This window comes from Haliotis cracherodii, unplaced genomic scaffold, assembly GCF_022045235.1.
Source record: "Haliotis cracherodii isolate W230 unplaced genomic scaffold, xgHalCrac1.p SCAF_14, whole genome shotgun sequence".
NCBI classification, from domain to species: Eukaryota; Metazoa; Mollusca; class Gastropoda; order Lepetellida; family Haliotidae; genus Haliotis; species Haliotis cracherodii.
Window position 1 is genome coordinate 6627625 of NW_027266269.1, and position 144179 is coordinate 6771803.

Here is a 144179-nt window from a genome sequence, read left to right on the forward strand (position 1 = left end):
AACATGTTGCAACAATGTATTTTTATGGCTTTTTGCTTCAACAGTCTGAATCATAATGATTATACATGATTGTTTAAAGATCACCAACACACACACACACACACACACACACACACACTACACCACAAACACACACAATACACACACATACACACACACACACACACTACACACACAACACACCACACACACACCACACACACACACCACACACACCACACCACACCACACACCACACACACACTACACCACACACACACACACACACACACACACACACACACACACTACACCACACACACTACACCACACACACACGCGCACACACACACAACACATGCACGCGCGCACGCACGCACACACACACACACACACACACACACACACACACACACACACACACACACACACACACACACACACACACACTACACCACACACACACACACACACACACACACACACACAGATAATATTAATGAGTCCATATAATTTGTTTGACTTTGTTATTATGAAGTTTATTAATTACCGAAATGAGATGATTTGTGTCAATTCCTGACGGGAATGGCTGTAAAACTAAAAATACATGGAAGTTACGTAACAGAACTTACCGTATCCGACATAATAAGCGCCAAGGGCTCTCAAAATTAGAAATAGGGGGGCTCTTATTAGAATATTATTTTGGTGGGAAAAAAAGAGTTGAAAGATCATAAATATTGTGGTTTATGCTGACAGCCTGAAATGTTTATATACGACAGATATATTTTTCCAGAATTTAATTGCCCACAATTAATATAAGGGTGCATATAACACGAGTGCGTATTATACACGAATAAATAAGTCTTTTGTACATTGATCAATTGGAAGGGGTGCTAATTTGGATTGTTCACTAGCCAATATATTAGCAAATATCGCCGTGGACGCTTATTAGAGCGGAGCGCTTATTACGTCGAATACGGTATTTCACTAACATGACTTAGCTGCAGACTGCAATGATCAGCTGATGATGGAGTATCGACATAACCATGCAGGAAGTGACCATGTGAACGAGACAACATCGCGGATATTCATGATTATCAAGTGAAACTATGAACAAATATCACCTTACTCCTGCTAAACCACATTTCTTTAATAGTGGTTAGATTTTATCTGTTAACTAAACAGTAAACTTACCTGAGTTACTTCAACTTTACGACATTTGTTTACAGGAACAGCCCAGTCAGGGTCTTGATGAGAGTGATGTCCCTTTAGCCCGTTTCCATATAAGGATCGTACACCATCCGCTTCCGACCAGTTTCAGAACCAGCAGGTTAAATCTTTCGCGGAACACGACAGCAACTCAGCAAGAGTCGATATGGGCAACACAAATGAACGAATAAGTGCGATTTATACAACGGACCCTTCCAACCATCATCGCGAATCTTACAGTATGTTATTGGGCTGGGACGAGTCCAAATTTACTACCCGGGTACCCACCCCACTATTACCCGACCCTACCTGGGTACGTGCTGTTGGTCTCAAGCGATAGGTACAAATGTCCGATTGGGGATAGTTTGACCGTAGCCCTGGCAAAATGTATTTAGATACTCAAATAAAACGATCTGGTCATGCATACACTGAAGTTGACTGACGTTTTATCTCTATTCAAACTTATAAAGTCAGAAAGAAATGCGGACTGTAGTCACTTATAGTGCAACCGTGGAAGTTCTAGATATATTTTTGCTATTAAACAGTATATCACGTGACTAAGCACGGGTCCGGTGAGTGAGTGAGTTTGGTTTTACACTGCTTTTAGCAATATTCCAGCAATATCACGGCGGGGGACACCAGAAATGGGCTTCACACACTGTACCCATGCATACACTGAAGTTGACTCAAGTTATATCTTTATTCAAAGATATGAGAAGTCAGAAGGAATGGGTGCACAGTCAGAAAGAAATGCGAACATAAGTGACTTGTAGTGTTCATAATTTTTGTCATGAAACAATATATCACGTGACTAACCACGGGTCCGGGTAGTCCTGTGGGTACCCAGGTCCTACTCAGTACCCACCCGACCCGGGTACCCGAGTAACCCTTCCCAGCCCTAAAATTTTATTTTTTTTTTAATTAAAAATATTCATGCATTTTTGTCTTTGAACCCGCACTGCCAGAGTGAGGCACCTCATCGCCAGCACACAAAGTCAGCGATCTAACCCACTCAGCCACCGACGCTTCCACAAAATGAAAGTCTGACAACTGGTAGTCTAGATCAGGTACTTTGTGTACCCCTCTGAAAGTGTAAATTGGCACGGCTCCCATGGCCGAAAGCTATGAATTCCCAATGCCGTTTAGAAAGTGGTCAAATGTAACAAATCGTATAACTGCGATAACACTTTCTTAGTAAAGTACAGATTCTCGTCCGGGATTCGAACTCACACTGGCAGAGTGAGGCACCTAATCGCCAGCACACAAAGTCAGCGAACTAACCCACTCAGCCACCGAGGCTTCACCAACATGAAAGTCCGACAACTGGTACAAGTGTTAATTGGCTGTCCTTGGATGGGTGACCGCGTTCCTGAGAGTTTCTAAGTTGTCAAATGAATAACGTTCCACGCATGTGCAGTTCGTTGTTTATGGTCGAAATGAGAGAATTTGTAGGCCACCATTTTTTGACCGCTACAACACAGAGTGGTTCAATGGTGTACCCCCCCAGGAAATTTTAAATTTAAAATAGGGGGGGGCAAATCGCAATCATGTACGCAATTATTCATAACTGTAAACCTTTTAATTCCTAAATATCGTATTCCTTGTTTCCTTGTAATTTTCAAAGTAAGTTTAATTGCTGTACTCGTATATATTCATATACCCTCCCACATGACATTGTGCATATCATCCCCATCTTACAATGTCATGATTGTATACTCCTATGTATTTTACTCCTGAATATCAGAATTTTTCTCTGTATTGTATAAACATGCATACGACATATACCTTACTTAACCTAACCTTACCTAACTCTCGCAAAAAGTGAGTGAGTGAGTGAGTTGGGTTTAACGCCGCTTTTAACAGTATTCCAGTTATATCACGGCGTGTCAGCTGAATGTGGGAGGAAAGCCCGGAGTGATGCAGGTCTCAGACGTTTACCATTACGGTGAAACCCACGAGCACGGGTATGGTGCTGACAAACCTAAAAACATAATCGGGGCGAACCGGGATTCGAACCCACACTCATAGGTTTCTGGCGTGCCCAAGGGACGCAACTCTGCACAGCGGGGCCTCAGACGACTGGGCCACCCGTGCCCCCTCGCAAAAAGCATAACATCCTAAGATGTTATATACACTATACTAATCTTTACGAATTAATACAATATATCCCCATCCAAAAGTGGCATAACATTTTTAAGAAATAATGATTAGAGAATAATTTGATTTCCTTTATTTTTGCTTTTTTAAAGAAGATTTACAATATTATTACATATACCACTGTGTCCAGTAGTGGCAAAGATTGCTATTTTTAAGAGAAAAGTTTCAATATTATTTACACATATCACATCCTCTATATCTCCAGGGATCGCATGTCTGATAGTCCTGCACCATGATCGTGGAATATATTTATTTTATGAAAAAATAATAATCTAGAAATGCATACAAAAGCAAGTCTAGCCAGCTCAAGCTAGCTCTATTCTGAAATCAGCATAGGAATTTTTTTTATTTTTAGAGTCAAGAAGGATATTGTGTAATATAAGATTTCAGAGACTAAATGTTAGTCTACATTTCAGTGAGAGTAGGTACATGTGTACCGAAATGTGAGCGCTGGAGATATCGAGGAGACATATATCAACACCTCGCGCACTTTTGACAAGTTTTCCAGAATATCTTGTAACGCCTTTATAGTTAAACTAAAAACTGTCTCCATATGCTGCTATATGTTGTATATCATTATCATCATACATATATATCATATGTATATATTTTATTCTATTTCATGAGAGGGCACGGGTAGCCCAGTCGTCTAAGAAGCCTCAATTCCCTGAGCAAAGTAGCGTCCCTTTTGGCACGCCAGCGTTGCAGGACTCAGACGTTAACCACTTTGGAGAAACCCACGAGTATGGCAAAACTCTGACAAACCAAGAAACATAATCAAGGCGAACCGAGATTTGAACCAACGATCATAGGTTTTTGGCGTGCCCAATGGACGCAACTCAATTGCGGCGCCTCAGATTTGTTTGTTTGTGTTTTGTTGACTCCGCTATATGACAGCGGTCATATAAATAATCGAGTCTGGACCAGACAATCCAGTGATTAATATCGTGAGCATCTATCCACGCAATTGGGATTGATGACATGCATCAACCAAGTCAGCGAGCCTGACCACCCGATCCCGTTAGTCGCCTCTTACGACAAGCATAGTCGTCTTTTATGGCAAGCATGGGTTGCTGATCCCCCCCCCCCCCCCCCCCCCCTCCCCCTCACACACACACACACACACACCACACCCCTCATTATCCTCTGAACATTTGGATACTTGAAACTGAACTGGAATGTAGTGATGAACCCAGCAATTTGGTCATATATATTCTAACGGACCGACTATATGAATTTCGTTGAGGGTATCTTTGATATCTTATCTTGAAATTCAATAAATTTGCTCTTTTCGGCATAAATTAATAACATTTCAAACATGTTAGGGGTCATGTGGTTGCAAGTTCGTTTCCTGCCCTAGTCTTCATCGAACCAATATATTATTACAAAAAAATATTCAGCCACAGATTACTTTTCACAAACTTGCAGGGATGAGTGATGGTTAAATAAACATAATCAAATTTAATAACTGTTTTTTTTAAATAATTTTCCATTACATAAAAAAACAGACTCGGTATACTATCCTTTGACCCTCAGTTAATACGTTTTTGCTCGTGTGGTACTTTATACATATTGTTCATAATTCTTTGATATTTGTTTTCGTAATCATCATTATGATTAAAATGTTAAGGCGCTTGGCAACCCATGGTCGACCATTCACTGTATTACATCTCTATTCTATTAAGATGAATACCGCTAAAAATTACATTTTATTATTACAAAATCATTTACGAAATTTGGAACAATATCCAAGCCATTTTACGGACAGGGGCGTCAAAATCGGCTCTACACGGCGTACCCATGTGGAGAATTGGTGCGACGAGTCAAGGCTTTAAACTCCCAACCCTTTGTCGGTTAAGATTATTTATATAAACAAATGTCTAATCAGGTTCGAAGTGTTGTATATTTCATGCAGGTGTTCACCAGAATAGTCACATGATGTCATGGTTACGAGTTTAGCCAATCGGGAAACACTTCCGGTGCACGAGTTTGAAGCAGACGACGCTTACTTTATTAAATGCACCGGTGCATGTTAAATTAATTTCAACGAGCTGTTTAGAATTCATTTAAAACCGAGATTACAATGGGCTTAGACCCCCATTTCTCATGTTTATATTATTCACGCGCTACTTTGAACGCTGCGACTCAAACTTTGGTATGTCAAGTGCATTATGAAGACTTTTTAAGAAGAAACATTTTTCTGCTTCATTTTCTGCCTTGCCGTATGTTTTCAATTTGGAGGGGACGTTGAACAAAACGACATGGTAAGTGCAGCAAGATGTAATTAAACAATATGGTGAACATATAATCATGTAAACGAATAATCGCTGTGGTTGTAACGATTCGCCTATGATGTGATAATATATTCGATACAAAATAGCACTAGAGCTGCAGGCCAGTGAGAGCGTTTCTGTCTGTCTGTGTGTCTGTCTGTGTGTCTGATTGTCCCATGTCGTCAATGAATGAAGCATATTATTCAATGTAAGAATACAACATGTACATAAAACATTTTGATTCTAAATTCTGTGTATGTTCTTACACGTATATCGTTGATGTTTTGAACTTGACCAATTACACAATTATAATTATATTTCAACCGCATTACGACGGGAAGACCAAGGGTGGGTTTCGCACATTTTATCCAATTTGGGTACAAGACCCGGTTTTTCGTCACAGGAACGAACGTTTTGAACATGGTTTCTCCAGTGATGTAAACAAGAGAAAACAGTTTCGTTGCCGTCATAACGGCTTCCTCAACACAATTATGCAGTGTTAATATATTAGGTTTTTTGGGGATAATGAATGAATGAATGAATGAATGAATGAATATGTTTTTTTCGCCGTTTTTAGCAACATTCAAGCAATATTACGACGGGGGACACCACAAATGGGCTTCACACATCGTACCTATGTCGGGATTCGAACCCGCGCGTGCACACTATACACACACCGAATTATTTATTTCAATAAATTTTCACAAGGAGAACTTTGTCCGACGCCTCCACACATTGGCCAACAACATATGCATACATACAGAGTATGTGACCGCGAAATGACCGTTTTAACTATTCATTGCACCTGTATCTTGTCCCGCTCCGGTGTTTTCTTTGTGAAACCTGCAAACTGCTGGTTTAATATCAATAAAACATAGAATTAATTGCCAAAAAAAACGAGTTTAGCTACGTCGATTCATCAGTCTTACTCCGACGAGTGTAGTTGTTTGGTCCACTGTGTTAGGTCTCACTTTTCTCTTCGGAATTTTTATCAACAAATCTTCACAAGGTGAGACTTTGCTAAACCCCAGCACCCATTGGCCGACATACATACACAGATTTAAAAACAAATAGATTCAATATACATGCCAATTGGTTTGTTTGGAATTTTGTTTTGTCAAAGATTAAACTAAAATATTTGCTGTATATTATAATGAAATTTTCCAATTGCCGAGAATACTGTCGATGCATTAAATGGCCTGAAGAGTAAAGCTAGATTGTTTTTATATTTTGTTGTATAGAGCTCGAGCAGAAGTTTGTTACTGATCGTGATATAAAGATCAGTTGTCAAGGTCGTCGGTTGTTTTGCAGTTTGTACATTGCTCACTGTGGTGTTTAGTTGAAGTCTTTAGATCTGCAATGGCTCTGTGAATTCTTAAACTTTTTTATCGAAATGGGTCGAGTAAGAAACAAATGTGCAATTTAGTAATACTTTTAGTGTGAAGGGATTTATGTCCATATAGATTGACTAATTTGAAATATAAATTTTGAAATTTTGAAATTAAATGCTATTTTATAATAATGTTTTGATCCCCCCCCCCCCCCCCCCCCCCCCCCCCCCCCAGAATATTTCCTCCCCCGGTCGTTTTATTAATACTTGTGTTTGGCTTGTGTTGGGTCCGACTTGGCCCGGACTGTCAAAATCCGCTTGTGTTTCAAAATGTGTTCACATCTATAGACAAGCCAAACACTTCTGATAGAGACGATGTTGAGAATGTGGAGTGAAAAGGGCTTCACTTTGAGCACTGTGTTTTCTTTAACTACCGCAATATGAGACAATAAAGTGGTATATAGGTAGATATAATACTAGTCGTTAGATATAAATAATGTTTAGTAACTTTAGAAGTTCTAGGACAGTTATTAACACGTGTCATGTCAGCCCTATGGCATTCGCGATTGTACATTTCCAGAAAACATCATGTGTTGGTTTAACATGAATTAGTAAAGGTTAATTAGGGATGCCCAACACGTTAATTAATGAAAGACGAGTAGTCCAAACACTGTCATTTCCTGCCTAGGACATCACACCCATACACGCTAAGGTCGATGAGAAACATTCTCAGCAAAGAAAACACAGTCAAGACACTGACTTTTCTACGAGGACTCACGGAATATTTTCTCCCCAGAACTATTTATATAGACTTGTCATGCAGTTCAAAAATTGTAATTGTCTAAAACTGCTTTTTCTATGTGGTGTCTTTGTGGTATAATTTGATGGAGAATATCAGCTTCTGAACAAGTTTTACTTGCGTGCATGGCTGTTGGCATGTATAAATTTAAGTGAGTCAGTTTGGGGTTCAGTGGATTTCTTGTTTTTGTAAGCAAAGGCAGTATTTAAGCATTTCACTGGATCCTAAACTTAAAACGGTACTAACTAGAGGTATTAAAATTAAAAAACCAATTAAGGAATGTAAGTGGTACAAAAGTGTTCTCCTATTTGTAGATTCTCAAGGGTTAGCTACCAATCAAACCCTAGAATATTTTCTCCCCCCGATTATTTATACAGACGTGTCATGCAGTTCAATAATTTTAGGTGTAGTAAATGCTTATGCTATGCAGTGTCTTTGTGGTATTTTGTGATAGACCTAAATACTAGATAAGGAAATGTATGTGGTAAGAATGTGTTCAGCTGTTTGTAGATTCCCGTCGTCTAGCTACAAATCACGTGATGTATTAATGGTTGAAGAATTTTGAACTGAACTGTCCGAAAGTTTATATCTAAAATTTTGGAATTGAATAGTGATAAAGTCTTATATCAATATGTGGACTCATATTGGTTTTATGTTTTAACGGAGATATGATATTTTCTTATGAAATATCGCGTAATAGTGTAATTTGCATGCTGTACCATTCATTGTACCATTCTAAACCATGTGAATGTTGTATGTCAGTCAATCGGGTGAGAAAACAGCCCAATCCTCGCTCTATAAAGGACTATGTCAATCATTTTGCAAGTTGAAATGACCCCTGATACTTTATGAATACTTTATGACAGTTTATGGAGTAAAAATCAATGCTGATTACTCAAACCGTTGTGCATCTTTTTTCAAAGGAAATTAGGCCTTATTCTGTAAAATTACCATTGGTTCGGGTAGAACCGCTGGGCTAACCATGCGGTTCAAGATAATCGAGCACTGTCAATACTACACCATAAATGAACTGTTTCGATTTGCGCGGTTTTACCAACCGCTAGCCCCTAGCGGTTTGCAGTTGGTCAAACCGCGCCACACACCGCACAATGGAAACTAAGTCGCCGAACTCTTAAGCATAGTTTTTGTATATAGCATTTCAACCGCCTCCCTAAACGTGCCCCAAACCGCGTGGCAAACCGCGCACATGGAAACTCAGGTTAAGGGCGGCGGCTTTAACATAAGCAAGAAATGGTTGAAAATGGTATCAGTGGCTAGAATATCATGGTGCAACCAGGTCTCTGTTAAACACACCCCCCCCCCCCCCCCCCCCCCCCCCCACATACAATTAACTAAATGTATATTTAGATAAATTTATAACCCAGAAAAAATAAAGGAGAGAAAAATATAAATAAAAAAGTACATAAACAAATAAACATTAAAACCTTGAGGAATATGAAAAGCCAATGTGTAATGCTAACGCACGAAGACACGATTATTATTATCTCCGGGGGAGAATCTGTACCGGTATAAAATCTCCGGGGGAAGAATTTGTACGGGGGAGAGTTTATCCCGGGACACCGGCCCGACTTTTAGGCAATGCCCCCAACTATTGAACTGCATGACAAGTATTTACCTTTTTTTTCTTTATTTCTTTTTTCTTCATGTCTTAGGATTTGCATTTTAATGTTCAAGTCTGAAAGTTGGCATTATGTTTATGTCTTGTAGGTTTTTATATGTATATGCCCTCTTAAGGCAAATCAACAATTATCACAGTATTTATAAAACGACCGTGGGGGGAAATATTCTGAGGGGGGACGCTGTGCTGATGTTGATGACAGGATGTTGCTGTTGCTGTCGCTGATAGTTCTTGCTACGACCGATTATACCATGAAATAATGTGACTGAATGAATCATAACGAGTGCGTCTTTTAATGTTTTGCCTCCAGCTCAGATGCGTGAAACCCCATCATGATCAGTTTGTCTCGTATGTTTTAGCTTCAGTTGTGCCATCCCGCTTCCTACAATAATGAGTTAGTCTTTTAATGTATTAGTTCCATTTAAGACGAGACACTTCCTATTAAAAATGACTTATACTTTTAATGTTTTAGCTCAAATTGAGATCCATCTAGATCTCTTAGACGATGCAGATACAGACATTATCGTTTTCAATTTTATGGTCATTGAAATGAATTGGTCTTTCACTATCAGTTGAGGAGATGAGTATCTTTTTTAGCTCCAGCTAAGACGCATTACTTCTATAATAATGAGCTAGATTTTTTGCGAAACGATCGTATCCCTAAAATTATCGCAAGGAAATCGTAGGCTATCGTAGCCTATTTTCGAAACTATCGTAGCCCTAAGATATCGTAAGATTGTCATAAATCTAAGATAGCCCATACCTGTCGTAAGTTTATGTTATCTTCATACAAGATACCGGCATACTTTGCCATATATATATTTTTAAACAAATGATCTGCTTTATGTTCAAAGATTGACATTATATTTTGTTAAACTGTGTGATTCAAATTTACACTTAGTAAAAACACGAAGAACGCATTGACAGCGATCCACATAACTCTGGAGTCGATAGCTTACACTATATTTCTATCCGACTCCATGCTGAAGAAGTGTGAAACAACATACCTTTTCGATAATTTGGGAAGGTGTACTGACCGTGACCTTATTGATAACTCGGGCAGATAATCTTATTGATTTAACAAGGAAACACATGTGATCAAATATGCGTACGTATAGTATACCTGTACAAAGAATATATTTAATGTTTTTCCAGCAAAAGTAATTGTGTTTGGTTTCGTTTTCAAAACACCTAGGTTATCTATAATACTGAAAGACAAATATTTGACTAGTGATAAAATATTGCCTATTCATTTTCATTCATTTATTGTATTCAGGCCATAGGCCCATATACATACAATAATATTATACATATACAATTTTGTACAAGTATAAACATGCAGACTTATATGCACAGAGATGTGCACGTGTACAATTTTGTGAAAATAAATCGCATCACAATACAACAAGAGGAGATTAAAGCATTTGATTAATGAAGGCAAATAACCTCAAGAATAATTATATATATACATCATTTGTACAAAGACGGTTGCGAAGTCGTAAACCATAATTAATGTATAGGATAGTATTCTTTTGTTGCTCGTTTGATATTTAATCAAAACGGAGGAGCTTGATTAGTGTATTGATGTTTTGGGGTAAACCTTGGAAATATTTTGTTCTGAGCGATTCATAACATGGACAGATAAGCATAAAATGGTATTCGTTTTCAATAAATGTGGGATAAAAAGGACAAAAACGCATATTTTTTTAAACTGAGGAAAAACGACCCGTATTACATACTAAATTGTTCAAACCTAATCTAAAACGTGTAAAACACACTCTTAGTTTTCTGTCTGTTATTTCTGTTAAGTACTGTTCTGGAAATAAGCAGGATTTAAATGTTTTATAAAAGTCGTATCTTGAACTATTTTCCAATGTAGCTCTCCATTCTTGGATAAACATATCAGATGCAACTTGTTTAAATACACTATTGAATAATTGCATTCTTTAAAAAACAGGTGATTAACGACATAGATGTATTCCATTAAATATAGCAATTTATTGACATTTTAAGAGCAAAAGTTAAGCACGTATTTTCGTATCTTATTTTCGAGAATGGCGATTTGGGTTTAAACTGTCGTAAAGAAGTAACATATTTTGAACATTGTCCAAAATTCACTCTCCAATATATTTCCTCAGAAAAAGTTTGTTGAATGAAATTTACTGATCAAAATATTTTCACCTCAATAATCTTTGAATTTTGCATTCAATGGACCGATTTTAAAATAAAAACTAATGTTGGTCTTTTTATAATTGAAGTGTACATTTACCCATTTTATATTCACAAAATATAGATACTTGAGACCATTCAAACAATAATATCATTATGAAGGATAGGGTCACCGGACAAATACTATTAATTGACCCTCAGCAATGCTGTCAGACAAGCCAAGCGTCATCGAGATACGTTCTGGAATAGATTTTACACACTGACAATGTAGATATTTCGCTCCTTAGCCTGATTTAAATCAAATCAAACAAGTCAGTTTATTAGCTCTACTTCATTTGAAAGGATAGAAAAAGACTACATTATATGTCTGCTTACATTAACTTGTGGCGTGTTCCTTGAGACAGCATAACTTGACAATTCCTAAATTATGTCCCTTTGTGAACGAAATTGTCACGTTCAAAGAATTATGGATCTAGATAGATATGGTCATCTAAAAACAAATAGCTTGATGTTGTATCTGATGTTGATGAAATATATTGGATATGTAAATAACAAAAGTAACTTACATTGTTATTGTAACTCGCTCGTGGGTGCGCTGCTTCCTGAACAATTTTTGAGTGTTTCCAGGTATAATGTTAGCGATTTCTCTATAAATTTGACTTTTGACCTAAACACAAAAACAAGCAGTATTGTGAAACTGACCCAGCACACATCACGTAACATCAGGCCTGTATCCCGGTTCGCCCCTGTTATGTTTCTAGGTTTGTCAGCACCATACCCGTGCTCGTGGGTTTCACCGAAGTGGTAAATGTCTGAGACCAGCATCACTTGGGACTTTCATCCCACATTAAGCTGACATGCAGTGATATGACTGGAATTATGTTAAAAGCGGCGTTAAACCCAAACCACTCACTCATTCACCCACTCACTGACCAGGCATCTAAAATGCTGAAAGCCTGCTATTCGATCATAGGTCTCGCCATTGTCATTTAGAATAACGTCCTTTAATTACTTTCGCCCTTGTCTTAGTACGCGATGTGTTTACATAAAGCTCTGCTCTCTAGCGAGAGGATCATTAGAAGGGAAAACAGTGAAGTATCTTTTTTTGCACATTATTTCAATTCTAATAACTATTATGTGGTAACACAACACTTACTGATTATAACAATTATTGTGTTTGAAAAATTCCTTTGCATAGCACAGCGTTCGCTCGTCACGCCGAAGACCCGGGTTCGATTCCCGACATGTGCACAATGTGTGAAGCCCATTTCTGGTGTCCCCCGCCATGATATTGCTGGAATACTGCTAAAAGCGGCATGAAACCATACTCACTCAATTTGCATGGCACACGAATGCTATTTGTATGGATAGTCATGGTATCATTTACCATTAGAACAAAACGTCTTCATATTGGACATACGTAGCATTGAACGGAGTGTCACTCAAAACGTTGGTGTTAAACAGTGTGACCTGACAATGTGATTATGAATTCGGTGTCACTTTCCCTGATAGGGATCGTAACTTTATAAGATCTGCGCCACGTTTAAGATACATGTAGTTTCGAAAATGTATTTGATCTTAAACTTGAGATATCTTATCTTTGAACGTAAGTTGTTAAGATTAATCGTATCTGAGGTCGCTTCGAAAATTTAGACCGTGGTCTCTAATGTTTCAGACCCAGTTGTGACGCGCCAATTCATATAATGAGTTAGTCTCTAATGTTTCAGCTACAGGCGTTTGTGTGTGTGTCATAATGTACGTATGGTGTGTTTGTGTGTGTTTGTGTGTTTGTGTGTGTGTGTGTGTGTGTGTGTGTGTGTGTGTGTGTGTGTGTGTGTGTGTGTGTGTGTGCGCGCGTGTGTGTGTGTGGTATAATGTGCGTATGGTATGTGTGTGTGTGTGTGTGCGTGCGTGTGTGCGTGTACTTGTGCGTGTGTGTGTGTGCGTGGTATGGAGTGGGGTGGGTGGGTATCTACGTGTTTGTGTATGATTGCGTGCGTGAATTTGGCGTGTGTGTGTGTGCGTGCGAGCGTGCGTATTCATAACCCAACCTTAATTTTAAACATTGTGTTAGTATTTTTCTTATTTAACCTTATGCAGATCATGACGTTATAATTTGCTTTTATGTCTAAGTGTCTCATAGGCCATACCTGTTTGGGTGTTATATCATATTGTTCGTGTACGTGTTTTAGTATGAAGTGTATATAACATGTGACACTATAATAAACATTATTCTCTCTCTCTCCAGGTGTTAGCTCCAGGTGTGTGGCACTAGTTCATATAATGGGCTGGTCTCTAATACTTTAGCTCCAGGTGTGTGGCACTAGTTCATATAATGGGCTGGTCTCTAATACTTTATCTCCAGGTGTGTGGCACTAGTTCATATAATGGGCTGGTCTCTAATACTTTAGCTCCAGGTGTGTGTTTCAGATCCAGTCGTCACGCCGAAGACCCGGGTTCGATTCACGACATGGGTACAATGTGTGAAGCCCATTTCTGGTGTCCCCCGCCGTCATATTGCTGGAATAATGCTAAAAGCGGCGTAAAATCAAACTCCCTCACTCACTCAGATCCAGTTGAGACGGGCCAAATCATATTATTTTTTTTATTATTAATATTATGTGTTTGTCATTTAATGTCTGAGCTTCAGTTAAGACGCGCCACCTCCAACTATTATGAGCTGCTTTTTTAATGATTCATATCCTGTTGAGGCACATCACTAAGACGATTATTTTCTAGACAGAATCATTTTCTTCAATACAATGAGTTGGTTGTAGCTCCTGTTGTGACACGCCACTCCATATAATGACTTGGTCGCCAATGTTTCAGCTCCAGTTGTGAGCACCACTTTTGAATGCAGCCAAGAAAACCACAACGGCAGCGACAGCGACAACGGCAGTGGGGGAAAATCCAGCAGTAGCTTCAACAAGTAACAACTCGGAGCTACTCAGTACGGGTATGTTGACGCTAGGAGAGGTGTAGATGCAACAGTAAATATTCATCCAGACTTACTTGTATCAAGCTTTCCACCGGTTCAATCAACCTGTACGCAATCAGGTAGAGCGCGTTAGCTGTTTTATCACAGTTCGCAGCTCGAATTCAGGTAGCAATCAACACCAAATTCCCTTAGCGCCTCGTTCCTTGCTCAATCACAGCACTTTTGACAATAGCCCACTGCATTCAGCGCATAATGCAATTTTGGCGCAGATACCGCGCGACCAGCTTGGTCTCACAACGCTGCAGAGTCTCGTGGTGCCTGGCAAGATATCGGTAATTCCGTAATAAATGTAAAAACGGCTGCCATACGGACAGGCACCATCCTCGTCTCAGCATGTACAGACCCGTGAAGATCCGGGGTAGAATAGGTCTTCAGCAACCCATGCTTGCCGTAAAAGGTGACTATGCTTGTTGTAAAAGGCGACTAACGGGATCGGGTGGTCAAGCTCGCTAACTTGGTTGATGCATGTCATCGATCCCAATGGCGCGGATCGATGCTCATGATATTAATCACTGGATTGTCTGGTCCAGATTTGATTATTTACAGACCGCCGTCAAATAGCTGGAATATTGCTGAGTGCGGCGTTAAACAACAAACCAAAAAGAAGCAGGTATTTCGAACTTGGCTGCCTCACTTAGACCATTGCTCAAAATATACTTGTATGGTCAGTCCTTGAAATACAACTTTTTCTTTCATATTGTTTCATAAATACGACTTTAGAAGAGTATTTCACACCCAGGTATGAACATGCACATTCAAAGACATTCGTTATAGTTTATTTCCAGTACAGTTTTCCATTTCATCCCATTCTACAAAAGGAAAAGTTTGAAATAGATAATGATCATTGGTGAATGAAAGTAATGGAATTAATTGTCATATATTCTTGGTATTGAACTTCGAAAATATATCTAACCCAATCTTTAGTATTAATGGCTTTCAGTTATTATGTCTTTCCTTTTTCTTTTGGCCTAGCTAAACTGCAGCTTGGAGGGAACATACACAATTTAAAATTGTGAAAAAAGAACCACAAGAACGCCTTCATTTTGCTCTAGACAAGATTTTTCTTTTACAAATTATGTTTCTTACTAAGGATGCAAAACAAAGTAATTATTACTAAATACGAATGTCACTGATCTAAGTATTTGATAATTTATATAATGCACAGTGAAATAAACAAAATGAGAACTATTTAAAACATCAAAATGAAATCAGTCTACACTGAAATCATTTTGTCATTCAGAAATTGATTATGAATTAACCTACGTATTGCGTGTAGAACTAATTATATTGACTGTTATAAATTGAACCATGCGAGATTCTAGTATATGAGCCTAAAAAAGTTAAAATGTTGTTTAATATTTGGTCCATTTTGACAGCCTTCTCACTGTAAAACATTCCATTCCCTTACTCAACTAAATGCACATTATTTACTTGGAATATCAAACCTTTAAACAGACATGAAAAGCACATACGTCAACATACCAATCATAGACAACAGCTCCAAATATTCTAACAGTATTAATCTAGTGATAAACGGTTTAATTCACTCGTCGGTCGCCGTGGTAATCTTCCCATTCGTGATTTCTAGTTCTGTCAAAGAGAATATATTATTATTTGGAAACTGAAACCACATGTATCCATTATACGACCACAGCATTAGGAAGAAAGAAGAAGAAGAAAATATTTTATTAAGGTGTCGCATGATATACATACATAAGGTCAGACAATTAAAACACAATCATTGTATATCACCCGGCCGATGTGGCCTATGGGACACCAAATATTTCATAAGTACAGATAAAAGCACATAGTGTGCTAAAAAACACAAAAAAATAAATAAATAAAAAAAATAAAAATTAAAAATAAATTTAAAAAAGAAGAAAAAAGTACATTTAAAATAAAAGATGTAAAACGTGTAAGAGGCACGGGTGCGCGGCATGTATCCCGCATTAAGAAAATGGTTGGATAGATATAGGTAAATACAATAGATGGATACAACTACATGTGCAACAGTCATAGCAATGCGATGCGAGTCAGACGACGTGCGCCCGGGTCTATGGCATATTATTAGTTATTGTAAAATGCTTTCTACGCTGAAACAATCGGTTCACTAAAGCGGCAAGGCTTGCCGATAATTCATCGCATTGCATTAAAAAGGCGAGCTGGTCAGTAGGAGTCATAGCCACAAACAATGGATTAATTAAAGACGCTTGAAGGTATAAGTTATATCTTAGATCCGAATATAAGTCACAAGTTACTAAAAAGTGCGTTTCGTCCTCAACTCTATCTAAGTTACAAAACTTACAGGTACGTTCTGACAGAGATGTTAAAGGGCGAGAAAATCGTCCAACTTCAACTTCTAACGGAAGAGTGCCAGAACGGAGTTTAGCTAAACAGCTACGGTTTGACCTGTTCCAGTTATTGTAGACATAAAAGGAAGTATGAAGCGTGTTCTTAAATAATCGCAATGTTCGGAGTTTATTGCCGTTAGGCTGACCAGAATCGTTCCATAAGGCACTATGCCACCTTTCACCATCAATACTAATCAGTTTTTCCTTAATAATATGTAAATCTCTCGGTAGGACATTATAAACATCTAAACCAGGAAGCTGTAAACTGTTAAGCATGTTTAGCACAGTGTTATCCCAGGATTTACTGAATTTTCTTGATTAGGTCAGCTGTTTGAAGTGACACCATCCACGTCACAACACGCGAGGTCAAATCACGCGCACCTGTGCAGACGACAAAATCACACCGGCGGGAAATCACCGACCGTCTATTTAGCCAACACAAATAAAATTGAAGATTGTAACGTCATTGAACGAAAACAAATAAAGCGTTTACTCACTGCTGACATTTCTGATAACATATTAAATAAGAGTTGAAGACTTGCAATAGATTATCATACGTTAATCGAGAGTCTACATCAATAATGTCTAAATTTAATATTAATTGGATCTAATATCTATGGCAGAATGTTGGAAATACGAGCAGTCGTCCAACCTGTGAGCGCTTAGTATCATCAAACCACCACCAACCTTCAAAACTTCAAGCTACTATTATCCAACACCACTGAAGTTCCTTATTCTACCTGACCCCTGCCTACAGTCTAGCCAGCCTGGCTCATGCGTCCCTAGCGCAATTGTTACTCAGCGCCCATGGACACACACCCCTCAAATCGGCCTTTTCAAACGACTCTTAAGTTTATTTTACTGCCACGCTTTCTTATGGATTCAACTTTTTCTGCAGGGGTAAATATAACCTCCCCCCTATAATCCACATTCATTTTCTCCACCCCCGATAATGAACAAAATTGCTCAGTATCTAGTGCCCGAAATTCTTTTGAAACGTTTTTGAAGTCCAAAGTTTACCAAAAGCCCGTCTCCCTCCTCCAAACTGCCACCTTAAAGCTTAGGATTAACTGAATAACTAACTTTAATTTTTATTAACTAAAATCAAACCTTTAGTCATAATTACCCCCCCCCCCCCCCCCCCCCCCCACACCCCCCCCCCCCCCACACCCCACACACACACACACACACACCACCACCCTCCCACACACACCCCACACACACCTCACCTCGCCCCCACCCCACCCCACTCCACGCCACCATGTTATTTATAAGTACACGTCTTACCCTATCAGCCATGATGATTATACAATGGAACTGCAATGGCCTCCGAGCCAATGGGTATGATACTAAGATCCTCATTGCCCAAAATGAAATCTAACCACTAATAATAGCTTTACAGGAAACACGACTACCCCTAAAATGGCCTTCAAAATTTCCAGGCTTTCAATTCATTCGGAAAGACAGACCTTGCCCCATGAATTATCTAATCAATCTAACTAATAAATTACATGAAAAAGCTCCACAAACTACACCCATAACCCAGTACCCCTGGTGGAGCTCTGAAATTAAAAACAAACAGAAAATTAAGAAACAAGGTCCTTCATATATCAAAGAGGGACCGTTCAAAATTACTTTTATTCATAAATCTTTGAAACAAAACAAAACAACTCATCAAGGCAGCAAAAGAAAGCCTCTGGCAAGCGTTTTGTAATCCCTTGGCAATAATAATACGAGGCAATTTAAACCCATAAAAGGTACTTAATCCAAGTTAAATAAACATTAAAGACCTATCCGCAAATAAAGAAAAACGTATGTTATTGCTGCCAAACAAAACAAGCAGCTCAACCAACAACCCCCACCCACCACCCAATAAAATTCCAAAACACCATAGAAAAATCCCACATACACAAAAAGACCAGACCACAACCACCCCTCAGCCACAGGTTAGCTACATTATTTTAAATATTATCCCCATCAAAGTTTACTTTTACAATTATGCAACAAAATATGGACAACAGGCACGACACCATCACCATGGAAACATACAAAAGTAGTACCAGTCCTGAAACCACTCACATGGCCCCATTTCACTAACTTCATCTTTATTAAACCTAATTAAAACAAAATACATTCTGCACTTAACAGTATTCAAAAATTGTCTACTTAGTGGGGATTTCAACTAAACAATGAAGAAATCACTTTTGAAAAAGAGTGAGTGAGTGAGTTTGGTTTTGCGCCCGCTTTTAGCAATATTCCACCAGCAATATCACGGCGGGGAACACCAGAAATGGGCTTCACACATTGTACCTATGTCGGGAATCGAACCCGGGTCTTCGGCGTGACGAGCGAACGCTTTAACCACTAACCCGACCGCCACATTTCAAAAAGAAGCAAAACGTCACCGACTGGGGATCGTCAAACAAAACTTTCTTTGTATATATAAAACACAAATACAAATAGATTATGCCGCTCCGGTCCTAAGTGGCATTACAAGTACAAATCATAATAAACTACAATCTATATGAAGACCTTAGAATAGCCACAGGTACCTGGAGTGGTAGTGTCCACATTACACTATTACTAATGACAGGCTTTTCTGAGTGGTTGTTGTCAGCACGGTGCTTAACAATGCATATGGGAATCCCGTTAACGCACATGTTTTTCTACCCATTCGTGGGTAGTGAAATGCATGGGGCTTGCATAAAAGTCATCTTTTGCATGGAATGCATGCTTTTCTGTAGCAGTTGCGTTTTTTGTGACTTGATTCCATACATGTACTACAATATTGAAAACCAAACTTTACTTGTTTGAAAAATACACTAAAATATTGGTGTCACAGGAACTTTTGTTTGGTATATATACTCTGACGCCTCACAAGATAAGAACAATAACACAGGACTAGATATATTAGTATGTGTGGACCAGGCGAAACCAATAACCCCTAATTATCATTATAAATATTATACTTATACTAATACTGCTGAACTATTAGCCATACTTACAGCCCTCCATCGAGTAAAACCCCTCAAACAAAACAACTTTCTAATTATTTCAGACTCTCTTGGTTTTAGTAACAAATTCAAAACAAATATTCCAAAACCCGACCCGACTTCATGAAGAACATCATCCATTTCATTTCAGAAATAAAATCAGAAAATTAATCTATAAGTCTACTATGTGTACGTGGCCACTCCAACTCACCTGGTAACAACATTGCAGACACAACAGCTAAAATAGCCATAACTCATCCATCCCCCTCCATTGATTTTCACACTTCCAAAGCCGAGCTGAAATCTAAAACAAAACAATCTATCAAAATTCAAAATGTTTACTGGATTAACATGGATTAAGACTATATTTCATAAACCTATCTATTAACGCCACAATTTTAACAATTCGACCTTTTTTGCTTAAATAATATCTCGTATTATCAGTGGCAATATAAATCTTAACTATAATTTATTTAAGCAAAGAGACATCTAAATAGTAACTGTACACACTGCTTCATTCCCGAAGATCTAGATCACATGTTTAACCACTGTCCACCTTACAGCACTTTCCACTCTCAACCATATCACTCTATCTCATCTCACTATCAGCACAATGTGTCCTTACTATTCAGTCCATTCAACCCTCCAGCAATATACAACTCAATGTCATTCTTAATTTTTTAATGATAAACTCTGGGACAAATTTCAGAACATCCCAAACAAACTATCTATCTATAGTTGGAGATTTAACGTGCGCTTTCCGCATGTTTAAAGATACATTTTGCGTATGTCGCACACAGGGTTACACTGAAATTTAAAAAAAAGCAAAAAAAAAGCGTAAAGATTAAATAAGAAATGCAACCCCCAGGAAATATAAAAGGTTACATTTCTAAAGGTAATCTAGGCTAGGGTGGTTTTGGCTTGGTGTTTTGGTTTAGTTTGTTGTTTAACGCCGCACTCAGCAATATTCCAGCTATATGACGGCGGTCTGTAAATAATTGAGTCGGGACCAGACAATCCAGTGATTAATATCATGAGCATCGATCCACGGAATTGATCGATGATCCCCTTAGTCGCCTTTTACGACAAGCATAGTCACCTTTTACGGCAAGCATGGGTTGAGTGAGTGAGTAAGGTTTTACGCCGCTTTGAGCAATATTCCAGCAATATTCCAGCAATATCACGGCGGGGGTGGGGAGGGTGTGTGTGTGTGTGACAATCTGGGATTCAGCTGACACTGTAGGGGTCGGGCGGGGGAAGCTTCGGGAGAGGTGATATCTCTCCTCTTCCTCTTCTTTCTTTCGTGGCTCGTTCCCTCAGGCGAGTGGAAGGGCTCCTCCCCTCTGGATTCGAGAGGAGCGAGTTCCATGGCTGCGACTACGGGCTGGGGAGCGGGAGGATGGACTTCCTCGATCTCCATGGTGGAGACAGCAGTCGTCTTCTTCTTCTTGGGGGTGGCTCTTGTAGCTGGTCGTGGAGTCGGGAGGGGTCCAGGGGGTGCCTGCCAGTCCTTAGGCTTGGGTTTTGCCGTGGCTTTCTCAAGAGGCCCTTTCCTTTGATTAAGATCAAAAGTTATGGACAGGGTGCTGTAGTTGGTCTGTAGGTAGTAGTCCCCCAACTCTTAAGGCCCAAAGAGGCTCCAAGATGGAGACTAAGTCCCTGGGGAGCGCTTTACTAAGGTCACGCATGGTGAGAGCTTGGTAGGAGCTTGGGAGTGCACGTCTGGTTGAAGGTACAAACCAGAGTGATGTGTGAACAACAAACTATGCTTCGAAATCTCATTATGTAAGCAACCTTTTCCCATTTAGGATCGGGAGCGAAAACTCTCTTCTACAACGTCCGCGCGCGAGATTCTACTTATCCGTAACACTAACGTAGAACATCAGTTATCCAGAAAACTGTCAATGTCAAGGACACAATAACACTGCTCCTTACCTCGCCACCACGTCTTCCCACCCCAGCAATTATAGACTTAGGCTAGGCCCTTATTCCTTTTTTTCTTTAGTAGGCCGTATGTCTAATTACAGCTTATCTGTAATACATTTATAACCCACTATGGTATACTTTATGTAATATATACATTGTATTTAGCGAGCCTTGGCGACTACATATCCTGTATTAGGAATAAACATTGCGTTTAGCGAGCCTTGGCGACTACATATCCTGTATTAGGAATAAACATTGTATTTAGCGAGCTTTGGCGACTGCATATCCTGTATTAGGAATAAACATTGTATTTAGCGAGCCTTGGCGACTACATATCCTGTATTAGGAATAAACATTGTATTTAGCGAGCCTTGGCGACTGCATATCCTGTATTAGGAATAAACATTGTATTTAGCAAGCCTTGGCGACTGCATATGCTGTATTAGGAATAAACATTGTATTAAGCAAGCCTTGGCGAGCTAAATACATAGTGTTTATTCCTAATACAGGATATTTTCCATCCCCAAACACTCAATCGTGATAACCTCTTTATCATATAGTGTCATTCTTTAATTCTGTGCTCGAAAATCGCTTTCCATCTCTCATAAACATCACCTAAACATTGCAACTTTTCCTGGAATGCGCGCATTAATATTTATAACGTCAGAGGGTAAGTGATGTGTCAGTCGGTCAGTGATAGTTGCCAATATAGTTCCAACAGAAACCTGTTTCTTATACAGTGGCGTAACAACATATATGCAAAATAACAATTGCCTACACAAATTGTTTTACTTTCCTTTCCCGGCTGTAAGAGATTGAAGAACAAGCGGGAATAGAATAGTTTACTACGTCATCAGGTTTGGTACATGCGTGTTACATCATCACTTACGTACATGTGCATGACGTCACAGTTAACCCTTTGTCTTACAACGGCCACAGTCAGACGTTGTTGACGGTCGGTCTGTCCTGTCATAACGTTACGAATTGCAGTTAAATGTAGACACAGCGATAAAACGAAACAAGGTAACAATTCGAACATATTTCGGCCAAATACAACTGTTTTGGTGTTACAAGCTGCAGAGGTCTATAAGCACAGATATGGAAAATGATCCGGCATGGCTAGTGCCCAATTTGTATCTCCAAAGTTGCCAAAACTTGTAAAATGCCTTAGCTACGTCACAGTTAGAAACTGGTTTTCAGTGTACTAGACTATTCTTTTGATAATGATAGCAATTTTCCCAGATGTTTCTCCAGGTTCCTGATGGTTAATTCTGACTCGATCGCCGAATGTAAAGGGCTACGCCATGTTTGTTTCTAAACGCTGAAAGTAGTCCCTACTTGACCTTTGATAATTGCATTTCTATCCGCATATGACCCCAACGGATATCGTTTTTACCCGTTAGCTTTATCCTGTCGAGAAACCAACCCATTATATGATCAATAATTATAAATGTCCAAACACTATAGACATAGGTGTTATAAGATAGGTTTTACCCCTTCAGTTATAGTTTTTGGGTTTAGTGATTTATTTTTAATATTATTCATATTTATCATTCCACACATCTAGGTAGACGTTAAACAGCCAAAATCAATCTAGTCCCGGTTCGCTTCATATGAGTTGGTCTCAAATGTTTCAGCTCCAGTTGTGATGCTCCAGTTCATATAATGAGTTGGTCTCTGATGTTTCAGCTCCAGTTGTGAGCACCACTTCATCTTAGTTTGACTCTAATGTTTCAGGTCAAGTTGTGATGTGCCATTTCATTTAATTAGTTGCTCTCTAATATCTGATCTCTAGTTGTGACGCACCACGTCATGACACCTGTGAAGATCTGGGGTTGAATAGTTCTTCAGCAACCCATGCTTGTCGTAAGAGGCGACTAACGGGATCGGGTGGTCAGGCTCGCTGACTTGTTTGATGAATGTCATCGATTCCAATTGTATAGATCGATGGTCATGATGTCAATCACTGGATTGTCTGGTCCAGACTCGATTATTTACAGACAACAGCCGTCATATAGCTGGAATATTGCTGAGTGTGGCGTTAAAGAACAAACAAACGAACAAACAAACACTTCATATACTCTGTTGGTCTCAAATGTTACAGCTCCCATTGTGAAAAGCCACTTCATATAATGAGGTGTTCTCTTTTGTTTCAGCTCCAGTTGTGAGCACCACTTCATCTCAGTTGGTCTCTAATGTTTCAGGTCAAGTTATAATGCTCCAATTCATATAATTAGTTGGTCTCTGATGTTTCAGGTACAGTTGTGATGTGCCACTTCATATAATTAGTTGTTCTCTAATGTTTCAGGTCCAGTTGTGAGCTCTGCTTCTTAGCAGTTGATCTCCAATGTTTCAGGTACAGTTGTGATGCTCCACTCCATATAATTAGTTGGTCTCTAATGTTTCAGGTCCATTTGTGAGCTCTGCTTCTTAGCAGTTGATCTCCAATGTTTCAGGTACAGTTGTGATGCTCCACTCCATATAATGAGTTGGTCTTTAATGTTTCAGGTCCACTTGTGACGCTACACTTCATATAATGAGTTAGTCTCTGATGTTTCAACTCCAGTTGTGAGCACCACTTCATCTCAGTTGGTCTCTAATGTTTCAGGTCCAGTTGTGATGTGCCATTTCATATAATTAGTTGGTCTCTAATGTTTCAGCTCCAGTTGTGATGCGTCATTTCCTACTAGTATTAGCTGGGTTTATTTATGATTTATGTCCAGTTTGAGAAGCATCACTTAGACAAAACAGATTATTTTTCCAGAGAGAATCATTTTATCAATATTATAGTGTAATCTCAGTGCAACTATAACTCCACATAGTTTCTACAGTCACGGTGACTTTGACTGAATGTAAGCATGTCCTTCTACAATTGTAGGTTATGCCTAGACGACCAAGGTGCCTGGACATGGGTTACACATTGCAACTGTCCGTGGTCATGTGGGCTCCATTCTGAGAAAGCCATGCTATGCTGGACTTTCCCTGTGAAGAATGTGGTCAGTAGATATAGGGGTGTATTTTGCTGGTCCGAATGTTCCGAGTAGTAGGGAAAGTATAACCTTCCGCATTCATGGTGAAGTGTAAGAATGAGTTGCGGGTGCTGTCCACACCCAATGATACCCCAGTTACCGTAGAAAGGCAGTTGTAATGTCAGCTGAGGTCGTCTGGAAGTGTGATCTCTAGAGCACATCGGTGATAGATACTCTTCAGGTTAAAATGAACTTTTGTAGAGGTTAACGACGATTTGCGTAGCACTGCCAAAGGATCATTGTGAAAACAAAATCAAGACTCTATAGTCTATATTGAAATGAAGCACCTCCAGTAAGGATGATTTAGTATTTTAATGTGTCAGATCCAGTTCAGACGTGCAAAATCCTATTTTAATGAGTTGGTCTTTCAATGTTTCAGATCAATTTGAGAAGTGCCACTTCCTGGTATAATGAGTTGGTATCTTATGTTTCAGCTCCAGATTTGACACGCCACTAAATATAATGAATTGGCCTCTAGTTTTTCAGCTGCAGTTGTCATGCACTACTTCATTTAATTAGTTGCTCTCTAATATCTGATCTCTAGTTGTGACGCACCACGTCATGACACCTGTGAAGATCCAGGGTAGAATAGGTCTTCAGCAACCCATGCTTGCCGTAAAAGGTGACTATGCTTGTCGTAAGAGGCGACTAACGGGATCGGGTGGTCAGGCTCGCTGACTTGTTTGATGAATGTCATCGATCCCAATTGCATGGATCGATGGTCATGATGTCAATCACTGGATTGTCTGGTCCAGACTCGATTATTTACAGACAACAGCCATCACATAGCTGGAATATTGCTGAGTGTGGCGTTAAACAACAAACAAACAAACAAACAAACACTTCATATACTCTGTTGGTCTCAAATGTTACAGCTCCCATTGTGAAAAGCCACTTCATATAATGAGGTGTTCTCTTTTGTTTCAGCTCCAGTTGTGAGCACCATTTCATCTCAGTTGGTCTCTAATGTTTCAGGTCCAGTTGTAATGCTCCAATTCATATAATTAGTTGGTCTCTGATGATTCAGGTCCAGTTGTGATGTGCCACTTCATATAATTAGTTGGTCTCTTATGTTTCAGGTCCAGTTGTGAGCTCTGCTTCTTAGCAGTTGATCTCCAATGTTTCAGGTACAGTTGTGACGCTCCACTTCATATAATGAGTTGGTCTCTAATGTTTCAGGTCCAGTTGTGAGCTTTGCTTCATAGTAGTTGATCTCCAATGTTTCAGGTCAAGTTGTGATGCTCCACTTCATATAATGAGTTGGTCTCTAATGTTTCAGGTCCAGTTGTGACGCTACACTTCATATAATGAGTTAGTCTCTGATGTTTCAGCTCCAGTTGTGAGCACCACTTCATCTCAGTTGGTCTCTAATGTTTCAGGTCCAGTTGTGATGTGCCATTTCATATAACTAGTTGGTGTCTAATGTTTCAGCTCCAGTTGTGATGCGTCATTTCCTACTAGTATTAGCTGGGTTTATTTATGATTTATGTCCAGTTGAGAAGCATCACTTAGACAAAACAGATTATTTTTCCTGAGAGAATCATTTTATCAATATTATAGTGTAATCTCAGTGCAACTTTAACTCCACATAGTTTCTACAGACACGGTGACTTTGACTGAATGTAAGCATGTCCTTCTACAATTGTAGGTTATGCCTAGACAACCAAGGTGCCTGGACATGGGTTACACATTGCAACTGTCCGTGGTCATGTGGGCTCCATTCTGAGAAAGCCATGCTATGCTGGACTTTCCCTGTGAAGAATGTGGTCAGTAGATATAGGGGTGTATTTTGCTGGTCCGAATGTTCCGAGTAGTAGGGAAAGTATAACCTTCCGCATTCATGGTGAAGTGTAAGAATGAGTTGCGGGTGCTGTCCACACCCAATGATACCCCAGTTACCGTAGAAAGGCAGTTGTAGTGTCAGCTGAGGTCGTCTGGAAGTGTGATCTCTAGAGCACATCGGTGATAGATACTCTTCAGGTTAAAATGAACTTTTGTAGAGGTTAATGACGATTTGCGTAGCACTGCCAAAGGATCATTGTGAAAACAAAATCAAGACTCTATAGTCTATATTGAAATGAAGCACCTCCAGTAAGGATGATTTAGTATTTTAATGTGTCAGATCCAGTTCAGACGTGCAAAATCCTATTTTAATGAGTTGGTCTTTCAATGTTTCAGATCAATTTGAGAAGTGCCACTTCCTGGTATAATGAGTTGGTATCTTATGTTTCAGCTCCAGATTTGACATGTCACTAAATATAATGAAATGGCCTCTAGTTTTGCAGCTGCAGTTGTCATGCACCACTTCATTTAATTAGTTGCTCTCTAATATCTGATCTCTAGTTGTGACGCACCACGTCATGACACCTGTGAAGATCCGGGGTAGAATAGGTCTTCAGCAACCCATGCTTGCCGTAAAAGGTGACTATGCTTGTCGTAAGAGGCGACTAACGGGATCGGGTGGTCAGGCTCGCTGACTTGTTTGATGAATGTCATCGATTCCAATTGTATGGATCGATGGTCATGATGTCAATCACTGGATTGTCTGGTCCAGACTCGATTATTTACAGACAACAGCCATCACATAGCTGGAATATTGCTGAGTGTGGCGTTAAACAACAAACAAACAAACAAACAAACAAACACTTCATATACTCTGTTGGTCTCAAATGTTACAGCTCCCATTGTGAAAAGCCACTTCATATAATGAGGTGTTCTCTTTTGTTTCAGCTCCAGTTGTGAGCACCATTTCATCTCAGTTGGTCTCTAATGTTTCAGGTCCAGTTGTAATGCTCCAATTCATATAATTAGTTGGTCTCTGATGATTCAGGTCCAGTTGTGATGTGCCACTTCATATAATTAGTTGTTCTCTAATGTTTCAGGTCCAGTTGTGAGCTCTGCTTCTTAGCAGTTGATCTCCAATGTTTCAGGTACAGTTGTGATGCTCCACTCCATATAATTAGTTGGTCTCTAATGTTTCAGGTCCAGTTGTGAGCTCTGCTTCTTAGCAGTTGATCTCCAATGTTTCAGGTACAGTTGTGATGCTCCACTCCATATAATTAGTTGGTCTCTAATGTTTCAGGTCCATTTGTGAGCTCTGCTTCTTAGCAGTTGATCTCCAATGTTTCAGGTCCAGTTGTGATGTGCCATTTCATATAATTAGTTGGTCTTTAATGTTTCAGCTCCAGTTGTGATGCGTCATTTCCTACTAGTATTAGCTGGGTTTATTTATGATTTATGTCCAGTTTGAGAAGCATCACTTAGACAAAACAGATTATTTTTCCAGAGAGAATCATTTTATCAATATTATAGTGTAATCTCAGTGCAACTTTAACTCCACATAGTTTCTACAGTCACGGTGACTTTGACTGAATGTAAGCATGTCCTTCTACAATTGTAGGTTATGCCTAGACAACCAAGGTGCCTGGACATGGGTTACACATTGCAACTGTCCGTGGTCATGTGGGCTCCATTCTGAGAAAGCCATGCTATGCTGGACTTTCCCTGTGAAGAATGTGGTCAGTAGATATAGGGGTGTATTTTGCTGGTCCGAATGTTCCGAGTAGTAGGGAAAGTATAACCTTCCGCATTCATGGTGAAGTGTAAGAATGAGTTGCGGGTGCTGTCCACACCCAATGATACCCCAGTTACCGTAGAAAGGCAGTTGTAATGTCAGCTGAGGTCGTCTGGAAGTGTGATCTCTAGAGCACATCGGTGATAGATACTCTTCAGGTTAAAATGAACTTTTGTAGAGGTTAACGACGATTTGCGTAGCACTGTCAAAGGATCATTGTGAAAACAAAATCAAGACTCTATAGTCTATATTGAAATGAAGCACCTCCAGTAAGGATGATTTAGTATTTTAATGTGTCAGATCCAGTTCAGACGTGCAAAATCCTATTTTAATGAGTTGGTCTTTCAATGTTTCAGATCAATTTGAGAAGTGCCACTTCCTGGTATAATGAGTTGGTATCTTATGTTTCAGCTCCAGATTTGACACGCCACTAAATATAATGAATTGGCCTCTAGTTTTTCAGCTGCAGTTGTCATGCACTACTTCATTTAATTAGTTGCTCTCTAATATCTGATCTCTAGTTGTGACGCACCACGTCATGACACCTGTGAAGATCCGGGGTAGAATAGGTCTTCAGCAACCCATGCTTGCCGTAAAAGGTGACTATGCTTGTCGTAAGAGGCGACTAACGGGATCGGGTGGTCAGGCTCGCTGACTTGTTTGATGAATGTCATCGATCCCCATTGCATGGATCGATGGTCATGATGTCAATCACTGGATTGTCTGGTCCAGACTCGATTATTTACAGACAACAGCCATCACATAGCTGGAATATTGCTGAGTGTGGCGTTAAACAACAAACAAACAAACAAACAAACACTTCATATACTCTGTTGGTCTCAAATGTTACAGCTCCCATTGTGAAAAGCCACTTCATATAATGAGGTGTTCTCTTTTGTTTCAGCTCCAGTTGTGAGCACCATTTCATCTCAGTTGGTCTCTAATGTTTCAGGTCCAGTTGTAATGCTCCAATTCATATAATTAGTTGGTCTCTGATGTTTCAGGTCCAGTTGTGATGTGCCACTTCATATAATTAGTTGGTCTCTAATGTTTCAGGTCCAGTTGTGAGCTCTGCTTCTTAGCAGTTGATCTCCAATGTTTCAGGTACAGTTGTGATGCTCCACTTCATATAATGAGTTGGTCTCTAATGTTTCAGGTCCAGTTGTGACGCTACACTTCATATAATGAGTTAGTCTCTGATGTTTCAGCTCCAGTTGTGAGCACCACTTCATCTCAGTTGGTCTCTAATGTTTCAGGTCCAGTTGTGATGTGCCATTTCATATAACTAGTTGGTGTCTAATGTTTCAGCTCCAGTTGTGATGCGTCATTTCCTACTAGTATTAGCTGGGTTTATTTATGATTTATGTCCAGTTGAGAAGCATCACTTAGACAAAACAGATTATTTTTCCAGAGAGAATCATTTTATCAATATTATAGTGTAATCTCAGTGCAACTTTAACTCCACATAGTTTCTACAGACACGGTGACTTTGGCTGAATGTAAGCATGTCCTTCTACAATTGTAGGTTATGCCTAGACAACCAAGGTGCCTGGACATGGGTTACACATTGCAACTGTCCGTGGTCATGTGGGCTCCATTCTGAGAAAGCCATGCTATGCTGGACTTTCCCTGTGAAGAATGTGGTCAGTAGATATAGGGGTGTATTTTGCTGGTCCGAATGTTCCGAGTAGTAGGGAAAGTATAACCTTCCGCATTCATGGTGAAGTGTAAGAATGAGTTGCGGGTGCTGTCCACACCCAATGATACCCCAGTTACCGTAGAAAGGCAGTTGTAGTGTCAGCTGAGGTCGTCTGGAAGTGTGATCTCTAGAGCACATCGGTGATAGATACTCTTCAGGTTAAAATGAACTTTTGTAGAGGTTAATGACGATTTGCGTAGCACTGCCAAAGGATCATTGTGAAAACAAAATCAAGACTCTATAGTCTATATTGAAATGAAGCACCTCCAGTAAGGATGATTTAGTATTTTAATGTGTCAGATCCAGTTCAGACGTGCAAAATCCTATTTTAATGAGTTGGTCTTTCAATGTTTCAGATCAATTTGAGAAGTGCCACTTCCTGGTATAATGAGTTGGTATCTTATGTTTCAGCTCCAGATTTGACACGTCACTAAATATAATGAAATGGCCTCTAGTTTTTCAGCTGCAGTTGTCATGCACCACTTCATTTAATTAGTTGCTCTCTAATATCTGATCTCTAGTTGTGACGCACCACGTCATGACACCTGTGAAGATCCGGGGTAGAATAGGTCTTCAGCAACCCATGCTTGCCGTAAAAGGGGACTATGCTTGTCGTAAGAGGCGACTAACGGGATCGGGTGGTCAGGCTCGCTGACTTGTTTGATGAATGTCATCGATTCCAATTGTATGGATCGATGGTCATGATGTCAATCACTGGATTGTCTGGTCCAGACTCGATTATTTACAGACAACAGCCGTCATATAGCTGGAATGTTGCTGAGTGTGGCGTTAAACAACAAACAAACAAACAAACAAACACTTCATATACTCTGTTGGTCTCAAATGTTACAGCGCCCATTGTGAAAAGCCACTTCATATAATGAGGTGTTCTCTTTTGTTTCAGGTCCAGTTGTGAGCACCACTTCATCTCAGTTGGTCTCTAATGTTTCAGGTCAAGTTATAATGCTCCAATTCATATAATTAGTTGGTCTCTGATGTTTCAGGTCCAGTTGTGATGTGCCACTTCATATAATTAGTTGTTCTCTAATGTTTCAGGTCCAGTTGTGAGCTCTGCTTCTTAGCAGTTGATCTCCAATGGTTCAGGTACAGTTGTGATGCTCCACTTCATATAATGAGTTGGTCTCTAATGTTTCAGGTTCATTTGTGAGCTCTGCTTCATAGTAGTTGATCTCCAATGTTTCAGGTACAGTTGTGATGCTCCACTTCATATAATGAGTTGGTCTCTAATGTTTCAGGTCCAGTTGTGACGCTACACTTCATATAATGAGTTAGTCTCTGATGTTTCAGCTCCAGTTGTGAGCACCACTTCATCTCAGTTGGTCTCTAATGTTTCAGGTCCAGTTGTGATGTGCCATTTCATATAACTAGTTGGTGTCTAATGTTTCAGCTCCAGTTGTGATGCGTCATTTCCTACTAGTATTAGCTGGGTTTATTTATGATTTATGTCCATTTGAGAAGCATCACTTAGACAAAACAGATTATTTTTCCAGAGAGAATCATTTTATCAATATTATAGTGTAATCTCAGTGCAACTTTAACTCCACATAGTTTCTACAGACACGGTGACTTTGACTGAATGTAAGCATGTCCTTCTACAATTGTAGGTTATGCCTAGACGACCAAGGTGCCTGGACATGGGTTACACATTGCAACTGTCCGTGGTCATGTGGGCTCCATTCTGAGAAAGCCATGCTATGCTGGACTTTCCCTGTGAAGAATGTGGTCAGTAGATATAGGGGTGTATTTTGCTGGTCCGAATGTTCCGAGTAGTAGGGAAAGTATAACCTTCCGCATTCATGGTGAAGTGTAAGAATGAGTTGCGGGTGCTGTCCACACCCAATGATACCCCAGTTACCGTAGAAAGGCAGTTGTAGTGTCAGCTGAGGTCGTCTGGAAGTGTGATCTCTAGAGCACATCGGTGATAGATACTCTTCAGGTTAAAATGAACTTTTGTAGAGGTTAATGACGATTTGCGTAGCACTGCCAAAGGATCATTGTGAAAACAAAATCAAGACTCTATAGTCTATATTGAAATGAAGCACCTCCAGTAAGGATGATTTAGTATTTTAATGTGTCAGATCCAGTTCAGACGTGCAAAATCCTATTTTAATGAGTTGGTCTTTCAATGTTTCAGATCAATTTGAGAAGTGCCACTTCCTGGTATAATGAGTTGGTATCTTATGTTTCAGCTCCAGATTTGACACGCCACTAAATATAATGAATTGCCCTCTAGTTTTTCAGCTGCAGTTGTCATGCACCACTTCATTTAATTAGTTGCTCTCTAATATCTGATCTCTAGTTGTGACGCACCACGTCATGACACCTGTGAAGATCCGGGGTAGAATAGGTCTTCAGCAACCCATGCTTGCCGTAAAAGGTGACTATGCTTGTCGTAAGAGGCGACTAACGGGATCGGGTGGTCAGGCTCGCTGACTTGTTTGATGAATGTCATCGATTCCAATTGTATGGATCGATGGTCATGATGTCAATCACTGGATTGTCTGGTCCAGACTCGATTATTTACAGACAACAGCCGTCATATAGCTGGAATGTTGCTGAGTGTGGCGTTAAACAACAAACAAACAAACAAACAAACACTTCATATACTCTGTTGGTCTCAAATGTTACAGCGCCCATTGTGAAAAGCCACTTCATATAATGAGGTGTTCTCTTTTGTTTCAGGTCCAGTTGTGAGCACCACTTCATCTCAGTTGGTCTCTAATGTTTCAGGTCAAGTTATAATGCTCCAATTCATATAATTAGTTGGTCTCTGATGTTTCAGGTCCAGTTGTGATGTGCCACTTCATATAATTAGTTGTTCTCTAATGTTTCAGGTCCAGTTGTGAGCTCTGCTTCTTAGCAGTTGATCTCCAATGGTTCAGGTACAGTTGTGATGCTCCACTTCATATAATGAGTTGGTCTCTAATGTTTCAGGTTCATTTGTGAGCTCTGCTTCATAGTAGTTGATCTCCAATGTTTCAGGTACAGTTGTGATGCTCCACTTCATATAATGAGTTGGTCTCTAATGTTTCAGGTCCAGTTGTGACGCTACACTTCATATAATGAGTTAGTCTCTGATGTTTCAGCTCCAGTTGTGAGCACCACTTCATCTCAGTTGGTCTCTAATGTTTCAGGTCCAGTTGTGATGTGCCATTTCATATAATTAGTTGGTGTCTAATGTTTCAGCTCCAGTTGTGATGCGTCATTTCCTACTAGTATTAGCTGGGTTTATTTATGATTTATGTCCATTTGAGAAGCATCACTTAGACAAAACAGATTATTTTTCCAGAGAGAATCATTTTATCAATATTATAGTGTAATCTCAGTGCAACTTTAACTCCACATAGTTTCTACAGACACGGTGACTTTGACTGAATGTAAGCATGTCCTTCTACAATTGTAGGTTATGCCTAGACGACCAAGGTGCCTGGACATGGGTTACACATTGCAACTGTCCGTGGTCATGTGGGCTCCATTCTGAGAAAGCCATGCTATGCTGGACTTTCCCTGTGAAGAATGTGGTCAGTAGATATAGGGGTGTATTTTGCTGGTCCGAATGTTCCGAGTAGTAGGGAAAGTATAACCTTCCGCATTCATGGTGAAGTGTAAGAATGAGTTGCGGGTGCTGTCCACACCCAATGATACCCCAGTTACCGTAGAAAGGCAGTTGTAGTGTCAGCTGAGGTCGTCTGGAAGTGTGATCTCTAGAGCACATCGGTGATAGATACTCTTCAGGTTAAAATGAACTTTTGTAGAGGTTAATGACGATTTGCGTAGCACTGCCAAAGGATCATTGTGAAAACAAAATCAAGACTCTATAGTCTATATTGAAATGAAGCACCTCCAGTAAGGATGATTTAGTATTTTAATGTGTCAGATCCAGTTCAGACGTGCAAAATCCTATTTTAATGAGTTGGTCTTTCAATGTTTCAGATCAATTTGAGAAGTGCCACTTCCTGGTATAATGAGTTGGTATCTTATGTTTCAGCTCCAGATTTGACACGCCACTAAATATAATGAATTGACCTCTAGTTTTTCAGCTGCAGTTGTCATGCACCACTTCATTTAATTAGTTGCTCTCTAATATCTGATCTCTAGTTGTGACGCACCACGTCATGACACCTGTGAAGATCCGGGGTAGAATAGGTCTTCAGCAACCCATGCTTGCCGTAAAAGGTGACTATGCTTGTCGTAAGAGGCGACTAACGGGATCGGGTGGTCAGGCTCGCTGACTTGTTTGATGAATGTCATCGATTCCAATTGTATGGATCGATGGTCATGATGTCAATCACTGGATTGTCTGGTCCAGACTCGATTATTTACAGACAACAGCCGTCATATAGCTGGAATGTTGCTGAGTGTGGCGTTAAACAACAAACAAACAAACAAACAAACACTTCATATACTCTGTTGGTCTCAAATGTTACAGCGCCCATTGTGAAAAGCCACTTCATATAATGAGGTGTTCTCTTTTGTTTCAGGTCCAGTTGTGAGCACCACTTCATCTCAGTTGGTCTCTAATGTTTCAGGTCAAGTTATAATGCTCCAATTCATATAATTAGTTGGTCTCTGATGTTTCAGGTCCAGTTGTGATGTGCCACTTCATATAATTAGTTGTTCTCTAATGTTTCAGGTCCAGTTGTGAGCTCTGCTTCTTAGCAGTTGATCTCCAATGGTTCAGGTACAGTTGTGATGCTCCACTTCATATAATGAGTTGGTCTCTAATGTTTCAGGTTCATTTGTGAGCTCTGCTTCATAGTAGTTGATCTCCAATGTTTCAGGTACAGTTGTGATGCTCCACTTCATATAATGAGTTGGTCTCTAATGTTTCAGGTCCAGTTGTGACGCTACACTTCATATAATGAGTTAGTCTCTGATGTTTCAGCTCCAGTTGTGAGCACCACTTCATCTCAGTTGGTCTCTAATGTTTCAGGTCCAGTTGTGATGTGCCATTTCATATAATTAGTTGGTGTCTAATGTTTCAGCTCCAGTTGTGATGCGTCATTTCCTACTAGTATTAGCTGGGTTTATTTATGATTTATGTCCATTTGAGAAGCATCACTTAGACAAAACAGATTATTTTTCCAGAGAGAATCATTTTATCAATATTATAGTGTAATCTCAGTGCAACTTTAACTCCACATAGTTTCTACAGACACGGTGACTTTGACTGAATGTAAGCATGTCCTTCTACAATTGTAGGTTATGCCTAGACGACCAAGGTGCCTGGACATGGGTTACACATTGCAACTGTCCGTGGTCATGTGGGCTCCATTCTGAGAAAGCCATGCTATGCTGGACTTTCCCTGTGAAGAATGTGGTCAGTAGATATAGGGGTGTATTTTGCTGGTCCGAATGTTCCGAGTAGTAGGGAAAGTATAACCTTCCGCATTCATGGTGAAGTGTAAGAATGAGTTGCGGGTGCTGTCCACACCCAATGATACCCCAGTTACCGTAGAAAGGCAGTTGTAGTGTCAGCTGAGGTCGTCTGGAAGTGTGATCTCTAGAGCACATCGGTGATAGATACTCTTCAGGTTAAAATGAACTTTTGTAGAGGTTAATGACGATTTGCGTAGCACTGCCAAAGGATCATTGTGAAAACAAAATCAAGACTCTATAGTCTATATTGAAATGAAGCACCTCCAGTAAGGATGATTTAGTATTTTAATGTGTCAGATCCAGTTCAGACGTGCAAAATCCTATTTTAATGAGTTGGTCTTTCAATGTTTCAGATCAATTTGAGAAGTGCCACTTCCTGGTATAATGAGTTGGTATCTTATGTTTCAGCTCCAGATTTGACACGCCACTAAATATAATGAATTGACCTCTAGTTTTTCAGCTGCAGTTGTCATGCACCACTTCATTTAATTAGTTGCTCTCTAATATCTGATCTCTAGTTGTGACGCACCACGTCATGACACCTGTGAAGATCCGGGGTAGAATAGGTCTTCAGCAACCCATGCTTGCCGTAAAAGGTGACTATGCTTGTCGTAAGAGGCGACTAACGGGATCGGGTGGTCAGGCTCGCTGACTTGTTTGATGAATGTCATCGATTCCAATTGTATGGATCGATGGTCATGATGTCAATCACTGGATTGTCTGGTCCAGACTCGATTATTTACAGACAACAGCCGTCATATAGCTGGAATATTGCTGAGTGTGGTGTTAAACAACAAACAAACAAACAAACAAACAAACACTTCATATACTCTGTTGGTCTCAAATGTTACAGCGCCCATTGTGAAAAGCCACTTCATATAATGAGGTGTTCTCTTTTGTTTCAGGTCCAGTTGTGAGCACCACTTCATCTCAGTTGGTCTCTAATGTTTCAGGTCAAGTTATAATGCTCCAATTCATATAATTAGTTGGTCTCTGATGTTTCAGGTCCAGTTGTGATGTGCCACTTCATATAATTAGTTGTTCTCTAATGTTTCAGGTCCAGTTGTGAGCTCTGCTTCTTAGCAGTTGATCTCCAATGGTTCAGGTACAGTTGTGATGCTCCACTTCATATAATGAGTTGGTCTCTAATGTTTCAGGTCCATTTGTGAGCTCTGCTTCATAGTAGTTGATCTCCAATGTTTCAGGTCAAGTTGTGATGCTCCACTTCATATAATGAGTTGGTCTCTAATGTTTCAGGTCCAGTTGTGACGCTACACTTCATATAATGAGTTAGTCTCTGATGTTTCAGCTCCAGTTGTGAGCACCACTTCATCTCAGTTGGTCTCTAATGTTTCAGGTCCAGTTGTGATGTTCCATTTCATATAACTAGTTGGTCTCTAATGTTTCAGCTCCAGTTGTGATGCGTCATTTCCTACTAGTATTAGCTGGGTTTATTTATGATTTATGTCCATTTGAGAAGCATCACTTAGACAAAACAGATTTTTTTTCCAGAGAGAATCATTTTATCAATATTATAGTGTAATCTCAGTGCAACTTTAACTCCACATAGTTTCTACAGACACGGTGACTTTGACTGAATGTAAGCATGTCCTTCTACAATTGTAGGTTATGCCTAGACGACCAAGGTGCCTGGACATGGGTTACACATTGCAACTGTCCGTGGTCATGTGGGCTCCATTCTGAGAAAGCCATGCTATGCTGGACTTTCCCTGTGAAGAATGTGGTCAGTAGATATAGGGGTGTATTTTGCTGGTCCGAATGTTCCGAGTAGTAGGGAAAGTATAACCTTCCGCATTCATGGTGAAGTGTAAGAATGAGTTGCGGGTGCTGTCCACACCCAATGATACCCCAGTTACCGTAGAAAGGCAGTTGTAGTGTCAGCTGAGGTCGTCTGGAAGTGTGATCTCTAGAGCACATCGGTGATAGATACTCTTCAGGTTAAAATGAACTTTTGTAGAGGTTAACGACGATTTGCGTAGCACTGCCAAAGGATCATTGTGAAAACAAAATCAAGACTCTACAGTCTATATTGAAATGAAGCACCTCCAGTAAGGATGATTTAGTATTTTAATGTGTCAGATCCAGTTCAGACGTGCAAAATCCTATTTTAATGAGTTGGTCTTTCAATGTTTCAGATCAATTTGAGAAGTGCCACTTCCTGGTATAATGAGTTGGTATCTTATGTTTCAGCTCCAGATTTGACACGCCACTAAATATAATGAATTGCCCTCTAGTTTTTCAGCTGCAGTTGTCATGCACCACTTCATTTAATTAGTTGCTCTCTAATATCTGATCTCTAGTTGTGACGCACCACGTCATGACACCTGTGAAGATCCGGGGTAGAATAGGTCTTCAGCAACCCATGCTTGCCGTAAAAGGGGACTATGCTTGTCGTAAGAGGCGACTAACGGGATCGGGTGGTCAGGCTCGCTGACTTGTTTGATGAATGTCATCGATTCCAATTGTATGGATCGATGGTCATGATGTCAATCACTGGATTGTCTGGTCCAGACTCGATTATTTACAGACAACAGCCGTCATATAGCTGGAATGTTGCTGAGTGTGGCGTTAAACAACAAACAAACAAACAAACAAACAAACAAACACTTCATATACTCTGTTGGTCTCAAATGTTACAGCTCCCATTGTGAAAAGCCACTTCATATAATGAGGTGTTCTCTTTTGTTTCAGCTCTAGTTGTGAGCATCACTTCATCTCAGTTGGTCTCTAATGTTTCAGGTCCAGTTGTAATGCTCCAATTCATATAATTAGTTGGTCTCTGAAGTTTCAGGTCCAGTTGTGATGTGCCACTTCATATAATTAGTTGGTCTCTAATGTTTCAGGTACAGTTGTGAGCTCTGCTTCTTAGCAGTTGATCTCCAATGTTTCAGGTACAGTTGTGATGCTCCACTTCATATAATGAGTTGGTCTCTAATGTTTCAGGTCCAGTTGTGAGCTCTGCTTCATAGTAGTTGATCTCCAATGTTTCAGGTCAAGTTGTGATGCTACACTTCATATAATGAGTTAGTCTCTGATGTTTCAGCTCCAGTTGTGAGCACCACTTCATCTCAGTTGGTCTCTAATGTTTCAGGTCCAGTTGTGATGTGCCATTTCATATAATTAGTTGGTCTCTAATGTTTCAGGTACAGTTGTGAGCTCTGCTTCTTAGCAGTTGATCTCCAATGTTTCAGGTACAGTTGTGATGCTCCACTTCATATAATGAGTTGGTCTCTAATGTTTCAGGTCCAGTTGTGAGCTCTGCTTCATAGTAGTTGATCTCCAATGTTTCAGGTCCAGTTGTGACGCTACACTTCATATAATGAGTTAGTCTCTGATGTTTCAGCTCCAGTTGTGAGCACCACTTCATCTCAGTTGGTCTCTAATGTTTCAGGTCAAGTTATAATGCTCCAATTCATATAATTAGTTGGTCTCTGATGTTTCAGGTCCAGTTGTGATGTGCCACTTCATATAATTAGTTGGTCTCAAATGTTTCAGGTCCAGTTGTGAGCTCTGCTTCTTAGCAGTTGATCTCCAATGGTTCAGGTACAGTTGTGATGCTCCACTTCATATAATGAGTTGGTCTCTAATGTTTCAGGTCCATTTGTGAGCTCTGCTTCATAGTAGTTGATCTCCAATGTTTCAGGTACAGTTGTGATGCTCCACTTCATATAATGAGTTGGTCTCTAATGTTTCAGGTCCAGTTGTGACGCTACACTTCATATAATGAGTTAGTCTCTGATGTTTCAGCTCCAGTTGTGAGCACCACTTCATCTCAGTTGGTCTCTAATGTTTCAGGTCCAGTTGTGATGTGCCATTTCATATAACTAGTTGGTCTCTAATGTTTCAGCTCCAGTTGTGATGCGTCATTTCCTACTAGTATTAGCTGGGTTTATTTATGATTTATGTCCATTTGAGAAGCATCACTTAGACAAAACAGATTATTTTTCCAGAGAGAATCATTTTATCAATATTATAGTGTAATCTCAGTGCAACTTTAACTCCACATAGTTTCTACAGACACGGTGACTTTGACTGAATGTAAGCATGTCCTTCTACAATTGTAGGTTATGCCTAGACGACCAAGGTGCCTGGACATGGGTTACACATTGCAACTGTCCGTGGTCATGTGGGCTCCATTCTGAGAAAGCCATGCTATGCTGGACTTTCCCTGTGAAGAATGTGGTCAGTAGATATAGGGGTGTATTTTGCTGGTCCGAATGTTCCGAGTAGTAGGGAAAGTATAACCTTCCGCATTCATGGTGAAGTGTAAGAATGAGTTGCGGGTGCTGTCCACACCCAATGATACCCCAGTTACCGTAGAAAGGCAGTTGTAGTGTCAGCTGAGGTCGTCTGGAAGTGTGATCTCTAGAGCACATCGGTGATAGATACTCTTCAGGTTAAAATGAACTTTTGTAGAGGTTAATGACGATTTGCGTAGCACTGCCAAAGGATCATTGTGAAAACAAAATCAAGACTCTATAGTCTATATTGAAATGAAGCACCTCCAGTAAGGATGATTTAGTATTTTAATGTGTCAGATCCAGTTCAGACGTGCAAAATCCTATTTTAATGAGTTGGTCTTTCAATGTTTCAGATCAATTTGAGAAGTGCCACTTCCTGGTATAATGAGTTGGTATCTTATGTTTCAGCTCCAGATTTGACACGCTACTCAATATAATGAATTGACCTCTAGTTTTTCAGCTGCAGTTGTCATGCACCACTTCATTTAATTAGTTGCTCTCTAATATCTGATCTCTAGTTGTGACGCACCACGTCATGACACCTGTGAAGATCCAGGGTAGAATAGGTCTTCAGCAACCCATGCTTGCCGTAAAAGGTGACTATGCTTGTCGTAAGAGGCGACTAACGGGATCGGGTGGTCAGGCTCGCTGACTTGTTTGATGAATGTCATCGATTCCAATTGTATGGATCGATGGTCATGATGTCAATCAATGGATTGTCTGGTCCAGACTCGATTATTTACAGACAACAGACGTCATATAGCTGGAATGTTGCTGAGTGTGGCGTTAAACAACAAACAAACAAACAAACAAACAAACAAACAAACACTTCATATACTCTGTTGGTCTCAAATGTTACAGCTCCCATTGTGAAAAGCCACTTCATATAATGAGGTGTTCTCTTTTGTTTCAGCTCCAGTTGTGAGCACCACTTCATCTCAGTTGGTCTCTAATGTTTCAGGTCAAGTTATAATGCTCCAATTCATATAATTTGTTGGTCTTTGATGTTTCAGGTCCAGTTGTGATGCTCCACTTCATATAATTAGTTGTTCTCTAATGTTTCAGGTCCAGTTGTGAGCTCTGCTTCTTAGCAGTTGATCTCCAATGGTTCAGGTACAGTTGTGACGCTCCACTTCATATAATGAGTTGGTCTCTAATGTTTCAGGTCCAGTTGTGAGCTCTGCTTCATAGTAGTTGATCTCCAATGTTTCAGGTCAAGTTGTGATGCTCCACTTCATATAATGAGTTGGTCTCTAATGTTTCAGGTCCAGTTGTGACGCTACACTTCATATAATGAGTTAGTCTCTGATGTTTCAGCTCCAGTTGTGAGCACCACTTCATCTCAGTTGGTCTCTAATGTTTCAGGTCCAGTTGTGATGTGCCATTTCATATAACTAGTTGGTCTCTAATGTTTCAGCTCCAGTTGTGATGCGTCATTTCCTACTAGTATTAGCTGGGTTTATTTATGATTTATGTCCATTTGAGAAGCATCACTTAGACAAAACAGATTATTTTTCCTGAGAGAATCATTTTATCAATATTATAGTGTAATCTCAGTGCAACTTTAACTCCACATAGTTTCTACAGACACGGTGACTTTGACTGAATGTAAGCATGTCCTTCTACAATTGTAGGTTATGCCGAGACGACCAAGGTGCCTGGACATGGGTTACACATTGCAACTGTCCGTGGTCATGTGGGCTCCATTCTGAGAAAGCCATGCTATGCTGGACTTTCCCTGTGAAGAATGTGGTCAGTAGATATAGGGGTGTATTTTGCTGGTCCGAATGTTCCGAGTAGTAGGGAAAGTATAACCTTCCGCATTCATGGTGAAGTGTAAGAATGAGTTGCGGGTGCTGTCCACACCCAATGATACCCCAGTTACCGTAGAAAGGCAGTTGTAGTGTCAGCTGAGGTCGTCTGGAAGTGTGATCTCTAGAGCACATCGGTGATAGATACTCTTCAGGTTAAAATGAACTTTTGTAGAGGTTAATGACGATTTGCGTAGCACTGCCAAAGGATCATTGTGAAAACAAAATCAAGACTCTATAGTCTATATTGAAATGAAGCACCTCCAGTAAGGATGATTTAGTATTTTAATGTGTCAGATCCAGTTCAGACGTGCAAAATCCTATTTTAATGAGTTGGTCTTTCAATGTTTCAGATCAATTTGAGAAGTGCCACTTCCTGGTATAATGAGTTGGTATCTTATGTTTCAGCTCCAGATTTGACACGCCACTAAATATAATGAATTGCCCTCTAGTTTTTCAGCTGCAGTTGTCATGCACCACTTCATTTAATTAGTTGCTCTCTAATATCTGATCTCTAGTTGTGACGCACCACGTCATGACACCTGTGAAGATCCGGGGTAGAATAGGTCTTCAGCAACCCATGCTTGCCGTAAAAGGTGACTATGCTTGTCGTAAGAGGCGACTAACGGGATCGGGTGGTCAGGCTCGCTGACTTGTTTGATGAATGTCATCGATTCCAATTGTATGGATCGATGGTCATGATGTCAATCACTGGATTGTCTGGTCCAGACTCGATTATTTACAGACAACAGCCGTCATATAGCTGGAATATTGCTGAGTGTGGTGTTAAACAACAAACAAACAAACAAACAAACAAACACTTCATATACTCTGTTGGTCTCAAATGTTACAGCGCCCATTGTGAAAAGCCACTTCATATAATGAGGTGTTCTCTTTTGTTTCAGGTCCAGTTGTGAGCACCACTTCATCTCAGTTGGTCTCTAATGTTTCAGGTCAAGTTATAATGCTCCAATTCATATAATTAGTTGGTCTCTGAAGTTTCAGGTCCAGTTGTGATGTGCCACTTCATATAATTAGTTGTTCTCTAATGTTTCAGGTCCAGTTGTGAGCTCTGCTTCTTAGCAGTTGATCTCCAATGGTTCAGGTACAGTTGTGATGCTCCACTTCATATAATGAGTTGGTCTCTAATGTTTCAGGTCCATTTGTGAGCTCTGCTTCATAGTAGTTGATCTCCAATGTTTCAGGTCAAGTTGTGATGCTCCACTTCATATAATGAGTTGGTCTCTAATGTTTCAGGTCCAGTTGTGACGCTACACTTCATATAATGAGTTAGTCTCTGATGTTTCAGCTCCAGTTGTGAGCACCACTTCATCTCAGTTGGTCTCTAATGTTTCAGGTCCAGTTGTGATGTTCCATTTCATATAACTAGTTGGTCTCTAATGTTTCAGCTCCAGTTGTGATGCGTCATTTCCTACTAGTATTAGCTGGGTTTATTTATGATTTATGTCCATTTGAGAAGCATCACTTAGACAAAACAGATTATTTTTCCAGAGAGAATCATTTTATCAATATTATAGTGTAATCTCAGTGCAACTTTAACTCCACATAGTTTCTACAGACACGGTGACTTTGACTGAATGTAAGCATGTCCTTCTACAATTGTAGGTTATGCCTAGACGACCAAGGTGCCTGGACATGGGTTACACATTGCAACTGTCCGTGGTCATGTGGGCTCCATTCTGAGAAAGCCATGCTATGCTGGACTTTCCCTGTGAAGAATGTGGTCAGTAGATATAGGGGTGTATTTTGCTGGTCCGAATGTTCCGAGTAGTAGGGAAAGTATAACCTTCCGCATTCATGGTGAAGTGTAAGAATGAGTTGCGGGTGCTGTCCACACCCAATGATACCCCAGTTACCGTAGAAAGGCAGTTGTAGTGTCAGCTGAGGTCGTCTGGAAGTGTGATCTCTAGAGCACATCGGTGATAGATACTCTTCAGGTTAAAATGAACTTTTGTAGAGGTTAACGACGATTTGCGTAGCACTGCCAAAGGATCATTGTGAAAACAAAATCAAGACTCTACAGTCTATATTGAAATGAAGCACCTCCAGTAAGGATGATTTAGTATTTTAATGTGTCAGATCCAGTTCAGACGTGCAAAATCCTATTTTAATGAGTTGGTCTTTCAATGTTTCAGATCAATTTGAGAAGTGCCACTTCCTGGTATAATGAGTTGGTATCTTATGTTTCAGCTCCAGATTTGACACGCCACTAAATATAATGAATTGCCCTCTAGTTTTTCAGCTGCAGTTGTCATGCACCACTTCATTTAATTAGTTGCTCTCTAATATCTGATCTCTAGTTGTGACGCACCACGTCATGACACCTGTGAAGATCCGGGGTAGAATAGGTCTTCAGCAACCCATGCTTGCCGTAAAAGGGGACTATGCTTGTCGTAAGAGGCGACTAACGGGATCGGGTGGTCAGGCTCGCTGACTTGTTTGATGAATGTCATCGATTCCAATTGTATGGATCGATGGTCATGATGTCAATCACTGGATTGTCTGGTCCAGACTCGATTATTTACAGACAACAGCCGTCATATAGCTGGAATGTTGCTGAGTGTGGCGTTAAACAACAAACAAACAAACAAACAAACAAACAAACACTTCATATACTCTGTTGGTCTCAAATGTTACAGCTCCCATTGTGAAAAGCCACTTCATATAATGAGGTGTTCTCTTTTGTTTCAGCTCTAGTTGTGAGCATCACTTCATCTCAGTTGGTCTCTAATGTTTCAGGTCAAGTTATCATGCTCCAATTCATATAATTAGTTGGTCTCTGAAGTTTCAGGTCCAGTTGTGATGTGCCACTTCATATAATTAGTTGGTCTCTAATGTTTCAGGTACAGTTGTGAGCTCTGCTTCTTAGCAGTTGATCTCCAATGTTTCAGGTACAGTTGTGATGCTCCACTTCATATAATGAGTTGGTCTCTAATGTTTCAGGTCCAGTTGTGAGCTCTGCTTCATAGTAGTTGATCTCCAATGTTTCAGGTCAAGTTGTGATGCTACACTTCATATAATGAGTTAGTCTCTGATGTTTCAGCTCCAGTTGTGAGCACCACTTCATCTCAGTTGGTCTCTAATGTTTCAGGTCCAGTTGTGATGTGCCATTTCATATAATTAGTTGGTCTCTAATGTTTCAGGTCCAGTTGTGAGCTCTGCTTCTTAGCAGTTGATCTCCAATGTTTCAGGTACAGTTGTGATGCTCCACTTCATATAATGAGTTGGTCTCTAATGTTTCAGGTCCAGTTGTGACGCTACACTTCATATAATGAGTTAGTCTCTGATGTTTCAGCTCCAGTTGTGAGCACCACTTCATCTCAGTTGGTCTCTAATGTTTCAGGTCAAGTTATAATGCTCCAATTCATATAATTAGTTGGTCTCTGATGTTTCAGGTCCAGTTGTGATGTGCCACTTCATATAATTAGTTGGTCTCAAATGTTTCAGGTCCAGTTGTGAGCTCTGCTTCTTAGCAGTTGATCTCCAATGGTTCAGGTACAGTTGTGATGCTCCACTTCATATAATGAGTTGGTCTCTAATGTTTCAGGTCCATTTGTGAGCTCTGCTTCATAGTAGTTGATCTCCAATGTTTCAGGTACAGTTGTGATGCTCCACTTCATATAATGAGTTGGTCTCTAATGTTTCAGGTCCAGTTGTGACGCTACACTTCATATAATGAGTTAGTCTCTGATGTTTCAGCTCCAGTTGTGAGCACCACTTCATCTCAGTTGGTCTCTAATGTTTCAGGTCCAGTTGTGATGTGCCATTTCATATAACTAGTTGGTCTCTAATGTTTCAGCTCCAGTTGTGATGCGTCATTTCCTACTAGTATTAGCTGGGTTTATTTATGATTTATGTCCATTTGAGAAGCATCACTTAGACAAAACAGATTATTTTTCCAGAGAGAATCATTTTATCAATATTATAGTGTAATCTCAGTGCAACTTTAACTCCACATAGTTTCTACAGACACGGTGACTTTGACTGAATGTAAGCATGTCCTTCTACAATTGTAGGTTATGCCTAGACGACCAAGGTGCCTGGACATGGGTTACACATTGCAACTGTCCGTGGTCATGTGGGCTCCATTCTGAGAAAGCCATGCTATGCTGGACTTTCCCTGTGAAGAATGTGGTCAGTAGATATAGGGGTGTATTTTGCTGGTCCGAATGTTCCGAGTAGTAGGGAAAGTATAACCTTCCGCATTCATGGTGAAGTGTAAGAATGAGTTGCGGGTGCTGTCCACACCCAATGATACCCCAGTTACCGTAGAAAGGCAGTTGTAGTGTCAGCTGAGGTCGTCTGGAAGTGTGATCTCTAGAGCACATCGGTGATAGATACTCTTCAGGTTAAAATGAACTTTTGTAGAGGTTAATGACGATTTGCGTAGCACTGCCAAAGGATCATTGTGAAAACAAAATCAAGACTCTATAGTCTATATTGAAATGAAGCACCTCCAGTAAGGATGATTTAGTATTTTAATGTGTCAGATCCAGTTCAGACGTGCAAAATCCTATTTTAATGAGTTGGTCTTTCAATGTTTCAGATCAATTTGAGAAGTGCCACTTCCTGGTATAATGAGTTGGTATCTTATGTTTCAGCTCCAGATTTGACACGCTACTCAATATAATGAATTGACCTCTAGTTTTTCAGCTGCAGTTGTCATGCACCACTTCATTTAATTAGTTGCTCTCTAATATCTGATCTCTAGTTGTGACGCACCACGTCATGACACCTGTGAAGATCCAGGGTAGAATAGGTCTTCAGCAACCCATGCTTGCCGTAAAAGGTGACTATGCTTGTCGTAAGAGGCGACTAACGGGATCGGGTGGTCAGGCTCGCTGACTTGTTTGATGAATGTCATCGATTCCAATTGTATGGATCGATGGTCATGATGTCAATCAATGGATTGTCTGGTCCAGACTCGATTATTTACAGACAACAGACGTCATATAGCTGGAATGTTGCTGAGTGTGGCGTTAAACAACAAACAAACAAACAAACAAACAAACAAACAAACACTTCATATACTCTGTTGGTCTCAAATGTTACAGCTCCCATTGTGAAAAGCCACTTCATATAATGAGGTGTTCTCTTTTGTTTCAGCTCCAGTTGTGAGCACCACTTCATCTCAGTTGGTCTCTAATGTTTCAGGTCAAGTTATAATGCTCCAATTCATATAATTTGTTGGTCTTTGATGTTTCAGGTCCAGTTGTGATGCTCCACTTCATATAATTAGTTGGTCTCTAATGTTTCAGGTCCAGTTGTGAGCTCTGCTTCTTAGCAGTTGATCTCCAATGGTTCAGGTACAGTTGTGACGCTCCACTTCATATAATGAGTTGGTCTCTAATGTTTCAGGTCCAGTTGTGAGCTTTGCTTCATAGTAGTTGATCTCCAATGTTTCAGGTACAGTTGTGATGCTCCACTTCATATAATGAGTTGGTCTTTAATGTTTCAGGTCCAGTTGTGACGCTACACTTCATATAATGAGTTAGTCTCTGATGTTTCAGCTCCAGTTGTGAGCACCACTTCATCTCAGTTGGTCTCTAATGTTTCAGGTCCAGTTGTGATGTGCCATTTCATATAATTAGTTGGTGTCTAATGTTTTAGCTCCAGTTGTGATGCGTCATTTCCTACTAGTATTAGCTGGGTTTATTTATGATTTATGTCCAGTTGAGAAGCATCACTTAGACAAAACAGATTATTTTTCCAGAGAGAATCATTTTATCAATATTATAGTGTAAACTCAGTGCAACTTTAACTCCACATAGTTTCTACAGTCATGGTGACTTTGACTGAATGTAAGCATGTCCTTCTACAATTGTAGGTTATGCCTAGACGACCAAGGTGCCTGCACATTGGTTACACATTGCAACTGTCCGTGGTCATGTGGGCTCCATTCTGAGAAAGCCATGCTATGCTAGACTTTCCCTGTGAAGAATGTGGTCAGTAGATATAGGGGTGTATTTTGCTGGTCCGAATGTTCCGAGTAGTAGGGAAAGTATAACCTTCCGCATTCATGGTGAAGTGTAAGAATGAGTTGCGGGTGCTGTCCACACCCAATGATACCCCAGTTACCGTAGAAAGGCAGTTGTAGTGTCAGCTGAGGTCGTCTGGAAGTGTGATCTCTAGAGCACATCGGTGATAGATACTCTTCAGGTTAAAATGAACTTTTGTAGAGGTTAATGACGATTTGCGTAGCACTGCCAAAGGATCATTGTGAAAACAAAATCAAGACTCTACAGTTTATATTGAAATGAAGCACCTCCAGTAAGGATGATTTAGTATTTTAATGTGTCAGATCCAGTTCAGATGTGCAAAATCCTATTTTAATGAGTTGGTCTTTCAATGTTTCAGATCAATTTGAGAAGTGCCACTTCCTGGTATAATGAGTTGGTATCTTATGTTTCAGCTCCAGATTTGACACGCCACTAAATATAATTAATTGGCCTCTAGTTTTTCAGCTGCAGTTGTCATGCACCACTTCATTTAATTAGTTGCTCTCTAATATCTGATCTCTAGTTGTGACGCACCACGTCATGACACCTGTGAAGATCCGGGGTAGAATAGGTCTTCAGCAACCCATGCTTGCCGTAAAAGGTGACTATGCTTGTCGTAAGAGGCGACTAACGGGATAGGGTGGTCAGGCTCGCTGACTTGTTTGATGAATGTCATCGATTCCAATTGTATGGATCGATGGTCATGATGTCAATCACTGGATTGTCTGGTCCAGACTCGATTATTTACAGACAACAGCCGTCACATAGCTGGAATATTGCTGAATGTGGTGTTAAACAACAAACAAACAAACAAACAAACAAACACTTCATATACTCTGTTGGTCTCAAATGTTACAGCTCCCATTGTGAAAAGCCACTTCATATAATGAGGTGATCTCTTTTGTTTCAGCTCCAGTTGTGAGCACCACTTCATCTCAGTTGGTCTCTAATGTTTCAGGTCAAGTTATAATGCTCCAATTCATATAATTAGTTGGTCTCTGATGTTTCAGGTCCAGTTGTGATGTGCCACTTCATATAATTAGTTGGTCTCTAATGTTTCAGGTCCAGTTGTGAGCTCTGCTTCTTAGCAGTTGATCTCCAATGGTTCAGGTACAGTTGTGATGCTCCACTTCATATAATGAGTTGGTCTCTAATGTTTCAGGTCCATTTGTGAGCTCTGCTTCATAGTAGTTGATCTCCAATGTTTCAGGTACAGTTGTGATGCTCCACTTCATATAATGAGTTGGTCTCTAATGTTTCAGGTCCAGTTGTGACGCTACACTTCATATAATGAGTTAGTCTCTGATGTTTCAGCTCCAGTTGTGAGCACCACTTCATCTCAGTTGGTCTCTAATGTTTCAGGTCCAGTTGTGATGTGCCATTTCATATAACTAGTTGGTGTCTAATGTTTCAGCTCCAGTTGTGATGCGTCATTTCCTACTAGTATTAGCTGGGTTTATTTATGATTTATGTCCAGTTGAGAAGCATCACTTAGACAAAACAGATTATGTTTCCAGAGAGAATCATTTTATCAATATTATAGTGTAATCTCAGTGCAACTTTAACTCCACATAGTTTCTACAGACACGGTGACTTTGACTGAATGTAAGCATGTCCTTCTACAATTGTAGGTTATGCCTAGACGACCAAGGTGCCTGGACATGGGTTACACATTGCAACTGTCCGTGGTCATGTGGGCTCCATTCTGAGAAAGCCATGCTATGCTGGACTTTCCCTGTGAAGAATGTGGTCAGTAGATATAGGGGTGTATTTTGCTGGTCCGAATGTTCCGAGTAGTAGGGAAAGTATAACCTTCCGCATTCATGGTGAAGTGTAAGAATGAGTTGCGGGTGCTGTCCACACCCAATGATACCCCAGTTACTGTAGAAAGGCAGTTGTAGTGTCAGCTGAGGTCGTCTGGAAGTGTGATCTCTAGAGCACATCGGTGATAGATACTCTTCAGGTTAAAATGAACTTTTGTAGAGGTTAATGACGATTTGCGTAGCACTGCCAAAGGATCATTGTGAAAACAAAATCAAGACTCTACAGTTTATATTGAAATGAAGCACCTCCAGTAAGGATGATTTAGTATTTTAATGTGTCAGATCCAGTTCAGACGTGCAAAATCCTATTTTAATGAGTTGGTCTTTCAATGTTTCAGATCAATTTGAGAAGTGCCACTTCCTGGTATAATGAGTTGGTATCTTATGTTTCAGCTCCAGATTTGACACGCTACTCAATATAATTAATTGGCCTCTAGTTTTTCAGCTGCAGTTGTCATGCACCACTTCATTTAATTAGTTGCTCTCTAATATCTGATCTCTAGTTGTGACGCACCACGTCATGACACCTGTGAAGATCCGGGGTAGAATAGGTCTTCAGCAACCCATGCTTGCCGTAAAAGGTGACTATGCTTGTCGTAAGAGGCGACTAACGGGATCGGGTGGTCAGGCTCGCTGACTTGTTTGATGAATGTCATCAATTCCAATTGTATGGATCGATGGTCATGATGTCAATCACTGGATTGTCTGGTCCAGACTCGATTATTTACAGACAACAGCCGTCACATAGCTGGAATATTGCTGAGTGTGGTGTTAAACAACAAACAAACAAACAAACAAACAAACACTTCATATACTCTGTTGGTCTCAAATGTTACAGCTCCCATTGTGAAAAGCCACTTCATATAATGAGGTGATCTCTTTTGTTTCAGCTCCAGTTGTGAGCACCACTTCATCTCAGTTGGTCTCTAATGTTTCAAGTCAAGTTATAATGCTCCAATTCATATAATTAGTTGGTCTCTGATGTTTCAGGTCCAGTTGTGATGTGCCACTTCATATAATTAGTTGGTCTCTAATGTTTCAGGTCCAGTTGTGAGCTCTGCTTCTTAGCAGTTGATCTCCAATGTTTCAGGTACAGTTGTGATGCTCCACTTCATATAATGAGTTGGTCTCTAATGTTTCAGGTCCATTTGTGAGCTCTGCTTCATAGTAGTTGATCTCCAATGTTTCAGGTACAGTTGTGATGCTCCACTTCATATAATGAGTTGGTCTCTAATGTTTCAGGTCCAGTTGTGACGCTACACTTCATATAATGAGTTAGTCTCTGATGTTTCAGCTCCAGTTGTGAGCACCACTTCATCTCAGTTGGTCTCTAATGTTTCAGGTCCAGTTGTGATGTGCCATTTCATATAACTAGTTGGTCTCTAATGTTTCAGCTCCAGTTGTGATGCGTCATTTCCTACTAGTATTAGCTGGGTTTATTTATGATTTATGTCCATTTGAGAAGCATCACTTAGACAAAACAGATTATTTTTCCAGAGAGAATCATTTTATCAATATTATAGTGTAATCTCAGTGCAACTTTAACTCCACATAGTTTCTACAGACACGGTGACTTTGACTGAATGTAAGCATGTCCTTCTACAATTGTAGGTTATGCCTAGACGACCAAGGTGCCTGGACATGGGTTACACATTGCAACTGTCCGTGGTCATGTGGGCTCCATTCTGAGAAAGCCATGCTATGCTGGACTTTCCCTGTGAAGAATGTGGTCAGTAGATATAGGGGTGTATTTTGCTGGTCCGAATGTTCCGAGTAGTAGGGAAAGTATAACCTTCCGCATTCATGGTGAAGTGTAAGAATGAGTTGCGGGTGCTGTCCACACCCAATGATACCCCAGTTACCGTAGAAAGGCAGTTGTAGTGTCAGCTGAGGTCGTCTGGAAGTGTGATCTCTAGAGCACATCGGTGATAGATACTCTTCAGGTTAAAATGAACTTTTGTAGAGGTTAATGACGATTTGCGTAGCACTGCCAAAGGATCATTGTGAAAACAAAATCAAGACTCTACAGTTTATATTGAAATGAAGCACCTCCAGTAAGGATGATTTAGTATTTTAATGTGTCAGATCCAGTTCAGATGTGCAAAATCCTATTTTAATGAGTTGGTCTTTCAATGTTTCAGATCAATTTGAGAAGTGCCACTTCCTGGTATAATGAGTTGGTATCTTATGTTTCAGCTCCAGATTTGACACGCCACTAAATATAATTAATTGGCCTCTAGTTTTTCAGCTGCAGTTGTCATGCACCACTTCATTTAATTAGTTGCTCTCTAATATCTGATCTCTAGTTGTGACGCACCACGTCATGACACCTGTGAAGATCCGGGGTAGAATAGGTCTTCAGCAACCCATGCTTGCCGTAAAAGGTGACTATGCTTGTCGTAAGAGGCGACTAACGGGATAGGGTGGTCAGGCTCGCTGACTTGTTTGATGAATGTCATCGATTCCAATTGTATGGATCGATGGTCATGATGTCAATCACTGGATTGTCTGGTCCAGACTCGATTATTTACAGACAACAGCCGTCACATAGCTGGAATATTGCTGAATGTGGTGTTAAACAACAAACAAACAAACAAACAAACAAACACTTCATATACTCTGTTGGTCTCAAATGTTACAGCTCCCATTGTGAAAAGCCACTTCATATAATGAGGTGATCTCTTTTGTTTCAGCTCCAGTTGTGAGCACCACTTCATCTCAGTTGGTCTCTAATGTTTCAGGTCAAGTTATAATGCTCCAATTCATATAATTAGTTGGTCTCTGATGTTTCAGGTCCAGTTGTGATGTGCCACTTCATATAATTAGTTGGTCTCTAATGTTTCAGGTCCAGTTGTGAGCTCTGCTTCTTAGCAGTTGATCTCCAATGGTTCAGGTACAGTTGTGATGCTCCACTTCATATAATGAGTTGGTCTCTAATGTTTCAGGTCCATTTGTGAGCTCTGCTTCATAGTAGTTGATCTCCAATGTTTCAGGTACAGTTGTGATGCTCCACTTCATATAATGAGTTGGTCTCTAATGTTTCAGGTCCAGTTGTGACGCTACACTTCATATAATGAGTTAGTCTCTGATGTTTCAGCTCCAGTTGTGAGCACCACTTCATCTCAGTTGGTCTCTAATGTTTCAGGTCCAGTTGTGATGTGCCATTTCATATAACTAGTTGGTGTCTAATGTTTCAGCTCCAGTTGTGATGCGTCATTTCCTACTAGTATTAGCTGGGTTTATTTATGATTTATGTCCAGTTGAGAAGCATCACTTAGACAAAACAGATTATGTTTCCAGAGAGAATCATTTTATCAATATTATAGTGTAATCTCAGTGCAACTTTAACTCCACATAGTTTCTACAGACACGGTGACTTTGACTGAATGTAAGCATGTCCTTCTACAATTGTAGGTTATGCCTAGACGACCAAGGTGCCTGGACATGGGTTACACATTGCAACTGTCCGTGGTCATGTGGGCTCCATTCTGAGAAAGCCATGCTATGCTGGACTTTCCCTGTGAAGAATGTGGTCAGTAGATATAGGGGTGTATTTTGCTGGTCCGAATGTTCCGAGTAGTAGGGAAAGTATAACCTTCCGCATTCATGGTGAAGTGTAAGAATGAGTTGCGGGTGCTGTCCACACCCAATGATACCCCAGTTACTGTAGAAAGGCAGTTGTAGTGTCAGCTGAGGTCGTCTGGAAGTGTGATCTCTAGAGCACATCGGTGATAGATACTCTTCAGGTTAAAATGAACTTTTGTAGAGGTTAATGACGATTTGCGTAGCACTGCCAAAGGATCATTGTGAAAACAAAATCAAGACTCTACAGTTTATATTGAAATGAAGCACCTCCAGTAAGGATGATTTAGTATTTTAATGTGTCAGATCCAGTTCAGACGTGCAAAATCCTATTTTAATGAGTTGGTCTTTCAATGTTTCAGATCAATTTGAGAAGTGCCACTTCCTGGTATAATGAGTTGGTATCTTATGTTTCAGCTCCAGATTTGACACGCTACTCAATATAATTAATTGGCCTCTAGTTTTTCAGCTGCAGTTGTCATGCACCACTTCATTTAATTAGTTGCTCTCTAATATCTGATCTCTAGTTGTGACGCACCACGTCATGACACCTGTGAAGATCCGGGGTAGAATAGGTCTTCAGCAACCCATGCTTGCCGTAAAAGGTGACTATGCTTGTCGTAAGAGGCGACTAACGGGATCGGGTGGTCAGGCTCGCTGACTTGTTTGATGAATGTCATCAATTCCAATTGTATGGATCGATGGTCATGATGTCAATCACTGGATTGTCTGGTCCAGACTCGATTATTTACAGACAACAGCCGTCACATAGCTGGAATATTGCTGAGTGTGGTGTTAAACAACAAACAAACAAACAAACAAACAAACACTTCATATACTCTGTTGGTCTCAAATGTTACAGCTCCCATTGTGAAAAGCCACTTCATATAATGAGGTGATCTCTTTTGTTTCAGCTCCAGTTGTGAGCACCACTTCATCTCAGTTGGTCTCTAATGTTTCAAGTCAAGTTATAATGCTCCAATTCATATAATTAGTTGGTCTCTGATGTTTCAGGTCCAGTTGTGATGTGCCACTTCATATAATTAGTTGGTCTCTAATGTTTCAGGTCCAGTTGTGAGCTCTGCTTCTTAGCAGTTGATCTCCAATGTTTCAGGTACAGTTGTGATGCTCCACTTCATATAATGAGTTGGTCTCTAATGTTTCAGGTCCATTTGTGAGCTCTGCTTCATAGTAGTTGATCTCCAATGTTTCAGGTACAGTTGTGATGCTCCACTTCATATAATGAGTTGGTCTCTAATGTTTCAGGTCCAGTTGTGACGCTACACTTCATATAATGAGTTAGTCTCTGATGTTTCAGCTCCAGTTGTGAGCACCACTTCATCTCAGTTGGTCTCTAATGTTTCAGGTCCAGTTGTGATGTGCCATTTCATATAACTAGTTGGTCTCTAATGTTTCAGCTCCAGTTGTGATGCGTCATTTCCTACTAGTATTAGCTGGGTTTATTTATGATTTATGTCCATTTGAGAAGCATCACTTAGACAAAACAGATTATTTTTCCAGAGAGAATCATTTTATCAATATTATAGTGTAATCTCAGTGCAACTTTAACTCCACATAGTTTCTACAGACACGGTGACTTTGACTGAATGTAAGCATGTCCTTCTACAATTGTAGGTTATGCCTAGACGACCAAGGTGCCTGGACATGGGTTACACATTGCAACTGTCCGTGGTCATGTGGGCTCCATTCTGAGAAAGCCATGCTATGCTGGACTTTCCCTGTGAAGAATGTGGTCAGTAGATATAGGGGTGTATTTTGCTGGTCCGAATGTTCCGAGTAGTAGGGAAAGTATAACCTTCCGCATTCATGGTGAAGTGTAAGAATGAGTTGCGGGTGCTGTCCACACCCAATGATACCCCAGTTACCGTAGAAAGGCAGTTGTAGTGTCAGCTGAGGTCGTCTGGAAGTGTGATCTCTAGAGCACATCGGTGATAGATACTCTTCAGGTTAAAATGAACTTTTGTAGAGGTTAATGACGATTTGCGTAGCACTGCCAAAGGATCATTGTGAAAACAAAATCAAGACTCTATAGTCTATATTGAAATGAAGCACCTCCAGTAAGGATGATTTAGTATTTTAATGTGTCAGATCCAGTTCAGACGTGCAAAATCCTATTTTAATGAGTTGGTCTTTCAATGTTTCAGATCAATTTGAGAAGTGCCACTTCCTGGTATAATGAGTTGGTATCTTATGTTTCAGCTCCAGATTTGACACGCTACTCAATATAATGAATTGACCTCTAGTTTTTCAGCTGCAGTTGTCATGCACCACTTCATTTAATTAGTTGCTCTCTAATATCTGATCTCTAGTTGTGACGCACCACGTCATGACACCTGTGAAGATCCGGGGTAGAATAGGTCTTCAGCAACCCATGCTTGCCGTAAAAGGTGACTATGCTTGTCGTAAGAGGCGACTAACGGGATCGGGTGGTCAGGCTCGCTGACTTGTTTGATGAATGTCATCGATTCCAATTGTATGGATCGATGGTCATGATGTCAATCACTGGATTGTCTGGTCCAGACTCGATTATTTACAGACAACAGCCGTCATATAGCTGGAATATTGCTGAGTATGGCGTTAAACAACAAACAAACAAACAAACAAACAAACACTTCATATACTCTGTTGGTCTCAAATGTTACAGCTCCCATTGTGAAAAGCCACTTCATATAATGAGGTGTTCTCTTTTGTTTCAGCTCCAGTTGTGAGCATCACTTCATCTCAGTTGGTCTCTAATGTTTCAGGTCAAGTTATAATGCTCCAATTCATATAATTAGTTGGTCTCTGATGTTTCAGGTCCAGTTGTGATGTGCCACTTCATATAATTAGTTGGTCTCTAATGTTTCAGGTACAGTTGTGAGCTCTGCTTCTTAGCAGTTGATCTCCAATGTTTCAGGTACAGTTGTGATGCTCCACTTCATATAATGAGTTGGTCTCTAATGTTTCAGGTCCAGTTGTGAGCTCTGCTTCATAGTAGTTGATCTCCAATGTTTCAGGTCCAGTTGTGATGCTACACTTCATATAATGAGTTAGTCTCTGATGTTTCAGCTCCAGTTGTGAGCACCACTTCATCTCAGTTGGTCTCTAATGTTTCAGGTCCAGTTGTGATGTGCCATTTCATATAATTAGTTGGTCTCTAATGTTTCAGGTCCATTTGTGAGCTCTGCTTCTTAGCAGTTGATCTCCAATGTTTCAGGTACAGTTGTGATGCTCCACTTCATATAATGAGTTGGTCTCTAATGTTTCAGGTCCAGTTGTGACGCTACACTTCATATACTGAGTTAGTCTCTGATGTTTCAGCTCCAGTTGTGAGCACCACTTCATCTCAGTTGGTCTCTAATGTTTCAGGTCAAGTTATAATGCTCCAATTCATATAATTAGTTGGTCTCTGATGTTTCAGGTCCAGTTGTGATGTGCCACTTCATATAATTAGTTGGTCTCTAATGTTTCAGGTCCAGTTGTGAGCTCTGCTTCTTAGCAGTTGATCTCCAATGGTTCAGGTACAGTTGTGATGCTCCACTTCATATAATGAGTTGGTTTCTAATGTTTCAGGTCCATTTGTGAGCTCTGCTTCATAGTAGTTGATCTCCAATGTTTCAGGTCAAGTTGTGATGCTCCACTTCATATAATGAGTTGGTCTCTAATGTTTCAGTTCCAGTTGTGACGCTACACTTCATATAATGAATTAGTCTCTGATGTTTCAGCTCCAGTTGTGAGCACCACTTCATCTCAGTTGGTCTCTAATGTTTCAGGTCCAGTTGTGATGTGCCATTTCATATAACTAGTTGGTCTCTAATGTTTCAGCTCCAGTTGTGATGCGTCATTTCCTACTAGTATTAGCTGGGTTTATTTATGATTTATGTCCAGTTGAGAAGCATCACTTAGACAAAACAGATTATTTTTCCTGAGAGAATCATTTTATCAATATTATAGTGTAATCTCAGTGCAACTTTAACTCCACATAGTTTCTACAGACACGGTGACTTTGACTGAATGTAAGCATGTCCTTCTACAATTGTAGGTTATGCCTAGACGACCAAGGTGCCTGGACATGGGTTACACATTGCAACTGTCCGTGGTCATGTGGGCTCCATTCTGAGAAAGCCATGCTATGCTGGACTTTCCCTGTGAAGAATGTGGTCAGTAGATATAGGGGTGTATTTTGCTGGTCCGAATGTTCCGAGTAGTAGGGAAAGTATAACCTTCCGCATTCATGGTGAAGTGTAAGAATGAGTTGCGGGTGCTGTCCACACCCAATGATACCCCAGTTACCGTAGAAAGGCAGTTGTAGTGTCAGCTGAGGTCGTCTGGAAGTGTGATCTCTAGAGCACATCGGTGATAGATACTCTTCAGGTTAAAATGAACTTTTGTAGAGGTTAATGACGATTTGCGTAGCACTGCCAAAGGATCATTGTGAAAACAAAATCAAGACTCTATAGTCTATATTGAAATGAAGCACCTCCAGTAAGGATGATTTAGTATTTTAATGTGTCAGATCCAGTTCAGACGTGCAAAATCCTATTTTAATGAGTTGGTCTTTCAATGTTTCAGATCAATTTGAGAAGTGCCACTTCCTGGTATAATGAGTTGGTATCTTATGTTTCAGCTCCAGATTTGACACGCTACTCAATATAATGAATTGGCCTCTAGTTTTTCAGCTGCAGTTGTGATGCACCACTTCATTTAATTAGTTGCTCTCTAATATCTGATCTCTAGTTGTGACTCACCACGTCATGACACCTGTGAAGATCCGGGGTAGAATAGGTCTTCAGCAACCCATGCTTGCCGTAAAAGGTGACTATGCTTGTCGTAAGAGGCGACTAACGGGATCGGGTGGTCAGGCTCGCTGACTTGTTTGATGAATGTCATCGATCCCAATTGTATGGATTGATGGTCATGATGTCAATCACTGGATTGTCTGGTCCAGACTCGATTATTTACAGACAACAGCCGTCATATAGCTGGAATATTGCTGAGTGTGGCGTTAAACAACAAACAAACAAACAAACAAGCAAACAAACACTTCATATACTCTGTTGGCCTCAAATGTTACAGCTCCCATTGTGAAAAGCCACTTCATATAATGAGGTGTTCTCTTTTGTTTCAGCTCCAGTTGTGAGCACCACTTCATCTCAGTTGGTCTCTAATGTTTCAGGTCCAGTTGTAATGCTCCAATTCATATAATTAGTTGGTCTCTGGTGTTTCAGGTCCAGTTGTGATGTGCCACTTCATATAATTAGTTGGTCTCTAATGTTTCAGGTCCAGTTGTGAGCTCTGCTTCTTAGCAGTTGATCTCCAATATTTCAGGTACATTTGTGATGCTCCACTTCATATAATTAGTTGGTCTCCAATGTTTCAGGTACAGTTGTGAGCTCTGCTTCATAGTAGTTGATCTCCAATGTTTCAGGTACAGTTGTGATGCTCCACTTCATATAATGAGTTGGTCTCTGATGTTTCAGGTCCAGATGTCAGCACCACTTGATCTAATCAGTTGGTTTCTAATGTTTCAGGTCCAGTTGCGAGCACCACTTCATATTATTTGGTCTCTAATGTTTCAGATCCAGTTGTGATGTTCCACTTCATATAATGAGTTGGTCTCTAATGTTTCTGATCCAGTTGTGATGCTCCACTTCATATAATGAGTTGGTCTCTAATGTTTCAGGTCCAGTTGTGATGCTACACTTCATATAATGAGTTGGTCTCTGATGTTTCAGCTCCAGTTGTGAGCACCACTTCATCTCAGTTGGTCTCTAATGCTTCAGGTCCAGTTGTGATGTGCCATTTCATATAATTAGTTGGTCTCTTATGTTTCAGCTCCAGTTGTGATGCGTCATTTCCTACTAGTATTAGCTGGGTTTATTTATGATTTATGTTAAGTTGAGAAGCATCACTTAGACAAAACAGATTATTTTGCCAGAGAGAATCATTTTTTCAATATTATAGTGTAAACTCAGTGCAACTTTAACTCCACATAGTTTCTACAGTCACGGTGACTTTGACTGAATGTAAGCATGTCCTTCTACAATTGTAGGTTATGCCTAGACGACCAAGGTGCCTGGACATGGGTTACACATTGCAACTGTCCGTGGTCATGTGGGCTCCATTCTGAGAAAGCCATGCTATGCTGGACTTTCCCTGTGAAGAATGTGGTCAGTAGATATAGGGGTGTATTTTGCTGGTCCGAATGTTCCGAAAAGGCAGTTGTAGTATCAACTGAGGTCGTCTGGAAGTGTGATCTCTAGAGCACATCGGTGATAGATACTCTTCAGGTTAAAATGAACTTTTGTAGAGGTTAATGACGATTTGCGTAGCACTGCCAAAGGATCATTGTGAAAACAAAATCAAGACTCTATAGTCTATATTGAAATGAACCACCTCCAGTAAGGATGTTTTAGTCTTTTAATGTGTCAGATCCAGTTCAGACGTGCAAAATCCTATTTTAATGAGTTGGTCTTTCAATGTTTCAGATCAATTTGAGAAGTGCCACTTCCTGGTATAATGAGTTGGTCTCTTATGTTTCAGCTCCAGTTTTGACAGGCTACTAAATAAAATGAATTGGAATTGTTTTTTCAGCTGCACTTGTGATGCACCACTTCATATAATGAGTTGGTCTCTAATGTTTCGGGTCCAGTTGTGAGCACACCTTCATATTAGTTGGTCTCTAATGTTTAAGGTCCAGTTGTGAGCACCACTTCATATTGGTTGGTCTCTAATGTTTGAGGTCCACTTGTGAGCACCGCTTCATATTAGTTGGTCTTTAATGTTTCAGGTCCACTTGTGAGCACCGCTTCATATTAGTTGGTCTCTAATGTTTCAGGTCCAGTTGTGAGCACCACTTCATATTAGGTCTGAATATTGCTGAGTGTGGCGTTAAACAACAAACAAACAAACAAACACTTCATATACTCTGTTGGTCTCAAATGTTACAGCTCCCATAGTGAAAAGCCACTCCATATAATCATGTGTTTTCTTTTGTTTCATCTCCAGTTGTGTGATGCTGCACTTCATATTAGTTGGTCTCTAATGTTTCAGGTACAGTTGTGAGCACCACTTCATCTCAGTTGGTCTCTAATGTTTCAGGTCCAGTTGTAATGCTCCAATTCATATAATTAGTTGGTTTCTAATGTTTCAGGTCAAGTTGTGATGCTCCACTTCACATAATGAGTTGGTCTATAATGTTTCAGGTCCAGTTGTGAGCACCGGATAAAAATGATATCCGTTGGGGTCATATGCGGATAGAGTCCGACTGTGGCGTAGCTAGGTCATTTTATAAGTTTGGGCAACTTTGGAATTATAAATTTTGAAACAATTTTGCAAGGGCACTAGGCCTAGTCAAGCGGGATCAGTAGCCATATCTGTGCTTGTCGACCACTGCGGCTTGAAACCTTTTCCATAAATGAAAATAGTTGGATTTGGCCGAAATATGTTTGAATTGTTACCTTGTTTCGTTTTGTCGCTCTGTGTACAACTGACTGCTTTTAACGTTATGACAGGACAGTCCGACTGTCAACAACGACTGAACGTGGCGTGACGTCTCATAGACTAGGGTTAGAGTAGCTTCCCTTTCAAAAGTTTTTAGCTCGCCAAGGCTCGCTAAATACAATGTTTATTCCTAATGCAGGATGTTTACCAACCCCAAACACACCCGCGTGATAAACTCTATATATTTGCACAGTGTGCAATTACTGATTCTAGAAGCTGATTGGCCAGTTAAACAAAGTTAAATTTTCATTGGACAATGGGACTTTTTTTCTCTAATTCCATTTATTCACAAATCCACGCCATTTAATTCAAATATTTTACATAGATCTACTACAATCTCACTGATTCGAGATTTTTAAGACAAACAGTTTTATATCTACAAAATTGCTTCAAATTATTTATCTTCATTCATTTCACTTGATTTTCTTTTTACAGTAAAACCCAAAACTATGTCAGCGTCGTTTGTAAACAAACATCGATGACACCTGTCAAAGTAAATGACCTCGGTAAAGTGGACGGAGATCTGACTGACATGAAGAGTTATTCGTATAATTCAACCTCTGAACACATTAAATGTCTTTGTTGTCAAAACTGCATATGGCCAGATAGAAGTTACAAGATTCAGACTACGAGTGCGCCAAGATCAACACCACCAAGTCCGGGTTTGCGTTTGGGTTAGAGGACTTGCTGTTTGACGAATTTTTCGACCACCTGAATCCAAAAACCGTCATCGTACGGACAGGTTTGCCTTTTGTGAAAGACGATGTCATCGACAAGGATCTTAACTGCAACTGAAAATGAAAACACAATGAAAAAGACTAAACTTGACAAGTTGACATGAATTTAAGTTCACAAAATTTATTTAGGAAAGAAAAACACGAAAATTAAGAATACTCAAACTTTCAATAATGGCATCAGAATGTAAATAAACTTATTTTGCAACAACTTTTAGACATTCAGAAAGACAATATGAAGGTTTAATACTTTGTAGCATTTTGTAAAGTTGTGTGAAGAAATAGACTGACTGGCCGACGTCCAGGCACCATGAGGGTAATTTACACAGACGGTTCACGATTCGAACTGTCTACTATGAAGGGGATCAAAGGTAGCATAGATTGTAACCTTGGCGACATGGTTACCAAAATCTGCTCGCGAAATCGATGCACTTTGCTGAACTCGGAGAGGTTTGAAATAAAAACAAAAATAATTAAATACACAAGGAAAAAGGAAACTTACCCCTGTTGATCCTCTGTCCGATATTGAACTAAATAAACTTCGTGAATGCGCACAGCTTGGCAACTAGTCTCCAGATACCGTGTTAGTCCATCAACAGCTGTTGATCATTATGAATCACTTCAAAATTTATCATGCAAAACTCTTTCCCATAGTTGATAACGCGTGGGTGAGATCAAGCGATATTTACATTATAGATATCGCTGCAATGAAATTGCATCCAATGAAATTGCATCACAATGCTTTGCAGACCATTGTGACGTCTTTGTTACCATGACGTCACAATCAAATGACATCCCAAATGACTCTGCTACTGAAGCTGTGAGCAGTACTTTTTACACTTAGAGTCTTAGACACTGCTTATTACTGTCTACAAAGTAAAAAATATATTGTTGGTATTTTTTATATCAAAAGACACTCTGGTCAGATTCTCTATATCCACAAACTTCTGTCATCCACTAGGCTGTGTCCACTCCCCAAGTGTGTTTGATAAGTCTTCCTAAATTCCCACATGCACATGTTCCCCATCACTCACACTTGTCTCAAATTACACACGATGTTCATTAAACTTGTCCGGAGTAAACTGTAACGCCGGTTCTCTTGTCATTCCTGGTTTCGTCTGTCTCATATCTCGGGTCATTCATTCCGACACTGTGACAGCAATCGTAGTCTTCAAAGTTCACCTACTTTTCGTAACTTTCCTCTAACAAACAAGACTTCTGTACATTCCGTCTATGTTGTTCTTATAGGTTTGGACATAGGTCGAATGACACATGAAAAGATTGACAGATTTTCCGTGTTTTCACTTCTCAATGTGAAATTCAGGCCCATGCTGATGAACAACGACGGCTTGTCTTGTCAGATCTTGTCGAAACAAGCCTTGATTAAAAAAAGCTGTGTAAATCAGACAGAAATATAACTGCAATAAAGGTTTTTAACAGAACTATTTTTTTCACGCGTAACAACACGTTAAAGTTGGAGTGAGTGGACAGTGTTGACACAAAACAGCTGATTCTTGATCGGCGACAGGTATTTTTCCCTTGAAACACGTCTTTCATATGATTATTGGTAATAAATGGAATAACCCGTCGGTACGAGTGATTACAGAAAATATGTCACTCGTGAAATTAATGTTTTAAGTTCCCCGCTAAAGCAACATTAATTTTACCTCGTGTGTTATTCTATAAGTATTTCCTTTCTCCATAGGGACGATGGGGTAGCTAAAACGTTTGCTCGTCACGCTGAAGAGCCGGGTCGATTCCCCACATAGACACAATGTGTGAAGCCCATTTCTGGTGTCCCCCTATTGCTGGAATATTGCTAAAAGTGGCATAAAACCACCATACTCACTCCTCCATAATCGTCAAATATGACCGTGTCATAGAATGTCATCTTTAAGTTCTTAGCTGAAAGGTGCAGGCGGCCAAACTTGTCATGGAGTATTTCACCATACGAAATGTCTGTGTTCAGTTTTCCTTTAATTGCGTCTGTCATGTTCTTCTTGTTTCTGGGTTGTTCAAATGTAGTAGCAATCGCAGGACGAACATGTAGTTTCCGGGCGACATCGCATCTGGGAGAACTGTTGTGGTTCATCTCCCTGTGTAATTGTTCTTCTACTTGCGAATATATTGTGCCTTTCAATTCGGGAACAGGGGTTGTCGGGTTGCCAAGTGGTTAAAGAGTTCGCTCGTCACGCCGAAGACCTGGGATCCGTTCCCGACATGGGTACAATGTGTGAAGCCAATTTCTGGTGTCCCCCTCCGTGATATTGCTGGAATATTGGTAAAAGCGGTGTAAACCCATACTCACTCACTCACTCAATTCGGGAACAAACGTTATACGCCTTAGCAGTTCCTTTTCCGATTTTGTATTTCCTTCATGAAATCTATCAAACAAACAGAACGTTTTCTTTGTGGGTGGCAAGTCAGTGTCGGAATCCAGAGCATTGACTGGAGCTACTGTTAGCCATTCTTTCATGTAAGGAATACTCTTAGAAAATGTCCCTTGGCTAGCTTTCTGTATGTTTTCAGCAGTTGCTTCGGCCAAGCGTTCCTCGTTTGGAGAGAACATGTTCTTCCGCTGCTTGTTTCCATGGCGTGACATCATTGGGGCTAGTCACTTATGATGACTGGCGGTTGTCTTGAGATAGATCGATGTGGTCGCTCACGCTTTCAGGCCTCAGTTTGTTTGTTTGTTTGCTTGCTTGTTTAACGCCGCACTCAGCAATACCCCAGCTATATGACGGCGGTCTGTAAATAATCGAGTATGGACCAGACAATCCAATGATTGACATCATGAGCATCGATCCACGCAATTGGGATCGATGACATGGATCAACCAAGTCAGTAAGCCTGACCACCCGATCCCGTTACTCGCCTCTTCCGACAAGCATAGTCGCCTTTTACGGCAAGCAATGGTTACTATTCTACTTCGAATCTTCACGGGTCCTCAGAATACTTTTGAATACATACACATTTCTATGGGGGCAGGACGCTGATACCCATCCGCCTGAACGAACATTAACATGGTCATAAGTAAAGGGAAATGGAGTGATGGAACACATTTGGTTTAACCTCGCTTTTAACAGTAGTTATTCTGCATCAGTTGGCGCGGCGCCTGAATGTGGCAACACACACAGAGCGCACACTTACATTCAGCAATACTCTAAATTGCATGTTTCTATTGATATTAAGTCCAATTAATCACTGTTAATGCCATAGTATGGCGTAATTACCAGAATGGCCCCATATGCTTGAAAAGGGCTTGTTGAAGGTTGATTTGCTTTTCGTCTTTTCCTTGAAGCTGTTGACCATCTCTAAATTGGCGTCTACTTCCATCTGTCGTAAGGAAATCGTAGGTTATCGTAATCTATTTCCGAAACTATCGTAGCCCTAAGATATCTTAAGATTGTCGTAAATCTAAGATAGCTCATACCTGTCGTAAGTTTATTTTATCTTCATCCAAGATGTTCGTTTAGTCAAGGCATCTTTTATCATAAGAACAAAACGTGTAGGACATATGTAGGATTGTACAGCATTTCACTCAAATATGTGCGTGTTAAACAATGTGACCTGACAATGTGATCATGAATTCCTTGTCACTTACCTATGTTGTTATTGTCAGCAGCTGGGGAATCCCCGTGACGTCATTGGGAAACACCCCGCTTTTTCAGTCTCTAATACAAATGAGTTCTCTGTCAGAGTTACGATATATATCGTAACTCTGAACGATCTGCGACAGGTTTACGATAGTTTCGAAAATCTATCTTATCTTAACCTTAAGATATCTTATCTTTAAAAGGTAAGCTGTTGAAATTTATCTTAGCTAAGATCGTTTCGAAAATCTAGGCCCAGTACCGTACTCCTGAACCGTGACAGTCGGGTAGCCTTGTGGTTATAGCGTTCGCTCGTCACGCCGAAGATCCGGGGTCGATTCCCGACATGGGTACAATGTGTGAAGCCCATTTCTTGTGCCCCGCCGTGATATTGCTGGAATATTGCTAAACCTAGCCTCACTCAGACTCACTCACATCCAGAACCTACATGATATGATATGGAAAATGTTGAAACAATTATTGAGTATGCTTTCCACTTCTATCGTGCAGTGTCACCTCAACATGTGACATCTCAAAGAGACACCGATCCATGTTTAACATTTTGCTACCAAGTATATGCATAGAGTTTAGTTTGCTATCTGCTTCGTGAACATAAGGTGAACAAAACATATTTAATTTACATTATCATACAATTTACAAACAAATGAGACACGGATTTCAATCGATGCTCATGATATTTATCACTGGATTGTCAGGTCCAGACTCAATTATTTGCAGACCGCTGTCATATAGCTGGAATGTTGCTGAGTGCAGCGTTAAACAACAAACAAACCAACCAACCAACTTCAATATCAACATTATTTTGGCTTTAAAATTCTAGTCAGATATGGTATGCGTATATCTAGGTCTTACAGGCTATAAGCCCAATTACTGCATCTGAATCTAGCTATCAATGATTTCAAATACGTTTGGATAAAGATAGGTAACTCTCTATATTTTAAGGAATCTTATCATATATGTGGCTGTAAGTATTTAATTGATGCATACCTTGTTCGCATTAGATTGTATAAGAGGCTAAGTATTATGATATTGCATACATAATTGGGAAACATCTACATCTGGGACCAAACACACATATATATACGAATCTGCTTGTCGTAAAAGGCGACTATGCTTGTCGTAAAAGGCGACGAACGGGATCGGGTGGTCAGGCTCCCTGACTTGGTTGACACATATCATCGTATCCCAATTGCGTGGATCGATGCTCATGATATCAATCACTGGATTGTCTGGTCCAGACTCGATTATTTAAAGACGGCTGTCATATAGCTGGAATATTGCTGAGTGCGGCGGTAAACAAACAAACGAACAAACAAACAAACCAACGATGCTCATAATGTCAATCATTGGGTTGTCTGGTCCGGACTCGATTATTTAGAGACCGCCGTCATATAGTTTGAATATTGCCGAGTGCGGCGTTAAACAAACAAACAAACAAACAAACAAACAAACAAGCCCTGGAGATACCGAGGGTGCCTTGCCTCGTGTTTCTGACCAGCAGCCCAGGGTCGAGTCGTGGATACTGAGTAGTGTTGTTTTTTTGTCACGGCGACGTTTTTACAATAATTTGATGAGTGAGTGAGTATGGTTTTACGCCACTTAAAGCAATATTCCAGCAATATTACGGCGGGGGACACCAGAAATGGGCTTCACACGTTGTACCCATGTCGGGAATGGTACCCGAGTCTTCGGCATGAGCGAACGCTTTAACAACTATTCATGTTAAACTTCGGCATGGTATCTCAGTCAGTAATAGTGGAAGAAACCACACACATCTCCACACATTGCTGTAGAAGTGCAACAGTCTTGTAAACCCAATTTCATCTCGCCTGACCTTGCTACCATCCCGTTGAAAAAGACAAAAATGCGTTCTCCGTCTTGATAAAGGGTCATTACTGTGGTTATTTAATTTTACCGTTTCTACTGACATGAATGGGTCATACTCAGTAAAGTTTCTACCAACGAGCCTTTTGCAAGTCTAGTTAATGTGTAGAATCCCCACTAGGTGTCTGTGCGCTGTTAGGATTCCCCAAGCTCCGGCGCATGGAACTCTGGGTAGGAGAGCGGGGATTTCCTAGCCAACGAATGTATTAACTGGGCCCCGTCTGTTCATAACACAAGTTGACGATGCGCATGAAGAGCCGGGAACCAGCTTAACACGTGTGCGACGGACATTGACAGAATATATGGAGGTCATCTGTCTTCACAGCTAAACTAAAGGTGAGCGGGTATATGAATAGCATTGCAATTGTGGATACATATGTCTATGAACTTCCACGTGTGTATTTCCAGACTGTCATCGAAGCTGTCACTATGTGTGTGATCGACATGATGGAATATGCTTCCGATGGGTAACGAAGTGATACGGTTTTCGCGCAGCTGCCGGCGAGATTGTTCACTTCTCTGTCATACAGCGAGGAGAAGGAAATAAATCTGCCACGTTGACTAACATAGATCCTCCGAATAGCTAGTGCCCCTTGATCTCGCCAACCACTTCAGTTATACAAGTTACATATTTTATAATAAATCTCAATCATTCTGGTCATATAACATATTTTATTCATCAATATTAAAAAATGAATTTATCAACTTGTTGTCTGCCAACGGATGCAAACCAACATTCTCATTTTCCATTGGTCGATTTTAACCCAAATTTGTGTCTTTTTTCTCAATAACCGATAGGGTTTGTTTGTTTGTTTGTTTGTTTGTTTGTTTAATGCCACACTGCCTTTGAAAGACATTTTGCCCCTGGTCCAGATGCAATGAGATTTTTTTGAATGTGAGTTTGCTAATTATCAAAGATAATTCGACTTCAAACAGAGATAAGTTGATCTTCTTTATATGTGACTTAAACTATGGCACAATATTTTGTTTGTTTGTTTCTTGTTTAACGACCCACTCAGCAATATTCCGGCTAGATGACAGCAGTCTGTAAATGATCAAGTTTGAACCAGACAATCCAGTGTTTGACATTATGAGCATCAATCCATACAATTGTGATATGATGACATCCATCAACCAAGTCAGCGAGCCTGACCACTCGATCCCGTTCGTCGCCTTTTACGACAAGCATAGTCACCTTTTATGGCAAGCAATGGTTGTAAAGACCCGGATCAGATTTGTTTGCTGGTTCAGTGGTGACTTGATGAAGTGTTTTAGAGTACACTGTAACTGTAATACTTTTTGCAACATAAGTCACTTACACACCCTTTATATTACAACAGAAAGGTCATCTGTAGGTCGCTCAAGTGTCAGTGTCTCAAAATGTGCATCTAGCCCTGAGCAAGACAAGCTTAATCCATTGTTACTCGCCCCGTGAAGTTCCGGGGTAGAATCGGTCTTCAACAACCCATGCTTAAAGGCGACTATGCTTGTCAGAGGCGACTAACGGGATCGGGTGGTCAGGCTTGCTGACTTGGTTGATGCATTTCATTGATCCAAATTGCGCGGACCAGGTCTTATGATATTAATCACAAAATTGTCTGATCCAGACTTGATTATTTACAGATCTCCGTCATATAGCTGGAATATCACTGGAATGTTTGATCCAGACTTGATTATTTACAGACCTCCTGAGTGCAGCGTTAAACAACAAGCCAACCAACCAACTTTTGTTACTCGCCAAGTCCAGGTGCCAGTTACTCTCCAGGTGTCTGTATCAGCAGCAGCCATGCAGACGACGGAGCCCAACATCACAAGAGAAATAATCAGATGTGCGAACTTCTCAGCCATCAAACACAAAGATCAGCGGCGGAAAGATCCTGAGTCAACTCCCTACATCAACCACCCGATAGGTAGGTCTAAATAGGCCTCATTGTCATACCTCCTTGTCAGAATGATGACATCTGATTGGTCAATGTAATCTTGATAAAATACCATGTATCCTGCCTTTGAGGGGAATAAATTTCTCAGCGAATAAATCCCTTATTCACCACCCCGAGCAACACATACTGCATGTGGATTTCTAAGAGGAAGAAATAGCTGAAATACTTGCCAGCCCTGACCAAAACCTGCCTGCCCACTATAATCATATGTTTCTCAGGATAATTTAATTAAAACTTTAAATCGAATTCATTGAAAATGAAGTAATGCAAGAAAAGAAATAGCAATATCCTATAATATCCTAGAATACATTATGTAAATATCCTTATTCCTAAATAGGGCCTCATGACTTTCAATCAATATCCATATCAATGTCAGTGTCATTGTGATTGTCACTTCCTTCAACGAGGTCACTGAAGTCTGACTCATATTCAATTTTCCAAGAAGGAACGATCGTTCTTTTTCGCTTCGTGCTTTCATAGATCTTGTCTCTTTCAGCCTGTGTCTTTTTTTCTTGTCATCACTGACTTCAGGTAAACCAAAGATTTTAAAAGACTCATGCTGTCGAGCAACGTGGGTAATGGGCACCGCCATTTGCAATATCACTAGCAACAGAAACAGGGTCACTGATTGGTCGTTGTGTCTGGAATTATCCAATCAAATAGCTTGTCTCAAAATATGAAAACTGGATGCTTGTAGCATAAGCGCATAGCTAAATTTTAGATTTTCTAAAAGCTAACAGGGTTTCTTTTTGGTTACATTTTATCATTCATCTTTACATGTGAATTAATGCTTATCATCGGGGAATATTTAGAATATTTTCACATATGAAATAATCCGACCGTCGGGCAGGGGGATTTGAAAATCTGGCAGCCCGAGTTGAAATCAACCCGTCTCAGACGGTCGGGCAGGCAGGTATTTCAAACACTGATAACTTATGCCCCAACACAAACAAGACAGGCTGCACATGGATTTCTGAGAGGGAGAATAAATCCTTTATACCTCAACACAAACAAGACAGGCTGCACATGGATTTCTGAGAGGGAGAATAAATCCTTTATACCCCAACACAAACAAGACAGGCTGCACATGGATTTCTGAGAGGGAGAATAAATCCCTTATACCACCCACAAACAAAACAGGATGGTACTCAGTATGAAGAATTATTTCTGTTCATCTTCTAAATGCCTCCGTGGTCTAGTGGTAGAGCGTCAGCCCGGAGAGAGGAAGGTCCGGGGTTCGATTCCCTCCGCATCATATCAAAAGATGTTAAAAGATGGTACTTGTTGTTACCCTGCCTGATGCTTGCATTAAGGGGTTAAAACAGGACTGGTCGGCTTGGAGTCAGTATACTGTGTCTGAATGGGGTATTCATGTTAAACTGCGGCATGATATCTCAGTGGACTAGCACTATAAAATCAGCATGCACATCACTATATATAAGTGCAATAATCGTGAACACGGCGTTAGACCCCATTTCATCTCACCTCACCTGTTCATTGTTTTTTCTGTTTAATGAAGGTGTGGCGTATATATTGACAGAGGAAGCCGGAATCACAGACCTCAGTGTCATCCAGGTAATAAATACCACAGGCTTGGACGACCCCAACCCCAACCCCCTATAACCCAAAGACCCTACTGGGGTATACCCTCTGTTGGTCTAAAGGTTTGGAGGGGACACAGGTGGCCATGTCGTCTAAGGCAATGCGATTCGCTTGGGCTTGCCAGAGACCTATGATTGTGGGTTCGAATCCCGGTTCGCCCCGATTGTGTTTCTAGGTTTGTCAGCACCATACCCGTGCTCGTGGGTTTCACCGAAGTGGTAAACGTCTGAGACCTGCATCACTTCAGGCTTTCCTCCCACATTAAGCTGACACACTGTGATATAACTGGAATCATGTAAGAGCGGCTTTAAACCTAACTCACTCACTGAAGGGTTTGCAAAATGTCCTTTTGGGAATTGTTTGACAGGATCCCTGGGAAAAAGTATAAAAATGATCTGATCATGCATACACTGAAGTTGACTGAAGCTTATCCTTCTTAAAACATATGAAAGTCAGAAGGAATGCATGCATCGTCAGAAAGAAATGCGACCCTTTTGGACTTGTAGTGTAACCATGGAGTTCTTGATAATTTGTGTCACAGAACAAAATATCACTTCACTAACCACTGGTCAGATAGTCCTGTGGGTACCCGGGTCCTACTCAGTACCCACCAGACCCGAGTACCTGAGTACCCGAGTCACCCGCCCCAGCCCTCGTACAGGTGTGGGTGAGTGAGTGAGTTGAGTGACTGGTAAATATCTAACCAAACATGGTCTATTCTATTTTACCCTTAGGAGGCACAGAAGGCCCAGTTGTCTGAGGCGCCGCAATTCGCTGTGCAGAGTTGCATCCCTTGGGCACACCAGAAACCTATGATCGTGGGTTCGAATCCCGGTTCGCCCCATTATGTTTCTATGTTTGTCAGCACCATACCTGTGCTCGTGGGTTTCACCAAAGTGTTCAACGTCTGAGGACTGCATCACTTCGGGCTTTCCTCCCACATTAAACTGACATGCCGTGATATAACTGGAATACTGGTCAAAACGCCGTTAAACCCAACTCACTCACTCACTCATTATTTTACCCTATGCCTCATTATGTTTCAGACGGCTCTGCTGCACGATACAGTGGAAGACACAAGCACGACCTTTGATGAAATCGAGGCTGAATTTGGAAAGGAGGTTCGAGGTACATGAACACGTCCTCATTGAAATGGAGATGGGATGGCCACAATGGACAAAACCTTTTCTCACTTCATAGTTAGGCCTTTCTGTTTTTATAAATTGGTAGACTTTTTTTTCTCAAAACCTTGGTGGTTACAAGGAACATTGATTTAGACACTTTAATTTCTACGTTTGTTTTTAGTAGAATGTGTTATCTAAATTCTAAGGAATTGAACATGGTTTGATATACAAGGAGCTGGTATGTGCAAGAAAATGTTTGTATGGTAACTAATTGGGGATGCAGCTTTGAAATGCTCTAACACTCACTCTCTCTCTCTCTCTTGGGGATACAGCTTTAAAGCTCTGACATGTTCTCTCTCTGTTTCCCTCTCTCTCTTTCGTTTGGGGACGCAGCTTTGAAATGCTCTCTCTCTTTCTTGGGGACGCAGCTTTGAAATGCTCTCTCTCTTTCTTGGGGACGCAGCTTTGAAATGCTCTCTCTCTTTCTTGGGGACGCAGCTTTGAAATGCTCTCTCTCTTTCTTGGGGTCGCAGCTTTGAAATGCTCTCTCTCTCTCTTGGGGACGCAGCTTTGAAATGCTCTCTCTCTCTCTCTTGGGGACGCAGCTTTGAAATGCTCTCTCTCTCTCTTGGGGACGCAGCTTTGAAATGCTCTCTCTCTTTCTTGGGGATGCAGCTTTGAAATGCTCTCTCTCTCTCTTGGGGACGCAGCTTTTATAGCTCTGACATTCTCTCTCTCTAACTCTCCCTCTCTCTCTTGGCGACACAGCTTTGAAATGCTCTCTCTCTCTCTTGGGGACGCAGCTTTTATAGCTCTGACATTCTCTCTCTCTAACTCTCCCTCTCTCTCTTGGCGACACAGCTTTGAAATGCTCTCTCTCTCTCTTGGGGACGCAGCTTTTATAGCTCTGACATTCTCTCTCTCTAACTCTCCCTCTCTCTCTTGGGGACGCAGCTTTGAAATGCTCTAACACCCTCCTGTCTCTCTCTCTTCTCTGTGTCCTGGGGGGGGGCACGGGTGGCCAAGTCGTCTAAGGCGCCGCGATTCGCTGTGCAGAGTTGCGTCCCTTGGGCACGCCAGAAACCTATGGTTGTGGGTTCGAATCACAGTTCGCCCCGATTATGTTTCTAGGTTTGTCAGCACCATACCCGTGCTCGTGGGTTTCACCGAAGTGGTAAACGTCTCAGACCTGCATCACTTCGGGCTTTCCTCCCACATTAAGCTGACACGCCGCGATATAACTGGAATACTGTTAAAAGCGGCGTTAAACTAAACTCACTCACTGTGTCCTGGGGATACAGCTTTAAAGCTCTGACACATTTTCTCTCTCTCTTCCTATCTCTCTTGGGGACGCTCCTTTGAAAAGCTCTGACAAGTTCTCTCTCTCTCTCTCTCTCTCTTCAGAAAAGCTCTAATACTCCCTCACCCTCTGTTTCAGATCTAGTCGCCGAGTTGTCTGATGACAAGACGCTGATGAAAGAAGATAGGAAACGTCTTCAAATAGAACACGCGCCCCACGCAAGCCCCAAGGCCAAACTAGTGAAGCTAGCGGACAAGCTGTATAACTTACGTGACCTCCAGCGTACCACACCCCGTGGATGGTCGCAGAAGCGGTTGGAAGAATACTTCATCTGGGCAGCTCGAGTTGTTGCGGGACTCCGTGGAACAAACAGAACTATGGAAGACGCTCTGGACAATATCTTCAAAGAGAAGAATGTTGTCATATCATAGCAGTAGCCAGGTTGGCAAAGCGTCCGCAGTTGTCTCCCTTCTGTACATAAGGATCCTGTGATCATGGCTTGTCGCCACCTTACAATGCTCTTTGATTTCATCTAAGACCTGCATAACTGGGTTTCCTTCCACTCCTTTCCTTCCTGGGACTCCCTGTGATTTGACAGAAATAATGTTTAAGTGGTGTTAAACTCCACCAGCCCTCCACCTATTCATATATGAAGTTATGAAAACATTGTAATTCTTGGTATATCGGAAATGGGTTTGCATTTAAAGGGAGATAATATTGTTTGATGAGCAGGCAGAGTTATGTCCCTTGTATATGTCCTGGCATCAGAATAATGTGAGAATTTGAGATGTTTATTACATTTATTATTATGAATTGGCTGTCAGTAATATGGCCAATTCGGCCAACATCATATGGAAGCACGAGGGCCAATACAGGATTTCAGGCCAATACGGCTGTACCAGGCCAATGTGGCTTTTTGCATAATTTCATTCCTGAAAGACTGTGATCAGACTTCGGTTAGATCGTGAATCCTGTTTTTATGTATGTGTTTTCTTGATTTCCTTGACTGGTATATAATGTAATGTAATGTCTGTAAATAATCAAATCTGGACCTGACAATCCAGTGATTGACATCGTATCCCAATCGCGTAGATCGATGCTCATGATGTCAATCACTGGATTGTCTGGGCCAGGCTTGATTATTTTACAGACTGCCATCATTTAGCTGGAATATTGCTGAGTGCGGCATTAAACAACAAAGAAACAAATAAACATAGATCATACTCATAATGAAATATGTTGTAATCACTGATTGAATGAGTAATGAGATATATTCATATTTGTATCATTTCTGGTGTCTGTGATATTGCTGGAATATTGCCGAAATCGGCTTAAAACTATACTCACTCAAATTTGTTTTGTGTGGTAACTCTTTAGTTTTAGACAGTGGTGAGACAGTGGATAGAATGTTTATTTTCTACCCAGTGTCATTAATATTAGAACCTTGTCGTCAGAGGCGACTAACGGGATTGGGTGGTCAGACTCGCTGACTTGCTTGAAGCCTGTCATCGATCCCAATTGCGTGGATCGATGCTCATGATATCAATCACTGGATTGTCTGGTCCAGACTCGATTATTTACAGACCACCATCATATAGCTGGAATATTGCTGGGTGTGGTGTAAAACAACAAACCAAACCAAACCAAACTAATATCAGAACCTGTCAGGTTAGAATTGGTTGCAAGCTGACTTGGTTGTCTTTGTACCCCAAAAACATTATAAGTTGTCAACCAATCTGGAGGGGTATGTGGTGTGATGTACCCTGCGTGTGAGCACATATACCCTGAACATCATACAGACCTGGAATATACGTCCGAAGTTTCACCGAGAAAAACGCTTTGATTCAACCATTTTCACCGATAGCAGATGACGCAAACCGAATTACTTCCCTTTACCTAATGCATTCGGATAAACATCAGTTCATTTCAGCTCAACAGTACTAAGCAAGTTATTAGAGAGGTGTGTTCAGATATATTTCTCGTAAGCGGCCCACATGGAAAATATTTGCCCACTTCTTAAATAATCAGAACCTAGTATTTTAATGTTAGGGGAGATAATAGATGTGACTCATAATATCAATCACTGGATTGTCTGATCCAGATACTTTTACAGCCCAGCAACACATAGCCGGAATATTGCCGAGTGTGGTATTAAACAACAAACAGGATTATCTCAGCAGCTCCTGTCCCTCATTGAGTTTGCTGATGACATGTCACTATTAAGCTGCTTATCTGTGTAAATATAATAAATTCACCATTATCCAATTCATTTTTAGGTTTGCTTGCATACAAATATGCATCACTGAGCTTCTGACTGGAGAGTGGAAGGTCGGTAGTTTGTTGTCTGATGGTGAGAGAAGGTAGCTGCGTTTACCCTGCCTGGCGCTTGGTGTTGAGGGGATAAAACAAGGATTGGACTGTTTCGTTTTTCTGAGAGGCGTATCCATGTTCCAACTGAATCATGGTATTTCAGTGGGAAAACATTATTGAACCGGCATTAGTCGGGTCCAGTGCAATAATCTTGAATGCAACCTGAAGACCCATTTCTTCTCACCTCACCTCGCCTGGCCTGGCCTCGCCCTGCCCTGCCCCGCCCCGACTAGCCTGGCCTGGCATGGCTTCACCCCATCTCACCTCACCCCATCTCACCTCACCCCGCCTCACCTCACCCCATCTCACCTCACCTCACCTCACATTCATGAACTACAGTGAATGATGCACAAAGTCATTGCTGTTGTGAGCATCAAATTATGACATATATACTCTGCAAAAAAAACCCCGCAAAATAGATTTTAGACGTATATTTTATAAATCATATAATTTGATATATATGCGTGGACACGCTTGTCTCGGGAAGATGAAACTAGGCTTTGATATAGGCTAGTAGACACGCTCACCTCGGGAGGATGGGGGCGGAGCAGATCTCACGATGGTACCCATGCTCATAAGAGGATAGGGTGGTAAGGTTCAATGACTTGGTTGATGCATGTCATTGTATCCCAATTGCATGGACTGATGCTGATGAGTGCAGTGTTAAACAACAAACAAACAAAAACTCCAAAAAGCTTAATAATTAACACTCTGAGGGGATTCCGGGTTAGCGCGAGTCCCCAGCAATCTATGCTGGTTGTAAGAGGTGACCAACTGGATCAGGTGGTCAGGGTTTGTGACTTCGCTGAATATGTGTCATCTTACCATGACGATGTGAATCCTTTTTCACAAGACCTGTGGAGATTCTGGGGTAGAATAGATCTTCAGCAACCCATGCTATGCTTGTCGTAAAAGGCGACTAACGGGATGGGGTGGTCAGGCTCGCTGACTTGGTTGATGCATGTCATCATATCCCAATTGCGTGGATCGATGCTCATGACATTAATCACTGGATTGTCTGGTCCAGACTCGATTATTTACAGACCGCAGTCATATAGCTGGAATATTGCTGAGTGCGGCGTAAAACAACCAACCAACCAACCAACCAACCTTTTTCACAACATTTGTCACTGGACTGTCTGGTCCAGACTTGATTATTTACTGGGCACCATCATATAGCTGGATATTGCTGTGTGTGGCTTTAAACAAACAAATAAACAATAAGAAACCATAAACAAACAAAACCAAAGCTGCCAAATATATTTATTGAAGGGGGCTTACAAAAGACCATAACATAGAAATTCCATAATTCATATTTAAAGAAAACCCAATACATTTCTTGATTTTGTTTCACAGATCCTTTTTACAGCTGCATTTAATTTTTAAGTAATAAAAAATTGTCCCATTCTATCAATATCAATCAGTTCAACATCAACTCAACATACAAGGATCTGCAAAAGAAAATGTCAGTCTTGCCTTTCAAAACATTCTGAGTATTGTTGACGAACACAAAGCACAAACACAATCATTGTCAACTCACATACTCGACTAGCTGCAATATCACAGCTGTGTACAAGCTCCTTGCAGGGATAGCCGTTCATGGAGCTCTCTATACTATCGCTGCCACCAGTCAAAACTCCTCACTGTGATAGGTGGCCAAAAACCATGCTTGGAGTTGAACTCGCAACCGAATAGCCGTTATGTTTACAAACAAGTGACGACTGTCGTTACGAATACACTTACCCCTGCTAAATTACTTTCTTTCTTTGTCAATTTGAATTTCTATTTCATTAAAACTCTCATGTAATTGATATAGTAAGAATGTAAGGGAGAAATTGGTTGATTTTCTGTTCTCGAAATCACTCTGATTACATAAACAAAGTAAATTCATCTGGAAAACATGGTAGGTCGTTAACCTTTTTAAAATGAACTATGATGACATTCCCAAAGACATAAACAAAAGTATGAACCTTTTTTACATTTGGGGTTAGAGGCCAAATTTCAAGATTCTTGTAATGGCCGCGCCCACACTGGTGGCAGCAATGTTACCGAGAGTGTAACGAAGGTGTCACACGCTGGGAAGGAGCTGGAGCTATGTACTGTGCCGACTATCCAACGTCTACTGGTCACTAAGGCCACACAGATTTTATTTTCGTTTCACCACCACCCCAACTTAAAAGCAGCCAGTCTAAGAAATAAACATAAAAATATTTATTTTCTCCCTCTAGTAATATAGCGAGTTTTGGTTTTACGCCGCTTTTAGCAATATTCACATCGGGGGACACCAGAAATAGGCTTCACACATTGTACCCATGTTGGGAATCGAACCCAGGTCTTCAGCGTGACGAGCGGACGCTTTAAACACTAGGCTACCCGACCGCCCTAGTAATATAGACTCTTAAACAACAATAAACGTTTAATATAAATTCCATGTATACATCACATGATTCAAGAGGCCATCGGCAAATCCATAGCAGAAGGATTTTCTTTTAAGTGAATAAATAATTGATGTTTATTTTTTTTTTGACCGACCTTGTGTTGCAAAGCTGGAATAAATCCGTGAAAGATAAGATTAAAAAATATGACCTAATATACACCTGGGAATAATTAATCTCTGTTTTTATAAAAAAAAGGCGACTATGCTTGTCGTAAGAGGCGACTAATGGGATCGGGTGGTCAGGCTCGCTGACTTTGTTGATGCATGTCATCGATCCCAATTGCGTGGATGGATGCTCATGATATCAATCATTGGACTGTCTGGTCCAGACACGATTATTTACAGACCTCCGTCATATAGATGGAATATTGCTGAGTGCGGCGTTAAACAACAAACCAACCAACCAACCATGGCAGTTGGTATTGGATTCCAGGTTAGAAATGGTCTCCAGGAACATCTGCTGGTCAAGAGGCAACGAAATGGACCAGGTGGTCTGAGGTCAAACTGTTGACTTGTTTCATCGAGTGTCTTCATAGCCAGTTGGTGTGGATCGTTGTTAACAATATCAGTCACTGGATTGTCTGGTAAAGATTCTATGATTTACAGTCTGCTGTCATATATCCGGACTACTGCGGAATGTGACGTTAAACACAGATACATGACCTAGCACAATCTAGAAGAATAAACAGTGTTCTTGTACCATCTGTAGGAACACAGTGTTCTTGTGCCATCTGTAGGAACAGTGTTCTTGTGCCATCTGTAGGAACACACAGTGTTCTTGTAAAACCTGTAGGAACACACAGTGTTCTTGTACCACATGTAGGAACATTGTATTCTTTACCATCATGGGACATTTATCAGATGCGATCAGTTTCATAAGTATTTCCTAGAAGAACATGGAAGTTCGGGAGATAAGTAAGAAAAAAACAACACTGTTTAACTTTTTCCCAGGTGTATATTTGATGGTCCCAGAAAGTTGGGAGTTAACAAGATATAATTGTATTCAGAATCCTCAACAAAAATTGAAAACAAATATTTTCAAGCAATATGTTCATAGAAACATTATGACAAAGACAACAATATCTTAAAATTTAATTATAACATAATAATAATCTTATTAAAATCCGATCCTCTTCTTAGATTTGATACTTCTCTGCCCAACTGTGATGGCCTAGTCAAAATCAAGGATGTGTTTTGGCGCCAGTAATATATCTGTCTTCTAAAGCAATTCAGCTTTCTATCGTTCACCACCTTTGTCATCAATTCTGAACCTTTGGTCAGAGGAAAACGAAATCCACATAAAGGTTCCCTCGGTTGTGCAACCTTTTGGCTGTATTTTCCATTACACTTAAATATAACGGGGTGTAAAACATCAACAACATATAGCGTGGTTATTATTTTCTCCATTCCGAACTGTATGGTTACATAGTCTTTTACACATACAAAAATCTGATATGCAGATCCAAATGGTTTTGAACTTCTGAAGAAATAGACTGATTGGAGGCTTTCTCAGATTTTATTGGAAAGAGGTTTTGATTTGGATGCAAAATTGGACCTTTTTACAGTTAAAACCCCGTTAATCCAGACAGTTCTTTTCCCAGTGAAAATATTCAGATTAACAAATGTCTGGGTTAACGAATCGTGGGTACAATAGTGAAACTTCGGTTATATAAAGACTTTGCAATAGTAATAATCCAAAATGAACATCACAGATTATAATGACAATTGGTGTGAGAAACTGAATTAACAGAATTAGGAAATCTGGTTTCGGGACAAATTTTGGTTTTAAACAACAACTTTTATATCCTCTTCACTTGTCCAACAGCTTGATTTATTAGTAAGAGAAAGATACAGCACTCAATGTGACAAAAATGCATCTTTATACTAATGTTGTGATATATATATATATATGTGACACTAATATACCATTTTGTATGGACTGAGTCTCACGACACCTACAAGGATCTTGACTACAGATTATTGCAATATGTCCAAAATTCCTTGATTGGTCACACTCAACATAAACAGTGATTACAATTTATTACCATTACGTTCAACTTAATGTTACAACAGCAAATTATTTTCCCGAAGTCAGTTCTGATCATGCGACAAAGGACACGTTAAAGAACAAAATGGCTGCTGTCAAACTCGTGTCATGGTGACATCACAATAAGAACATGGAAACTACATCATCTGATCACCAGCTTGGTATGGACACAGAATAGGAGTTCTGCAGTATGCAGACAGGAGGAGTTCTGCAGTATGCAGACAGAAGGAGTTCTGCAGTATGCAGACAGGTTCAAACATGTCTAAGCAGGTTTTCCCAAGTCAGCTACGGAATGGAGGCCATTTTGTAATTAAGGCGTGTCCTGTGTCACATGATCAGCAACAGTTAGAAACGGAATATGGTTAATTGGAACCGGATATTGACAAGATTTATTACTGGTATTTCACTCACATCAATTTTCACCTAACACCTAAAAACACTGTACAGACAAAGTTCAAAAGTACAGGATTTCTTTCATTAGTTGGTTTACGGAATTTTCTTGGAGTGAGTGAGTTGGGTTTACCACCACTTTTAACAGCATTCCAGTTATATCACGGCGTGTCAGCTTTATGTGGGAGGAAAGCCGGAAGTGATGCAGGTCTCAGATGTTTACCACTTCGGTGAAGCCCACGAACATGGGTATGGTGCTGTCAAACCTAGAAACATAATCGGGGCGAACCGGGATTCAAACCCACAACCACAGGTTTCTGGCGTGCCCAAGGGACGCAACTCTGCACAGTGAATAGCGGCGCCTTTGACGACTGGGCCACACGTGCCCCCGATTTTTCTTGGATGGTCTTGATGGTCAAAATAGAATTATTAACAATAGAGTCCGTAGGATGTGAAAATGAAATATATTATTTTTGCACTCAACCTAAATCTGCACGGCAGTATACAAACCGGATGTTGATTTCATTGCGTGATATTGATTGGACTATGCATATGACTCGGCAATTACAGCCTAGTCTGGCAAGGGTGGTAACTGGACTTTTGTAGTAAGTTAACTCCCTTGCCTCTGGAAGATGAAACAACTAGTCCGATATATTACCCACTAAAATAATGGAGATTAACAGGCTCCGTGATAGTTAAAAAAATCTAGAGTTTGGCAAGGGTGGTAACTGGACTATTGTAGTAAGTTAACTCCCTTGCCTCTGGAAGATGAAACAACTAGTCCGATATATTACCCACTAAAATAATGGAGATTAACAGGCTCTGTGAGAGTTAAAAAAATCTAGAGTTTGGCAAGGGTGGTAACTGGACTTTTGTAGTAAGTTAACTCCCTTGCCTCTGGAAGATGAAACAACTAGTCCGATATATTACCCACTAAAATAATGGAGATTAACAGGCTCTGTGAGAGTTAAAAAAATTTTTTTTCCTCATTTCTGACTTTTAGGGTTGATGGGTCCGTAAACCAAGTAATGAAACATAAGACATCAAAAATACAAATGGTTGACTGTGACACAGAATCGAGAACTAACAACAGAATATAAAACATCAAAAATACAACTGTAAGCTGTTACAGAGCTGAGAAGTACAAAAAGAATATAAAATGTTATCCAAAAACATGCACTTTAGCGCAGAGATGTCATATACATAAGCTGATGAAGCTTAATACATCATCATCATCATCATCATCATCATCATCATAATAAGTCTTAACAGACTAAGAAGCAATTGGTTCAGTGATCAAAAGAAGCAGGATGAATTTTCATTACTTTGATCAACTAAGAGGTGTGCATAACAAAATTCAGATAAAATTTCAGCTAGGGTCATTTGATAATCTTTAGTCCTAACACAATTTTGGAAGCCAATAGTCTAGAGGAACGTACAGTGTTCTTGTAATGTCTGGAGGAACGTAGTTTTCTTGTAACGTATGGAGGAACGTAGTGTTCTTGTAATGTCTAGAGCAACGTACAGTGTTCTTGTAGCGTCTGGAGGAACGTACAGTGTTCTTGTAGGGTCTGGAGAAATATAGTGTTCTTGTAGGGACTGGAGGAATATAGTGTTCTTGTAATGTCTGGTGCAACGTACAGTGTTCTTGTAGGGTCTGGAGGAACATACAGTGTTTTTGTAGGGTCTGGAGGAACATAGTGTTCTTGTAATGTCTGGAGGAACATACAGTGTTCTTGTAGGGTCTGGAGGAAGGTAGTGTTCTTGTAATGTCTGGAGGAACATACAGTGTTCTTGTAACATCTAGAGGAACGTACAGTGTTCTTGTAGCGTCTGGAGGAACGTACAGTGTTCTTGTAGCGTCTGGAGGAACGTACAGTGTTCTTGTAGCATCTGGAGGAATGTACAGTGTTCTTGCAACGTCTGGAGGAACGTACAGTGTTCTTGTAGCGACTGGAGGAACGTAGTGTTCTTGTAGCGTCTGGAGGAACTTAGTGTTCTTGTAATGTCTAGAGCAACGTACAGTGTTCTTGCAACATCTGGAGGAACGTACAGTGTTCGTGTAGCGTCTGGAGGAACGTACTGTGTTCTTGTAGCGACTGGAGGAACGTAGTGTTCTTGTAGCGTCTGGAGGAACGTACAGTGTTCTTGTACAAAGGTATCAATGGTATCTAAGACATTTCTAAAAATGACTCAATGTCATATGTAGGTCGTTCAAAATGATACATGGAAGTCACGAATACATAAAAAAGAAAGAAGTGGTGCTTAACTTTTTTCAAGGTGTATATAATAGTATTACGTTGAGAGACTCAGTAGTATTACAAAAAAAACCTGAATCCGCATCTGCATCTTAACAGCATCACTTTTGTATTCTCCCACAATAATGGTGCATCGAGCAGCCATTTCACTGACAGCTTGAATGTAAAAAATAAACAGACACTAAACAATGTTTACAAAATTTAATTGTTATTTTCAGAGACGGGTTTAATCAAGATGTTGTGCTGTTGTGTGAGCAAAAACAGAACTCCATTGTGACATTAAGGTCACATGAGACTTTAATTCTTCAAGTCTTTTAGTATGGCTTGATGACTACCTCTAAATTGAAAAGCATGATATAACTAAAGCTGAAAGCAGAATAAACCCAACTAAACCAACCATTAACATAATTTCAACTGATGCACAACAATTCTACACCAAACCTTTTCTCTATACATTGTTTGGAAAGGACAGAGATGATATACACATTTCAAGCTATCAACAAACAGCAGGAGGTCAATTGATGGCAGCGGAGAGAATCACTTGGAACTTTCTGCAGGTTCCGTGGTCTGTGTTTTCAGTTCTATCACACACTCTGTGCCTGGGTAGGCAGGAAGATTGAGACTGTAGCGTTGTTCCAGCGTCTTCGGCACGAAGCGGCCGCCCAGGTAGTGGTGTTTGCCCCTGAAGTGGCGGGCACACAGTTTGGGTGCCGTCAGCGAGATGAGCAGCTCTGGGTGGATGCCATCGGGGTCGCCGCTTTCTACATCCCATCCTGAAAATAGTGAGTGATGGAGTGAGTTGGGTTTAATGCTCTAACCCAGACTCTCCACAGACTATGTTACCTGAAGGTACATCAATACTTGGACCAGCTCTAACCCAGACTCTCCACTGACTATTTTACCTGAAGGTACATCAACACTTGGACCAGCTCTAACCCAGACTCTCCACAGACTATGTTACCTGAAGGTACATCAATACTTGGACCAGCTCTAACCCAGATTCTCCACAGACTATGTTACCTGAAGGTACATCAATACTTGGACCAGCTCTAACCCAGACTCTCCACAGACTATGTTACCTGAAGGTACATCAATACTTGGACCAGCTCTAACCCAGACTCTCCATAGGCTATGTTACCTGAAGGTACATCAATACTTGGACCAGCTCTAACCCAGACTCCCCACAGACTATGTTACCTGAAGGTACATCAATACTTGGACCAGCTCTAACCCAGACTCTCTCCAGACTATGTTACCTGAAGGTACATCAATACTTGGACCAGCTCTAAACCAGGCACTCCATCAAGGTACATCAATTAGTGTATCGTGATATGTATTGGATCTCACAGTTAGTGTACCGTCCCAGCCCTACTATTTACCTGAAGGTACATCAATTAGTATGTCGTCCCAGCCCTACCATTTACCTGAAGGTACATCAATTAGTGTATGGTCCCAGCCCTACTATTTACCTGAAGGTACATCAATTAGTGTACCGTCCCAGCCCTACTATTTACCTGAAGGGACATCAATTAGTGTATCGTCCCAGCCCTACTATTTACCTGAAGGTACATCAATTAGTGTATCGTCCCAGCCCTACTATTTACCTGAAGGTACATCAATTAGTGTATCGTCCCAGCCCTACTATTTACCTGAAGGTACATCAATTAGTGTACCGTCCCAGCCCTACTATTTACCTGAAGGTTCATCAATTAGTGTACCGTCCCAGCCCTACTATTTACCTGAAGGTTCATCAATTAGTGTATCGTCCCAGCCCTACCATTTACCTGAAGGGACATCAATTAGTGTATCGTCCCAGCTCTACCATTTACCTGAAGGTACATCAATTAGTGTATCGTCCCAGCTCTACCATTTACCTGAAGGTACATCAATTAGTGTACCGTCCAAGCCCTACTATTTACCTGAAGGTACATCAATTAGTGCATCGTCCCAGCCCTACCATTTACCTGAAGGTACATCAATTAGTGCATCGTCCCAGCCCTACCATTTACTTGAAGGGACATCAATTAGTGTACCGTCCCAGCCCTACTATTTACCTGAAGGTACATCAATTAGTGTATCGTCCCAGCCCTACCATTTACCTGAAGGGACATCAATGCTGCAGATGTGGACATCGTCTTGTATCTTCTTCAACTTCTCCAAGATGGAGGCAAACTCGGGGCGGGCAGGTCCCTTGAAGCTGAATCCGAACAGCGCATCTACGATGAGGTTATAGGAGTCTTTGATGAGCTGGGGGTCGGAGGGGAAGAAGGACAAGAAGGGCATGTCCATCCCCTCACACTGGCGGCGCAGGCTCTCAAACAGGGGCTTGTTGGGCTGCTTCGGGTAGAAGATGGAAGGCTTGAAGCCCTGCAAGTCAGAGTATGGAGTTGGTGAGAGGGGGATATTGAGTGTTATAGCTAAAATGGATAGAGCGGGCCACTGCAACTTGATAACGCCCTCATATTGATTGACGACGGGCCATTATCACGCCTGTTGTTAGGTGACGTCATTGGATAGGGACAGGTGATGTATATAGCGTTAAGGCTTGAGATCCTGCAAGTCAGTGTATGGAGTTGGTGAGACGGTGATATTGAGTGTTGATCAAAATTAATTTGCTTGTAGGTTAACAATATACAGGCTATGACAGTAAATAATCGAGTCTGGACCAGACAATCTTGTGACTGATATCGCTCCATACAAATGGAATATGATTACATCCAATCAACCAAGTCAAAGATCCTGATCACATCATCTTTTGCTTGTTTGTTTGATGTTAAACGCCGCATTCAGCAATATTCCAGCTATATGACGCTGATCTGTACACAGAGTCTGGACCAGACAATCCAGTGATTCACATCATGATCTGTGCAAATGGGATACAATGACATGCGTCACCTAAGTCAGTGAGTCAGACAACCCCATCCCGTTAGTTACAACAAAGCATGGGTTGCTCAAGACCCATTCTAACCTGGATCTCCACAGGGGTGTAATGTTATGAGAAAACCCAGTTGTGTTACGATTTCTTGAGTTGTGTAGTTTTTTCAATAATATTAATGCTGGGCTAGTATATACAACCAGTAATTATCTATTTTTTTGGCGAAAAACCAGAAAGTACCAGTAAAGGGAAAAAGTGAACTGAGCTCAAGACGGGGGCGTCCAAAGAGACAATACATTTAACAGGTGCAGATAGAGACTACCCATTTAACAGGTGCACATTGAGACTATCCATTTATCAGGTGCAGATAGAGACTGTCCATTTAACAGGTGCAGATAGAGACTTTCCATTGGACAGGTGCAGATAAAGACAGTCTCACATACACACCCTAAAACAAAAAATATCCGACAACAATACTTGGGCAAGTCTAGCGAGTCTGCAATACTTGGGCAAGTCTAGCAAGTCTGCAATACTTGGGCAAGTCTAGCGAGTCTGCAATACTTGGGCAGGTCTAGCGAGTCTGCAATACTTGGGCAGGTCTAGCGAGTCTGCAATACTTGGGCAAGTCTAGCAAGTCTGCAATACTTCGGCAAGTCTAGCAAGTCTGCAATACTTCGGCAAGTCTAGCAAGTCTGCAATACTTGGGCAGGTCTAGCGAGTCTGCAATACTTGGGCAGGTCTAGCGAGTCTGCAATACTTGGGCAAGTCTAGCGAGTCTGCAATACTTGGGCAAGTCTAGCGAGTCTGCAATACTTGGGCAAGTCTATCGAGTCTGCAATACTTGGGCAAGTCTAGCGAGTCTGCAATACTTGGGCAGGTCTAGCGAGTCTGCAATACTTGGGCAAGTCTAGCGAGTCTGCAATACTTGGGCAAGTCCAGCATGTCCACACTTGGGTAAATCTAGCAAATCTGCAATATTTGAGCAAGTCCAGATTTCTTCAGTTTCACCAAATGAAGGACCAGTGAGGATCTGGGTTAGAATAGGTCTTAAGCAACCCATGCTTGTCCTATTTCTTATTTCCCTTGATTATACCCATTTATATCCGGGACAGAATAGGTCCTTAGGTCTTGATGTTCATTCTTAAGAGGCGACTAATGGGATCGGGTGGTCAGGCTCACTGATTTGGTTGATGCATGTCATTGTATCCCAATTGTATGGATAGATACTCGTGATGTCAATTACTGGATTGTCTGGTCCAGTCTCGATTATTTACAGACCGCCGTCATATGGCTGGAATATTGCTGTGAACTGATTAATATGTGTCCACCCATCTCTACATAGTCATCTCATATTTACCACTTAAAACACCAATGGTGACCCTTTCCACACAAAAAACCCATAAGATAGAAAAGGATACTGTATTCCCTTATCCACAGAGCTTTACCCAAATAACCTTACTCCACAGGGATTATCACACAAGTACCCACAAGCCAGTGTCTCCTGTAAACAACCAACCCTTCTGCTGACACCGTGACAAGTCTGATCTACCGGAGTTCTCACCTGAACAGGAAAGAAAGGTTGCAAGCGATATTCTCACCTGATTAATAAAGGGGGATCACACAGGTGTGTGTGGGGACATACAGGTAGAGGATAGAGCTGTCGCACCAACAATAGGCTTGAAAACATTGGGCTGATCTTTCCTGAACTACTTGATCTTAATCCTGTCTCTGATGGCAACTTGAGCAAGTTAAGATGCTGGATCATACTTGCATGTATAGACATGAAGATTTGGTTACAAAAGCAACTGTTACTGTTATAAGTGGCTATTATATTTGTATACGTGGCACATCTCTACAGTAACATTTCAAATATAGACTATTTTTAAATTGTAGTTGGTTGGTTTGTTGTTTAACGCTGCACTCAGCAATATCCCAGCTATATGACGGCGGTCTCTAAATAATCGAGTCTGGACCAGACAATCCAGTGATTAATATCATGAGCATCGATCCACGCCATTGGGATACAATGACATGCATCAACCAAGTCAGCGAGTCTGATCACCCGATCCCATTAGTCGCCTTTTACAATTTGAAAAGGATACAAAATGTTTCAAATATCATATTATTATTACTCCTTCATTTTATAAAAACATTTTGAATACATTTCACATGATAAATATCCATCATCTGTTAGAATAAGCGTAATGTTCTTTATTTGGAATGTTCGAGTTCAGAGTGCAACACACCCTCTTACAAACTTGATCAATCCCACACAAAATGCAACAAGAAGCAAGACTGTTTCACATTTCAACAAATGTTTACCCTCTAGTATATCCGCTTATCCCACTGTAATATGTTCATGGTGGGATAAAAGAAATGTATCACATGCCCCAAATACTTCCCATTAGCCTTGCACAAGTCTCTAAGGCAATACTGATCAGTTGATAGCATAATTTCTAGATTATATAAATAATAAGAACAAGTTGATACCTCCAATGTTTAAGCCTTATGCAGAGGAAGATTCATCTGGTGTGGCCCATTCTGTACGCTGTGATATGAACCTGTTCATTCAAACATACCTGAATGTGGTACAATCGATATATATTCCAGACCAATTTTACCCGTGTATACCTGAAGGGTCAACTTTTTGTGGGTGTCTGTCGGGCCTTATGCAGAAGATGATTTGTCTGGCAATGGGTATTGTGCAATAAGTGGAGTGCAATTGTTCATTTTATGTTGGTTTCATGTGGTACCTCCAATGTTTAACCCAGCTCAAATTTTGGGACCCTCTCTGGGGGGTCTAGCGGCCCTTATGCAGAGGACAATTTGTCAGGTATGGGCCGTGTTGTACTCAGTAACATGTACCTGTTCATCTAAACTTACTTTCATCTGGTACTTCGAATGTATACTCTGGTCAAATTTTACCAGAGTGTCCACTGAGTGCATTAAGGGTCAACATTTGGGGGTGTCTGGCGGGCCTTATGCAGCAGACGATTTGTCTAGCAATGGGTTTTTTATTCTTAGTAGAGTGAAATAGTTCATTTTATGTTGATTTCATGTGGTACCTCCAATGTTTAACCCAGCCCAAATTTTGGGACCCTCTTTGGGGGTGTCTGGCAGGCCTTTTGCAGAGGAAGATTTGTCTGGCGTGGCCCATTCTGTACTCTGTGATATGTAACAGTTCATTTACACTTACTTTCATTTGGTACCTCCAATGTTTGATCCAGCCCTTGAATGGCCCCTTCTTTTGGGGGGCCAGGGGCCCTTGGGTTACACAGTAAATGTTCCTGTGTTCGGATATTGGTACCTTGTTCGTTTGACCAAAGTGCTCTGGGCTGCCGGTCTATACCCCGCATCTTAAACAACAGACAGACAGACAGACTTCTTGATGCAAGTATCGACCATGGAGTCACACACTAAGTAAAAAATATCGATTCCTACTTTAAAAACTGTTATACCACTAATTAGTAGTGAAAATTAGTAATGAAAATAAGTAGTGAAAACATAAATATTTTCATCCACTGCACCACACTTGAGACTGTCATCTGTAAATCGTTAGTGTGCCAGGTATTTGGCCAGCAGAAGATGATTTTTATGTCGGGTACACACCACTATGGTCAAATCAAACTTGTTGCCATGGGAATTTTTTAAATTTTTTTGCTAAAAATCCCTGAATAGCAAAAGGCACCAGTTGACAACCTGGTCTTTGTGTGTTCACAGTTTCAAGAAAGAGTACCTATTAATTTTAGAGGTATGATCCAGACAAACACACCATTATGAAAAGCCCTAAATTCAAACTTGTTGCCATGGAAACAGAAAAAATATAAATTTTAAACACCACTAAGTAGGAAAAGGTCCGTTTGACAAACTGATCTTTGAAAAACCGAGTGAAAAGTGTCATGAGTGAGTGAGTTGGGTTTAACGTCGCTTTTAACAGTATTCCAGTTATATCACGGCATGTCAGCTTAATGTGGGATGAAAGCCCAAAGTGATGCAGGTCTCAGACGCTTACCACTTCGGTGAAACCCATGAGCGTAGGTATAGTGCTGACAAACCTAGAAACACAATGGGGGCGAACCGGGATTCGAACCCACAATCATAGGTTTCTGGTCTGCCCAAGGGACGCAACTCTGCACAGGTAATATCGGCGCTTAGTGGGGTCTTTAACAACTGGCGCTTTAGACTGATTGTTAGTTTAGTTATATAGTTTAAATAGGAGACCTTCAATTGTATCGTCCTTAACTGGGTGACCCTTCAATAGTTGTGTTGAGTGTACTTGTATAACTATTTCTACCGGGACATTGAAGAATGTTTGACTGATTGCTTAAAAAGAGATGTTCTTTTTGCTACGGAAACACCTTATAAGCCCACAAAAAAGCCAAAGCACTTGGTTCCAAACTAACATAAGAGGTGTCTACTCTACAGTGGGACTAAATCAAACTTCAAAAGAAAGAAGGTTTATCTCCATAAACAAAGGGCAAACTAATCACGAGGTCACGAGAGCTCCAGACAAGCTTTGTATTTGAGTAAAATGGGTAAAATAAATCATTATAATCCAATCAAAATTGAGAAGAAAAAACAATAATATAACTACTCTAATACCATGCGTAACAGGCAATCTTTTTGTTCCAAAGGGAAATAACTCTCCTTTTGAAAATATATAAGCGGGGATCTAACCTGTCGCTTCTGGTCTGGTTTTCGGATCTATGCACACTGCGACAACTAGTAACATGTAGAGATGCAATTACCTTCTCAGCCTGCATACACAAATATCCTTCCTGGTCTTTATTTACTGACTGCATGTGAGCTTCACTTATACATAAACTCCACTTGAATGAACAGGGGTAATATGAAAATGGGTCACATTCAAAACACTGTACCACAGTCATGTTATGAGATTTTGCGAGATGTTATTCACCTCCGGCATTTTTTCAAATGTTTATACCCAAAGAAAGTTATAAATACCCAAAGGGATTAAAAACATGTGTGAGTATATTTTCAATGGGTAAAAAAAATAATTTTTGTGCGCAATTTCCAGAACTTTTCCATGACGTCACGTCACGTGTGAGGATATTGCAGTCTATGATGACAAGCCGAGAAGGTAAGTTGACATTTTCTTTCCCTGTCTCATCCAGACAACAATCAGATATGAGAAACTGTATTTTCCTTACACTGAACATTCAATGTTTTTTTCTTTACAATACATTGTTGTTAAGAAAAGTTCTTTCATCCAAGTGAAGGAGTTGATGTGATAAAGCGAAGTTAATAGAGCCTGATCACTAAACATTAACTGATACATTAGGTAACTTGATTAGCTGGTTGTACAGTGTGTCGTGATTCTTATTCTCAAGTATAATAAGATTAACGACACCAATACAAAGATCACTGAGCCAACTCGCCTGATCACAAACACAGTATTCAAAATGTCGGTTACCGTTGAATGCATCTCTGAATGAATGGCCTCTCTTCCAACGGTTGTCAGAATGGGACGGAAGTCACGTTTCAACCCTGACTACTTTGAACATAATCATTCAGAAAATTGTTGTGAAACGACGACATGCAAATCAACAATATGCTATTCAAATAACTAACAGTGGAAAATATCTTGGTTTCAGAGAATACAAACGAAAAATTTAACTCAAGTGGGAAATTCTTACAGAGAAAATTTCAAGCCGATCAAGGTAAGTCATTCATCACTCAAAAGGCTGACCATTTTATATTCTGGGATTTCAAAATCAAAACAATAGTTATCATTGTTCATAATTCTAAGAATACTACCTCTGTTGCATAATTTCAATAATCCTGTATTTGGGTTGTAATAACACTATAGCTAAAGTTTTAGATTTTCAACAGAAGTCATCTTCTCTTGTCAACTATATATTAAGAGTTGGTCCCCGTAAAAAGGACAATTCATACAGCTCTTCCTTGTACAAAGGCGGGACAGTTCTCACTTCAACAATATGATTGAATGTTGTAAAAACATGTACTATCACGCCAATGTCATTTTCAATACCACAGTTCAGGAAGTTTCCACTATCAGAAATGGGGAAGTAAAAAGCAATAAGTATGAGTCATGAGTTGTTCCTGTAAAAAGGAAAAATCATACAGCTCTTCCTTGTACAAAGGCGGGAAAGTTCTCACTTAGTAGTATAGGTAATAGGGGTTCTGGACCACTTCCACTGGAGCCAGATTTATATACCTATACTGCTACTACAGAGGGATTTTTCATGCAAAAATGATGATGGGATTCAATGATCGTCATGACTCATATTAAAATCTCTAATTGGTTTGAATTCTACCCAATCTATTTATCTCATTTTGGTAAGCCCTTTTCCTTTCATAAATAATTTGAAACCATTTCTTGTCAGCACCGTGACTCTTACATAAACAGTGACTACCTTTAACTCCAATCCCACATACAGAACAAGCATGATTAATATGCCCTTTTCTAACTAAAATGGAATGGATTCCACAAAAATCTGCAATTCAGTTTTTTCCACTATTTTCTGATTGGCCCATGCATATGAATTTACATCTTGATGTGCCTCTCGCCATTGTGATAAATATACACTTCTAGTATCATTTGTCTAAATGCGTGTCATCAGCCAAGTCCTGCCCAGCCTAACATGAGCAATCAGCAAGTCAGCACTATTTATAGCTGAGTAGTCAGGGTTATTAATAGCGGAGTAGTCAGAGTTATTAATAGCTGAGAAGTCAGGGTTATTAATAGCTGAGTAGTCAGGGTTATTAATAGCTGACTAGTCAGGGTTATTAATAGCAGAGTAGTCAGGGTTATTAATAGCTGAGTAGTCAGGGTTATTAATAGCTGAGTAGTCAGGGTTATTAATAGCTGAGTAGTCAGGGTTATTAATAGCTGATAAGACTCAACCCCGACATAGTGTGGTGACAGGTCATAGCTGATACGCAATAGATCATGGCTTATGCATAATAACATAGCTAAATATTGACACACCAGTCAAACGCTATCTCTCAGTGTTTTTGAGCCTCTGACGGTGTATAAAACTGACTTATTGTTGGCCTCTGTATTGGGTCAAGTTTCTTTCCATAAACAAGGAAGTATTCGTGCATAGCAGATTCAACATCCTTAGATGTTTGATTTAAATGCCCTTGCTTACGCAGTTCATCATTAATAAAATCTAATCTCAACATCCTATTTCTGGCCCATTGTGACTGGGCTATTTCGAGTTGTTCTAATTATTATGTCTTTTCTGCTCCTCTCCTCTCATACTAGAAAATAAAAAATTACTCCCAGAAAAAGCTAGAGCATTAACAATAGCCCCACCAACCATCATGATGCCATGATATGTTTATAAAATATTCAAATGTGTAATTTCTTCATTATGTCTTCTGGGATAAGCCCTTGTTTTATAAGCACTGCCAATCCTATATCAAGAATCATCATACTGATATCATAACCATTAAAATCTAGCTTGGTTGGTGTGGCAATAGTAATCATTTTCGCTATACGTGCATAACCAATGGCCAAGCCACTGACCACTGCTGAATGATACGTTGCGTTTACTAACATGTTACCATCTGTAACTGGAGTAGTCATGCTTTTACAACATTACATGAGGGCTTAACTCTAATTGAACTTGTGATGCAATCGCTGGTGACATTTTCTCTTCTCCGGTCTCATAAAAAAAAACATACCACCTCTATAGCAACAACCCCAAGTTTAAGCCCAAGTTTTAATTGTGCTATGTTCAATAATTGAATTGTGGACCTTTGCCTTCCTCGCTAGTGCACCCTTCCTACCAGCTGCGACTTTTAGAGGATTTTTAGTCACTCTGGCTTGTTGTTGTGGTTGTGCAATCTGTGATTGTGGTGTTTTGTTGTTCACTTGTTGTGCAGTCGGGGTTTGTACTTCTTGTTGTTGCGTATGCACAATCGGTGTCACTTGAGTCTCCATTATTAGTAAGTGGGCACGTATGTTTTAATCTACAATACCTAGCCGTTATAAAAGCGGTGGTTACCGGAGCTCAGAAAATTCTGTATCTATGATAAAACTCACAGCTTACTGCACTTATAGTGTGTTCGATGAAAGGGTCTTTCTCGAGAAATTCGCATAAATACATGCGATGTTCTGCCGGGATAAGAAGAAACATACTAGCTACGACTGTGTATAGTTGTAACATAGTCGAACCTATTATTTTAGTCATGGTAGCTCCCAGTTTAGACTCGTAACGCGCGTACAGTTTTTTAATTTCTTCGTCGATCATGTTATCAATTTTTTCAGTGGTATAATTTCCTCCCAAATATTGGGAACATTTCCCACCAGCTACCAAAGCCGCGAGTCTTTCTCTATGTTTTGTTCGATAAGTTCATCGCATTCCATAATGTAATACTTAAGGAGATATTTAAGTCTAACATAATGGAATACGGCATATCCAATACAGCCTGAAATAATAAACTGTTGCAAAAGAATGAGGATTTCAAACCACATTATTAAATAAAAACCGCTAATGTTCAATTTATCATATTTTTGCTATATTTGCTAAATTTTGCTATATTTGCTATATTTTTGCTAAATTTTGCTCAGCAGTTGCTATATTTTTGCTAAGCAGTCTCTAAATTTTGCTATGCATATTGCAAAAGCAGCTGGTTGATTGGTTTTTAATACGAGTTTACAGTGCTTCGTATCTAACAGTTTTCTTACTTTATCTCGTTCGAGCTTGGTATAAATAATACCCATTTGGTCTGCTCTCTGAGTTCTTTCAGGACAGAGTTGTATTTTTGAGTAAGTACCCAAACGCTATGCTGAGTATGCCTATCGGAGAATGCTAAATAAGAAAGCATATCTTTCTATTTGGTAAGTCCTTACTTGCACTGCAGTTGTCTATTATCCTCTTCCCGAGGTAAGTGAGTTAACTGACTATAAAAGTCCAGTTTCCACCCTTGCCGAACTAGGCTGGTATTATGGAGTTACATTTTGGCTGGACTAACGAGTCTATGCATAGTCCAATCAAAATTGTGCACCGAAATTGAAGAGTGAGAAGAGTGTCATGCAGATTTCGGTCGACTGCAGGATTTGCAAAGCATGTGCACCGCTAACTCGTTGTCAACAGATATTTCCTAAATCTTTTCATGTTTTTAAACAAGGTTCTCATGTGATTTGATGCACTTTGCGATGTAAGACTCGTTTTATCACAAAATAGATCTTATCGATCAGATCGTCTTGACTGGGCACCACCGTTTTGTTTGAAACAAATGCAAGTGATACGAGAGGTTGAATCTGATTGGCCAATAGGAGAGGCATAGAAAGGACATAACTCGCAATAGCCACTGGTGGCGCTACGATCGAGCCCAGGAATTCCAGCCTTGTTCGGCATGGCTGGAAACTGGACTTTCGAATTCAGTTAACTCTCTTGCCTCAGGAAGAGGTCTATTATAAAAAGGGTTGATTCTCCTTTGATTTTTTTTAGACATACTCGTAAACAACCCGGATCAACTTTGTACACCTCAGGATCATTCATTACCCAATCTCTTGATAGGTATGTTTTATTAACGCTTATAGTCTGGCACAGAATAATAATATGGTCAAAAACATCCCGATAATGACTTTGAGAGCATTTTAAATGGTAAATCATCCAAATCAGTTCATTAGGAACTATTTATCCAAATCATGAGTAAACCAGTCGCGACTCTGCCTATTATAAGCCTACTATCACAGATCACGAGTAACCAATGAGTGTTCAGAAAAGTGTATAGATATTACCTCAAAGTTTATTTACGCTGTCCTTACAGACAATAGCCAAGTCTCTTGTTAGACTTTGTTGCGTTAGCGAGCATATCGACTCACTGCAGCTAGTGAACCCTAGTGGGTTAGGGTTGGACAGCTGGGTAGAAGCCAGAGATTAGAGCCCCTTTATGAATCACTTGAAAATGGGCATTTTAATATCAGAGACAACAGAATGTTTCAGAAGATAGCTAAGGTCATAATAAAAATGTAGTTTAAAAAATGGATAACGCGAAAAAGAAAAGAAAAGGCACAACGTTGCCAAATCAGAACCAGAAACATACCACTATACATAGCCTAACAGTCACACATTGCCTTTTTCAGAGAGTGACAACTCATCCAATCAGCCAGGGCCAGAATTTGCCCCAAGCCCCACCACTGGTGAGTAATAGTCCACTTAACTTTTCAAAAGGAAAACAAAAGTGTTTCATATATTTTCCCTCTTAGAAAAACATATTCCAAGTTTTGACAGAATAAGCGGTGACCACTGTCACTATCAGATGTATCATGGTCTTTAGCGAACATGTCCTGGAGTTTTATGGAGTGGTCTGGTGACTTCTAACATTCATCATGACCAGACTGTCCTAACTTGGTAGGAATATATATCACCATTGTATCTGAATGGTCAGTATTGTATTCAAGATTCTGAAACTATCTTTGACTAACAATGTGATGAAATAGAGAATACTACACTCATTCTCCTAAGATACTAACAAACCAAAACACCAGAGACCTACTAGTATATTCTCGCCTAACAGTCATACGTTTTTTCAGATCCTGATGACGTACAAGATGAGCCAAGGGAAAAACTTCTCCGCAATCCTTCTACTGGTAAGTAGTATTCTACTCAACTTTTGAAAAGCAAGATTTGGCTGTTTTAATACAAAATTATTTATTTTGCCGGTTATAGAAATAATGTTTCTTGTTGTGATATTGTCACTATGAGACATATCAGGACCTTGAACCAACCTATAATGGAGTTTTATGGAGTGGCCTGGTGACTTCTTAACATTCATCATGTCAACACTGTCCTAACTTGGTAGGAATATATATCACCATTGTATCTGAATGGTCAGTATTGTATTCAAGATTCTGAAACTATCTTTGACTAACAATGTGATGAAACATGCATATCATATGTGTTACTTTGTTCTATCATAAAGTCTGTTCACTTTGATCATAAGTTAAAATCCCGGATTCCACCTGATTATGTTGCTAGGTTTGTCACCATACCTGTGCTCGTTGGTTTCACCTACGTCTCTTCAGGCTTTCCATCCACATTAAGTTGGAACACTGTTTGAAGGGATGTAAACCCAACTCACTCACTTGGTCAAGGTCATTTCCACTTAACTTTTCAAAAGGAAGAAAAAAGTGTTTCATATATTTTCCCTCTTAGAAAAACATATTCCAAGTGGTGAATAGTTGGTGAACACTGTCACTATCAGATGTACCATGGCCTTGTAATATGTACTGGAGTTTTATGGAGTGGCCTGGTGACTTCTAACATTCATCATGTCCAGACTGTCCTAACTTTGTAGGAATATATATCACCATTGTATCTGAATGGTCAGTATTGTATTCAAGATTCTGAAACTGTCCTTGACTAACAATGTGATGAAATATAGAATACTTCACTCATTCTCCTAAGATACTAACAAACCAAAACACCAGAGACCTATATTCTCGCCTAACAGTCATACGTTACCTTTTTTCAGATCGTGATGACACATCAGATCAGTCAAGGGGAGAACTTGACACCAATCTTTCTGCCAGTAAGTAGTATTCTACTCAACTTTGAAAAAGCAAGATTTGACTGTCTTAATTCAAAATTATTTATTTTCCTTGTAATAAAAGTAATATTCCTTGTTGTGATATTGTCACTATGAGACATATCAGGACATTGGACCAACCTAAAATGGAGTTTTATGGAGTGGCCTGGTGACTTCTAAATATTCATCATGTCCAGACTGTCCTAACTTTGTAGGAATATATATCACCATTGTATCTGAATGGTCAGTATTGTATTCAAGATTCTGAAACTGTCCTTGACTAACAATGTGATGAAATATAGAATACTTCACTCATTCTCCTAAGATACTAACAAACCAAAACACCAGAGACCTATATTCTCGCCTAACAGTCATACGTTACCTTTTTTCAGATCGTGATGACACATCAGATCAGTCAAGGGGAGAACTTGACACCAATCTTTCTGCCAGTAAGTAGTATTCTACTCAACTTTGAAAAAGCAAGATTTGACTGTCTTAATTCAAAATTATTTATTTTCCTTGTAATAAAAGTAATATTCCTTGTTGTGATATTGTCACTATGAGACATATCAGGACCTTGGACCAACCTAAAATGGAGTTTTATGGAGTGGCCTGGTGACTTCTTAATATTCATCATGTCAACACTGTCCTAACTTGGTAGGAATATATATCACCATTGTATCTGAATGGTCAGTATTGTATTCAAGATTCTGAAACTATCCTTGATCAACAATATGATGAAACATGCATATCATATGTGTCACTTTGTTCTAACATAAAGTCTGGGCACTTCGATCATGGGTTAAAATCCCAGATTCGCCCTGATTATGTTTCTAGGTTTGTCACAATACCTGCGCTCGTTCGTTTCACCTGCGTCTGTTTGAAAGGATGTAAACCCAACTCACTCACTTGGTCAAAGTCATTTCCTTAATGCATAATGTACCAACATTACTTATCTTGCTTTCTGTTAAGAGAGTTGTTTCCGTGTAGGTTCTTGCTTGATAACAGTGTTAGAACCTACACCAAAACGTCGCTCTTATTTGTAATGAAGAAGTTGTTCATCCATAAATTGTTATCCTTACTTAGTACTCCAACTTCTAAATGCCTATCAAAGAAGTTAACCGTTAAATATCAAAATAGATTTCAGAGATTTCCATCTAGTGGTTAAGATTTTCAACAGAAGTCGTCTTCTCTGTCAACTATATATTAAGAGTTGTTTCTGTAAAAAGGAAAAATCATACAGCTCTTCCTTGTACAAAGGCGGGAAAGTTCTCACTTCAACAATATGATTGAATGTTTAAAAACATGAACTATCACGCCAATGTCATTTTCAATACCACAGTTCAGGAAGTTTCCACTATCAGAAATGAGAAGTGAAAAGCAATAAGTATGAGTCAGGATTAGATAAAATTATAGAAATGTACTTTAAATCCGGTCATTTTCAGTCACTTGGTTATGAAATTAAAGCTCAAAATGTTTGGAATTTGTCATCATAATAAAATAAATGGACAGATATTTCAGTCAATTTGTAAAATACTGAATATTTAGGCATTTAATAAACTGTCTTTCACACACTGACTATGACATATACACACAATAATATAACCTATGCTCAGGTGAAATATTTAGTTTGTGTTAAAATAGTGTAAACAAAAATTGCACAATACCAAGCAAGTGACTTTTCAAAACTTTGTCACCAAAGATACCTACATTTCCTTATTATTTCAAAGACAAAACTATTATTTTTACTTTGTTGATCAATGTAATGATACGATCTTATACTATCAGTAAAAGCGACACATGTGCCTTCTGTCATAGGTCACAAACTAGTCAAAATTTCTGGTATATCATCCGGGTACTCAATGGAAAATACAATAAAGGCAACAACCAGACCCGGGCCATTGCTGTAGATCAGTGCCCCCTTAGAGTTAATTGGAGTGATACCTAAATGGCTGACAAGCCAAAAAGTCCATATAATCTTACACACACACACACACACACACATGACCTGAGCAGACACAAGAGGCAATGTGATATTCTTCTTAATTTCTTCTGTATTTTATTATAGGTTAATCCTTTGAAGAAAGTGGGTTGTTTATACATTAGAACCTCATGCCCAAATATGGGTGTATTCCGTCTGCTTAAAACTACATATATAAACACTTACTTTTGGCAAATCCACTGTGCAAGATAACAGTGATTAATCAATCAACGATTTTCGATTAATATTTTCATGGATGTTTTTTTTTGTAACTGGTCCTTACGCTCTTGCTGCGATGTCATACAAAACATACACTTATGTTCTTGGATTAAGATAGAATAATTACCCCCGAAAAGAGAAATGCCAAATGGGAACCTTTGTCAGGTATTCTGAGTGGAGCTACCACTAATTATACCGGTAACATTAAGTGAATGACAACAAATACAACACAAAAAGACAACACTGTAGTAGCATTCGTATTATCCATGTAATACGAAATCCAAAATCTGAAATACTTTCAATGTGGATGCTTTTTTACCATTAAACTACAACCATCAGAGTTTTTTAAAATATTAATAACGACATCGGATGTGCTTCCACCGTTCTTTTTGTTTAGGTAGAAGAAATTAATTGAAGAGGTCTATTATAAAAAGGGTTGATTCTCCTTTGAATTTTTTTAGACATACTCATAAACCACCCCGGATCAACTTTGTACACCTCAGGATCATTCATTACCCAATCTCTTGATAGGTATGTTTTATTAACGCTTATAGTCTGGCACAGAATAATAATATGGTCAAAAACATCCCGATAATGACTTTGAGAGCATTTTAAATGGTAAATCATCCAAATCAGTTCATTAAGAACTATTTATCCAAATCATGAGTAAACCAGCCGCGACTCCGCCTATTATAAGCCTACTATCACAGATCACGAGTAACCAATGAGTGTTCAGAAATGTGTACAGATATTACCTCAAAGTTTATTTACGTTGTCCTTACAAACAAAAGCCCAGTCTGTTGTCAGACTTTGTTGCGTTAGTGAGCATATCGACTCACGGCACCAAGTGAACCTTAGTGGGTTAGGGTAGAAGCCAGAGATTAGAGCCCCTTTAAGAATCGCTTGAAAAGGGGCATTTTAATATCAGAGACAACTTAATGTTTCAGAAGAAAGCTGATGTCATAAAAAAATGTAGTTTAAAAAATGGATAAAGCAAAAAAGGAAAGAAAAGGCACAACGTTGCCAAGTCAGAACCAGAAACATACCACTATACATAGTATTGTGGTATAACATTTATACTAAGTTATCCTATAATAATTAGATCTACATCAAGTGCTTTTATGAGTTATCATGGTGTAATATTTATACATCATTTCATATAATAATAGTTTAGCAAGTAATACTTATCATCAGGTAAAATGCATATATAAAATATCAGTAGTTTCAGTTATAGCTTTTTAAATAGATGCTAGCCTAAGGTAATGGGAGCGCATCTTCTAGAGATACTATTCAATAAAACAAGGGTTACGTCTACATAGTTTAATTGATTTGAAGCTTTTAGATAAATGCTAGCCTAAGGTATCAAGATCCCATCTCCCAGGCAAAGGATATGTCTACTTAGTCTTATAGATTACCTTGAACTATTTTATTTAAGTATATCTGTCATCACCTTCTGGGGTATATTAGAATAACATTACTTCAATTAAGACTCATTAAGGATTAGCCCCCGTACAAGCTTGTCTATAGTGCATTAAGGATTAGCCCCCATACAAGTTCGTCTATAGGGCATTAAGGATTAGCCCCCATACAAGCGCGTCTATAGGGCATTAAGGATTAGCCCCAACACAAGCTCATCTAATTGACCTTTTTCACACTTTCGCCATCTTGGATCGAAAACGAGGCTTGGAGAGCATAGCTCCATGCAGTGTGAGTCGCATCAGCTGATAGGGAACAGACAGCATGTTGTGCATTTCACTGGTGGACATTTCAAACAAACAAAAAATGGTATCCTCTGTATCTAATACATAAGATATTTCATATTTAATCCTGAGGTCCAACTTAAATATGCCTGTAACACACTGGAATTTGCATTTTGCTGTCAGGATCCCGGAAGTGAATGGAAAAGTGCATTTCGAGATACATATTTCAGAAATAGATTGTTTTATCATAACCTCGTCGGCATATAGGTACAATGTGACAGTACATTCAATCACAGAAACACGTCAATGTACTTTTGCAAAATTGCTCAGTCAATGCGTGGCTTGCCGAACTCGAGATCAAGATCGAGATCATGTTTATTTCACGTTTCATAGTGGTGTTTGCTGCACAACGCGCTATCGTTTTGCCATGAATCCAGTTGACAAAAGACACTTTTTCTGCTATGATTTTCATTTTAACATATTACAATGTTAATTATGAAAATAATTCGTGTGTCAAAATAAATATTCAGAAGGGGCGATAACTCTATTCAGTGTGTACAATAAACAGATGATACTTTACTTGTTCTTCAAACATCACTTCCTTAACTGATTACTGCCGATTGAGATTGCACCATGCACGACAAAAGTAATAATGTGTGAACTGTTTAAAACAAGTTAAAGGAAACTAAAAATTGATAAATATAATTAAGGCATGATATTGAAGAAATATAAGAATTGATACAACTATCAACTTCTTGAACACCCTGACCTAATCCTGTATGATGATAGGTAATTGTATATCAAAAGGAAGCTACTAATACATTTATCCTGAATAGTTTGAAAATGTCTTGATCAGATATGAGTACAAATAAAATAACAAAAGATAAAAAGAAATAAACTTCAATTGGTAATCAAGCCAAGATAAAATATATGTATTGGTACAAATTATGTTGATGGAACAATCTTGATTTCTCATATTTAACAAAGAAAAACAAACTAAAATTTTCATATCTTTATTTCTCACAATATAAGTTTTCAAAACTTAAAATGGATTGGGTGTCTTTGTCAGTCAAAAGCACCTAATTAAATTCCAGGAGAAAATAATTTTCTTGCTTGTAAACAAATGGTACAATGTGCTTTTTAAGTGTCTGATAAATATTGGCCATGTTGTTTTGTGAGTGAATAAGGCTTTTCACTTCCTCGTCCTTTGACAGGACGCACATTGTAACCATTGTGTTACTGTCAGCAGAAAGCTCCTCCAGACATCCGTCACCCGGATACTAGTACTTCATTGTGGTGACTTGCTGGCCTGAAATGAATAATTCAATAATATTGTAATAATATTCCTACTTCAATAACATTTTTTATAAACAATGCTTATTCAGCTTCTCTCAAAATATTGCTTATTTAGAAAACAACATTCTTCTGAAATAGAGAAGTTTAAGGAAAATTAATCACAGTGTGTAACATTTGCTACTTAAGAACAATCTTGAAGGCATCAATTCATCTGATATGTCTAAAACTCAAACAGTATATTCTTTGTAAACAGTAAACTCAACAGATGCATCAATTTAATGACAGTGTACTAAAGCTCTTTATATCAATGTCACACAGAAATTCACTCTTGTTTTAATGAAACAAGTTTTGATATTTGTATTACCTGTATGTATTTAATCATGAAATACTTTGTTTAGTCTGACAATGCTGAAAACATACTTTCGATAGAGTGAAATAAATAAGATTTTTATTAAAATCAGGTGAAATATCACGTTTTGTCACACCTACAGTCAGTCTGCCTCATTGAATCTATGGTTTTCTGAGTAAGGTCACGAAGATCACAAAGAAAATATAAGACTTGAATTTATTTTGTCAAATGCAATGTTTATCTCTTCATGTGGTTTACTAAAGTTGATATCTTGACTTGAAAATATTAACTTTGTCAGATCACAAGATGAGATATTATTAAACATATTTTATTGTCCAAAAAGACAAAGGGATTGGGCACAAGGGCAGCACTTATTACCGCCTTCTCCCTATATACAGTTATACATAATATTGCATAATGAAAATGAACAATTTATAGTTGAAACTTCACATTGTGGAAACATAGTGCACAATATATATACAGTGCTCATATGATGGATATGTACAATGTCCTTGAAAGTGAAGACAGCGTGCATCTCAGACATATCCTAATATTATACATTTTAGTGTTGAATATAGATTTAACAATATTAATGATTAACAGTTTGGAAAAAATACTATGCTAGCTACTGAATCTGTTAGTCGTTTCTATAAATTTGTGTACAGACAAGAATATTTTTGTATTCAGGAAAACATCTAAGTTTGGATCACCAAAAAGAATACTATGTAGAGTTTTTTGTCCTCCAAGATTGTCGATAGCTGTCAGTAATGTCTCCCTAAAATCATAATATAAGGTACATTCGAAGAAGAAATGGAATGAATTTTCACAAGGAGCATGCTATACAAGGAGCATGAGATAAATTCATGCTATCATCGTTATTTGACCAGGAAAACAAATTTCTTCTATGTATTTATATTTTTTTATTTTTCTCGTTTTGATTGAATTATAAAAAAATATCAAAATAATCACACCACTTGACTTGATTGAAATAAACTAAAGTTCTAAAGATTGTTAACAATAGTAAAATATTACATCATAACAATATAATTATTGCAAAATGACACAGTAAACTATATTCTTACATATAAATTGATATGATAAATAATCAATAATACATGGCAATTGCTTGCACAAAAGAAATCCTTTTGTTTTAAAAGTTTCAAAACATGTTTGTGGACATAAAACCAGATGGGTTTCACAATTAAACAAAGGGAATTAATGAGTTATGATTGCAATACGCATGGGAATTAAAAATAATTCTGTTTTGTGCAGCAAACAACAACAAACAATGCGATATAATATCATAATTTATTTACATTTGGCGACAAAGGGGGGCTACCTCGGTTGCTGGTGCTAGTGGGTCGTAAACCCGAGTGATAGGAATAGAGAAAGAGTACCCCGAGGATCGTGGATCCTGGGTTGATAGCTTGTTAGTGGGTCGTCAACCCGAGTATTGTTGTGGATTAATCTGGGATCTAGGATCCCAGTATTAGTGGAGAGGTACCCTTGGAGGTCGTGAAGCCCCGGGTGTTAAGTTAAGGAGAGGTATATGGTATGAGTTGGGGGCTACAGACGCCCAGTTGGGGGCTACTGACGCCCTGCCTGATGGAGCAACCAAGGCAGCCTCACGAGGTGGTATGAAGGGGATGGATGGTGGGAGAAGCATAAACGAGATGGCTTTGATAGGAACGAGAATGAGCGGATGGTAGGTGAAGGGTTAAATAGGCTTTAGTGAGTGACGTCAGAAGCATGGGTTTGCGCATGCGTTGCCGACAAAGAATTGAATTGTGGGATAGGTAAAGTGTAACCTGATCCATAGCAGAAAAATGGAGTACGATGTACAAGTGATGACAGTTCATAATAAAATATACGACGTTGTAGGATACATAAAGCGCAAGAAGCTGCGGCTAAGGTACTAGTGGTTTGTGCACAATATGTCCTCACTTAGCACATAGTGGATTCCTTATACTGTGCTCTACACGGTTGGGTACTACAGACACTACAGAAGAATCCTGAGATGCTTTGGCACAAAGAACGATGGCACGCGGGACTAACAGTCATGATAAAACATGGGTTGAGAACGAATGTCTGTATGTCCTCACTTAGCACGTAGTGGATTCCATATACTGTGCTCTACACGGTTGGGTACTACAGACACTACAGAAGAATCCTGAGATGCTTTGGCACAGAGAACGATGGCACAGGGGACTAACAGTCATGATAAAACATGGGTTGAGAAAAATTTTTCACAAGCATCTATATATATACACAACCTGACGTGGTAGACTATGGCGCCTCGTCAGGTCGAAGTCAAGTTTATGAATGTCACACAGTACATAGGGAGATCTGGGCTTGGTGCAAGGTAGCTTCGGGGGTTCGGATGTACCGAGTAAAGCAGTCAGAGCTCCACCGTCCTAGAGTCTTGATAAGGTGGTCCTCTAGACGAGCTTGAGCTGCCGTTGTGGCCGCGCCGATCCTGAAAGAGTGTCCTGAATACCCACTGGAACTAAAACCGGCGCGACACAAAATAATGCTAAGCCATCTCAGAAAGGTATTCCTGGTAATGGCTGTAAAGGAGCTGTCCACAAAGAGGGGGTCGGTGTTACGTGCCCCACTCTGTCGTCTGATCCATACAAGTTGTGTCAGGCTGCGAAAGGGGCACACCAGGTTCTTCGTAGCAAACAATGAAATATGTACGCCTTGACGAAAGGGGTCAGTCTTAGACACTTTGAGTCGCAAGATGCACCTGGCCCGATTTGAGTCGAATGTGATGTCTTCTACGCAGATGTTGGCATCGACGTCGAAACTGGATGAGCAGGTAAACTCGCCGCAGCGTAAAAATCCAAAGAAGGCAATGGTGCACTTAGTCTCCATATTCAAGTCATTGTAAGGTCCTAAGACGCCCTGTCTTAGGAGAGTGACGATCCGACAGAGAATGTCGTACGTTATGGGAAGCCTCTTACTCTTGACAGGAGATTGTAACTTCTTGTATCCTCTCATCAGAGTCTGGATACGGGCGAAGGCACCAGGGGCTGGGGAATCAAACACAGTATGTAATCCGGCTTGCAAGTAAGTATACCTAATACCCGCCAGGTATGTTTTCACTGTTGTATAGGCGAGCTTGAGGACCCCGAAACAGTGGGCCAGAAAGTACTGGAGGTACGTCTCTTGCACTGGGGGCAGAGTGTCGGCTTCCATTGGGAACAGGTACACACGGATCATGAACTTGATGTAGCACTGCACCCCTGTGGCGTAAGTGTGTCTTGTGCGAGGGGTAATGGCGGCGGACCACAGGGTATTCAGATGGGTATGCAACTCCAGATGACTTGTGAACTGGGAGGGCATGGTGTGGCATTCTTTTCTGCTGATGGCGCTAGACTTCGGAATGTCTTGAGCTGCAAACGAGAGAGCGCATCAGCAATGTTGTTATGAACGCCAGGGATATGTTGTGCGATGACGACAAAGTTACCTTTAGCAGCAGTCCAGGTTAGTGTTCTCATTAAAGACATAATCTTAATACATTTGGATCTGCCTTTCCTAATAATATGAACTGTTGATATATTGTCACAGCGAAAGAGCACGCGTTTTTGTGACCATCTATGTCCCCACAAGATGGCTGCGACAACAATGGGGTATAATTCCAGGAAGGCGAGGCTGTGTTCTACACTCAATCCACTTAACAGTTTTGGAGGCCATTTGTCGGCAAACCAGGATCCTTGGAAATAACCACCAAAGCCTACAGTAGTGGCCGCATCCGTGTATAGTTCCATGTCACAGTTAGAGGTGGCAGTACAGTCATGGAAGAATGACACTCCATTCCAGTCTTTCAGGAAGGTGGCCCACATGTGTAGGTCTTGGCGGCAGGCATGGGATAAGTACACATGATGGTGGAGTTTTCTCACTGTCTTAGAAAGGTCGATCAGGTAGGATAGGAAGGAACGGCCAGGGATAATGACTCTGCATGCATAATTTAGATGCCCCACTAGTGACAACAGTTCCCGTTTGGTACACTTTCTTCGTCGAGAAAACTCGTCGACCAGTGCTGAAATTCTGGACAACTTGTCTCGTGGTAGCTTAGCAGTCATTGAAAGCGAGTCAAGGACAATTCCCAGATATTCGATGACTGGAACGGGACCTGCTGACTTATGTTCAGCTAATGGTATTTGGAGTAGCCTAAAGAGTTCGCCTAAAGTGTTCATGGTTTTTTGGGCATCGGCAGTTGGCGCATCGATGGTGAGGAAGTCGTCAAGGAGGTGGAGAATATGTTTGACGTCATAATTGTTATGCAGAATCCAGCATACTGCTTCAGAGAGGGAGTCGAAAAGTTTTGGGCTTGATCTGCATCCAAATGCCAAACGTGTATAAAAATAGAACTCTTCTTCCCACTTGAATCCAAAGAACGGCCAGAACTTGGGTGCAATGGGTACCTGTTTAAAGGCGTCGGAAATGTCAACCTTGCACATCAAGGCCCCGGGTCCTTCTTCCAGAATAAGCGATATAGCGTTGTCGATGGTCACGTAGGACAGGGAACACAAGTCTTTGTCAATTAGTTCATTTACACTTGGTATGTCTGGCTTGTCGTGTGGGGCTGATAGGTCCAAACTTAGTCTTTTCTTGCGGCTGTACTTGCCTTCAGCTAAACCTAGGGGACTGACTCGGTAGATGGGGTAAGGTGACTTGGTGAAAGGTCCGATCACGTATCCCCTTGCCACTTCTGACTGGACCAGTTTTGTGATGGTAGAAGGCTCTCGTCGGGCACTCAGGTTGTTGGGACACTCGACGGTTGTAGTAGGCAGAGGAGCGATGAGGGGGTCGAAGCCCAGTGTAAGTCCATTGATTAGTTTGTTGGAGGAAATCTGGTCTGGATGAGATGAAAGTTCATATTTTAGATGGGTCACATTGATAGGTGTTAAGTTACCGGGTCTACGTGATAGTAGGGGAGCCGGCCTGTCTGGAGTCGGTCATGTCTTCTGCTTCCTCTCCCTACAATTCTGTTTTCCGTGACTTGTGTCTTTACAGAGCACACACACATGTTCAAAATAGCAGGTTTGTCGCTGGCAGCCCTGGTCATTGAAATTGTTGCACACTTCTCTGCCATTGATGCGTACTTTGGGTCGACCTCGTGCGTCGACTTTGCCTTGGCGGTAACTTGTGGGGGTCCTGTCAAACTGCCCGCTTGAATGTCTGATCCTTGGGTCCATGAGATTGGGGCATCCCTCGGAAGTGTGGGTAATGCTCTGGCATGATTGATAGGACCTGGCCCTCTGTCCTGTGGAACACATAGTATAAATTCGTTTGTCCACCATGTCCCACCTAATAGGCGTTCCTTTTTCTGCATATGCCGCTACACGTGCGGCGAACAGTTTATGGTAATCGTAATGATTTGTCTTGCCGGGAAAGAGTTTAGCCAGTCCTACTACGGTCTGTTCGTGGTCGTCCAACTGGGCACGTAGTTCGTGGTTGTTTTCGCAGTACACGTTCTTGTAAGCAGTGAATGCGATGATGAAGTCGGGTAGTGACAGAGACCTTCCTGGCTTGGTTTCTTCACGTCCCTCTCCTTCACGTTCGCTGATGTCGAGATCTTGCTGTAGTAATAAAGCCAAGTTGACGTATTTACCTTGTTTGATTTTTGTCTTGAGGTGGGCTGGAATGGTGTTGATCGGTGGCAGGGAGTCAGAAGGAACGGCCTGTGGCATCTGGAGGGCTGTTGGCTGATGTGTTGTTGTAGAATCCCCTTTCAACGAGTAGATAAGTGCTTTCAGTTCACGCACTTCATTGCGGAGAGACTTGTCATTCGCCGTGTTGTTTACATCCGGGCATCTGGCAGGCATGTCGGAAAGCATGGGGGAGATGTCGTTACTGCCGTAAATTGAATCCGTGTCAACCGGAATGTGTGTTCTAGCTGCTTGGGCTAATTCGTTGACAGAAGGTTGTGAAATGCTAGCTGCACTTGTTGATGGCTGGTGGTGAAGGTTATCGTGTTGAGCCTCGTGTGTCGTATCATGGGTGTCACTGGTCACTTCGACTAATCTGCCGCTTGACACATTCTCGTTGTAAAGCTGGAGGAGGAATTTCCGAGTCCACGAGGTAGGCACTTTCATGCCCAGCTGTGATAGTCGGTTTCTCAGGTCAGCCGCAGTCAAATACGGTGGGGTTGCCCGGCGAGGTCGACTGGAGCGAGGTGTGAGGTCGCCATCTTGTTTGTTGTGATCTGGGGTCAAAGTTGAGCTGCTGACGCTTTTGCCTTTACGAGGTCGTCTAGACGAAAGGGGTTGTTTCCCTCTGCTTGCAGACATGTTGGCCCAGAGTAGGACAATAGGCAACACGATACGGTAATGGATGTCAAAATAACATCGAGATTAAGGCCGATGACGAGAAGCATAAACGAGATGGCTTTGATAGGAACGAGAATGAGCGGATGGTAAGTGAAGGGTTAAATAGGCTTTAGTGAGTGACGTCAGAAGCATGGGTTTGCGCATGCGTTGCCGACAAAGAACTGAATTGTGGGATAGGTAAAGTGTAACCTGATCCATAGCAGAAAAATGGAGTACGATGTACAAGTGATGACAGTTCATAATAAAATATACGACGTTGTAGGATACATAAAGCGCAAGAAGCTGCGGCTAAGGTACTAGTGGTTTGTGCACAAACTAAAATAATAAATTTGACATTTATACTTTAAGTTTTTAGTAATGTCAATATCAATTTATGCATTTGAAATATTTGAATACAAACTGTTAAAGAGTTATCTGTTTCTGTAAATTATATAAAGATCACATGTTGATTGAACATTTACTGGACATTAATTAGTTGGGTTTTTGTTCATTTCATGACATGATTAAATTGTTACAGTAAAGTAAATATCATTTTGGTAGAAATATTAATTGTTACCAAAATTGCAGATCAAACTGTACTTTACTTCAAATATTTACACACCCTTTATGTAATAATTCAGTTGAAATATTACACCTCATGCTATCTAATCTGTCAACATTGACAATCAAAATAACAACTGTTCACAATCACAACAGCACAAGTAGATCTAGAGGTCTAATATTTTATTGGAATGCATTTGAGTCCATTACAATTTACATCAAATACGCAACTGATGCAAAATTCTGATTTGTTACGATTGTAAATTCTCAGTAGGTTTCAATTTGATACATTATATCAACATAGGCCTATATCAATTAAGTTAGTTTCTGACATATATCTAGATATGGTCAAAAGGTGAATATTTCGACTTCAAATACAACCCGCAAAGTTATTTAAACTCACAATAAATAGTTTAATGGTGTGTAAACAATGAATTATTCTTTACAAGATTTCAGTAGCATTTGTATTAAGTCTGTTCAGCTACCATAAACTACACTGGGAGTTAGGTGGTCATGGATATTTAGGGCTCCAAGCCGAAAGGCTGTAGAGCCCTATTGTAATCGTTCGATTTATTAGGGCTCCAAGCCGAAAGGCTGTAGAGCCCTATTGTAATCGTTCGATTTATTATTATTATTATTATTATTTATTATTATTATTTATTATTCCGCCGATTTTTGTACTACACCTAGCAAAATAACCACTTGCTCGATTATGTTCTAATTTTGTGTGTGTATGTGGACCGTTGGGTACTAGTGCCCGCCAAAAACCCAAGGCCGTAGGCCCAAAGGCCAAGGGCAGATAACTAAAAGAACAGAATTTTGTGAAGATGTATTTCGCCCTATTGCTCGGCAACCGCTTATCCGATTACTTTGAAACCTTGCATGTATCTGCTGCTTGAGCTGCTTGACATTTTTTGTTCTTTGACTTTGGTCATTGGTCACGTGGTTTGGCAGCCATATTGGATTCAAGGTTTTTACAGTGTCTTTTGGGTACCTGTTTTCAAATGCAAACAACTTTGAATCCACTGCATGAAATGCTTTCAAACTTTCTGATAATTGTCTCCATACACAACACATCAAACGTTAATAGCCGATTTTGGAAATCTTTTTTAGTTGTGGCCATATTGGATTTTGATTTTGACCATTTTTTTCACCCAAATTTTACTTTAAAGATCATATCTTATAAGGTTCTTAACAGAAACTATTGAACGTTTGCACAAAGTTTTAATACTATATGTACCTAATTTTATTTCTGGGTTGCATACTGAAAGCTCCACCGCTTGGTGGTAGTATTTGATCTTAGTAAAAAATCAGACTTGAGTACAAATACTGAAGGAAGCGCCTCATAAATCTACCATAAACCTCCATTCACTGGCTTTGCAGATACCCAAGCGTTCGCCACAGTCTTTTTAGTATTATGTGTACTACCCTTGATGATCAGGGTTAGAATTGGCCTTTTTCAACCGATGCTTGTCTCAAGAGGCAACTACAGTAAGCTTGTCACATGAGGCGACTGATCGGATCGGGTGGTCAGACTCGCTGACTTGGTTCTTCATTTCTCAATTGCCAATTGCTATGGTACCTTACTTTTAACGGCGTTATTAAAAGCAAACCATTTGTGGATTAGAATATGGTCGAGGTCGGAAATGGGTTAAGTACAATCTGGGAAACTGTGGCACACGCCAATTTGGTAGCGGCAGTGTCCTGAAAACGGTGACAATCTTTTGACGGGAGTTGGTACAAGCAAACCATATGCAGAATCGAACATGGTCGAAGTAAAACATGGGTTAAGAACACACTGGGACACATGTGGTGATGTCTCACAAGCGGTTTATTACATTTGATGGCGTTGGTACAAACAAACCATATGCGGATTCGAACATGGTCGAAGTCAAACTTGGGTTAAGAACACACTGGGACAAATGTGGTGATGTCTCGCAAGCGGTTCCTTACATTTGATGGCGTTGGTACAAATAAACCATTTGAGGATTCGAACATGGTCGAAGTTGGAAATTGGTAAAATCATCCTGGAACACCCAGGCACATGTCAATTTAGTAGTGGTGATGTCTCACCAGAGGTTCTTTACATTTGACGGCGTTGGTACAGGTAAACCCTTTGAGGATTCGAATATATGAAAGAGGTGGGAAACAGGTTTAGCACTTTATCTCAGCAATGCGACAGGAACCCAGGACCCGGACGAACGCAGAACGCTAATCCGTTTGACTGGAGCCCAACTGACAAAGAAGTTACAGCCTGTTAAAGAGTCACCAAGCCGAAAGGCTGAAGAGTCCCAGTGTTAGCGTTTGATTTAATATTATTATTATTCCGCTGATTTTTGTACCAGAGCTAGAAAAATAACCACTGGCTCGATTTTGTTCAAATTTTGTGTGTGTATGAGGACCGATGGGTACTAGTGCCCGCCAAAAACCGAAGATCCGTAGGCGGAAAGGCCAAGGGCAGATAACTAAAAGAACAGAATATTTTGAAGATGTATTTCGCCCTATTGCTCCACAACCGCTTATCTTATTACTTTGAAGCCTAGCATGTATCTGCTGCTTGAGCTGCTTGACATTTTATGTTCTTTGACTTTGGTCATTGGTCACGTGGTTTGGCAGCCATATTGGATTCAAGGTTTTCATAATGTTTTGGGGTACCTGTCTTCAAATGCAAACAACTTTGAATCCACTGAATGAAATGCTTTCAAACTTTCTGATAATTGTCTCCATACACAACACATCAAACGTTAATAGCCGATTTTGGATATCTTTTTTAGTTGCGGCCATATTGAATTTTGATTTTGGTCATTTTTTTCAACGAAATTTTGCTTTAAAGATCATATCTTGTAAGGTTCTCCACAGAAACTATTGCAAGTTTACATGAAGTTAGTGTGCCATATGCATCTCATTTATTGTTATTGGTTGTATGCTAAAAGTAACACCGCTTGGTGGTAATATTTGATTTATATTTGGGACACCCCTGGAACACGCCAATTTCGTAGCGGCGATTTCCGGTGACTATCTTTTGACAGAGTTGGCACAAGCCAACCTTTTATGGATTCGAACATGTTCGAGGTCGGAAATGCTTTTAGAACAGACCTGGACACCCTGGCACACGCCATTTTCCTTGCGACGATACCCTGCAAGTGGTACCTACATTTGACGGATTTGGTTCAAGGAAACCCTTTGAGGATTCGAACATGGACGTTTGGGCACAGTGTTTCTTGGAGCCCGCCATTGCTGCTTGCAGCTTTAATTATTATTATTATTATTAGGGCTCCAAGCCGAAAGGCTGTAGAGCCCTATTGTAATCGTTCGATTTATTATTATTATTATTATTATTTATTATTATTATTATTATTATTATTTATTATTCCGCCGATTTTTGTACCTGCCCTAGCAAAATAACCACTAGCTCGATTTTGTTCAAATTTTGTGCGTGTTTGTAGACCGTTGGGTACTAGTGCCCGCCAAAAAGCCAAGCCCATAGGCCCAAAGGCCAAGGGCAGATAACTGAAAAACAAGTATTTTTTGACGATATATTTTGCCCTGTTGCTCCACAACCGTTTGTCCGTTTACTTTCAAACCTTGCATGTATCTGATGCTTGAGCTGCTTGACATGTTATGTTCTTTGACTTTGGTCATTGGACACGTGGTTTGGCAACCATATTGGATTCAAGGTTTTCAAAGGGTGTTTTGGGTACCTGTCTTCAAATACTATCTCCTCTGAATCCACTGCATGAAAAGCTTTCAAACTTTCTGAGAATTGTCTCCATACAAAACACAACAAATCAGCATAGCCGTTTTTCGATATCTTTTGTAGTTGCGGCCATAGTGGATTTTGATTTTTATCATTTTTTTCACCGAAATTTTACTTTTAAGATCATAGCTTGTAAGGTTCTTAACAGAAACTATTGAAAGATTGCATGAAGTTTTGAGACTATATGTAGCTCATTTTGTGCTGGGTTACATACTGAAAGCACCACTGCTTGGTGTGGTATTATTTGATTTAAGTAAAAAAATCAGACTTGAGTACAAATACTGAAGGAAGCGCCTCATAAATCTACCATACACCCCCATTCACTGGCTTTGCAGATATCCAAGCGTTCTCCACAGCCTTGTTCAATATTGTGTGTACTACCCTTGACGACCAGGATCAGAATTGGCCTTTTTCAACCAATGCTTGTCTCAAGAGGCAACTATGCTTGTCACAGGAGGCGACAAATCCGATTGGGTGGTCAGACTTGCTGGCTTGATTCTTCATTTCTCAATTGCCAATTGCTAGGGTACCTTATTTTTGACGGCGTTGTTTAAAGCAAACCATTTGCGGATTAGAATATGGTGGAGGTCGGAAATTGGTTTAGTACACTCTGGGAAACTGTGGCACACGCCAATTTGGTAATGTCCTGCAAACTGTGACTATCTTTTGACGGAGTTGGTACAAGCAAACTATATGCGGATTCGAACATGGTCGAAGTCAAATATGAGTTAAGAACACACTGGGACACATTTCGTGATGTCTCACAAGCGGTTCATTACATTTGATGGCGGTTGTACAAGCAAACCATATGTGGATTCGAACATGGTCGAAGTCAAACATGAGTTAAGAACACACTGGGACACGTATGGTGATGTCTCACAAGCGGTTTACTACATTTGATGGCGTTGGTACAAGCAAACCATATGCGGATTCGAACATGGTCGAAGTCAAACATGGGTTAAGAACACACTGGGACACATGTGGCGATGTCTCACAAGCGGTTCATTACATTTGATGGCGTTTGTACTAACAAACCATTTCAGGATTCGAACATGGTCGAAGTTGGAAATTGGTTAAAACATCCTGGGACACCCAGGTCAATTTAGTAGTGCTGATGTCTCACAAGAGGTTCTTTACATTTGACGGCGTTGGTACAGGTAAACCCTTTGAGGATTCGAATATATGAACGAGGTGGGAAACAGATTTAGCACTTTATCTCAGCAATGCGACAGGAACCCGGGGCCCGGACGAACGCAGAACGCTAATCCGTTTGACTGGAGCCCAACTGACAAAGAAGTTACGGCCTGTTAAAGAGTCACCAAGCCGAAAGGCTGAAGAGTCCCAGTGTTAGCGTTTGATTTAATATTATTATTATTCCGCTGATTTTTGTACCAGAGCTAGAAAAATAACCACTGGCTCGATTTTGTTCACATTTTGTGTGTGTATGTGGACCGTTGGGTACTAGTGCCCGCCAAAAACCCAAGGCCGTAGGCCCAAAAGCCAAGGGCAGATAACTAAAAGAACAGAATATTTTGAAGATGTATTTCGCCCTATTGCTCCACAACCGCTTATCCGATTACTTTGAAACCTTGCATGTATCTGATGCTTGAGCTGCTTGACATTTTTTGTTCTTTGACTTTGGTCATTGGTCTCGTGGTTTGGCAGCCATTATGGATTCAAGGTTTCCACAGTGTTTTTTGGGTACCTGTCTTTAAACGCAAACAACTCCGAGTCCACTGCATGAAATGCTTTCAAACTTTTTGATAATTGTCTCCATACATAACACATCAAACTTTAATAGCCGATTTTGGAATTCTTTTTTAGTTACGGAAGTATTGAATTTTGATTTTGATCATTTTTTTTCATTGAAATTTTACTATAAATATCACATCTTGTAAGGTTCTCCACAGAAACTATTGATTGTTTTACATGAAGTAAGTGTGCTATATGTACCTCATTTTTTGTTCTTTGACTTTGGTCATTGGTCACATGGTTTGGCAGCCATTTTGGATTCAAGGTTTCCGCAGTGTTTATTGGGTACCTGTCTTTAAACGCAAACAACTCCGAGTCCACAGCATGAAATGCTTTCAAACTTTTTGATAATTGTCTCCATACATAACACATCAAACTTTAATAGCCGATTTTGGAATTCTTATTTAGTTACGGAAGTATTGAATTTTGATTTTGATCATTTTTTTTCATTGAAATTTTACTATAAATATCACATCTTGTAAGGTTCTCCACAGAAACTATTGATTGTTTTACATGAAGTAAGTGTGCTATATGTACCTCATTTTTTGTTCTTTGACTTTGGTCATTGGTCACATGGTTTGGCAGCCATTTTGGATTCAAGGTTTCCGCAGTGTTTATTGGGTACCTGTCTTTAAACGCAAACAACTCCGAGTCCACAGCATGAAATGCTTTCAAACTTTTTGATAATTGTCTCCATACATAACACATCAAACTTTAATAGCCGATTTTGGAATTCTTTTTTAGTTACGGAAGTATTGAATTTTGATTTTGATCATTTTTTTCAACGAAATTTTGTAAGGTTCTCCACAGAAACTATTGCAAGTTTACATGAAGTTAGTGTGCAATATGCATCTCATTTATTGTTGTTGGTTGTATGCTAAAGGTAACACCGCTTGGTGGTAATATTTGATTTATATTTGGGACACCCCTGGAACACACCAATTTCGTAGCGGCGATTTTCGGTGACTATCTTTTGACAGAGTTGGAACAAGCCAACCTTTTATGGATTCGAACATGTTCGAGGTCGGAAATGGTTTTAGAACAGACCTGGACACCCTGGCACACGCCATTTTCCTTGCAACAATACCCTGCAAGTGGTGCCTACATTTGACGGATTTGGTTCAAGGAAACCGTTTGAGGATTCGAACAGGGACGTTTGGGCACAGTGTTACTTGGAGCCCGCCATTGCTGCTTGCAGCTTTAATTTATTATTATTATTATTTATTATTCCGCCGATTTTTGTACCTGCCCTAGCAAAATAACCACTAGCTCGATTTTGTTCAAATTTTGTGTGTGTTTGTAGACCGTTGGGTACTAGTGCCCGCCAAAAAGCCAAGCCCATAGGCCCAAAGGCCAAGGGCAGATAACTGAAAAACAAGTATTTTTTGACGATATATTTTGCCCTGTTGCTCCACAACCGTTTGTCCGTTTACTTTCAAACCTTGCATGTATCTGATGCTTGAGCTGCTTGACATGTTATGTTCTTTGACTTTGGTCATTGGACACGTGGTTAGGCAACCATATTGGATTCAAGGTTTTCAAAGGGTGTTTTGGGTACCTGTCTTCAAATACTATCTCCTCTGAATCCACTGCATGAAAAGCTTTCAAACTTTCTGAGAATTGTCTCCATACAGAACACAACAAATCAGCATAGCCGTTTTTCGATATCTTTTGTAGTTGCGGCCATAGTGGATTTTGATTTTTATCACCGAAATTTTACCTTTAAGATCATAGCTTGTAAGGTTCTTAACCGAAACTATTGAAAGATTGCATGAAGTTTTGAGACTATATGTAGCTCATTTTGTGCTGGGTTACATACTGAAAGCACCACTGCTTGGTGTGGTATTATTTGATTTAAGTAAAAAAATCAGACTTGAGTACAAATACTGAAGGAAGCGCCTCATAAATCTACCATACACCCCCATTCACTGGCTATGCAGATATCCAAGCGTTCTCCACAGCCTTGTTCAATATTGTGTGTACTACCCTTGACGACCAGGATCAGAATTGGCCTTTTTCAACCGATGCTTGTCTCAAGAGGCAACTATGCTTGTCACAGGAGGCGACAAATCCGATTGGGTGGTCAGACTCGCTGGCTTGATTCTTCATTTCTCAATTGCCAATTGCTAGGGTACCTTATTTTTGACGGCGTTGTTTAAAGCAAACCATTTGCGGATTAGAATATGGTCTAGGTCGGAAATTGGTTTAGTACACTCTGGGAAACTGTGGCACACGCCAATTTGGTAATGTCCTGCAAATGGTGACTATCTTTTGACGGAGTTGGTACAAGCAAACTATATGCGGATTCGAACATGGTCGAAGTCAAACATGAGTTAAGAACACACTGGGACACGTGTGGTGATGTCTCACAAGCGGTTCATTACATTTGATGGCGTTGGTACAAGCAAACCATATGCGGATTCGAACATGGTCGAAGTCAAACATGGGTTAAGAACACCCTGGACACGTGTGGTGATGTCTCACAAGCGGTTTACTACATTTGATGGCGTTGGTACAAGCAAACCATATGCGGATTCGAACATGGTCGAAGTCAAACATGGGTTAAGAACACACTGGGACACATGTGGCGATGTCTTGCAAGTGGTTCCTTACATTTGATGGCGGTTGTACAAACAAACCATTTGAGGATTCGAACATGGTCGAAGTTGGAAATTGGTTAAAACATCCTGGAACACCCAGGTCAATTTAGTAGTGGTGATGTCTCACAAGAGGTTCTTTACATTTGATGGCGTTGGTACAAGCAAACCATTTGGGGATTCGAACATGGTCGAAGTCAAACATGGGTTAAGAACACACTGGGACACATGTGGCGATGTCTCACAAGCGGTTCATTACATTTGATGGCGTTGGTACAAACAAACCATATGGGGATTCGAACATGGTCGAAGTCAAACATGGGTTAAGAACACACTGGGACACATGTGGCGATGTCTTGCAAGTGGTTCCTTACATTTGATGGCGGTTGTACAAACAAACCATTTGAGGATTCGAACATGGTCGAAGTTGGAAATTGGTTAAAACATCCTGGAACACCCAGGTCAATTTAGTAGTGGTGATGTCTCACAAGAGGTTCTTTACATTTGATGGCGTTGGTACAAGCAAACCATTTGGGGATTCGAACATGGTCGAAGTCAAACATGGGTTAAGAACACACTGGGACACATGTGGCGATGTCTCACATGCAGTTCATTACATTTGATGGCGTTGGTACAAACAAACCATATGGGGATTCGAACATGGTCGAAGTCAAACATGGGTTAAGAACACACTGGGACACATGTGGCGATGTCTCACAAGCGGTTCATTACATTTGATGGCGTTTGTACTAACAAACCATTTCAGGATTCGAACATGGTCGAAGTTGGAAATTGGTTAAAACATCCTGGGACACCCAGGTCAATTTAGTAGTGGTGATGTCTCACAAGAGGTTCTTTACATTTGACGGCGTTGGTACAGGTAAACCCTTTGAGGATTCGAATATATGAACGAGGTGGGAAACAGATTTAGCACTTTATCTCAGCAATGCAACAGGAACCCGGGGCCCGGACGAACGCAGAACGCTAATCCGTTTGACTGGAGCCCAACTGACAAAGAAGTTACGGCCTGTTTAAGAGTCACCAAGCCGAAAGGCTGAAGAGTCCCAGTGTTAGCGTTTGATTTAATATTATTATTATTCCGCTGATTTTTTTACCAGAGCTAGAAAAATAACTACCGGCTCGATTTTGTTCACATTTTGTGTGTGTATGTGGACCTTTGGGTACTAGTGCCCGCCAAAAAACCAAGGCCGTAGGCCCAAAAGCCAAGGGCAGATAACTAAAAGAACAGAATATTTTGAAGATGTATTTCGCCCTATTGCTCAGCAACCGCTTATCCGATTACTTTGAAACCTTGCATGTATCTGATGCTTGAGCTGCTTGACATTTTTTGTTCTTTGACTTTGGTCATTGGTCTCGTGGTTTGGCAGCCATTATGGATTCAAGGTTTCCGCAGTGTTTTTTGGGTACCTGTCTTTAAACGCAAACAACTCCGAGTCCACTGCATGAAATGCTTTCAAACTTTTTGATAATTGTCTCCATACATAACACATCAAACTTCAGTAGCCGATTTTGGAATTCTTTTTTAGTTACGGCCGTATTGAATTTTGATTTTGATCATTTTTTTTCATTGAAATTTTACTATAAATATCACATCTTGTAAGGTTCTCCACAGAAACTATTGATTGTTTTACATGAAGTAAGTGTGCTATATGTACCTCATTTTTTGTTCTTTGACTTTGGTCATTGGTCATTGGTCACATGGTTTGGCAGCCATTTTGGATTCAAGGTTTCCGCAGTGTTTATTGGGTACCTGTCTTTAAACGCAAACAACTCCGAGTCCACTGCATGAAATGCTTTCAAACTTTCTTATAATTGTCTCCATACATAACACATCAAACGTTATTAGCCGATTTGGGAATTCTTTTTTGGTTACGGCCATATTGAATTTTGATTTTGATCATTTTTTTCAACGAAATTTTGCTTTAAAGATCATATCTTGTAAGGTTCTCCACAGAAACTATTGCAAGTTTACATGAAGTTAGTGTGCCATATGCATCTCATTTATTGTTATTGGTTGTATGCTAAAAGTAACACCGCTTGGTGGTAATATTTGATTTATATTTGGGACACCCCTGGAACACACCAATTTCGTAGCGGCGATTTCTGGTGACTATCTTTTGACAGAGTTGGCACAAGCAAACCCTTTATGGATTCGAACATGTTCGAGGTCGGAAATGGTTTTAGAACAGACCTGGACACCTTGGCACACGCCAATTTCCTTGTGACGATACCCTGCAAGTGGTGCCTACATTTGACGGATTTGGTTCAAGGAAACCCTTTGAGGATTCAAACATGGACGTTTGGGCACATTGTTACTTGGAGCCCGCCATTGCTGCTTGCAGCTTTAATTTAAATTGAAATCATAACAGAACGGCCAGACTCAAATTTATATCGGTAAGGAGACCAGATAACAGTAGAATAGTTTGTCAATAAGAATAATGTTCAATACTTACGATAAATGTACCGGGATGGTTAAATTGTCACAGTTTGTCCCGATTGCGTGCCTTGTTGACATCTCCATGTGTTTCATGTGCTATCCAGCCTTCACCTTCTGCTCTCCAAGCCTCGCTTTCAAACCGGAAGTAGCGAAGTGTGAAAAAGGTCAATAGTGTCACCATAATCTCTTTCAAAGCATCCAGTAAATATTTTAACAAGATTAGTGCCAGTCCAACAGGATTAACAGGATTAACAGGATTAAGTATTCCCCTCTATTTAGCATAGGGCACAACCAATTGTGTATCAACCAATCCTATTCCTTTCAATTGTTCAAATTTTTGTTAAATACATACTGTAGCTAAGTTTTAGCACATATCACTAATTAGATCAAAACTAGACTACGGCTGCGCCATATACAACACCCTCAACAACTCTCTATCTAAAAAACTTGACTCAATACAATATCAGACTCTCAAACTAATTACACGCACCCAACATGGCACCTCCTACACCTCACTTCAGGCCTTAACAGGAGAAATGCCACTAAGTCTACGCAGGGAACAGCTAAGCTTAAATTTCTGGGCCGCGTCCCAATCAAACCCTCTAATCCAAAACTTAATAAACCAAAACATCAGCCCCCAAAACCAAGCTCTAGCTCGTAAACACCCCCTACTTACACCAATATCCCAAAGAATAACAAACTACCTAAATGAACACCAAATTAAAAATCTTAAACAAAACTGCAAACAATCAAATATCTTCACCCCTTAACTTAAAATACCCCAAATAGACACAACACTAGCTAGCCAAATAAATAAACAAACCGACCCAAACATAGCTAAAAATACCACACTAGCATACATACACGAAAATTGGCCAAATTGGTGTCACATCTACACGGACGGATCCTCAGATCCGACCTCCAAACACACATGTTTCGGAGTCCATGCCACACAACCAACTAAAACCACACAATCCTTCTGACTCCCAAACAACCAATCAATATTCACGGCAGAACTAATGGGCATGGCCTCAGCCCTCCATAATCAAGAATCCCCAAACCACAAAAAAATCCTAATACCGTAGTCGACGTAATAAGCGCCCGGGGCGCTCTCAAAATTAGAAATAGGGGGCTCTTATTGGAATGTTATTTTGGTGGAAAGATAAATTTTGTGGTTTATGCTGACAGTCTGAAATGTTTATGTACGACGGATATATTCTTCCAGAATTAAATGCCCATAATTAAAGGTGCATATAACACACGAGGGCGAGTTGTAAGCGAATAAATAAGTGTTGTGTACATTTATCAGTCGGAAGGGGTGCTAATTGGGATTGCTCACTAGCCAATATCTTAGCAAATGTCGCCGTGGGCGCTTATTACGTCGAATACGGTACTTACCGACTCCCTAAGTGGACTGCAAGCCCTCCAAAACAAAAATACCCAAAACCGACCTAAATTAATAAATCAAATACTTAAAAGCTCCAACGACCTAACTAAGGCAGGCAAACAAATAACCTTCTTGTGGATACCCGCCAACGTAGGAATAAACTATCCCTCAAAATCCCAGAAATAAGCTTAAACTTACCCATCTCAAAATCAGAAATTAAAAGTGTAAACAAGCAAAAAATCACCAAAAAATGGCATAACCTATATCTAAACTCAAATAGCCAAATCAAAAAAGTGCTCAGCAAACCACTAACCAAACCAAAAATTCTCCATCCACCAAAAAAAATCGACAGAGTAATCACTAAACTCCAAACAGGACACACCAACCTAAATAACCACCTAAAAAAAATAAAAAAACACACTACAGGTAACTGCCCACACTGCAAACAACCAGAAACCCCAGAACACGCACTCATCCACTGCACACACTACCTAACACTTCGAACCGCATTTCAAACCACCCTCGTTCTAAACAAGGCTCTCACTCTAGAAGCAATACTAAACCCACAAAATAAACTAGAAAACTTCAAGGCCTTAGGCGTATTTTTAATAAAAACTAATAAAACGCATCTAAAAACACAATAACCTACCAAATCAAAATCACATAAACAAACAAACATCCACCATACCCAGCTCCCTTAGTTCTCCTCCCCAACCCCATCGGCATCTATTCCAAATCTCCAAATTCCCAAATTCTATTTAAACAACCCCTAAAGCCCCCTCTTGGGTTGCACACACCACTTTCGCCCCTTTCGGAAACACATTAAATGGCCTGGCGTGGCCCGTGTGCGAATTACGCATCAGTCGGAAAGCGCACGTTAAATCTCCAAGGTAAGTAAGTAAGTAAGTTTTAGCAGAGAAGGGGTTTGACTCTCTTACCAAGCAGACCTCTCTCCCACAGCCCAGAGGGTTGTATCGACTCTCTGTGGCACCCTCAGTTATTTTCTAAGTATATTGTAAATTGTTAATTGTTCTTGTAATTAAAATTGTAATTAGTCTCCTGTGACTCCGGCTCTTAGCTGACTAATTCTCCAAGAAATCCAGCACGCCATTTGGAAGGTATTGTTCACCCAGAACAGTTCCATGATAATAGCCTAACAGTCACACATTACCTGCGACTAGTGGTGTTCTGCTCATGAGCAGGATAACAGGCAGATGTGACCATATTTAGTCCATGATGCCGTGCCATTGTCTGTCCCTGTCCTGCTGTGATACATACAGATGATAAATACTGATAACTAAATATAGCTCAAGTGATACATTAGGTAACTTTAGCTGGTCGTATAGTGTATCTAGATTCTTATTCTCAAGTACTAAGAAGATTAATGAAACAAATACAAAGATCACTGTATCCTGATCATGAATGGAGAATTCAAAATGGCGTATACCAGTAGTGGGACAGAATGTTTCCCCTGACTACTTTGAACATAATCATTCAGAAAACGGCATGCAAATCAACAATATGCTATTCAAATAACTGACAGTTGAAAATATCTTGGTTTCAGGAGATACAAAGGAACCATCTAAGAGTGAGATATCATTACAGAGTAAAAATCCAGCCACTCAAGGTAAGTCATTCATCACTCAAAAGGCTGACCATTTTATACTCTGGGATTTCAAAATCAAAACAATAGTTATCATTGTTCATAATTCTAAGAATACTACCTCTGTTGCATAATTTCAATAATCCTGTTTTTTGGTTGTAATAACACTATAGCTAAATTTTTAGATTTTCAACAGAAGTCGTTTTCTCTGTCAACTATACATTAAGAGTTGTTCCCGTAAAAAGGAAAAATCATACAGCTCTTCCTTGTACAAAGGCGGGAAAGTTCTCACTTCAACAATATGATTGAATGTTGTAAAAACATGAACTATCACGCCAATGTCATTTTCAATACCACAGTTCAGGAAGTTTCCACTATCAGAAATGAGAAGTAAATAGCAATAAGTATGAGTCAGTAAGTATTAGATAAAATTATAGAAATGTACATTAAATCCGGTCATTTTCTGTCACTGGGTTATGAAATTAAAGATCAAAATGTTTGGAATTTGTCATCATAATAAGATAAATGGACAGATATTTCAGTCAGTTTGTAAAATACTGAATATTTAGGCATTTAATAAATTGTCTTTTACACACTGACTATGACATATAGTCACGATCAAATAAGCAACACTCAGGTGAAATATTTAGTTAGTGTTAATATACATCAAAATAGTGTAAACAAAAATCGCACAATACCAAGCAAGTGACTTTTCAAAACTTTGTCACCAAAGATACCTACATTTCCTTATTATTTCAAAGACAAAACTATTATTTTTATTTTGTTGATCAATGTGATGATACGATCTTATACAATCAGTACAAGTGACAAATGCGCCTTCTGTCATAGGTCACAAACTAGTCAAGATTTCTGGTATATCATCCGGGTACTCAATGGAAAATACAATAAAGGCAACAACCAGACACGGGCCATTGCTGTAGATCAGTGCCCCCTTAGAGTCAATTGGAGTGATACCTAAATGGCTGACAAGCCAAAAAGTCCATATAATCTTCCACACACACACACATACACACATGACCTGAGCAGACACAAGAGGCAATGTGATATTCTTCTTAATTTCTGTATTTTATTATAGGTTAATCCTTTGAAGAAAGTGGGTTGTTTATACATTAGAACTTCGCGCCCAAATATGGGTGTATTCCGTCTGCTTTAGTAAAACTACATATATAAGCACTTACTTTTGGCAAATCCACTGTGCAAGATAACAGTGATTAATCAATCAACGATTTTCGATTAATATTTTCATGGATGTTTTTTTTGTAACTGGTCCTCACGCTCTTGCTGCGATGTCTTCCACCGTTCTGTTTGTTTAGGTAGAAGAAATTAATTGACATGGGCCCTTTGTTCCATCAAAACCTTCACAGAACACAAGTAACCAATGAGTGTTCAGAAATGTGTATAGATATTACCGTAAAGTTTATTTACGCTGTCCTTACAGACAATAGCCCAGTCTCTTGTCAGACTTTGTTGCGTTAGCGAACATATCACTCACAGCACCTAGTGAACCCTAGTGGGTTAGGGTTAGACAGCCAGAGATTAAAGCCCCTTTAAGAATCGCTTGAAAAGGGGTATTTTAATATCAGAGACAACTGAATGTTTCAGAAGATAGCTAAGGTCATAAAAACAATGTAGTTTAAAAAATGGATAAAGCGAAAAAGAAAAGAAAAGGCACAACGTTGCCAAATCAGAACCAGAAACATACCACTATACATAGCCTAACAGTCACACATTGCCTTTTTCAGAGAGTGACAACTCATCCAATCAGCCAGGGCCAGAATTTGCCCCAAGCCCCACCACTGGTGAGTAATAGTCCACTTAACTTTTCAAAAGGAAAACAAAAGTGTTTCATATATTTTCCCTCTTAGAAAAACATATTCCAAGTTTTGACAGAATAAGCGGTGACCACTGTCACTATCAGATGTATCATGGTCTTTAGCGAACATGTCCTGGAGTTTTATGGAGTGGTCTGGTGACTTCTAACATTCATCATGACCAGACTGTCCTAACTTGGTAGGAATATATATCACCATTGTATCTGAATGGTCAGTATTGTATTCAAGATTCTGAAACTATCTTTGACTAACAATGTGATGAAATAGAGAATACTACACTCATTCTCCTAAGATACTAACAAACCAAAACACCAGAGACCTATATTCTCGCCTAACAGTCACACATTACCTTTTTCAGAGAGTGTCAACTCATCCCCTCATCCAGGGTCAGAACTTCTCACAAACCCCACCTCTGGTGAGTAATAGTCCACTTAACTTTTCATAAGGAAGACAAAAGTGTTCCATATATTTTCCCTCTTAGAAAAACATATTGCAAGTGGTGAATAGTTGGTGAACACTGTCACTATCAGATGTATCATGGCCTTGTAATATGTACTGGAGTTTTATGGAGTGGGCTGGTGACTTCTTAATATTCATCATGTCCAGACTGTCCTAACTTGGTAGGAATATATATCACCATGGTATCTGAATGGTCAGTATTGTATTCAAGATTCTGAAACTATCTTTGACTAACAATGTCATGAAACATGCATATCATATGTGTCACTTTGTTCTAACATAAAGTCTGGGCACTTCGATCATGGGTTAAAATCCCGGATTCCACCCGATTATGTTTCTAGGTTTGTCACCATACCTGCGCTTGTTGGTTTCACCAAAGTGGTAATGTCCAACACCTACATCTCTTCGGGCTTTCCGTCCACATTAAGCTGGAACACTGTTTGAAGGGATGTAAAGCCAACTCACTCACTTGGTCAAAGTCATTTTTTTAATGTTCATCTTGTATGCATAATTCTTTCTTCTGTTGACAGGTCTCTCGCATTCTGTTCGGTAAGAAACTTATTTTTATCTCACAGAGTTTTCTAAAGACCAGGAATGGTGCTCTTCTTAGCATGTTCATTATGTGACGACCAATTTAATTTCTTGCTGCGGTCACCTTCAAAATAATAAAATCCACAACAGGAAAAGAAACCTTTTGGCTCAAACTTTACAAAAACACTGAGTCACTGACTATGTTTGTTCTCTACTGCGTGCACAGTCTAAAATATTATAATTCTCTTCCCCAAAAGGATAAACCCCCCAAAAGTGGGTCTACTAGGCACAAGAAAATACTGTAATAGGCAAAATGCACTTGACTTTTTCATTTTAAAAACTCATTTTTATGAATACACAATGCCATTTAGAAAGTGGTCAAATGTAACAAATGTTATATTCGGGATAATGATAAATGTCATTGTGTATTCATAGCTTTTGGCCATGGGAGCCATGCCAATTTACACTTGTCAGAGGGGTACACAAAGTACGTCATCTAGACTACCAGTTATCAGACTTTCATTTTTAGTGGAAGCTTCGGTGGCTGAGTGGTTCTTGATTTGTTGATCTGTTGGTTGTGATTCTAATAACATGGTTTACAGACCTGTCAACCCTCCCGCATTTTGATGAAATACCCACATGATGGACTATTTCTCCCGCAAAACAGAATTCTTCATTATTTTAAAAATTCGTGAACGGGAAGTTTACGTCCCGATCTGTCCAGTTGGCTCTCGTATTAGCAACCGCTATCACAGCCACATGCAGGTGGACCCAGATGAGCCCTTGTCTAGTAATCAACTGGTAATTAAATTCATATGGTGAACGATTGAACAATGTAAACTGTAACGAAAACTCAGATAATCCTAACAGATGCCTGAAGGGTTGAACTTTAAATGAATAATCAACTGAGTATTCATCACTTCCTGTTGTCTTCATGTTCTTAGAGTGTTTATTACATATGGCCGGTCCAGTATTACACGACTTTGTTTTTTGTTGTTGTTTTTTTTGTGTTTTTTTATTATTCCATTTCATGTATATTGTTACAAGTGTAGGTATTAACATGTATATATATATGACAGAATTAACACAAGTTATAGTTTTCATAGGTGAGGACAGGCAGATTGTGTAGGATATATCGTCTTCTCAAACTGAGAGGGAGATAATAAATATTTGTTTACAAGAAATAAATGATTACTAATTAACAGGTAGTATGTTTCAACTGCTTCGTTAGATTAAAGTTGTAAGTTTTGCCATTTCTGAGCATACTGGTTAAATTGATTATTTTTTTTAGCGATAAAACTTTCCAAACAAATTGTGTCTTTGAGTAGTGAAAGAAATTGTTCGAAAGATAAATCTTGTTGTTTTATGTTTGATATGTAGATGAATCTTTTTGCTAATATAATAATATGATTTGTTACATGGTTTTGAGCGGAAATACCAAAAAAGATATGAACTTTCGAAAGGATAAAATTTGTTTGCAGGTTGTTATTTAGGAAGTTTTCAACTTTAAGCCAAAATTGTTGAACAGATTGGCAATCGAAATATACATGAGACATATCTTCAGAAGCAGTTTTACAGAAAGTACAAATATCTTCATCGACAAGTTTCATCTTGAATAATTCTTTCTTAGTGTAAATTATTCTGTTTATAAATCGATATTGAAAATCTAAAAGTTTACAATCGTGCGTGCATTTTCTATAACATTGAAGTATATTTTTCCAATCCAAACTTTGAGGAAAAACCATATTCCAGTGTTCTAATGATTTCGGTACAGTATCCTTAGTAATTAGTTCATCATAAAAAGTCCTTGATTTTTTAACGTTATTAAAGAAGTGTTTTCATATATTTTTCAGCTGAACTACATTGACATCAAGGGTTTTGTCTCTGAGTTGAAATCTCCAACTCTTTGGAATATTGTTCAATAATTTTTGAAAGTCTAGAAAAGTTCCCTGGATCTTATATTTTTGTTTGAAATTTTCAAAACTAAGAAAACCGTTGTTGTCGCAAAGGTCTCTAACACTCTGGACACCTTGATTAAACCAGTTTGTTATAATATAAGATGATTTAAATAAATGGTTCAGCCAGAGTGGTTGATTCAGAATGTGGTCTAAATCATATTCATACAAACTCATTTTTTTGTAAAATATTTTCCAAGCAAACAATACATCTCTCCAAAAAGGGTTGTCATGTTTAGATAAACATTCTACAGCATTAGATCCAAGTTTGAAAAGATGTTTTAGAGGGAAGATTGTTGTAGAATCTTCATACTTTTTTATATACTTTAGTAATGAAGATAATGAGAGCACTGATAAAACATTCAATATCTATCATCCTTAGACCTCCATCTTCATAATTTCTGCTAATAGTTGATCTCTTAATTTTGTCGTTTTTGTTATTCCAAAGGAATCTAAAAATTAATGTGTTTAGGTCGGTAATAAAAGCTTTAGGTGGATTCGGTAGAGCAGAGAAGATGTGTACCAGAGTTGATATAGCAAGAGTTTTGATAACCGTAATTTTTCCAATAAGAATTAAGGTTCTTCTACGCCAATTAGCTAATGGTCTATTATGTTCTATTCTTTTTCTAGTATTGATTACCCAAAGGTTGTTCAATGATGTATTTAAAGTTATCCCTAAAATTTCAAAATCTCCCTTATGCCAGTCAAGTTTAAAGTCTTGTGCTAAAACTAGATTACTTTCGGGTAATGATCCTATCCAAATTGCTTTTGTTTTTTCTACATTTATTTTAAGTCCTGACATTTGATAGAATTTGTTGAGGGTATCCTTTGAAGTATTGAGGCTTTTTTCAGATCCATCTAGAAATAATTGAGCATCGTCCGCATACTGACCTAGTTTACTTTCCTTATCGTTAATTGTTATACCTTTTATATCTGGATTTGTTCTTATCATAATACCTAGAATTTCTACAGCGATAATAAATAAATAGGGTGAAATTGGATCTCCTTGTCTACATCCCCTCTCAAGCCCAAAGAATGATGATAGATGTCCATTTTGAATAACAGATGCAGTGGTATTAGAAGTCAAAATACCTACCCATTTAATGATATTCGGTCCAAAACCAAATTTTGTCATTACTTGTATTATAAAAGGTTTAGAAATTGTATCGAAGGCCTTTTCAAAATCTATTAGTAGGAGTAGGCCAGGTTTGTTAAGTCTTTTAGTTTCAAAGATGATATCATAGAGCTTCCTAGTGTTTTCACTTATACATCTACCTGGAATAAATCCTGTTTGGTTATGGTGTATGATTGTATTTAAGTTTTTTTTAATTCTATTAGCAATACATGAGCTGATAATTTTATATAAAGCGTTTAGTAATGAGATTGGGCGCCAGTTTTTTAACGATTTTCTGTCTTTGTTTGATTTAGGAAGACAGATGATGACTCCCATGTTCATTGTACATGATAATGAGTGGTCATCAAAGGTTTCCTGTATGAATCTAAATATCCATTCTCCTAAATCATTCCAGAAAAAAATTGAAAAACTCTATAGGGTAACCGTCTATTCCTGGACTTTTATTATTTTTCATAGATAAGACTGTTTTTTTAATTTCCTCTTTTGAGAGATCTTTTTCTAGGTCTTGATATTCTTTTGCATTAATTATTGGTGTGTTGATTTCTTGTAACAGGTTATTATTAACATTATTATTATTGTAGGTCTGTTTATATAGTTTAGAATGAAAGTCCTTTAATTCATCTAAGATTGTTTTACCATCTGTAATAATTTCACCCTTTTCTGTTTTAATGCTATTAATTAGTTTAGTGGTATAATGTCTATTTTCAAGGTGGCAGAAATAGGTTGTAGGTTTCTCTCCTTCTTCATACCAGGTTATTCTTTTCCTAATTAGGGATCCTTTTACCTCCTCCTCATGGTATTTTTCTAACTGTTTTTTCATTGTTGATAGATAGGAAAAAATTATTTCTTATCTTATCTTCCAGAACCCTAATATTTTCTTCCAAGTCTTTTAGTTTCTTGTTCTTATCCCTCTTTAAAAAGGAAGAGAAAGAGATAGTTTTACCTCTTAGCTTCATTGAGAAAGTTTCCAGAAAAAGACAATTAGAAATGTTTAGTTGCAATGTTGAATTTTTAATATGAGAATCGATTTCTTCTTCAGTATATTTGCTATCAGCATACTCATGTAATGTTTCTTTTAGAGTCTTCTTGACTATCTTACTATACTCTTCTTTTTGCAATAGTGAGGTGTTAAATTTCCAATGAAAATGAAAAATGAAAATGTTATTGGGGAGTGGTCAGATTTATACCCTGTCATGATAGCCGTATCACATGAGAGGTTATGCAAATCCTGTGAAATAAGAAAATAATCTAATCTAGCCTGTTGTTTGGGGTTTCTTTTCCACCATGTAAATTTTCTGCTGTCAGGGTTTTGTTCTCGCCAAATATCTACTAAATCTAGTTGCTCTATTTTCTCTGTAATAATCTTTCTTGCACTAGGGTTATTGATATGTTTATAATTTTCTAGATCTACAGATGGATTTAATACCAGGTTCCAATCACCACATAAAATCATTGATTCGTTTCTCAATTCTTCAATTAATTCAAATATTTTTATATATAATGAAGGATCATCTTTATTTGGGTCATAAAGGTTAGTCAATGTCCTTTTAATCCCATCAATAGTTAGATCTGATATAATATAGTTCCCCTTACTGTCAATATAACTTTTATGAATTTTAATTTCAGTGTTATTAAATAAAATAGCTACTCCTCTAGAGTTGGTTGTAAAAGGAGCTATAATGCAATTATGTACCCATTCGTTTCTAAATATGTCTTTATCTTTATCAGAAATGTGAATATCTTGGAGACATATTACAGAATACTTCTTTTTGCGCCACATTTTCATAATTTCAAGTCTTTTACATTTTTCTGCAAGCCCTCTACAATTAGCTGAGACTATTTTAATCTTACTATCCATCTGTGAAGTTTGATGAAAAATGTGTTATACCTACACATGAATTGATAAAGACAGATGATGGAATGAAAAAAATAAAAAAAATTGTAGCTAAAACAAACTCCATAAGTGTAAAACTAAGATATGCCCTGCTATCTGCCTTTGTTTACAATAAATAAGTTAACTTATGTCAACAACAGAAATGTACAATCATAATTCAACACTGCCGGTTTTCTTTTCCTAAATCTTAACATGGTATATGAAGATTGGTCATGTCTGGAGAATCGGATTCATACAAACAAACAAAACTATATTGTTTTCGAATTTATCGTCCAATTCAGGGTTAGAAACTAACTGCTTTTGTCCACCAGTCCCTACGATGATTACACACAGCAAAACCCCTAAAATGGGCCACTCTCCACTAACCCCTAGGATACCTTCACCATTGGGCAGCATGGCAAGGACCACAGGACCAATGCCAATTTCTAACGCTGCAATTTAACCCCTTTCCATACAGAAAAAAAACTTGTCCTCAGCACTTGTATGGCAAACATAATAACGAATGTTCGGTCTCTGGCTTCGAACATAGTGAAGTAGCATGAAATACATAATTAGTGAAACTGTAAGAAAACAAGACAATGTCATAGCTCATATGAAACAGGTTAAAGACCCAGAGGGGGTTTAGAAAATACCCTTTTCATGCCTTCATTTGTCGTGACACAACACAACATCACTTAGCGTTTTCATAACAAAATCTACACTTTCGGAAAGTATTCATAACGTGGTAGTCATGTGGGTTTGATTGTAAATATTGGCACCTGTTTGAATTGACTGATTGTTACAAGCTATCAGGATCATATATAAATAACTTACAGTTTGATATTACACGACTTTGTTGCTTATCAGATTTTTCAGAAACTTTGTTAAACATCAGCATACTTCAAAGTTATGTCATTAAACTCTCGGAAATGAAAACAAAATATGACCTGCAAGCGCCATCTTCAGAAACAAAACTATGCATGATTGGTTGATTCGGTAGTCGAAATAACAATGAGTTACACGATCAGGCTTCCTCATAGCTGGGGATTCAAAGTCAAAGTTTAAAGTGAAACTTATAAATTTCCTATTGACTGACATCGTGACTTGTGTGCACAGAAAATATCAACACATAGAACTTTATCAAATTTCACAAGAATGTATCATGTGATTATTTTACATGATTTAATTGGCTAATAGTTTGCTAGCGTCCCAGGGCCCCGTTCTACAAAGCGATCATAGCAATAAGAAGATCGTAACCCCCATACTTTAACATAGACTTAAGACAGTTGTAGCGCTATGATCGCTTTGTGGAACGGCCCCAGATCGGCAATCTTATTTGCATACAAAAATACTTGTCAACCAAGGAGACTAATACCGGTCAAGGTCAGAAAGGTCAACAACGATGAGACTCATTTCATTCATAAATTGTGGTAAAATGTAATAGTACTTCCAAATATGGATACATTTCTTGTAATGGAATAACGTGAACATTTCTAGGAAATTAAAGAAGCAAGGTAATGGGATTGTCAACAGACTACCGCAGACAGAAAAAAACAACATATCTTATTGAAATTAGGGGTGATCAATTTGCGTCAGGATAAATGCACTTGATATTTCTTTGGCATAGTTTAAGTCAAGTTTAGGTCAATCATTTCTGTATTACAAATATATCTGAAGAAAAAAATCATGAACAAAATAAACAAATATTATTTGCAAGCAAAATATTGTTCAATACTTGTTTTAATCTCTCTTTTTAGTAAGAAAACAACAGTGCTGAGAAACCAGTTTGAGAACCAACCTGCTACAACACAGAACCTACCATTCCGCTGGACCCTACCAGTCCGTCTAAACCTCCCAATCCACCTGAACCTAGTGCCCCACCTGAACCTATCGGTCCACCTGAATCCACAAGACTGCCTGAAGCTACTGGTTTACCTGGGCGTACTGGGCCTACTGGTCTACCTGCCATTCCGCATGAACCTACCATTCCTCATGAACCTACCATTCCGCCGGACCCTACCAATTCGCCAGAACCTAATGGCCGGCCTGAACGTACTGCCCCGCCTACACGTACCGCCCCGCCTAAACGTACCGCCCCGCCTAAACGTACCGGCCAGCCGGAACCCTCCGGCCCGCCTGATCATACTGGCCGGCCGATTCTTATTCTATTTTTATAGATTCATGTAGGAAAAGAACTGATGGATTGATTCGATTCATTCTGACATTGTTTTAGAGGTTTTTTTAAAAATCTATTAGGGTTTGCCTGGTCTACCTGAACCTTCTGCCCCCCTGAATGCTCTATTTTTACTGATTCAAGAACTCATGGATCGTATTCCGTCATTGGGGGCTACTGGGAGGTTGGCTCCAAATATTATATATTTAGTGCTGGCTTTGAAAATGGACTAAAACTTCATAATAATGATTTAGAAATGTTGGCCATCTTGGTCGCTGTCAAACTTTGGGGTTCACAAATGCATGGTAAGAACGTTCTTGTACACTGTGACAATCAGTGCACAGTTAATACAATTAATGGAAGCAAAACGCAAAGGAACAGTGAAGCTTTTTTTGTGTCGCTGTCAAACTTTGGGGTTTATGAATTTATACAGAAATTCACGGAATTTTATAAATTAACAAAGTATACTTCAGTCATTAATTGTAATAGAGATTACTTTAATAAGCTTTGGTCAAGCTGTCATGCTTTATTTCTGTGAATTGTCATGCAAAACCGTGTAAATGCTCTAGAAAAATAAACAAATCATAAAAAAGAAAAATCAATACACCAATTAGGGCCTGGAGACAGTCATTCTCGTATTGCAACACGGGATAACTGGGGCCTACAATTTGTTATCTAAAACAATGACTGACTATTTGGTTTAGATATAAATAGTCTTTTATCAATGTCTTTTTTTTAACAGGCACCTAAAACACTGTAAAGTTCCCTATCACAAGCTGAAACAAGTTATTATTTACATATCATAAACCTGTTATATTCACTGGGATCACTATTAAGTAAGAGACTTCTTTCTATAGGCATTAAGACCTATTGTGAGGTTTTACTTTCCAGTCGGGTTAAATCTCATAAACAGGGACGTTGTAATCTCCCTGGGATTTTATAGGATATTCAAGTCACACTTGCTATAATATCCCCGGAATTTTATATAATGTCCTGGGTATTTTATTAATATAACTTCCGTTCAGATTGTAACATGTAATGAAATGTAAAATCAAATGACAAATGTTTTCTTTATATTCCCGAGGATCGAACTCACAACCTTCACATCTGTAGCCCAGTAAGTGTACCACGAGGCTACAGAAGTGTTGATAAGCCACACTGGTTTTTAGAATGTCCTTTTCAAGATCCGTACGCCAGCAACAGTTTCCTAAGGTTCATGGAAAGTATGTTCGAAACATAAAAATGTTGATAATGTTGTTTTAAGTTTCTTTTTTCGGTTTATAAGTATGGAAAAACACTTTCCCTCGGTTTCCCCAGGCATGCTCTGTCTACCAAAACGTCGTGAGAGTGTTTTCTCCAATACTTAATTGTATTTCACGAGGGATGGAGAGCCTTATGTTATCTACACTTAAAGAATTGTGTATACATGATTGTTATTTTATCTGAATACAATATGTCTGTTTCAAAGTGTGTCTGATACTGTACAATCTCATCAAAATCAGATCTAAGTTCTCGCTGCCGCTAAACAAAGATCTGAGGACATCCTATTACAGGTCACGTCAGAATGACCTTTTTCACGAACTTTGACAGATCACTGAAATGACAAACAAGAAGTCGACATCAGCCAATTAGAAAGCAGCTTTCCCGAGCTTTACGGCACTCGTTTCAACCTGGCGACTTCCATTTCAGACTCAATTGAAAAATATGTTTACACAGTTCTCGATTAAAATTTTGAAAACTGAGCAAACGAACATTCGGGAATGTCTAATATATGGCTGAGATTGTATGGCAGTGCTTCCCACGTACTGTGCAACATACACCTCCTCCGTTCAAATGTTTATCCCACGACAGCGAGAGATAGACGATAATTTTGACAGAATCAGTGTTACAGGCTGTAACTGTCATTCGGAATACCCCGTGTTAACGTTTTCGAGGTTGCATGATTAGAAAACACATTCCGACTGTCACTTTCATGATCTGGTAACCGACGCTTTGATTGGTCGGATGAATGGTCATTCTGACATGACCCGTAATGGGATGTCCTCAGATCTTTTTTCAGCGATAGCGAGAACTGAGATCTGATTTTAATGTGAATTGCGAAGTCTTAGACGACTGGGCCACCCATGACCCCCTATTGCCTTGTAGAACAGCGGTAAATCTGTATATATTTGCATATATATGGTATATAAAGAATTGTGTACTGTTGATTGTTAGTTTATTTGATGACAATGCTTGTTTGATACTGTAAACCCTTCAGTAGAGGTAGCGCTGTATACGTTGAGGGATATAAGAAGTTTGTTTGAACCAGACAGATCAGAAGCGCTAATGTAACAATTGTATTGTTATTGTGGCTCCTTGTCTGATACTGTAAACCCTCCAGTAGAGGTAGCGCTGTATACGTTGAGGGAACACGGTTCCAGAGTTTTTTCACCAATGTTTTTTTCTCTGGTTTTACGTGTCGGGCTTCAGCTACCTTCAGACCATTTCATCTGTACATCTGTACACAGAGATGCCAACCGTTACAATTTTGGTGTAATAGTTACAATTTTGGCGTAATAGTTACAATTTTGAGCTAATAACTACTCTATTAGGCTTGTCCTCCTTCAAATCAAATTATTGTCATGAATTATTTAGATTCATAAATATCCTGGAGAGCAAATTGTTAAATTAAATTAAATGAAAACACCAGTGATTACTGATTACTGCTCTGATTACTCCAAAGCTTCAATTTGAGTTGGCATCTCTGTAGATATATTTATGTTGGTTGACATGTTTCATATTAGAAGTGTCAATTAAAAGTCTTTTAGTGGTGTTGGTATTGTTTAATGTTATAAGTGTTAATAAAAAGTCTTTTAGCGGTAATTTTTGTACATATTTGCATAGATATGGTATATTATGAATTGTGTACTGTTGATTGTTAGTTTATTTGATGACAATGCTTGTCTGATACTGTAAACCCTCCAGTAGAGGTAGCGCTGTATACGTTGAGGGAACACGGTTCCAGAGTTTTTTCACAAATGTTTTTTTCTCTGGTTTTACGTGTCGGGCTTCAGCTACCTTCAGACCATTTCGTCTGTACATCTGTACACAGAGATGCCAACCGTTATGGTTTGACGTAATGGCCTAAAATTACACAAATCCCACAAATTATGATTTTTGTCATTTGTTTAACGAATTATTTAGATTCATGAAATATCCTGGAGAGCAAATTGTTAAAGCATCGCTGATTACTGATTACTGCCCTGATTACTCTGTAACCAGGAGTTGCACACCCGGTTATAAATATATATAAATACGTAAATTAAATGCAAGTATATTGATGTACATGAATTATATATTACTATGAAATTGTTAACTTCACTATGAGATGAAATGACTCACGTTGTATACCTATATGTACGAGGAGCGCAGGTGGCGGCCGATTATATTTAATTAAATGGTTTTCCATAAAGAATGACAGGGTACACAGTACAGGGATCTCAGAGTCATGTAGAGAGTTAAGGTTGTCACGAGTCAACCAAGATGATTAAGGGGTATTAGTGGGTAGCATTAAACTATACAAATTGTACAAGGGAGGGAACCAGTTCTACTCTTGTAATTGGAAGCTAGACCATATATTAAAGACTTAATAGATATGGTAAACCTGAAGGTACGAGGTCAGAACCTCGGATAAGTCACAAAGAAGCTGGGTACTACTCAATCTTCATAACGGACTCACGTGTTGGTCAAACCTCGTGACGTCATAGTAATTTATCATTAGAAAAGTGTAAGGATAAAATGGGGTGGAAAATCATGATGCAGGGAGAACGGTTTGCGGGACGCAAGTAGATAGGTCAGAGGTCACTGCGCTCCTAAGTAACTCAGATTGCCGCCAGCACGTTTGTGTGGTATCTGTTTTACTGTATTCAAACCAGTTTGAATAAAACTTATCGTAACTTGTATTAAGTCGTCGTGTTCCTGCTGTGGTGACTCCTGATTGCGAAGATCAAGAAAAAGGATCCAGGTTACAACTCCGAAAGATTCAGTTTTGGTTGGCATCTCTGTAAATATATTTACGATGATGAAGATGCTGTCTGTTTTTCGTTCTCTGTTGGTGTTTGTAGCTGCATTGGTATTGTTTCATGTCGGAAGCATTAATAAAAGAAGATGTGTACCACACAGTTGTATTTGGTTTCATGTTGTTCATTATGGGTCAATTTGGACAGTCTAGGACATTTTCAAATGAGATAGGTTGGGCCAGACAAAGATTGTCCAGGTTTTAAGTGTTGAAATAGTCTGTATACATGGCAACTCTCAACAATCCTTCTGTTGGAATTACGGGAAAGTCTGTATGCATGGCGATTCTCAACAATCCATCCGTGGGGATTCCGGGAAAGTCTGTATACATAGCGACTCTCAACAATCCACCTGTTGGAATTACGGTAAAGTCTGTATACATGGCAACTCTCAACAATCCTTCTGTCTGAATTACGGGAAAGTCTGTATACATGGCGACTCTCAACAACCCACCTGTTGGAATTACGGGAAAGTCTGTATACATGGCAACTCTCAACAATCCCTCTGTAGGAATTACGGGAAAGTCTGTATACATTGCAACTCTCAACAATCCCTCTGTAGGAATTACGGGAAAGTCTGTATACATGGCGACTCTCAACAATCCATCTGTTGGAATTACGGGAAAGTCTGTATACATGGCAACTCTAAACAATCCCTCTGTTGGAATTATGGGAAAGTCTGTATGCATGGCAACTCTCAACAATCCCTCTGTTGGAATTATGGGAAAGTCTGTATACATGGCGACTCTCAACAATCCACCTGTTGGAATTACAGGAAAGTCTGTATACATGGCGACTCTCAACAGTCCATCCATGGGGATTCCGGGAAAGTCTGTATACATGGCGACTCTCAACAATCCATCCATGGGGATTCCAGGAAAGTCTGTATATACAGATGACTCTCAACAATCCATCCATGGGGATTCCGGGAAAGTCTGTATACATGGCGACTCTCAACAGTCCATTCATGGGGATTCCGGGAAAGTCTGTATACATGGGGATTCCGGGAAAGTCTGTATACATGGCGACTCTCAACAGTCCATTCATGGGGATTCCGGGAAAGTTTGGATACATGGGGATTCCGGGAAAGTCTGTATATACAGATGACTCTCATGCCAAACAAGAATCCACCTGAGGGCATACTGGGTAATAATATTCATCCACAGAGGCAACTAAATGGATTGGGTGCTCAGGCTTGATGACCATGATGTGAGCCACTGGATTGTCTGCTCCAGACTCGATTATTTACAGACCACTGTCAAGTAGCCGGAATCTTACTGGTTGCGGTGTTAAACAACAAACAAACAAACAGTCCACTATGTTTTGATGATGAGTCTTATGATAGAAGGGAGACAACTCTCAGTCTCTTGGCTAAGGTTCCAGAGTCCAGTGATCTGATAGACTGAGGTGAGGTGAGGTGAGGTGAGGTGAGGTGAGGTGAGGTGAGGTGAGGTGAAATTGGGTTTAACATCGCGTCCAAGATAATTGCACTTATTTAGCCACGTGCATGTGTAGCAGCCATAAAATTTCTGAGTCCTGTGATGGGATTCAAACCACGGACCTTCTGATCCGAGGTCAGACGCCTTGTCCACATGACCAAAGAGGTTAACCCCCGTCAGCAAGCTGACAAGTTAAGGATGTCATCTGTAGAATGACTCCAAGCCCTGCTACATACTCCCCTGTCAACAGAAGGCACGTCGCAGGCCGCATAGTAGGGTACTGAGGCTTATTTTGCTCAAATTTAATATGAACGTGCTCAGCACCACGTTGGGCGCGAATGCAGCCGCCATAAAATTTCCGAGTCCCGTGATGGGATTTGAAGTATGGACCTTCTGATCGGAGGTTAGACGCCTTGGCCACATGACCAAAGAGGTTAACCCCCGTCAGCAAGCTGACAAGTTAAGGATGTCATCTATAGGATGACTCCACACCCTGCTACACATGCATGTGTGTGGCTGCTTGTACTAGTCTGGAATGATGCCGATTTATAGTGCTAGCTCACTGAGATACCATGCCGCAGTTTAACATGAATACCCCACTCAGACACAGTATACTGACTCCGAGCCGACCAGTCCTTGTTTTCGCCTCTTAATGCCTAGCGCCAGACAGGGTAACAAAAAGTACCACCTTACAGTCAGCTACAGCTAAAGACAGCGTGTTGACAGAAGTCATGAGACACACAATGGAAGAATGGCCTGAGCAGCGAAGTCAAGTTAGTAGTCAAGCAACACAACATTAGACATACAGAGAGGAATTGACATGTCTGGATGGTTTAGTGTTTAAAGGACACCTACTGGTGGTACCAAATAGTAGCAGAAAAGAAATGCTTGAGAGAATTCATAGTTCACACCTTGGAGGAGTGAAATGTAAGAGCCGAGCAGGAGAAGTTCTATTTTTGCCCGGTATGGCCACAGGTATTGAGAGAACTGTTGCATCGTGTGAAATATGCGCCAGATATCAGAAAGGAAACCCAGCTGAAATACAGATTTTCGTCAGAAATTCCTCCGAGACCCTGGTCGAAGATTGGCACTGATTTGTTCGACTACAACGGAAGTTCACATTTACTAACTGTTGATTATTTCTCTAACTGGCCAGAAATGGTTCGGCTAGAAGATACAACCTGTCAAAGAGTAATTCTTCACCTGGAGAGCCAGTTCGGCAGGTATGGCATTCCAGATATCGTCATGAGCGATAGCGCCACAGTAGTCAAGTTTGGAATTAAAGAAATTCGCCGCAGAATACGACTTCAGGGTTAGAAACTAACAGTTTTCGTCCACTAGTCCTTATAATGATAATTAACATATAGCAAAACCCTTAAAATGGGCCAATTTCTACTAGTCCTTAGGATACCTTTACTATTGGGCAGTTTGGTAAGGACTACAGGACTAGTGCCTATTTCTAACGCTGGACTTCGAACAAATCACTTCTAACAGACAAGGGAGGAGATTGAGAGGAACTGTACCAATGTCAAACCCATTACTGAGCACTGAACATACAGAACAAGACAGAAACCTACTCCAGAAGAGACAAGTCAGTCAACACAAACATTGCAAAGGTAACACTGATCTGAAACCACTAGATTGGTTGGTTGGTTGGTTGTTGTTTAACGCCGCACTCAGCAATATTCCAGCTATATGACGGCGGTCTGTAATTAATTGAGTCTGGACCAGACAATCCAGTGATTGATATCATGAGCATCTATCCACGCAATTGGGATCGATGACATGCATCAACCAAGTAAGCAAGCCTAACCACCCGATCCCGTTAGTCACCTTTAACGACATGCATAGTCACCTTTTAAGGCGAGCATGGGCTGCTGAAGACCTATTCTACCCCAGATCTTCACGGGTTGAAACCACTCACCACTAGAAGCAGGAGATAGAGTCATGGTAAGAGGAGATAACTCCTGGATGCCTGCCAGAGCAGTACAGAAACATGCCACACCCAGATCGTACATCGTACCGTCAGAGACAGGACGCACCTACAGAAGACATCGCCGTGACCTCAGAGAAACAGTAATCAGTAAACCCGTCGTACCAGACATCACCATACCAGCACGGAGTATACCAGCACCGAGTATGCCAGCACCGAGTATGCCAGCACCGAGTATGCCAGCACCGAGTATGCATGAGTATGCCAGCACGGAGTACGTCAGCACCAAGTATGTCAGTATGCCAGTATGCCAGCACCGAGTATGCCGGCACCGAGTATGCCAGCACCGAGTATGCCAGCACCGAGTATGCCGGCACCTAGTATGCCTGCACCGAGTATGCCAGCACCTAGTATGCCAGCACCGAGTATGCCAGCACGGAATATGCCGGTATGCCAGCACCGAGTATGCCAGCACCTAGTATGCCAGTATGCCAGCACCGAGTATGCCAGTATGCCAGCACCGAGTATGCCAGTATGCCAGTACGCCAGCACCGAGTATGCCAGCAGCATCACGTTACGTTGTCATGTCAAAGTCACCAATTGTAACAACCTGTCCGTCAACTTCGACCATGACATCCAAGTTGTCCATGGAGTCCACGCCAACCAAACAAGTACCAGTCAACCGGCCGACATTGCCAGCCAAGACCGTAACCAAGAGTGGCCGAGTCATCGTTAAGCCCGCCAGGCTGAGAGACGAATCAGAGACTTTAATTTCATGACATTCAGAATGACACATGTGTCTTCTAGGACTTTCAGATGACATATGTGTCGTCTGTGACATTCATAATGACATGTGTCTTCTTTGACATTCAGAATAACACATGTCTTCTATGACATTCAGAATGACACATGTGCCTTCCACAACTTTCAGAATGACACATGTGTCTTCCATGACATTCAGAATGACACGTGTCTTCCATGACATTCAGAATGACATGTGTCTTCCATGAAAATATGTGTCTTCTATGACATTCAGAATGACACGTGTCTTCAATGACATTCAGAATGACATGTGTGTCTTTCATGACATTCAGAATGACACTTGTCTTTCATGACATTCAGGATGCCACATGTCTTTCATGACATTCAGAATGACACATGTCTTCCATGACATTCAGAATGACAATTGTGTCTTTCATGACATTCAGAATGACATACATGTCTTCCATGACATTCAGAATGAAACATGTGTCTTCCATGACATTCAGAATGATACATGTGTCTTCTTTTACATTCAGAATGACATGTATCTTCCATGACATTCAGAATGACACATGTGTCTTCCATGACATTCAGAATGACACATGTGCCTTCCATGACATTCAGAATGACATGAGTCTTCTTATACATTCAGAATGACACATGTGTCTTCCATGACATTCAGATTAACACATGTGTCTTCCGTGACATTCAGATGACATATATGTGTCTACCATGACATTCAGAATGACAAAAGTGTCTTCTTGTACATTCAGAATGACACATGTGTCTTCTATGACATTCAGAATAACACATGTGTCTTCCAAGACATTCAGATGACATATATGTGTCTTCCATGACATTCAGAATGACACAAGTGTCTTCCATGACATTCAGAATGACACATGTGTCTTCCATGACATTCAGAATGACACATGTGTCTTCCATGACATTCAGAATGACACATGTGTCTTCCGTGACATTCAGATGACATATATGTGTCTTCCATGACATTCAGAATGACACATGTGTCTTCCATGACATTCAGAATGACACGTGTCTTCCATGACATTTAGAATGACATGTGTGTCTTCAATGACATATGTCTTCCATGACATTCAGAATGACACATGTGTCTTCCATGACATTCAGAATGACACATGTGTCTTCCATGACATTCAGAATGACACATGTGTCTTCAACATGTTCAATGACATATGTGTCTTCCATGACATTCAGAATGACACATGTGTCTTCCATGACATTCAGAGTGACATATGTCTTCCATGACATTCAGAATGACATGTGTGTCTTCCATGAAATATGTCTTCCATGACATTCAAAATGACACATGTGTCTTCAGTGACATTCAGATGACATATATGTGTCTTCTTTCACATTCAGAATGACACATGTGTCTTCTAGGACATTCAGAATGACACGTCTTCCCTGACATTCAGAATGACACATGTGTCTTCCATGATATTCAGAATAACACATATGTCTTCCGTGACATTCAGAATGACACGTGTCTTCCGTGACGTTCAGATGACATATATGTGTCTTCCATGACATTCAGAATGACACATGTGTCTTCCATGACATTCAGAATGACACGTGTCTTCCATGACATTCAGAATGACACTTGTGTCTTCAATGACATATGTCTTCCATGACATTCAGAATGACACATGTGTCTTCCATGACATTCAGAATGACACATGTGTCTTCCATGACATTCAGAATGACACATGTGTCTTCCATGACATTCAGAATGACACATGTGTCTTCAACATGTTCAATGACATATGTGTCTTCCATGACATTCAGAATGACATGTGTCTTCCATGAAAATATGTGTCTTCTATGACATTCAGAATGACACATGTGTCTTCAATGACATTCAGAATGACATGTGTGTCTTTCATGACATTCAGAATGACACTTGTCTTTCATGACATTCAGAATGACACATGTCTTTCATGACACATGTCTTCAATGACATATGTCTTCCATGACATTCAGAATGACACATGTGTCTTCCATGACATTCAGAATGACACATGTGTCTTCAACATGTTCAATGACATATGTGTCTTCCATGACATTCAGAATGACATGTGTCTTCCATGAAAATATGTGTCTTCTATGACATTCAGAATGACACATGTGTCGTCAATGACATTCAGAATGACGTGTGTCTTTCATGACATTCATAATGACACTTGTCTTTCATGACATTCAGAATGACACATGTCTTTCATGACATTCAGAATGACACATGTCTTCCATGACATTCAGAATGACAATTGTGTCTTCCATGACATTCAGAATGACATACATGTCTTCCATGACATTCAGAATGAAACATGTGTCTTCCAGGATATTCAGAATGATACATGTGCCTTCCATGACATTCAGAATGACATGAGTCTTCTTATACATTCAGAATGACACATGTGTCTTCCATGACATTCAGAATAACACATGTGTCTTCCGTGACATTCAGATGACATATATGTGTCTACCATGACATTCAGAATGACACAAGTGTCTTCTTGTATATTCAGAATGACACATGTGTCTTCTAAGACATTCAGAATAACACATGTGTCTTCCGTGACATTCAGATGACACATATGTGTCTACCATGACATTCAGAATGACACATGTGTCTTCCATGATATTCAGAATAACACATATGTCTTCCGTGACATTCAGAATGACACATGTGTCTTCCGTGACGTTCAGATGACATATATGTGTCTTCCATGACATTCAGAATGACACATGTGTCTTCCATGACATTCAGAATGACACTTGTGTCTTCAATAACATATGTCTTCCATGACATTCAGAATGACACGTGTCTTCCATGACATTCAGAATGACACATGTCTTCCATGACATTCAGAATGACACATGTGTCTTCAACATGTTCAATGACATATGTGTCTTCCATGACATTCAGAATGACACATGTGTCTTCCATGACATTCAGAGTGACATGTGTCTTCTATGACATTCAGAATGACATGTGTCTTCCATGACATATGTGTCTTCCATGACATTCAGAATGACACGTGTCTTCAGTGACATTCAGATGACATATATGTGTTCTTTCACATTCAGAATGACACGTGTCTTCTAGGATATTCAGAATGACACGTCTTCCCTGACATTCAGAATGACACATGTGTCTTCCATGATATTCAGAATAACACATATGTCTTCCATGACATTCAGAATGACACATGTGTCTTTTGACATTCAGAATGACACGTGTCTTCTTTTACATTCAGAATGACATGTGTCTTCCATGCCATTCAGAGTGACATGTGTCTTCCATGACATTCAGAATGACACGTGTGTCTTCCATGACATATGTGTCTTCCATGCCATTCAGAATG

General features: G+C 39.8%; 2 protein-coding genes and 1 pseudogene across 3 annotated transcripts; 1 reads left to right on the top strand and 2 right to left on the bottom strand.

Annotated features, from left to right (window-relative positions):
• Window positions 1-21077: 21077 nt before the first annotated feature.
• Window positions 21078-64596, bottom strand: LOC139460190 (uncharacterized; annotated as a pseudogene).
• A 2425-nt stretch (window positions 64597-67021) lies between these two features.
• Window positions 67022-73975, top strand: LOC139460485 (guanosine-3',5'-bis(diphosphate) 3'-pyrophosphohydrolase MESH1-like). 2 transcript variants are annotated; one of them, XM_071241963.1, is made up of 5 exons: window positions 67022-67094; window positions 68442-68668; window positions 70218-70273; window positions 71347-71428; window positions 72863-73975. In XM_071241963.1, the coding sequence occupies exons 2-5, from the start codon at window positions 68545-68547 to the stop codon at window positions 73153-73155; spliced, it is 555 nt and encodes a 184-aa protein (XP_071098064.1). In that variant the 5' UTR covers window positions 67022-67094; window positions 68442-68544; the 3' UTR covers window positions 73156-73975. The 2 variants fall into 2 exon arrangements, with proteins under 2 accessions (XP_071098064.1, XP_071098065.1); XM_071241964.1 differs by having other exon boundaries at window positions 67059-67094; window positions 68506-68668.
• An 8065-nt stretch (window positions 73976-82040) lies between these two features.
• Window positions 82041-90028, bottom strand: LOC139460191 (NAD(P)H-hydrate epimerase-like). Its single transcript, XM_071241703.1, has 3 exons — window positions 90020-90028; window positions 84326-84593; window positions 82041-82999 (listed from the first exon to the last, which is right to left on the bottom strand). The coding sequence occupies exons 1-3, from the start codon at window positions 90026-90028 to the stop codon at window positions 82764-82766; spliced, it is 513 nt and encodes a 170-aa protein (XP_071097804.1). The 3' UTR covers window positions 82041-82763.
• Window positions 90029-144179: the final 54151 nt, after the last annotated feature.

Bases quoted from the DNA above. Each gene is read 5' to 3' on its own strand.
- LOC139460485 (XM_071241963.1), top strand. From the start codon at position 68,545: ATGCAGACGACGGAGCCCAACATCACAAGAGAAATAATCAGATGTGCG. The intron at 70,274-71,346 runs GTAATAAATACC...ATTATGTTTCAG, and splicing joins CAGACCTCAGTGTCATCCAG to ACGGCTCTGCTGCACGATAC. The intron at 71,429-72,862 runs GTACATGAACAC...CCTCTGTTTCAG, and splicing joins ATTTGGAAAGGAGGTTCGAG to ATCTAGTCGCCGAGTTGTCT.
- LOC139460191 (XM_071241703.1), bottom strand. The intron at 83,000-84,325 runs GTAAATGGTAGG...CACTATTTTCAG, and splicing joins CAGCATTGATGTCCCTTCAG to GATGGGATGTAGAAAGCGGC.